At 41.6% G+C, this 144179-nt stretch overlaps 3 protein-coding genes across 3 annotated transcripts; 2 read left to right on the top strand and 1 right to left on the bottom strand.

Moving 5' to 3' along the window:
• Positions 1–5359: 5359 nt before the first annotated feature.
• Positions 5360–64005, top strand: SERPINE2 (serpin family E member 2). Its single transcript, XM_004457377.5, has 9 exons — positions 5360–5622; positions 39365–39645; positions 43163–43390; positions 48049–48246; positions 56282–56480; positions 57669–57769; positions 59579–59665; positions 62181–62264; positions 63262–64005. The coding sequence occupies exons 2-9, from the start codon at positions 39387–39389 to the stop codon at positions 63297–63299; spliced, it is 1194 nt and encodes a 397-aa protein (XP_004457434.1). The 5' UTR covers positions 5360–5622; positions 39365–39386; the 3' UTR covers positions 63300–64005.
• A 6205-nt stretch (positions 64006–70210) lies between these two features.
• On the bottom strand, positions 70211–80377 carry MRPL44 (mitochondrial ribosomal protein L44). Its single transcript, XM_004457375.5, has 4 exons — positions 80163–80377; positions 77978–78446; positions 74592–74770; positions 70211–72158 (listed from the first exon to the last, which is right to left on the bottom strand). Exons 1-4 carry the CDS (start codon positions 80339–80341, stop codon positions 71987–71989), a joined length of 999 nt encoding a protein of 332 aa, XP_004457432.1. The 5' UTR covers positions 80342–80377; the 3' UTR covers positions 70211–71986.
• A 7505-nt stretch (positions 80378–87882) lies between these two features.
• Positions 87883–135505, top strand: WDFY1 (WD repeat and FYVE domain containing 1). The gene is made up of 12 exons (XM_004457374.2): positions 87883–88212; positions 100899–100966; positions 106258–106331; positions 112466–112520; positions 116773–116923; positions 118380–118492; positions 120413–120539; positions 123884–123989; positions 128743–128844; positions 130299–130429; positions 131438–131546; positions 132203–135505. Exons 1-12 carry the CDS (start codon positions 88076–88078, stop codon positions 132260–132262), a joined length of 1233 nt encoding a protein of 410 aa, XP_004457431.1. The 5' UTR covers positions 87883–88075; the 3' UTR covers positions 132263–135505.
• The last annotated feature ends 8674 nt before the right edge of the window (positions 135506–144179 follow it).

The following is a 144179-nucleotide window of genomic DNA, read 5'->3' on the forward strand; positions in this document are numbered from 1 at the left end:
ATGTGCCAGACAATCCCTTTTCATGGATTAACTACTCAATCCTCCCAATAACCCTATGAATAAATTACACAGTTAGTATCCTTCCATTTTACACATAAGGAAGCTAAAGCTCAGTGGTTAAATCACTTGGAAAAAATGAAATAGTGATTCTAACTCCTGATGCCGTAACTTCTGTGGCAGATTGCCTAAACCAAGGACTTTGGACCTTAATGGTAATTGAGGGATTATTTTAAGCAGGGGAGTGGCATGACTGAAGCAATACTTTAGAGAGATTATACTTGCAATGATGGACAGGATCGGGAAGCTGGTTCAAGTATGAGAAAGATGATCTATAATATTTCTGAAAGAAACTAGTCTCTGTAAAACAGTTCCTGAAAAGAATTCCTGTAAAACACTGAAAGAGCACAAGGAACAATTGGTTTGGGGAGGAAGATAATAAATTTGATTTTATACTTGCTAAGTTGGAGGTGATGGTGGGATATTTTAATAATAATAAGTGAAAGTGTGGGTTAGGTATCTGGAGATTTGAGACTGTGACCTTGGGACAGTACCCAAGGCCATCTGTAGATACAGGCTTACAACTCATCTAGAACTAGACAAAGTTACACAAGCACATGGCGGGGCTCCATGTCTTCAACTTTGAGCTGCTCCTCCGGGCCAACCCCTCGGGGGCCTTTCTCTGTGCCACTGTGCTCTGCTGATTCCAGCCTCCGGCCTCTCTCTTAGCCTCTCAGGGGTTGCCTGTCTTTCTGTGGCTACAGGGGATTCTGGAGTCCATTGTCACATGGCAGGGTAAAAATGGAAGCTGTCTTTCTCTATGTGTTTCTGCTTTCAGTTCTTAGTTTACATAAACTCCAGCAAGAGGGTGGAGACCCAACCTGGGGCAGGCCTCTCTGATGTAGTCCATTCAAAGATCCTAAAGCCATCTAGTCAAAAGTGACCTAATAAAGGGTCCCTTAATGAGTCTAAAGTAATCAAAGGGTCCCACACCCAGAGAAATGAATTAATTCAAAGAACATGATCCTTTCTGAGATTCACAAAACTTCAAACTGTCACAGGGGTCCCTGACTGCAAGTAACAGAAACCAAATCTGGTTAACAGAAACAAATGGTTGGCTGTGCACTTCTATTCAGAAGGAACTGTGATGAGTCAGCTCCAACACTTTTTCCATCTTCAACAAGTTTAAAAGTCCTGGAGACAATTGCCCAGCCTTTGGCTACAGGAACTAGGAGTACCATGAGTTCCACTCCCAACAGGATGGTGCATAAAGCAAGCAGAAATGATTCTCCATGCTATCAGGACAATGAGAAGAGATGCTAAGTGGCCCCAAATCAATCAATGCTCACTCCATTGGGAGAGTGGGTGGAGAGAAAAGGAGAGAGCCAAGGGCAGATAACTGTGTAGCACCCCTATTTGGGGCATATGGGAAGAGGAAAAAAGATTTTATGAAGGAAAGAGAAAGGCAGGCTGAGAAACTGGAGGAGAGAATAGGCAAAGCAATGCCAAAGATGGGTGAAACACGCTGGCTAAATGCTGCCAAGAGATCAAGGGTGATAGAGAACGAAGTTATTGGTAGCCTTCTGGCGGTGGGGAGGGAGGGAGGGAAGAGAGTGCAGTGATGGGGATAGAAGATGGACTAAAGAGATTTTAGGAAGTATGGAGGCAGAACCTATTTGGTAGAAAATAGGTAGGAGAGAAGCCAGATTGTTGCTCAAAGGAGTCAGTGCCACAATGATTCTCAGAATCTGGGGTTTTCCATCCTATCTGGCCAAATACAAATAGAAAAGAATACCCACCTAGCACTCAGTAAAGCCTTTTGTCTGAAGCTCTTGGTGAAAAGCGGTGACAACAATGTGGAAGTGCAAACTGATGCTCTGGTTTAATCTGTTTCAGAAGCTGCAGAAAGAGGAAACTGGATTTATTTAAAAGCCAATTTTCAAAGGAAAGAAAAAGACAAATGCCTTTTTTAAGCTAAAAGAAAACAACAACAACAACAAAACTACAAATGCAACAATCCCAGAAACAAAGTGCAAGGATGACCTGTTTAACCAGTCTCCTTTCCTCTGGTTGAAACAATCTCACATCACAGCATTTACATCTATAACGTGTAACAAGTAGTTTGGTGGTGTAATACGTTTTAAATAAGGATTAGTTAGGAGACAAGCAACTATTACTATCTTGTTATAACATCAGTCATTCTTCCAGACAAAACAGCATCACCCATTAGGAGTTAAGGACAGTTTTTATTAAATACAAGGTCATATTGTTTGGGTGCACCAAGGTCCAGTGGGGGTGGGGTGGGGGTGGGTTCTTCTTCCAAGGCACTCAACGCTGGACCTCTTCCAAGAGAGGAAACAAGACTAAATAGATCATTTGTTTTATTCTGTTTGGGCATTTCTTGCGTTTCTCCCAACTGCAGCTTATGGACACAAAGCCAAACTCAGAGCCTGGCCGGAGCTGGCTAAACTCCAGGCTGCTTTATTTATTTATTTTTGAGGAATAAAGAATTTGAAGCTCTACCTAAGGATTAGGACAGGCAATGCAGTTGAAGGGCAAAATGAAATTCTGTCGTGAAGGGAAAGTTGCAAAGAGAGCCAGTTAGGAGCGTTAAATGATTTGGAGATCTCAAATAGGACTACGGTAGAGATAGGAAGGAAATGCCCATTGGAAGTTCAAAGCCATGAGAAATACATTTCAAAGAGGATCCAACACTAGAGGGCAAACCCTCTGTCCACGGACCCCCAATGGGGTAGGTGTGCAGCTTCTGTGAGACAGCCCCTTAATGCTTGGGGTCAAAGTGCCTGGTGAGTTGGCACCATCAGGGTCACGAGAGTGTAGCTTTGGTTATTGCTTCTTTCTCTTACGGCTGGCATCTGGAGAACCAGCCAACACCAGCCATGATCTCTCGGTAACAAGAATAATTGGTATGCCCAGCATATCCCACTGGCAGAATGAGTCTTTGTCTTGAGTCATTTCCCTCTGCGAGACACTCATCCACAGTTCCATCCAATGCCCAAGCAGAGAGAAAGGAGCTTTAGCAGTTGTGCTAGGTTTAGCATATTAGTTAACACTGACTGTGTCCTGCCTGATTTTAGAATTGACAAGTCACGTAGAGAATGACTCAGACTGTTCCTTCAATAGTATTGGGCAGAACAAGGAAGTAAATGGCAGTCATTAAAATGTAAACAAAAGAGGTTAGTCCCCAAGACTTTTGAATATATTTTATAGATGGAGAATCTAGATTTTAATTATACTTTAATCGTGAAAGTAAAGCTTTTTTGTTTCCTGAAAAATATTGGTTCAGTGAAAGCAAGAGACTGAGGACTTTTAGAACAAGAAATATACATTTTTTCTCAAATAGTGGTTTGACTTCACAATAACTTTACTAAAAATTTAAAATTGCAAACAATTACCAAAAGTAATTGGGACAGGAATCAATGCATAAAGGTTAATATCCTGATTGTGACATTTATGCAATAGTTTTGCAAAATGTTACCTTTAGGGAAAACTAGGCAAAGTGTACAAGGGCTCTCTCTGTGCTATTTCTTACAACTGCATGTGAACCTACAATTATCTCAACTAAAAAATGTCCAAAAAAGTGACTTAGAGCTGCATACAGGGCATCAGGCAGGCTTTCACAATCTGGTTTTGTCCACATTTCTCACTTCCAGCGTGTTTCTCCACTAATTCCCTGAACGACCCACCTCTGCATCCAGAAAAGGCTACTCACAGCTTCCCAAACACACAGCACTCACTCTCACCTCTGGCCTTTCCTCTCCTGCGCCCCCACCACACCTCATCTAAATTCTTCCCATCTCCAAGCAAATGTTCCCTAACTGTAGCTGGAGCAGCACTTACTGTAGCAGGTCATCACTTGGCATTTGTCCATCCACCAGTCAAAATATTGAGCGAGCAACTAATATATGTGCAGTACGGCTTTTGGCACTAAAGATGGGGTGAGTTGGGAACAGTGTCAAACAGGTTTTTTTCTTCCCCGCTCTATTCTAATGATGGTGAGTAGACACAAAACAAGAGAAAAGTTAAAAAATAATAATAATGAAGGAATTTCAAATTAGGGCGAGGGCTATGAAAAAAGTGGTAAGCGGGAGGGGGAGGAAATGACTAGTTCAATTGTTCAGGGAAGGCTTCCTTGAGGAGGTGACATTTGAGTTGTGACCTAAAGGATAAAGAGGGTCCTGAGAGGATAGTGGGAACAAGGAAAGGCAGCGGAAGCAAGAAAAACGGACGTATGTGCTGCTCCATAATTGAATATGCATATCAGGCGTGATTGTAAAATTAGGAAACCGGTGTTTCCTTACTTTAGGGCCAAACCCCCACAGCTTATTTCCCTATCCTTAGGGACTGTGAACTCCCTTAGGCTGGCCCACAGTTTACACTTTTAGACGCAAACACACACAGACACCCACACACACAGTCGAGCTTGGCGGCGGACACACCAATGGGTAAATGCACAGTGATCATCCAAGGTGCTCTGCTCAGTAGATTCCGCCTTAATTCAAGGTTGTGTCCAGGAGATTTACCACGTCTCTTTTTCACGGTTCAGGCCCCGGGGCCTCTGGGTGTGGGTTCTGCCCGGACTCAAGGAAGCAGATTATGTCTTTAAAGTTGGGTTTCCACAAACCTAACTCAGCGCAGAGGGCCTCGGCGGGAGCAGGGGGCTGACGAATGTACCGCGGGCCTCGGAGGTCTGCAGCTCTCTGTGGCGCACAGGGTCCCATCAGCTGTGTACCAGGTGGGTAGGAGGTGATAAGGGGTGGATTCCGAGGACTCTGCCCGTACCTCATGCTGCCACCCCCAGCCAGGAGCCGACTTGACTGGGATCTCTGGCCTGCCCTCTGCCTCAGGAGCCCCGCCGCTCCTCGGCCCCGGAGGTGGAGAAGTCGGCTCTGGCGCAGCCGGCGAAGCACCTCGAGGGGCCATCTGCCCCTCTCCGGCCGCGACCTGGCTCCATTATCCACACCAGTAGGATGGGTGGGCAGTGTCCCGGGGGCGCCCCGGTCTCTCCCAGGGGGCAGCCAAGACAGGATCCCCTGGATGGCAGGGACGCGCCACGAGCCCGAGTCCGCCTCGCCCCCTGCACCCCCGCCCCCCTCCCGGCGACCCACGTGCGGCTCGGCCCCGGCAGGCGCCCCACGTCGGGGTGGGCTGGTCTCCCCAGCGCTTTCCGGGTGCAGCCGCTCGACGGGGACCAGTTGGGGTGGTAAGCAGAAGGCCGCGGCGGGACGGGGACGTCCCCGGAGCCCCGGCGCGGGGGCGCTGCGAGCCGCTGGCACACAAAGAAGGCGGCGGGAAGGCGGGGCGGGCCGGGGGCGGAGCGGCGGCCGGGGGCGGGGGCGGCAGGAAGGGGCGGGGGCCGGCGCGGCGGCAGCGATAAAGCCCCCGAGCGGCGGCCGCCCAGCTCACGCGGCGCGGGGCTGCACGGGGCTGCGAGGGGCTGCACGCGGCTGCAGGCGCCACCGCCTCTCCCCTTCCCTGACCCTCCTCGCCGGCGCCGCCGCTCGCCCTCCGCCGCCGCCTCCCGCCTGCCGGGCTCCGGCTCCGGCTCCGGCCCCGGCCGCGCCGCTCTCCTGGTCGCCACCTGGGGATCCTGAGCGAGCGGCGGTGAGTACGGGCTGCGCGCCCCGCCACTCCCCGCGGACGATCCCGGGGGCCGCAGGGGCGCGGTCGGCGGTGCCCTCTGCGCCGCCGTCGGTCCCCGGGGCTCCGCGTGCAGTGGGTTCCCCACTGCGACCTTGTGTCCGGCCCGGAGGCTGCAGGGCGAGTGGGGCCGGGAGGCGCCGACGTCGAAGCGGAGGGAACTTTCTCCGCCGCGCTCGGCCAAGGCTGTCTGCCCGCCCTGCTGGAACCCCGGGTAGAAGACGGGCTGGGCGCGGAGAGGCTGCGCCAGCTGTGGCGTCCAGGTGTGTCCGCAGCTGGGAGTCCTGGGGCCGGCGGATGAGGTCCCCGAGTCCGGCGCGGCTTCTCTGCCTCCATCCTAGCTGGCGCCCGTGACCCTGAACCTGAGGTACCCAGGTACTCGCGGGCGTCCCCTACCCCGTACTTGGGGTGTGCGCGTCTGGGTAGGGAAAGACAGGCTCTTACGCGTTGTTACCTCCGCCTGATCAGGGTGGGGGTGACCCAGCGGTTTGGGGGAGATCCTTTAAACTGGCCTTTGGCTAGCGATTTAAGCCTATCGAGCAGGTCTTTGCTCGTTTCACCTGTAGAAATTGGGATTGCAGTGCTGATAAGTGATTACAGATAAGGTGAAAGTATTCAGAGATTCTAGGCGGAATTAGATATTTAATTTGCCTACAAACTGAGCAGCGAGGGAGGGCATCAGTTACATAAGACAGCATTCCACCTTCAGTGATGATGGAAGACGCTATTGAAGGTTTTAGCGTCTTAATGAAAGAAAAATAATCTCCAGGTGTGTCTCTCGAGATCTCTCAAATACTGCTGTGTCTTGCTTTGACTACTTTGTGGAAAACGTTCTTTATTTAGCGTCAACATAAAAAGGCGTTTGAAGGTTTGACTTCCTCTTTTAAGTCAGAAAACAGCTTCTCCGAACTGTTCTGCAACAATTAACGTGATGATTTTGTACTTTGGAGATTTTGTATCAAAACTTGAGCACAGATAACTGGAAGATGTGATAAGCATTGCTAATTTGTACATCTGAAGCTCACTTTTTAAAATTGAAGGTGATTTAAACGTTATCTGTACATCCAAATCAGTAACTGTGCTATTTGCAGTATTTCAGCAAAAAATTACTTTCAGCCATGCGAAGGAAAGGTGTTAGAGGAAATTATCTAAAGTTTATGTAAACCTCCAGGTTTTGTGATTCTTTAGTAATATGTTTAAAAATATTGTACACTACAGACACGAAGGTCATAAAGGTGTCATTTGTCTTTTATTCTTAAAAAAAAAGAATCATTGCAGACAATTTCTACTTCCCATCAACTTCACATCATAGTGTAATTTTAAAAGGATAAAAATTAGTCTCCAAAGGAAGTTAATTTCCAGTTCCATACATGGATGATTAAACACTAGTCAGAAATGGTTTTGAGATGGTAGAGTTGGAAGTGCTGGTGGCCTAGCCAGGTCCCCAGCTATACTCTGTATTGCCTTCCTCTGCCAGCCTACCAGCTGGTCATACTCTCATAGCAGGGGAACTTTGGCTCATGGGCCTTCTCTTCTCCTTCAGGCCCAAAGTCCAAGTGGGTGGTCACGCTCTAGATTCTTACCGCCTTGGTCATCTCCAACTTAACTTGACCATCTCAAATCCAGTGACATCACATACTCTATGTATTCAATCCACTGACCATATCCAGAGATGCTCAGCTTCTGAAATCTGAAACTGCAATATCTGTCTCTTTCAACCACAGCCTCCCGTCCTTCCAGATCACAAAATCATATTCCCATTGTAACTCTTCTCTGCTGCAAGAGATCTCCAATTCCGTCCCTCCTCATCCAGCAGGTGACTTTATGGCCCACTCTACTGAGAAAATAAAAGCCACAGACTGAAGTCTCCCCATGCCTGCCCCACTCCCCACCTACCAACTTTTCCATATTCACCCAGTCACTCAATATCCCTTCTTAAGCATCTCCTGTGCGTTAGGCCCTGTCTTAGGCCTTACAATAAGTATTGCAGGTCCCTGCTTTCTTGAAACACTTATTCTTGTGGGAAAAGAATAGACAATTAAAAAGCAAACAAATATAAAACACATGATTTTAAAATGACAGGAAAATCATGTTGGGGTGGGGAACTTCGAGAAGGTTGGAGGGAAGGTCTCCCTGTGGTGGTGACAAATGTCCCCAGCTGTGTCCTGGGTCCCCAGGCCTCCCTCTCCAAAGGAATCTTACTCTCCTCTCGTTTTCATCTCTGGCTTCTCCTGATGAAGTGTTTTCATTTTAGCAATATTTTTAAAATGCCTTAAACCCCCTTGTGCCTGCATCCCCCTACCTCATCTCTAGCTACCACCACATCTCCCCATGCTTTTTAAACTCGTTAACCCTCCCTTGCGTCCTCAGCTCCCTGCAAGCTGGCTTCTGTTTACACTCCTCCCCAAAGCAGGAGGAGACCCCCACGATTTCCTGCACCAGTAGACTTGTAACTCTGCCCCCAGACCTCTCCGTGGTGTTTTCCCTAGTTGCCCTTTTCTCCTGGTTTTCCTCCTGCCTCACTGGCATCTTTGCTACCTCTTGGGGTTCCCCAGAGGTCTGTCCTCATCCCTCTTCTCACTTCCCGTAGCGTCTCTGGGTGGCCTGCATTCCCACAACGTCAGCTCTCACCAGTGAGGTAAGCCCCATGTTGGTATCTCAGCATAGAGAGGTCTCCTGGGTTACCCACAGTCTAGTGGACTTACCCATGCCCTTTAGGCAAAAGAAAACGGGAAACACAGTAAGGACAAAACCGATTTTGGTTTTCCCTGTCCCCCCTGCTTACCCACTCATCCTGAGCCACACTTCCCCACCCCCCCTTTTTTTTTCTCTGTGGCTCCAGCCATTCACTGAGGCATTAAAGCAGGAAGCACATGGTCATGTTAGACTCCTCCTGTGCTCCACATCCAGTCGCCAAGTCCTGTTGTTTCTCCATACTATGAGGTCCCTTAAAGCTCACCGCTTTAGAGTCCAGAAGTGGTGAAAGGGTAGCCAATGTGCCACTTCTAACTGGCAGATAATGTTGTTGGCCTGCACAAAGTTTACAAAAATTGCGTTAATATTTAGAAATCTGGAGATGCCACTTGGATTTACAGTTTCTCTGAAAAAATCAGAAGGCCTGGAATAGGGGGACTACGCTCCCATGTGGTGACACTCAGCTGGCGCTGAGTTTCCGGTGCCCCCTACACCGGCACTTGCCTGCTTTCTGGCTCCCCACTGGACCTGAGGTTCTCATTTCCAGTACCTGCCCTACTCGCGTGGGCCCCTGAGACAGCTGCCACTGGCAGCCTGCCGAATCCCTGGTGGGTAACCACACGCAGTGTCCTGCCTGATTTTCCTGTGCCTAATTTTCCACCCCATCCTCTTCCCCTGTCCCCATCACCCAAATCCAAATCTGCTTTTACCCCTGCTGGTAAAATTTCTGGGCCTTACCCTCACTGTTGGGATAAACCCCGCCTCTGATGGAGTGGCCGCAGTGTACCACAGAGTCCAGTTTAGGCGAGCTCTCCCTCATCCTTATGCAGGCTGGATCTGAATTGCTCAAAATGTGGTTGAACTGCTGTAAGAAGGTTGGTTGACCACAATTCTGGTATTACCTCATCTGTATCGAGACTCAGTCCCCACAGCCCTTGCCACACTCCTACTTCCTCACAATCTCCCTGTGAGAAGGCAGGGCAGGGGTGGTTCCGTGTCCCAGACAGCAATGGTGAGACTGAAAATAGGCAGGCGGGGGCTGCCAGAGGAGCCCGAGCCCTCAGTCCTTGAAACGTGGTGGCCCCACATAACACATGGTACCCAGGCTTGTGCAGTGTGTTTCAGGGGCACTCAGCTCCCTCGATCTGGTTCAGCACTTGAGCTTCCCTGAGCCAGGAACTTGCCACGGTGTTCTGCTGTTCTCCCCAGGGACTCGCCACTCTTCCAGCCATTGGTAAAGAAACTGACAAAGTCTAAGCTTGCTTCAACCCCTTCTTACCTCTCCTATGTCCTCTTCCCTAACCTTTGTTTTCTCACAAAATGGAACTTCCTATAGTCTCCCCAGACCCCCATGCCTCCTCACCCCTGTTCCTGTCTGAATACCCCCTCTCCTTCTACTATATTCATCATTGGCCTAACGGTCCCTTTTTCAAGACTCAGGTCTTGGACCAAAACAACCGCCCTGGCTCTCTCCAACACACGCGTAAGCCAGCAGCAAACACAGACGCCGCCCTGTGTTGCACCTCCATGTCTTAGTTTCCTGGGGCTGTGGCACAAAGCACCACCAACCAGGTGACTTGAAACAACAAATTTATTGTCTCACAGTTTCGGAGGCTTTAGAAATCCACAATCAAGGTGTTGAGAGGGCTGCCCTCCCTCTGAGTCCTTCTGTGCCTCTTCCAGCATCTGGTGGTTTGCTGGTGATCCTTGGCATTCTCTGCCTCAGTTGTGATAGGGCATTCTTCCCATCTCATATTGGGTTTGGTCTCCTCTTAATAACATCTTCAAAGGCCCTGTATCCAAATCAGGCCACATTTACGGCACCAGGCATTAGGGCTTGGTCAGGTCTTCTGGAGGACACAGACCAACCCATGGCACTGTGGAGCAGCCTGCTTCACCCACTGCACCCATGAAAACAAGGGCTGTGTTTTAGTTTTAGTTGCACCAGCACTGGCATGTGGCCCACAGGCATTTATTGAATTTGTGAACTAAACCATATTCTTACGTCACCTTAGATGACTGCATATTTTATGAAAGAGTACTTATCTTTCAGGCTTAAAGGGGAGTCCTCCCCTGGCTCCCTGCCCCTGATTCTGGAGTACCAGAATTTAATGTGTCTTTTCACATTTTCAAAATCTTTGATCAACCGTGTGTCTCTTGAAATACAACATTACTAAGGAAAAGGCAGAAGTCTAATACAGAAGGGCTTCTGTGCCCGCGTTCAGTTCTGTTATCCTCATCTGAACCATCCCTAGCTTGATTAATGTCTTCCTGGAGGTCCGTTGGCTGGACTGCTCTCTGCATGTCATGGTTTGGATGAAATAGGAGTATGCCGGTTCATTTCTAGTATCCTTCTTGGTTGGTGATGGGTGACGGGTAATGGGATTTGTGGCCTGTGGCCTCTTGCTGCCTTTTTTTTTTTTTCTCATCATGTTCATTTTTTGGCTCATGTTTTTGGTTGGCAGAGTGTCCAGGCTGTGTCACAGATGATCTGGAGAGTGAGAGTTGACCACCTAGAGTTCTGTTTCCTTGTCTATACAATGGGTATGTTGAATTAAATGATCTCAAAGGCATTTTCTTTTTTAAAAAACTAGCTTTTTAGCTTGCTTTCCTTTCTAATCCAGCTTCCTGAGAAGTATCAGGTCTAGGTGATATAAATGCATCATTCTCTATTTGTCTACTATGAAGTTTTTGTCTCTCTCTCAAACCTACTCTCATTGCCCTATGAAATCATTCTGAACCCCCACCGGCTTGGATCATTAGTACTCAGAAGTAGCACTGCAGACCAACATGATGATTTAGTTTGCATTCTCACTTACTTGGAGGCATTTATATAAATGGTAAATAAATTTTGTCCCAATGTGCTTGAATCTTCTTTCTAAACCACTATTTTCCATCCATAAATGTCCGTCTGCTCTTTCCAGAACCGTCTTTCTTTATGAGTAGAATTCATGCTTGATTGGAAAAATCAATATTGGGTTAAAAAAAAAACAAAAAACCTGTAGATGTGAAAAATAGAATAGAATGCAAAAAAAAAAAAAAACCCGCATCTTTGGGTTATTTCTTATCTATATGTTCATAATTTATTTAGGAACACTGAAAGATTAGTACAATTTTACTTCTCTTTTGAGAAATGCTGCCTTTTACTCAAGGGGCCATGTCTATTTACACAGTCACTGGGTCTCTCCTTTATTCTGCTGTCAGGTTTCTAGGTCTGGAAGTAAGTTCAGCACAGAAGAGTCGGCATGGCTTCTAGGGTTCTCTTTGTGGATGGAGATGGCCCCAGAGCCTAAGCTACCCTCTGACTCTTTGCAATTCCATTTATGTATTTGGACAAACATGCCCCCTATTTCATCCTTGAATTCCTTCAGAGGTTGGGGTGGACACCTCAGGTCAGATCAGGAACACTCTTGTCTCAGTTTGACCTCAGATTTTGCCCTTTGCTTCAGAAGATAATTTGAGAATTGGAATCTACTGTGCCTTTCCATTGTTATCCATGAATTCTTGGGAAAGATAATGTGGAGGGGCTTTAAAAGTAAACGAAAAAATCCTCTGAAAAGGCAGAAAGGATTTGTTGTAGTGGCTGCAAATCTCGGTAAATGTATTTTGTTTTAGTTTTATGATCCATCTTCCCCCTGCCCCCAATAGGAGCTCTAGTAACCTGGGAAATTTCTCTTGAGAGCACACGAAAAATAGCATCAACACTTCTACCCACCACTTTCCCCCCTATGTAGCACCAGCTAATATATCTATAGAAAAAATAACAACTTGTTTTTATCCTAAGTTTTTAATGGGCCACATCTTGGAGGTGTGTGTGGGAGTGGGTATGTGAGAGTTTAACACCACTCTAAAATGAATAAGGTGACTGCAAACGAAGAAATATTTTCTTGCTTTTGAAAAGATGCCATATATGTGAAATGTGGCAGTGTTTGCTTCCTCTAGTAAAATTCCTTTCTTTTTTTAAATAAATCCACATAGGAAAAAATTGTAGGAATCCACATAGGAAGAAATTATTTTTATTGAGGATTTGGTCACTGTTCAGATTATATGAGCTATTCGTTACTGTATTATCTTTTGATTATAAGGTCAGAAACCCAATTCAAACCAGGTAAAAGCAGGAGGTTCAAGGGGGAAGTGAGTGGCTTACATCGTCAACCCCAGGCATGGCAGAGGTGGCTCTGGCTCTGGCGATGACTGGAACCAGAGCCTCAGGACCTCAGGGCTCTCTTCTGTCCCTCTCTGACCCTGGTCTCTGCTTCTCTTTGCAGATTGCCTTTCTTCTCCCAGTACAGCAGGGGCTAGGACTGTAACAGCTCCATGCTTAACTCCTTACAGCCTCATGATCAAACCCCACCACCTCCAGTTGGAAAAATCCTAAGAAGGGACTCTGATTGGTCCGGTTTGGGTCATGTGCCCTTCCTTGGACCAATGGCTGTGGTCAGGGGAATGGAGTACTTTGATTGGCCAAGTCTGGGCCACATGTTCTGGGCCAAGTTCTGTGGTCAACTGGGGAGAGGTGTGTTGGGCAGGCAAGTCCCCCAACTGCCATTAGTCTTTATTTTCAGCTGGCAGAAGCTCTGTGCACTCTCCTGGAACCTCCTGTCTGCCTGTGGGTCAGTTATTAATATCATTCACACTCGTACAGGTGGGGAAAGAAGGGTGTAGAGGAGACAATGTGCCTTCGGTCATATGACCTGCGTGTGCCGCTGCAGAGGCTGAACTCAGTTTGTAAGTGTGTATGCTGTGAGCTGGTAACCCTGAGTTTTCAAAGATCTACTTCTTACCAATATTTATACCTTCTTAAAAAGAAATGCCCATCAAACGTATGTCTCCTTTCAAAAGACCATCTTGTCACAAAAAAACACAAGAAAAGCACATGAGATGGTAGAAAGAGACCGATGTTTCTGCGTAGTGTGAAGTTAGGCTTTTTCGTCTATTGGCCTCCTCACATCCCCCACCCCACTTCACCCCAGGTCTTTGGCTAGACACTTGTGCTTTTCTGGGACTCAAATCTAAAATTAGCACTGACCTTTGGGTTGAAAAGGTAGAATGCATTTCCCAGAGTCCAAGGGAATTGCTTAGGCTTAGCTGGATAAAACTCAACTAAAGAACAAGTGTAACATTATTTTTAAAAGATGCCTAATTGAACTCCACAAATGTGGAGAGGCTGCTTAGAGTAAAGTTTGGGATTTAACTATTCCTGAAGTATACAGTTAGCCTTTATTTTGCCCTGGTAAATTGTAGTTTTTTGGGGGGTGGAGTAGGGTAGAGGGTAACTTTCAAGGATATGGGGGATTTGGAGCCCATTGGCTTTGGTTGGACTCTCAATTCTACTATTCACTTGCTAGGGGCCATGGGGCCTGAGGCAAGTTTTTAAACGTCGCCAAACGTCAGATTCTTCATCTTCCAGTTGAGCATCATGCAACCTGCCTCTCATGCAGTTGTGAGGATGCAGCGGAGATGTACCTCAAGGGCCTGGCCCAGTGGCAGGCAGGAAATGGTGGTGGGGGGATGTCTATGGCAGTAGCACCAGTGAGTGCTTAACTCCTCTCAGACTCTTGTTCTCATTGTATTATTTGACCTGGTGAATGAACAATTTGCTGCCAGATCCTTTTCTGCTAACACTGGGTGGGCTATGCTCCCACTGATTGGTGGGTCGTCTGTCATCCAGGCAGGCTTTGGCTTTTCACTTACTGGCCACAGAGCAAAGGAAGCTCTGTCCTTGCCTTGGTGAGGACCATGTAAGCGGCTCTGTTAGCAGGGGGTCATTCTAGGGGCCAGTGTAACTACAGGCCAGCCCTGTGGGCTGGGAGCTTTTTCATTCTTAGGTTAGTTATGAAGAATAAATAAATGTCTATGCAATAGGAATAATCATCTATTTGGCTTAATAGTTAGGTCTTTGCAAGTGTAGCTTCCAGAATCTTTTCTCTTTATCCTTGCTTTTCAGATGGTGAAAAAAAAAAAAATCATTCTTCTGTGCCCGATGATGTTAGGATGCCCAGAAATAATAACTTTAAATCTGTGCTAAATGTGTTTAAAATGAGTGGTCATTTAATTATGACTTGATTTCCTTAGTTTAAAAAAGAGTTCTAAGAATGTTGGGTTAATCTCAGCAAACATTCTCAGATAGAAATGTATTTTCTGCTGCCTTTAATATGAACTCTTAGGATTTGACTAGCAGCTTCTGTTCAGGATTTCACCCAGCACTCTCAGTATATGCTCACACCGGAACTGTTCTGACAATGAGATGGGAGATGCCATCTTATTATTCTGTTTGGCTTGAACTGTAAAGTGAGTTCTTTTTCCTAAAGGTGTGGATTTTTAAGATTAATTTGGAAACTAAGTTCTTTGAAATTAATTTACTAAAAATTAGCATCAGTTATGCCAAACCTGTTTCTTAATGACATATTAGTTAAAATGCCGATTCACAGGATTGGCCGAGGATGCTAAAGCATTCATAATAAACCTGCCACTGTGCAGCAAGATGGTAAAATCATAAATATCAAAATGCTAGTCATACTAATGTGAATTAATTTATCAGGTACCGAAAACATAGTTGTTCCCAGCATATATATCACTTATGAGCCTAAACTTTTTTTGTGAGCAGGTTACTTTTTTTTTTTTTTTTTTTTACAAGCTCAATGGCAAAGTTATGGCTTTGTCTTATTCTCTAGTTATATGTATACGCCTCCCGCATTAGGAGCCCTCAAGGCCTTTGTAGTCCATCTTACCCTCCTGTGCTCCTTCCACAGGACCTAACACAGAAGCCCAGAAGATGTTTGAAAGGGGGGAAGGAAATGAAAAATTATGGATCATCAGTGTGTTGAATACTCTTAGACTGGGGGCCCTTAAAAAGGGGTCCATGAGCTTGAATTGAAAGCCAAAAAAACATTATTCTTCTGGGGACATGTTGGTGCAGGTGTGATATATTTATTAAATAATACACAGTATAGTGCAGACTTAACAAGGGGTCTGTGGTTTTCACCAAACTGGCAAAGGGGTCCGTGGAACAACAAAGGTTAGGCATTATCTCCTTGAATTCTAGCAACGCTTGTAAGGCAGAAATCTTTCCTAGTTTACAGGTGGAGCAACCTGCTCAGAGTCCCACTGATGGGATGTTGACTCTCAGGTTTGTCAGCCCTTGTGCCGGAGAGTTTCTATTCTGAGACATTGTTTTCAACAAATGACTGAAGGCCAGTAGTTATGACTGAGCGACATTGTAGGACTCAACGAAGGTGGGAACATCGCTGAACTGAGGATGAATTTTGGAGTCTGATGAACTTGGGTTTAAATCCCATCTCCACCCTGAGTAGCTGTGTTGTCTTAGGCAAAATATTTATCTCTCTGTGCTCCATTCCCATAGCTAGAGAATAGAGATGCCCGCCATGTTCCCTTCCTCAGAGACAAATGTCCCCATTTTACAGCCAGGAAATATGTGGCTTAGGTCCCTTTGCACAGTGGCATTCTGGCAGGTTGAGATGTCACCTCTCCAAACACCAAATCTGGGCGCTCTTTGGTGACAGAGTTGCCATTATCTGTCACACATACGCCCTTGTTTAGCCCTCAAGTTACCTCCAGCTGGTGCACTATTACCAACCATTCCCTCGGGCCATTTGGCTAATACATGTCTTATTTTCCTCTGTGTTGTTCACTCCATGTTCTCTAAGAGAATTATCCCCAGAAATTAAAAGAGCTTCCACAAGACTTGATCTTGCTGAATCTACCCCACAGAGGACTTCAAGGGAGTAGAAGATGGCCGCTCTATTGTATCTGGACTGCATGCAGTTAAAAGCCAGCTTTTGAGCCCCAACTCTGTAATGGGGGCTCTGAGGGACACAGAATTATCCACAGAACAGGTTACCCTTTGAGGATCTTACCTATTTAGACAGAAATGACACTTCTCTGTGATACTTCAGCAGTTCAAGCCAGCCTAGAACAGTGGCTTAGAGTAATTGAGGGGTGGGAGGCAATATGGGAGTACATTGCGTGCAGAGGATTTAAAAGCAACATTGAAATAGCCTCAGAGTTGGTTTGCTTTTCATTTTCAGTGTGTACCATGGTGATAAAATAGTCTTCTACCAGAGCAGACCCATCCCACTGCCCCCACCCTGCCCCTCTAGACTCCACTGGGTCTCTAATTTGCTGCTAAAATGAATGCTACCAATGAGAGTTCAGGAGGTTACACTGGCAGGTGTCGGTGTGGACTCAAACCGTTGGGAAGGCTCAGAATGTCCTCTCCCTTCCCCCTTGCTTATGGGAAGACTCCAGAAGAGCAATCTATGCTGCTGACCAGAGCAGTCCCTGGCTCAGGGTGAGCCGTGGGTGGGGAAGGTGCTTCATGGGCATGGCTTCACTGTTCCATGCAGTGGCCCCAAAGACTTGTGGCCTAGAGCTTGTTCTATAGGTGGGGAGCCCAAGTGCTCATGAGGCTGAGGAATATGAGTGTCTGAGTTTGCCATCACTGCTGAGACAAATAGCACAGACTGGTGGGCTTACATAATAGGAATTTGAGAGTTTTGGAAGCTAGAAATCCAAAATCAAGGTGTGGGCTAGGACGTTGCTTTCTCTGACCTCTGTCACGTTATGGTGGTGGCTTGCCAGCAACCCACAGTTCAGTCTTTGCCCCTGCCACATGGCCGTGACTGTCTCTCTGTGCCTCCCCTTTCCAGATTGCCTCTGCTTGTAAGGACTGCGGTCATCCTGGGTTAAGGTCCACCCTGATTCAGTTTGGCCTCATCTTAACTAATAAATAGGACCTTCAACGATCCTACTTACAGATGAGTTCACATTCACAGGATGTGGGGTTAAGACTTTGTGGAAAACATGATTCGACCTGGAACAGTGGGCAAGTAACAGAGTATCTCCTGGTCTCGGTTTCCTCCTCTGTGAAATGGGGACATCCATGCCCTGGTGGCAGGGAGGCTTTGCAGAACTAACGTGAAAGCATTTTGTACCTATAAGTGACCTCATTGGCCATTACCAATAAAGAGAATACAAGCAAGAGGAAGTATCTGCAGCGCGCAGTGTTGGCACATAGCCGACGACCATGACCGTCTAGGTAACCCTCTTGGGTGGGCAGCCCTTATATTTTACTCTCCACAAAAACTCTTTTTGGCCTAAACTTTGTAGAATTTTGTTTATTGATTTGTATCAGCTAAGACTTGGCTATTTAGTCTCTCACGTGGTCTCTGTAGCTGAATAAAAACAGATACTTCTTCACAGAGAAGGGATTAGTTCCCTTAAAAAAAAAAAATGAAAGTTTCAGCGGACAACTTTGGAAAGCTGTGAAATGTTACTCGTAAGCAAGTAAATTTTATTCAGCACACTTTCATTAAATACTCATAAACTACATACAAAAGCATGTTAGTTTTCTAGTCTCTTCTGGGTGGGACAGACAAGCTGAAAGTGGTACCCCAGCAATGCCTTAATAAACCACTAAAAGGCACAGATCTCTGTGAAAAGGAGATCCTTCTGGTTTAAAAACTATGCCTGAATATCAAGAGAAAATTTCCCCTAATTTATTCCTTCGTCAAAAGGGAGTTGCTAAATATTCGAGCCCTTCCACAATCTCTCATGATACAAAGGACCTGATAAGTTCACTAGTCAGAGTCCACAGAAAGGACTGAATGAGTGAAACTCATGAGTGACTGGTTCCAAACAGATGGGGAAAGCATATTAGCCTGGAATTCCCTTAATCAGTACGCATTATGAATGCTTATAGAGGTTACATGATGAAAAAGGGCTGCAAAAGAAAAAGAAGCAAAGAAACTTAATACAGATTTAGCAGTTATTCCTGAGGTCATAGCTTCACAATTGCCAAATATCAAATGTTGATATACTTAAGGTAATGCTGATTGCTGTAACAAATAAACCCCAACCTATACAAAGGCTCAGTCATGACTGAAGGCTATTTTCCACTTGTGTAAAGCCCACAGTGTGTTTGTCTTTTTCAAACCTGGTAATTCAGTGACATACCCTCCTTCCATCTTGTCTCCTGGTGCTTGTCAGCATCCAGTTGGTAGAAATAGAAAGATCACAGAGAATTCCACCATGTGAGGTTTTGATGGGCCAAGCTTGGCAGGGGCATCTACATCACTTCCACTCCTATTTCATTGACTACAACTCAGTCTTATGGCCACTTCCTTTTATAGGTGAGGCTCAGAAATGTAGTCCAGCTTTGTATCTGCGGAGAAGAGGATATGGGTTTACTGAGGAGCAAACTTTCTCTGGTGAAATTTCATTAAAACCACTGTAGATCACTTAAAAGTACTATGGTGCACCAGGTCCTGTGGGGCTCACAAATATACTTTTCATATAAAGCTAACTGTCCTGAGGGTCTGTGAAGGGCTGCTTGTGCCTTTAGGGTACTTTTTCAATGACAGCATCACATAGGCACCTTGGAAGGAAAGGAGATGGTGTACTTTGGAAAATCATCAGCTCAAAACATGATGACAGGCATGTGGAGGGTGCCTGGAAAGAGTTTGAATTAAATTGCTTTGTGGAAGGTGAGAATGGAAAGAAAAGCATTACTTCTAAATCATAATATGTGATTTCAAATATTAGTCATCAAGTTTATATAATCAGGTTGACCAAACCTTGCAGGCAGACAGATTGAGGGTCTTCTCGTAGGGAACAGAGGATTCCCTTACCATGGGAATACCTTATATTCAAGCAATAGGAAGATTGAAAGTAAATCAAAGTATTTTTTCTTAAGAGAAGAGATGTAGAATTCTTACAGCCTGGAAAGGGGATGTCAGATTTGCCATGCAGTTCAGCACCTTGGTCCAAAAGCAGAGATGAAAGCTTGTGGTTAGATTGGTGCCAGCCCTGTGCTCTGATGGGGGAATGAAATAGGACCCTATAGCAGTTTGATATAGTTATGAATTCCAAAAATAGATGTTGGATTATGTTTGTAATCTGGTCTGTACCTGGGCGTGATTGAGTTATGATTAGGTCTTTGATTGGGCCATGTCATTAGGGCACTGAGTCCTCACCTCTTGGTGGGTGGGGACTCACAGATAGAAGGCATGGCAAAGGACAGAGTTGGAGCTTTTGATGCGCGGGTTCTTAATGCAGAAGTTTGATGCTGAAGTCTTAAGCAGGAGCCCCCCGGGAAAGAAACAGAGCTGTTTGCCTGATAGTCTACAGCTGAGCTTGTGTAGAGAGGCAAAGCCTAGAGACCCTCATAGTCTACAGCTATTCATGTGGAGAAAACAGGACGAAAGCCCAGAGGAACCCAGGAAGCCTGAACCCTCGCAGACGTCGGCAGCCATCTTGCTCCAACACGTGAAAGTAGACTTTGGTGAGGGAAGTAACCTATGCTTTATGGTCTGGCATCTGTAAGCCCCTACCCTAAGTAAATACCCTTTATGAAAACCAACCAATATCTGGTATTTTGCATCAGCACCCCTTTGGCAGACTAATACAGACCCCGAGGAAGGGGCAGGTAACAGGAGTGTTTCCACCCTCTCTCTGAAAGAAGACTGGCAACTACTACCTCAAGGTGAGTGCACCATGTGCTCCCTCATCTGCCTTCCTCCTCCTCCCTGTGGGCCAAGGGCAGGTCTCAGCCTCTCCGCATCTGTTACCTCCACGCCTGCTGAAAGGCTCCTGTGAAGAGTCAGTGAGATGCCACGTTCACAGGGCTCTGTACACAGTAGGGGCTTTATAAATGTGGCCTCCCCCTGTCCTGAGTGGCTTCCCCAAGCGCCATTGTTGGCGAACATCTCTCCATTGATGTCAGTGAAAAACTGAGAGATGGGGAGGAGTTCTCCCCCCTGTAAGATGTGACTTTGCAATAAACAGAAGATGGGTCCCCTCCCGTCCCTGCAGGTAGCTTGGGCAGTGTCTTATACCAAAGCTTAGATAAAGGTGAGGAGGAGAAATTTCTTTGTCACTGATTTTTCTTTCTAGAAGTCCTTGCTCTTCTGCCTTATCCTCGAATGTGAGGAAGCAAAAGGCATTAGATTACAAAAAAGAAGAAGATTTTAGAAATTGGAAACTGGTCCTGTGAGGAAAAGTTCTCAGGGCGTTTCCCAGCAGCATCTCGTGTGCTTCTCACAGCTGCCCTCTGAGGGCTGTGGAGAGGAGTGACTTGATTTTACAGAGGAGGAAACCCTAGAAACTCAGAGCAGTAATGTGACTTATCCACTGCTGCAGGCCTCAGACTGGCCAACAGGCCTCTTCCACAGTCATCTTAGAGTGGACACATGTTTCTTCTGGGAAATAGCTAAGCCTTTCCCTTTCCTCCAGACCCTTAAGAAGGCATCTGTGGCACCTGCACCAAGGGAAGTTGAGGCTAAAGGAAGAACCTTGGTACTAGGTATATTAAAGCCAGAGTTTTCTGTCATTTCAGATGATTTCTAACCTTTGTAGAACTTTGCTTGTTTGCTCCTTGGTTACTTGCCAGATTTTTTTTTTTTTAATGTAAGTATATGATGGTCATCTTTTAAAATAGTCCACTGGGATTGTATTTGCTTGCAAACTCTTTACTGTAAGAAAAGAGCAAAGGTTCTGAGATAAAAACACAAGAACCCTTCTAAAAGTGGGAGTTGTTAACTGCCTTTTCACATCTTCCCCACTCCCTGGTTCACTCTTCCTACTTGAGAAATATTTCTGAGCCTGTGCCTGCAGAGGCTTATGTTTTTGTTTATTTTGGAAGATATATATATTTATACCCTAGAAATTGAAATGTGGGAACCAGGGACCATCTACCTCTTATCCCCTGTCTAAACTTCTGGGTAACTATTTTTACTTACTATTCATACATGACAAAAACTTACACTGAAGGATTTGGATAGACCAAACACACTTGAGTTTCTTACATCAAGCCTGGAGTGGAGAGGGACTTAATTACAAGAACTTCAATGGAAAATTGAGAAAGAAGAGATGGAAGTGTATCCAGGTATCACAGATTCGCCTCTATAGATGCTAGAACTCACCACCAAGCAGCCCTGGGATCATCTAATGAAAAATGAAAAAGAATGACTCCATATTTACTGCTAGAATCCATTTTTTAAAATGCTGAATCTTTAATTGGAGCAAGGGTAGGAAAGAGGTTGCCTGTTTTCCCTGAATCTTTTATTTAATTTCTGAACTGCATAAGTGAGCCTACTTGGACATAGACGGGTTTGTTAGGAAGCTGACTTAGCCACACTGAGTTCTTTCTTTCCTTTCCTCTTTCTCAGCTCTGCAGCACAAGCTCAACACATTCCTGCTTTCCTTCCATTTCCCCTGTGGAAAAGGTAGTAAATAAATACTTTGTGGTGCCAAAGGGAGAAGAAAAAACATAGGCTGAGGCACCAAATGGCACGGTTTTATTTGCAGGATGTCAGAGACGCTGATGGCTTAGGCCGCCCCTCTTGATATGTCATCACTTAGGGACTGCACAGCATGACATGTAGAAAAGAACAGCAGGTTTTGTCAGGACACCCAGGGTCCTTGCAGCTCAACTGTTGTCAGGGACGGACTGACAGTTACCAGACTTGGAAGAGAAGGATGAACAATTAGAGGGTTCCTCTGCCAACGAGCACACCCCACCTTACAATCATCCTGAGAAGCCCACTTGTTACCAGAATGTTGCCTGATAAGGATGATATGAATGTAAGAGAGGGGTTGGTGGCCCAAACCAAACTTTGATTTATTCCGTATGGCCTGTAGGGAAGTTCTTAGTCATCAGGCAACAGGTGGTTAAGTATGTCAACAAAGTTCTGCATAGGTGTCTTTCATCCCCAATTGTCAGAGGTCTTATGTACATAAGACCCATTAATTTGCCCCTGATGACAGGTTTTCGAAATCAATAATTTCTGAGTCCTTGCATTATTTCTAATTCTATTTCTTAATTTGTGAAACAAAAGTTAAGTGTTAAAGGTTTACATATCTGAGAAATGACACTAGGTTGTGACTAGTACTTTGATTTCTTCAGTAAATGTTCATTGGGTGTCCTTTGTGCTCCTTGACTTAAAGTTCTTATACTTTCCATTCTTTGCTAGTTTGGTGCACATTTGTTGCCACCATTTCTGGTTACTCTCTCATCCTGGCTTTTAAGTGAAAGTGAGATTGCTCTTCTGATTTTCATCTCTTCTTGCTGATTTTTTGTGTCATGGGACCCTAATGATCAAAATTAATAGTATTTTATGTAAAGTCAAGCCAAATAGGCACCTCCCTAATTTGTCTGAAACCCTTCATATTACCTGTCACTTTCCACCTTGTTTCCTAGTCCTTTTTTTTTTTCAAAGATTTATTTATTTATTTCTCTCCTCTTTCCCCCCACCCCAGTTGTCTGTCCTCTGTGTCTGTTTGCTGCGTCTTCTTTGTCCGCTTCTGTTGTTGTCAGTGGCATGGGAGTCTGTGTTTCTTTTTGCTCATCATCTTGTGTCATTTCTCCGTGTGGGCGGCGCCATTCCTGGGCAGGCTGCGCTTTCTTTGGCGCTGGGCAGCTCTCCTTACGGGGTGCACTCCTTGCACGCGGGGCCCCCCTATGCAGGGGACACCCCTGCATGGCAGGGCACTCCTTGTGCACATCAGCACTGCACATGGGCCAGCTCCACACGGGTCAAGGAGGGCCAGGGTTTGAACTGCAGACCTCCCACGTGGTAGACAGATGCCCTAACTACTGGGCCAAGTCTGCCGCCTCCTAGTCCTTTAAGTACTTGTATCTGCTGTTGATCTGTAGGCTCTGCTTTCACTTCTGTCTTTGTTGCTTCTACCATTGTGCTTTATTCAAGGCATAGGCCCTCGATAACTGTTTTGTTAACTAGTAAAGCAGGTGGGCTATGTATGCAACCTCTCAAACTCAATTAGAATCTGCAGGTGAAACCTTGAATCTTTAAATTTCCCTTTTTCCCAGACACCCAAGGGTCTTAGCATGCTTTCTTTGGAACTTATTACTTCAGCAATGTCTTTCCTCATTTGTAACCATCACATTACACACTGCCGTGTTTCCATCAGGAGTGCCCTGGCCACCTTTCTAACTCCAGGGCAGTGGCTATGGGTTTAAGAAATTAAAGCTTTGATTCTGGAATGAAGGATGGTCTCATATAAGACTCTTCCTCCTGACATGCATCTTGTTGCTCTTTTGGACGTTTTTTTCTGTGCCACAGAGGTTTGAACCAATCAAGTCTAGGACTGTTTTTGTTTTTTTCTTTTTGTTTTAGTTTTTTGGTGGGGGGAGCAGCCCTATTAAAACCATTGTTTTAAGTCACTTGGAGCATTAAAAACCTCAGGTCATCAATTCCCAGTGTTAAAATTTAGGAGTGGTTGGGGCTTCAGGCAAGCAATATTGAATTAAATATGTAGAGCACTTTAATGCAGAATTCGAGTGTACATTTTAAAATAGGGAATGCAAATTGAAATTCCTCCTGGGTCCTTTAAATCATACATTATAAGTGCAGTAGTTCAATTAGTTGTAGAAAAAAAATACGTCAGTGTGGCTCTATTTTTACAGCTGGGAATTGCTCTGGGAACACAATTGACTATTTCATACATGTGAGCTTTATTTAAATGACTTGTGGGGCATTTGCAGTTTAGCCAATAATTGAGCATATTGTTGCAATGTGGCAGGTAAAGCTAGGAAATCATTATGCCTTCCTGATGAGGTGCTCCAAGCTCTTCATTAGCGTTGCATTAGTTCAAGGGGGGGAGGTATTAGGTCAATCTGGGGATTCAGTCCTTCATGTCCTCTCCCTTGGTTTTGCCACGCCATGGAGCGAAGGGGAGAAGGCCTGAGTGCCTGAGGATTTTCTGGGGATTGTCTCTTCAGGACGAACCCGGAGCTCTGAGTTGTTACCTTCTTCCTCGATTTTATTTGTGTGTACTAGAAACAGGCAAATGACCAAATCAGATACGAGGAGCTCTGTCCCCACCCCATCTCTTTTTGGACTCCCTGCTTCTTGTGCTACCCATTTCATGTCAGACATCACCTAGATGTACTGATGTAGAAAGCTGAGTCTCACGTTGGACGTACCGACACCCCTCCTCCAGACGTGTTCCTAAACCTTCCTAGGAATTCAGATGCAGGATCCCACTGAAATGAGTTTTAAATGGTGATTAGGTAACACTGTATTAAAAATGCATGGTTGCTGATGTGATTCAGGCAAAGTAGGGGCTAATTGGGGATCTTGTGGGCAAAATTAAAATCATAACCATGATTTTCCATTTTATTGTAATTTTGTTGCTGGAACAGTAGTTCTCGACCAGAATTGAATTCTCCCCCTCCACCTGGGCACATTTGTCAATGTCTGGAGACATTTGATTGTCACAGCTGGCTGGGGACTGCAGTTTGCACCCAGAGAGTAGAGGCCAGGGCTGCTGCTGCGTCTCCTCCATGTGCTTAGGCCACCTACCCCCAACAAGGAATTATCTGGTCCAACATGCCAGTAGTGCCAAGGTGATAAAACCTTACTCTAGAATATCTTTAAAAAAAATTTTTTCCCTAAATACTTTAATCCACAGCTTCCTCTAACCCCCATCCTGCTTGTAAGACATCATATACACTAGTATACAATGTAAATTAAATAAATGTATTGTTCAAGGCTTGGCTTTTTCATCAATCCCTCGATTATTTATTGAGCAACTCTGTGTCCCAGGTGCCGTGTTGGATGCAGGGGCAGGGTACAGCAGTGAACAGGACAGACAAGGACAACGAGAAGGGGGGCCATGAGCCTGGCGGCCTGAGGCTGGAAGAGCTTATTGGGCTCCAAGACTGCGTGGAGTACTGTGTATCTGGAGAAGGAAGCCAAACCCTGACCAGGCAGGCAGGCTTTCCAGCTGTGGGAGGCAGGGGCCATTGAGGGGCCATGTGGCTGGCGATGGGGAGGACCATGGTGCACTCAAGGTCTCTGGGTGGGTGCAGTGCAGCCAGGGAATTGGATATTGGAGACCTAACACACTCTTCCAGGGATTAGGAGGCTTGCGCTGGGGCGGGAGGAGGTGGAGAGAGACTATTCAGCAGCTATCTTGGAGGGAGAATGATAAAGCTTGTTGATGGTTTGAAATGGGGTGAGTGAAGGGATGAAAGAGGATTCCCAGACTCAGGGCTTGGATTCTCAGGTCAATGGGTGGGTGCTCACTGACTGAGGTGAGGAATCTGGGGGAGTTGCAAGTTGAGTACAGGTTTTCCTCCCAGGGAGAATTTAGCAAACATCTGAACCTAACAGGTACGGGCCAAAGACTGATAAGGCATCTTTACATATCTATCACCCCCCTTTTTCTCTCCTCCCCTCCCCTCCCCTCCCCTCTAAATTCTCACTGGGAGGAAAACCTGTACTCGCAGCTCCCCCAGATTCCTCACCTCAGTTAGTCCCCTCCCCTCCCCTCCCCTCCCCTCCCCTCCTTTCCCCTCCCCTCCCCTCCCCTCCCCACTGTGTTTTAGTCTGCTCTGCTTACTAAAGTTTAAGGCTTTTCTCCTTCTCTCCAGTTTCCATCATAACAGGCTTTCCAGCGTAGCTCAGCATTATTTATAAATGGCTTCTTCGGGCAGTGGTGAAGGATTTTCAGTATTCCTCCACCTAAGCAAATAAAATACCGGCGAGGAGAGGAGGCTTAAAGTCCATCCATCTCCCATGGAGTCTCAGCCACCTGCAGAGACCCCGGCTTGCCTGACTGCCTCACCAAAACCTTTCCTTAAATCCCGCCAGCCTAATCCCGCCCAATTTCCGTTTCAGGCTGGTAGGAAAACACTCTTCCTTATTCGTGAGCTTGGCAGCCTTGGAAGGAACAGTGATGCCTGCTTCCTGACTGGGCCAGGGACCGTCCGTCATTTCCTGTGTGTCACCAGGACCCCTCGTGGGGACTGCGTGGGGCCAGGCTGTGTCAGGACGAGGCCGCTGCCCCCCGAGGATGAGCCTGCCCAGCTCATCTTCCCCTGAGGGCTTGTGACCCTTCAGGTAGGGACTACTCTTAGACCCATTTTATTGATGAAGAAACTGAGGCCCGGCGAGGATAAGTACTTGTCAAAAACCATACAGGGAGCGAGGTGGCTTAAGGGGTTGAGTGCCGGTTTCCCACATGGGCATTTCTGGGTTTGGTTCCTGGTGCCTCCTGAAAAAAACAACAACAGGCAAAACAATCAGAAAACAAAACCAAAAAATCCACAACCAACTCAGGGAAGCCAATGTGGCTCGGTGGTTGAGTGCTGGCTTCCCACATAACGACTGAGGTCCCAGGTTCAATCCCCAGCCCCCAGTACCTCAAAAAAACTACCCCAAAACAAAAACCATGCAGTCACTTGGTAGCAGATCTGGGATTTCAGTGTGGGTGGTCTGTCTCGGGAGCCTGCAGAGGCCAAGAACAGTGCCCCAGACCCTCTTATGTATTTCTTAAAGACTTTTGGGGGGCTTGAGATCTGGAACACTGTACCCTGACACCCCTCTCCCCTTGTCCAGTTATATCCAGGCCATCCTGTGGTCTCTGTCCCCATGGCCCTTCTGCAGAGGCCTTCCCTCACCACTGCCCACCCTCCCCTCCCAGTTGTGCCTCGGTTTCCTTTCTTGTATGTTCTGTTTCTTTCAGGACATTTGTAAAGCAAATATACAAAGATGAATGCAAACAGCAATTTAGGAATGGGATTCTTTGATTAACGTTGGTTTCCTCTCTACACCAGGGTCTCTCGATCGACTGTCCTGTGCATTGTAAGAGGTTAGCAGTCTCTCTGGTCTCTACCCACTGAATGCCAGTAGCACCCCCTCCCCCTGAGTTGTGATAACCCAAGATGTCCAGACACTGCCCTGTGTCCCCTGAGGGACAGAACTGCCCACCCCCACCCCCACACAGGTGAGAAGCACAGCTCTCACTCTGAACTCCACGGGAGCAGGTGCTGGCTGTTGCTTGTCCTGTTCTCTCCGCAGCCAGTGCCTGGCACCCAGGTGCTCCGTTAACATTAGTGAAATAAGTGCTTGTTGGACCAACTGTACCTAATATCAAACACTTCTTGACGTGGCAGCTTGAAGAACCACCCCGATTTCAAAGGAACACAAGGTGCTTTTTATATTTTAGCAGTGCAGCGTTCCCCTCTGCCCCGCCCGCAGGGCTCCTTGCCCTTCCCCCTGGGCTGCCTGAAACAAGGATGCGCGGGTCTGTTTCCTGCCTGATTAAGGCCCACGTCCTCGCGTGCTGGGGGCCTCCCAGCTTAGTTAAAGCACCTCTGTCGTTCCCAGGGCTGGAAGCCTCCCGCTGCCTCTGACCTCTCTCTCCTCAGAAAAACCGTGCAGCCCAGCAGACAGACTGGGGCCTTCTCCAGGTGGCCTTTCTAGAAGGCGATCTGACGTGGGCGGTAGTGGAGACCCCATTCACCCTCATCGCTGGCCTCTGCTCCCTTTTCGCGAGGGAAGGCAGGAAAGTCGGGCGTTTGGGCTCCGCTTTCGCTTAGAGAAGCACCTAACTGGATAGGGTTCATTCAGAAAGTTCCCCAGGAAGTAAGTCCCAGGGGTCGTTAAGAATAAATGCAGGGTGTGTGCAAAAGTTTGGTCTTTTCTCTCTGTACCCGCACCTGAATGATAGAGCTTGCTGCGGTTTGGCAGAAAAAGAAGGCCAGCGGGAGAGACCAGGCAGTGGGGGGGCGGGAGGGGAGGACTGGGAGGCTGGGCCAGGCCCCCGGCTCCTTGGTTCCTGGGGAGGAATTTCAGGAGGTGCACAAAGGAGCCGCGGCGGCCCGGGCCCGCCTGCACTGGAGCGCACCTGCCCTGTGACTTGGCCTATGTTGGCACCTTCCCTGGCGCCCACCGCAGGAGGTGCAGTGTGACCCTGCGCCCTCACCTCTAGCAGCAAGGCTGCTTTTCAGCCGGCTTCGACCAACTAGGCAGCATGCGTTTGATCAGTTGGGCTGGTGGGCCAAAGAGTTAACTACTAGTAACAAAGGATTTCACAAAGGTAATTGGCTGGATGCCTTCCCTCTCACCTAGGGAAGCCTTGGATTGGAGATTCCAGGGAGAAGTTGGTATCAGCACAGTTGTAGCTTTGACCAGAAGCCACCCGTGACTCCAGGCTGAGGCCGTGAGTCTAAGTTAGGGAAAATCAGTTGTACCTGGGGGAGCGTGGGCTCTGGTTTGTGCTCTGGAGCAGGGTTTCTTGACTTTCGGCACTGCGGACGTTTTGGTGCTGTGCATTGTAGGGTGTTCGGCAGCATGCCTGGCCTCCCCTAGGTGCCAGGAAGCCTCCTCTCATACCCTCACCTCACCCCCAAGTCATGACAACCAAAATGGTCTCCAGACATTGCCAGATGTCTCCTGGGGTAGCAGGCGCTCCCACTGGTTTCTTGTTCTGCTCTAGAACAAGAAACATTATGTTCAATTCTGGTGCCTTGTAAAACTGCGGTCAGTTGTTTACTCCGAGTATTTGACTTACACACAGGACAGGGTGGCAGAAAGAAGGAGTGTTTCTCTGGTTGACCCGTTAAGCTCCATCACAAGAGGCAGCATGACAGATTGTCCAAGAGTGGTGGCTTTAAGGCCTCGTGTGCCATCTGTGATCTGGGTACGTTAGTTAATTTTTCTGGGCCTTGGATTTTCTCACCTGTAAAATGGAAATACTAATGCCTACTTAGATTGAACTAGATGTTGAATATAAAGGGACAGTGCCTGGCATATAGCAGGCATTTTAATAAAGGATTGCCCTTGTTCTTGAATAGTTACAAATATATTCCACAAGTTTTAAGCAATTTGGATTTAAAATTAATGTTAGCAATAGGAGTTGCCGCTGCTACCTAAAACAGTAATGGAAACAGTTCATTTCCATTGAATTACAGTTTATTTCACAAACATATTGCGTTCCCTTTATATATTAGAGACTGTGCTAAATGCAGGGGATAAAAAAGTTTGATAAACTGAAATTCCCTGCAATCTAAAGCGCTACCTTCTAATGTATAGATCTAGCTCTTTTTATTTAGATTTAATCACATAATTGTTTTCTTGTTCATCTAAAAGAGCCACCATTTACTGAAGAAAAAAACAAAAACAAACAAGAAATGGCCTGTGGATTGTAATAGGGTTATAACCTCCATCTTAGTATATAAAAAGATATTTCTCAACTCCTCCTTTGCCAATAAATACCATGTTTTTAAGTTGAAATTTAATGATCCTCAGATTTAACCACTGTTGTGCTTGGTAGTCTTCTCTTCTCTCCTTTAATATGCATTTCAGCTGATCCAGATTTTAAGTTCCTGCTGCTTACGTTTTTATAAATACAGAAAAGATGTTAATTTTAAATACATGTTCATTGCAGACATTTCAAAAATTACAGGATAATAAAAAGTAAACTCCACTCCTATTCTTACCATCAGAAATAGGTATTATGTAGATAATATCTTTTTCTTTCTAGACTTTCCTTTCTGTGCCTGTGTATAATTTTTACATAGTTAATATACCATAAATGCTTTTTTCCCCATTTAAACTATATCCAGAATATATTACCATATCTTTGAGTTTTCTTCCAAGATTTGTTCCTTAACTGCTGATGATATTCTAGTGAATGGATATCTCTAACCCTTCCACCTTGAGTGTTGAGCCAAGGATAAAGTGCACGTGATTCATTAAGGAAGTGCTCCCGAGTGAAACTGTAAGGGAGCAGGATAAGTGGGAATTAGAAAGGGAAAGGACCAAGCAGGGATGTGATCAGGTGAATTCCAGCGTCAGCCTAATCCCAAGGGAGCTCTGGATAGTCCATCACCCTTTGTAGTCTATTCCCCCTCACCAGGCACCCTTGTCTTTACCTCTCACAGAAAGGAGGATGGTGTAGTAAACTCCCAACCACTTAAGTCTCCTTAGCAAAGTGGGCTCCAGCACCACCTATTAGCAAACATCTTCACCTAACAGGTGCAGGCCACTAGCAAAGGGCACAGAAAGCTAGAGGAGAATGCACAAAGCTGGTAAAAGGACACTCGCAGTGTCCATTCCATTAGAAATTTAGGTTGTTATTAGAAATAATTCCATAGTGAATATTTTGGACCCAACTCTTTTTGGACCCAACCTGAGAACTTAGTGTTAGAAGTGGAATTACTGTGCCAATAGCAACATACATTTAAGTTGCTGACATATTTTTCAAAGCATTTTAAAGGTACTTTTTGAATGAATTAAGTAGTATAATAGAGCATATGCTTTGAAGTTAGATAAAAACTGCCTTTCAGAAAGATTTTTTATCAGTTTACGTTCCCATCATCTGCTATTCACTTTTAACTAGCATCAGTCAAGAGTGCATTGTTTTCCCACCTCTGAACTGTGGATCCATAGACAATATCAGGGTTATTGCAAGAAGGCAGAGAAGTCATGTTCTTGGTCCAGCTTTGGTAGAGACTAAATAGTTCAAAATATAACCTTTAGAAATGTATCTAGATGTTAATGGTGAAAAGAATTTGTGTTTTACTAAAGTGTTAATGAATTTATGGTAATTTTTACCATATATTTTCTCACCAAGTACTAAAAATGTAATTAGCCATGAAGTAGTCTGTAATACTTTTCTATGTCTCAGAAGAGTACTTGTTTTTTTAAAGACTAGGAACTATTGATAAATAATACTGCAACTTCTTGGAGTGTCTTAGCAGTTGGATAAGAAATCATACATTTTGAACCATCACATCTTAAAAATGTGTCAATAAAAAAAGTCCGTAGAAGTTGATGCCGTAAGTCACAACAGATTTGATGACCTAAGTCAGGAGACTGAAAAAAAAACGTTATCTCAGAACCATTAAGGTTTTTGGGAACACACTCTAACACACTCTCCCACCTCCACCCCAACCATAGCCCGACCCATCTAACTTTTTTATAGAGACCTCAAAACACCACCAGACTCTATTATTCTACTTTTACATCTTAAATAATCTAAGGAATCATTAAAGATACAGGGCTTTACCAAGGTGGACATGTTGTATTTGTCCTGTCTGCTTAGTTAACCTGTACTTCAAGGCTCTTTAAATAGCTGTTGAAATAAAAATCAGAATATTTCAGAACTCGAACATTATAGGAGAGAGCCAGCATTATTGAGCACCTACTGTGGGCCAGGTACTGGGCTAATTACTGTCTATTTGTGCTTATTTAATTCAATGACCACCCAAGAAAACATAATTTCTAATATGGTAAAGGAGAAAGCTGCAGTTGATAAGGATTGTGATTTGCCTTGGATCTCTTGGTTGGTGGATGGCAGAGTTTGAAAAGTAACTGAATTTTCCCTAAAACTTAGCAGAAAATAAAGGGCCCATAATCTCACATTTTTAAAAGATAGACAACTGACAAAGTCCCAGTTCTCTCTCTCCTCCTAACTTTGCCTCTCCCTTGTCTTAGTCAGCCAAAGAGATGCTGATACAAAATTCCAGAACTCTGTTGGCCTTTATAAATGGTGTGTATTTGGGGTAGAAGCTTACAGTTACCAGATCATAAAGCATAAGTTACTTCCCTCACCAAAGTGTGTTGCCATGTGTTGACACAAGATGGTGGACGATGTCTGCGAGGGTTCAGTTTTCCTCCTCCTCCCAAGGCTCCATGGTCTGAGCCTCTTCCAGTATAAGCCACAGGCTGGGACAAGTCTCGTCTCACCCAGGGCTCCTTTCTCTCTGGGCTCAGCTGCTCTGCTCTCTCCACAAGGCCAGCTGTAAATGGTCAGGCGAATGACTCTTCTCTCTTCCCAGGTCCTCTGCCTTGTCTAATGGAGCCTTCTCTCTTTCCTCATGTATTTTCTTCTCTGTATATTTACATCCTGTGGCTCCAGCATTAAAATTCTAACTTTCTCCTCTGCCATGTCGTTTTCTCTGAGTCCAAGCCCACCAAGGGGGCAGGGACTCAATATCCTACTAATGTGGCCCAATCAAAGCCTTAATCATTATTTAATCAGGTAAAAGTGAAAACCTCTGAATCTAATCCAATCTAATATGCCCAGAGGAACAGACCAGTTCACAAACATCATCCAATATCCATTTTTGGAATTCATAAACAATATCAAACTGCTATACGCCCCCCCCCCCCCAAATGAGTTTTCCAAATGAATAAAATGTAGATGAAAAGCACTTGGATGTCTGTTAGATGGTACTGCATAATTAAATGTAAGTCACTTCATTGAAGGAATCTTGTAGACATGGTTACCATACATTTAAGTTGCTGACATATTTTTCAAAGCATTTTAAAGGTACTTTTTGAATGAATTAAGTAGTATAATAGAGCATATGCTTTGAAGTTAGATAAAAATTTAAGAAATAATTCAAAGAGGTCTTCAAGTCTATATCTGATAATCTGAGAGTACATACTTTTAAGCCACCAAGCTGCTGTCAGTTTGATCAGTTGGCATTTCCTGTTTGTTCTCTAAATTTTAAAGACGCTAACTCATTTTGACAGCACTCTAGAATTCTCAGTGGTATCAAGGTGAACTTAGGTTTGTTGTGTTCGTGTGATTTGCTATCTTAAAACATAATTGATTCTTGGAAATTAGGTGCAAGTTTTGTTGAACATATTTCAATGATGTTTACAGAGGTGTGAGAGTCCCTGTCTTATCTTCATAGGGCCATATTTAGGGCTTAATCCAAATTAATTGTGCGTTAACAATTCCTGTCACTTTGCAGATCTCTCTCCCTGGGTCAGTTCCTGAAAGGTCTCTAGAATGCCTTGCAAAACACCCATAAGAGTTAGACCTTTGCCTATTGGCAAAGTATTGGTAAGAAACATTTCACCTTGTTACTGGGCAGAGCACCCTTCCTAGGCATGGATTTCTTGAGGAAGTCCCATCAAGAAAGGCTGTTGAAGGTATCGTGATTCTAATGCAACCTGGTATGCAGGTTTGCTCCACCTGTACCCCATCTAGAAGAAATAAACCTCTAGAAGCTGATTAATAAGGGGTGTTCGGTTCCAAGAACCAGGATCCTAGAAACACAGTACAGAAAGCAATCAAAACTTTCCCATCCTTGAGAAAACATCAGCTTACTTTGAGGGAAGGAGGCTGATTGACAAACCTTCCCACCCTGAGCAAAACTGGGGAAAACTCCTTGTCATGCTATGTGCCAGTAGTTCAATCCAGATTCTGCATTATTAGGATCCCCTTTTAGGATGGGCTTGATTTGGACAACTCACTGTATTAAGGTAAGGGTGATGCACTTTGATTATCCTAGCCCAACTTTTAATGCCTACCTGGCTCCCCATCACCTCATCATCCAGTGTGACTCTTCTGGCAATATAGCCATGGGAATCAAACCACTTCACAAACTGACATGATTAAAATGTAAACAGTTCAGGCTTCTGAACTTGAATTTCGGTATTTGGATATAGTTTAGAGAATGATCAAATGGATTTTGAATTTCCCACATTACCATAGTATTTCTGTGGTTAATTTAGAGTTTATTAGGTAAGAGTGCTCAGATAATTGTCTCTTAAATACTGTTTCCCACCAAAAGGAGGCAGGAATCCTTAGCGAAGTGGCTGATTTCACTTGGGACAGGAAATGTACAAAGTGAGCCTGGAACATCTTGTCAAACTAGAAAACAAGGAGTCCATCAAGACTGCATGGTCATATCAGGATCCTTTTGAACACCAGTAAAAATGTTTGCAATGGATTGAGACCCTTAAAATATGTTGAGAAACAAATTCATAATGGCACTTGGGGGAAGGGCCCTTTGGTCAACTTGAGAATGCTGGTAACCAACTCATTATTTTGAGAACTATTAGATATAGGGCATGATCAAACACGCATCCTGCCCTTGCTATGCCAGCTCTACCTCAGTAACCAAATAGTTGCAAATGGGAAATTTAAAGATGTATTCCAGTTAATGAAGGAAGGAAAGTTGGAATTACAATAGCACCATTTGCAGACTCTACTGTTGCTCTAACTACCAGTATGCAGGAAGTGCAGAAGACAGAGGCACTTGTTAAACAGCATCACCTGGGTGCAGTTGACTGTAGGAAACTCTGCAGGATAAATGACCTGGTTTCTTTAGTAAGTTTCAAGGACAAAAATTAAAAATAGAGCACTTAGGGAAAGATTAAAAAAAAAAACGTAACCAATGGCAATGTATGGCCCTTAATTAGATCCTGATTCAAATAAACTATAAAAAATTATAAGTATCAAAATTCTAACACTGACTAGATGTTTAACATATTAAGGAGTTATCAATTTTGATTAATGATATCGTGGCTATGTATTTTTTTACGTGCTTATTCTAGAGCATGTGGTGAAATGATACTTTATGATGTCTAGGATTTGCTTCAAATTATATATTGAGCTAAAAAATTAAATAAACCTGTGATGATAATTGTTTTATCTGGGTGGATACTAGGAGCTTCTTATATTTTTGCATGTATTTGAAATATTCCTTCATGTAAATATTTTTTTAATGTGTACATTTTTATTGGTGTGCACATTTTAAAATTATAAAAATTTAAACTTTTTTTTTTTTTTAAAGAAGATGTGAGGGGATGGAGCACTTTTCATCTATTTAGACACTCCTGAGTCATCCTGAAACAGGTGTCAGTCATTTAAGAATTAGAGTCAGAAGAATCTTAGCAGTGTTTTGGTTTCCCCACCAAACTGTTGATATACAATTTATTTGTTATGCCAGATAGAGCTGACAGATATCATATTACTTAATCTTTTGCTCATGAGTTATAATTTAAATATATTTTATTTTATTTTGTAAATAATTTATTGGATAGGAAACCAGCTCTATCTTCTGTGACTAGCTCCACCAGTCTCCCATTGTTTAATGGTTAGAGTTGGGCCAGTACAGGGCTCTAGTCCCATGCAAGTGCTTACACAGACGGGAGAAGGGATGTAAATGATGGGCGCCGGCTGGGTGCGATGCAGCAGAGAGCAGGGCGAGGTGGCAGTGGGGTGGGGGAAGGAGGGGGCCATGGCATGTTGGAAAGCACATCCTCCATGCCAGCCCTGAAGGCACTAGCTATGCAGGATGCTTGCTGTGGGAATATGGGCACAGTGTTCCCAGAACTTCCATTCTGTCTTCCTTTTTTTCTGAGAATAACTCTCAATCTGGATTTGTATGTGACAGCTCCTGATTTTCAGTCACTTCACTTATGTTTAGAACTCTGCATAGTCTAAACCAAGCACTTGAGCTGCTGGTTTAGTCCCATGGGTCAGCATTTGATTGAGTGTCTACCAGTGGTAAGGCCTGAAATTAGACTCCATGGCCCTGAAATTCTAAAGTCTGTGGCTCTGCTTTCTCTATGCTCCAGTCTAGTTAGGAGGGGAAAACACACAGCCAAAGTGAGAGATGCAGCTAAGGAATGCTGTAGGAATTTAGAGAAGAGGTGAACAAGCCCATACACAGGAAAAGCTTCACATAGGCAATGGAAGGAGTTTAGGGGAAGCGCCAGCGGTGGGCTGGTGGGGAGGAAGGGGAAGAGGGCATTCCAGGCAGGGGCCGTGAAGATCCACAGGCTTGGGAAAGGCCAAGGTCTATCCACAGAAAATAGGACCTAATAGGAGAGCTGGCATATGTCACAGACGAGTGGCCCTCCATAGCTCACTGAGGGAGGATTTTTCAGGCCAAGACTGTGTTCTGAGCCATCAGGTGAAAATAGGCAACATGCATTTGGAAGTATGGCACTGAAATTCAGGAAACAATTTTGGATTTGAGCATCACCTGTGTAGGCATCACATTTGAAGCCATTGGGGTCCATAAAGAGTGAGTTTGTCTAGTTTCCACCATTGGCAAACGGTGAGCCTGTAAAGGTAGGGATGTGTTTTGAGCCTTGCATTTACAAAACTACTGATGTATTTGCTACATTAAATCTTGCTAAAACAGTACCCAGTTACTTTAGAGACATTCGCCACACTTGAAGAATGGAAGCATTCGGCAAAGGGAAACCCGAAGTGCATGAGGAAGGAGAAACCCAGCATTTACAAGGACGTGCCTATAGCTTTGTGGACGTGTTTGTCATTTCCCTCCAAGGATGGTATAAACTAGAGATCACTTTTACTGTCATGCAAACATTATTCAAGAAATGGAGACATTTCAACAAACATATTATTCTCTATATTGGTGCTGCCCAATACATTTGGGCAATACTTTTATCCTTTCTCCCTTATTTGAGAGTGTAAGGTGTTAGTTCTCTTAAAAAAATAAAAAAATAAATCAATGGTCATGGTCTTTCCATAATGGGAATCTGTGTATTCTAAGAGATTAAAGCATTTCAAGGGTGATAACTCTTACAGTTAATTCCCATAAGAGAGTCTCTATTTCAGCGTAAGTACATTTCAGTATTGGGAATTATCAAACCTAAAATAATTTATGAATCAGCAACACTCTCTTGGCTACTGAACTTTGGAGAGAAGTCTCAGACATGTCCACAAGCCAGGTGAGTTTAGACAAGTGATCATTTTGGTTGAGGAAACTGAGGCCAAGAATAAGTTATGCCCAGAACATCAGTCAAAAATATCTTTGATTCCAAGTTCCACGCAGCTCTGACAAGATCCCAGTATACTCTTATGAAACTGCAGACAGGCATCTCTCAAATCTCCAAAGTCCATGAAACTGAGGAAAACATCCATGGCAGCCTTCCCCCGCTTCATAATGAGACTGTTCTTTTGTAAAAATGCATAACCAAGCAAAATTCTGCTAAATAAGGTGGCTGTTCATTTGGGAGACTATCCTTGCTGACTCCAACCCATTAGAGCTGATAGATTTCTTACTGCCACTGATACCTGCTATGTGTTTTACAGTGTTCCACATGCATTTATAGTGTTTGTGTGAATCACCTTTAAGACATCAGAAGCAAAACCAGTTTGTTTCTTCAGTTAAGTTCTGAGTGTGCAAATTCAAATGTTTATTCAGTCATTTGTTAATCGAGGAGGATTTTTTGGGAGGCTTGGGAGTATAGATCATGGCAAACTGAGGGAGATAGGTACCAGAACAAACTATAGTGCGAGAGTCAAGAATTCAGATTGATGAAGTTGGTGCTAAGTCCTGGATGTGACCATTTCTAACAATGATTATACTGATTGTTTTATGCTTATGATGGCTTTGTGGTAAATTAGATTTTAAAAAGGAAATTTAGTTAGGAAGGAAGGAATAAAGGAGAGAAGGATAAAAGGAAGGCACAACTCCTGGTTTTTAGATGAAATCAGTAAAGCTTCCATAGTTGGGATTTGGAAGCTCTTCCAAGGTGTCCAGTAGGCTCAAGGAAACTCGGGATAAGCATGATTTTAGAGCCAGATCTGATACCAGAAACAAAATAGGCTTCTCTGGCTATGATAAAGCCCTAAGGAGGAGGGAAGGTATGTCGTTGGGCTGAGTTTACTAACTACACTCTACAGAAAGTAAATGTTTTAAATGTTTTAAAAATGTGTTTTGCAAGGTATGACAAAATTTGCTAGTTCACATATCTGTGTGTATGGGCCAAGCGGTGAATCGGGTTTCTGCTGCTCATCCTCAACCCAACGTACTTACTTTCCTTTGAGAGTGTTCTGAGCTAACAGTGAGGCTCAGGACTAAACATAGTTATTTTCTTAGCCGTGCTCAGGAACACTATTTTGAGGTGCTCAAAGTGTTGGTGGAGGGGTGATGTATGAGACCCCTGTATGGTGTTATGTTTGTTTATTTTGTAAGTTCACAATCTTTACTATACACTTATTGTTTATGTATGAATGATACACTTTAATAAAAAAATACATTAAAAATTTTTTTTAAATACCAAACAAAGTGCTCATAAGCTGCCAGGTTTCAGTCCACGGGTATTTATTGAACATCTGTTGCCTTGCGTGAAAAGCAAGGCAAAGAAGCACCAAATGCAGGTTTTACCGGACGTCCTTGTGCCCCCTCTTTAGTCTGGAGCACACGTGGAGACTCTTGTCCCCTCCGTTCAGGTCAGTGGTCTCTTAAAAGGCTCCCCTTTCTCTTATTCTCTGCCAGTACCCCCAAACCCCTGATAGAAACACATGTGACAAGAGGCCACACTGGCTCCGTGGGACTCTCGTGCTTAGCAGGAGCTCAGGTCTGTGATGGAGGAAGGAAATCAGCAACATCGGGAATTCTGCGTTTGTTTTACCAGCTGCCAGTTTTACCTTCTTATTTATTGAAAGTGTTTGCTTTTCCATAAATACATGGGAAGTTCCTCCCTCTTTCTCACCATACCAGAGGAAGCTCAGTGAGTGGTGATCAAGGAAGAAGGCGTCTTTAAAGCAAACCCCCAGAATTGAGAATTTCAGGGTAGCCGGTTGTCTTTCCCTGTTGTAGAATTAAGCTGTCACTTTTTAAAATTAAAGAACTGTTAATTGAAATTTAATAGGCTTTCGGCAAAGGCACTCATGGGTCTGATACAGTCTTCACTCCCGAGGTTTTCACTCCCTTGTTTAAAACCCTCCCATGGTTTTTCCTGCCGTCGGAATGAATTCCAAGTGCCTTGCTGTGCTCTGCAGCCCTCGTGCTCTGGCTGTCCTTCCGCTTCACCCTCCTCTCCACCCCTCTCCTGCCCACTGGCCACTGACACACCAGGTCCCTTCCCACCACAGGGCCTTTGCCCTGCCCCTCCCCGGAGGGCGGCACGGCTGGCTCGTCCTTCACGTCCCATCACTCACGACCCTCCACAGAGGGTCCCTGACTCCCCTCTCTGGTGTTGCCCCTGCCCCTGGCCATTTCATTCTCTCATGTCACTTTGTTTTATTGTCATGGCCCTTAAGCCTGCACTGAAATTATTTGCTGAGGAATCGTGTTTTCGGTCTCCCCTCTGGGACACAAGCTCCACGACAGTGGGGATCTGGTCTGTCTGATTTACACTGGCCTACCCAGCACTTAGAAAAAGGCTTGACACATAGTAGGCCCTTGGTAAATACTGTTTGAATTGACTGAAGGGTGGTTAGGGGAATTAAATAACAATTAGAATAGCATCTGGCACTTAAGGGTCCAAGAAATGGGAATCTCACTTCCTCTTCTCCCCATCCCATAGCATGGATATTGGAGACCAATTTAATCTACACTATTGTAAATATGTTAATTTGGCATCCAGCTACACTGAGTACAGTCCATCGTACCCAGCTAAATACGAAGTCATCCTCCCAAAAGTGCAGTTTAAAGGTGTTTGATCTGGTCTTTCAGGTGGTCCTTGCTGGAAGGAACCATGAATTGGCATCTTCCGTTCCTCCTCCTGGCCACAGTGACTTTGCCCTCGGTCTCCTCCCGGTTCAGCCCTCTGTCTCTCGAGGAACTCAGCTCCGACACGGGAATCCAGGTTTTCAATAAGATTGTCAAATCCCGGCCTCACGAAAACATCGTCATCTCCCCGCATGGGATCGCGTCCATCCTGGGGATGCTGCAGCTGGGAGCCGACGGCAGGACCAAGAAGCAGCTCACCACCATGATGAGATACGGCGTGAACAGTAGGTGTGCCCTCCTCGCCGGAGGCCCTTCCCACGAGGCCGGCGCCGGGAAGCCCCCTCGCCTGTCTTCTCTCTCAGTCCAGAGAGGCAGAGCCGTCCAGGGCGCGCTCAGGGAGGCGAGCCAGGGTTTACGGCCATCTGTTCAAAAGGGCGGGCGTTGAGATGTGGGAAGGTAGAACCGCATCCCGGTCTCTGTTATGTAGCCGTGGGCCTTAGGCCAGTCACCTGATCTCTTAATGCTCCCGTTTTCTCATTTCTACAAAGAAAACATCCTTTCTAATCCACCTGTGGGGTGGACAGGCTAAAAATGGGTTATGGTTGTGAGCATGCTTGTAAGCCAGGAGAGCCGGGGGTGCGGCTCTGAAGGGCAGCACCGGGGAGCCCGGAGGGACGGGACAGTGCTCTGTCTTGACTGATGGTGGCCGCTGGCATCTACACATATCACACACACGCACAGACATGCATCTTGAGTGCGTGTGAAACTGGTGAGTGTGGGTAAACTCTACGGATTATCGCAATGTCAAACTCTTGGCTGGGATTCTGAGCTAGAGTTCTGTGAGGCGTTACCATTGGGAGACACTGGGTGCGCGGAGCCTCTTTGTACATTTTATTGCAACTTCCTGTGAATCTATGATTATTCAAAAGAAAAAGTTACACAAAATCTAAGGCCCAATGGAAAAGGTTCTGTTTTATTGAAAGAAAAACCTGTTTGTTTTTTAATAACTTTATTTCAAATTCACAAAAATAAAAGAACAGAAAAAGGCAGTTCAACAAGTTATGGAAACAATACTCCTAAAAAGTTCTTTTTTGGACACTTTTATCTAATTCCAACTGCTAACTCAATTGTTCCTCAAGTATTTGGAAGAATACACAGATGAACGTAGATTAAATAGTCATGGTCTCCTTATTAATGAAAAGAAAATGAAGAGGGAAAAAATGCTTAATCATAGTCCTATCTCCCAAAACCAAACCCCATATTCTTTTTTTACGTTTAAAATTAATACAATACCAACTCTGCTTTTGCTACAAAAACATTACAATGTTTTTAACTATACTCCATAAATTACATTAGTTATATTTTTCCTGTGTTATCACTGCATATTTAACACCCTATAGTAGAACATTCCTGTATTTACATTATTAACCACAATCCTTATCTACTTCCAAAATCATTGTTACACATTCTCACTATTATCCTCCAGCTGTCCTCCAACACTGATCTTCCTAGACTGCTTGTTTCAGGCACAGTCACATCCATAAATCAACAGTTATGTTCATTATAATGTGTTACCATCAAGGCCAACAATTACCACATATTTACGTTTGACCTTATTAAACATTCTACATTCCAGCATCTTCTCCCCCATCTTATTTCACATTCCTTCTCCCACCAGCCTATACTTCCTAGTCCAACTCCATAAATCTGCTCATTGTATTTAGTTCATATTGGTGAGACTATACAATATGTATTGTGAGATCTGTTTTTAATTTCCTATTTAAATGTAAGAGCTTAGATCTTCTAGCACTGTTGTTTTGCTTTAGCTTAGCTTTTCTTACCCAGAGTCATACAAGTGCACTGTATAAGGGACTGGAAGAACTAACTGACTTCTAGACCTTTCTTTGCCACCACCAGCAAAACCTTGAACAACTCACTCTGCCTATTTAGGCCTTGGTAACTTTGTTGGAAAATGGGTGGGTTGCCTACCTATATTCTACCACTCCTGCTAGCCCTAAAGATCTATGAATCTTGACTGTATGGATACCCTTAGCCGGGAGAGTTAGACGAGAGATGTGGGGATTTGGGTATTTAAATGCCTCACTCTCTGCCACCCCTTTGGCCCTGTTTTCAGCATAGTCTCCAATGCCACCAGCGCTGAATGCCTAACTGTACTGTCCTGTTTACGTGGCATTAGACTTTTGCATGAGCTTGCAGTTTGTTCACCTGCTGGAAGCATGAAAAGACTGAATACTTGGAACAGACTCTTCTGCCCCTTGCCTGGAAGTTCAGAAAACACTTGGTGATTTATAACTTCGTAGAGGATCACTGCTAGAATGTACAGCCTTGCCCAGTGCAAACCAGGCCCTGGTGGCTGATGCAATTCCAGAACAGCACCTAGGCAGGCGTTGTTTGCTTTGATGCTGAGTCGCTTAATTTTAAGTCAGTAATTCTAAAGTTTCAACAACATTGGCAGGTTGGAAACTGTTCTTCCCCCAACCTTTTTTCCTCCAGAATAGCTAGCAGTCACTTTGTTAAGCACTACTGCAGTTTGTGTGACGGTCACACCCAAGAGGAGCCCGAGTGGTTTTTCAGGCTGCAGTTGGGGCTCAGCCCTGAGAGCTCTCAGCATTGATGCTCTCGTTGAGGAGGAAGCAGGGCAGCTTGGGGCAGTGGAGGAAGATTGGCCCTGAGCTTTTCCCTGTAGGAGACTATGCCTTGTGCAGGTTGTATGGCTGCCAGGTACTGGAACTTGGCCTTGGAAGTATCTTTTAGTCTCTGAAAGCTACAGTCCCCTTACTGGTAAAATGGGACTGACAGCTCCTGCCAAGCCTGCCCCACAGAACAGTTGAGAAGAGTGGAGTCAGGAAGAGTCTAAGAAAGGACCCTGTAAGAGATGCAAAGCCCTCTACAGCCCCCCCCCCCCCAACGTGGACCCCACCCTTAATTAGGGAATCTGAAGAAGGAGGCAAGTAGACTCCTCAGGTCAAGGTGACTCTGGCAGGACTGTTTGGGGACAGGTCCTCTTGAAAAGACCCCAAGTAATTATAGAGGAGCTGTAATTCTTACTCTCTATAGAAATACTTTTCATTCTTACAACCTATTTTCCTCTTTTTTCATGCTCTAAAACTAAATGGAGCATATACAAATGGCTTGTGTAAAATAAAGCTTCCATTGCCATAAAATTAATCTCCTTTCATTTTGAGCTCCATATCAAGTAAAAATCACATTGTTCTGGATGGGGGCATATGGCAATTTTTTGTAGTCTTCCTAATGCTTTTTTAATTCATTTTTTCCAAAATAGGTAATAGAAAAAGCATTGTGAAACCTTTGGCAGTAAAGAAATTAGTGCTTGAGAGTATAAAAATAAAAAGAGAATGAGAGAGAGAATTAGGAAGATTCCTTTAAGATATATTTATATATTCCTCATTGGCGCTTCAATGCAGCTTCAAAATTGAGGTGCATGCCAGCATTCGTATTGACTCACTACCCACAAGGACTGCCTGGAGGATGAGGTCTAGGTGGGGGAGGTGTGGAAAATGCCTTGAATATGTGTTGTGATGCTAGCTACAAATGCCTTCTAATTCTCTTTCATTAGTAGATATTTCATTTCCTGCCCCCACCCCTCAGTTTTTTGTTTTTTTTTTTAAAGAAAAAGACAGTGAGAAGGCAGAAGACTTCATCTCTTGCTGTTTAATCTTGTTTGTACTGTCCTTACATGCCATAATATAAGGGATTTTAAAAAAACACTTTTCTGAATTCTCTTGGAAATATGGCTGCATTTTCTAATTTCTCCTTCAGGAGTCGGTAAGGTGTTAAAGAAGATTAACAAGGCCATCGTCTCCAAGAAGAATAAGGATATTGTGACAGTGGCTAATGCAGCTTTTGTTAAGAATGGCTTTAAAATGGAAGTGCCTTTTGTTATGAGGAACAAAAATGTGTTTCAGTGTGAAGTCCGGAACGTGAACTTCGAGGAGCCAGCGTCCGCCTGTGATTCCATCAATTTGTGGGTTAAAAATGAAACCAGAGGTGAGTAGCTGCAGCTTCCCAGGACCCATTTAGTCTGGTTTTACCCTTGTGAATGAAAATGTGAGGCTCTAAAATTGCAGCTGGCGTTGAGAGGTCCAGTGGGCCCTGCAGGTGTGAAGTGCCTGGACCTGGACTGACCCTGGCCCGGACTGAGCCCACCTGCCTCACCCTTTGAATGTTGCCACTGCTCACCCCCTCCCTTGGGCCCTTTTTCTCCCTGTAGCATGGGCAGAATACAGCCTCTCCTTCCCTTGCCGTGTCTTTCTCCAGGAAATCCTTGCCCCCAGGCTGTCAGGGTTTCCAAGGCTTTATTGCCTTTCCTTTACTGCTTTGGCACCTGCCATCCCCTTTGCCTGGAATGTCCTCCCCATCCTTTAAGGGTCAGGATGACTCTCTCCCCTAGCCTTCCCTGCCCCTTGCTTCTGCCGTCCCCCAGAAGTAGGCACCCCTGCTTTGGTGCTAGAAGTATGCCTTTTTGTGCTCGAAGAGTGCACATTTACATGTGTAACGATTGCATATTTGCATGTGTCTCTTCTCCCATTAAACTAAGGAAATGTCTTAGTTGGTGTTTTCAACCTGTTCAGGTCATAAACCAGAGGTGTAGGGAGAAACATTCAAGAAAGGTGCAAGTCTAGAACCACAGAGGAACGCTTGGGCTAGAAATATAGATTGGGGCAGCTTTATTCATAAAATGCCATAAATCGGGCAGTGAAGCCACAAAAGTGGAAGCAAGAGAAACTAAAGAGGAGGGAAGCAGCCCAAAGGCAAACTTTGGGGAAACACTGGCTTTTCAGGATGCTGTTCTTGAAGCACGGTTCCTGGTGTGTCTGTGTCAGAATCACCTGGGAATCACGTTCAGAAGGCAGGTCCCTGGGCCCCCATGCCCTGAGTCAGTCACTGAGGAAGGCTTGAAAAGAAGTCCTCCCCCAAGCTACCCTCTGGGCCAGCATCACCATTCTCATCTACGTGAATGTCTGCGCACACCTGAGTACTAGCGAAGAGGTGGACAGACACCTTGGGGAGGGCCCCAGGGTAGTTTCGGTAGATCCACGGTGGTCCTCGACCACGTGATCTGGGCTCCCTTCTTGAAACCCATGCAGAGCCCAGCAGGTGGGGGCGGTCAGCAGTCTTCCTGACCTGCTGGGTTCCGTGGCCCTGAGAACAGTGGTAGGAAGCGGAGGGCGCTCCCAGCTGGAGCCTGGTCCTGACTCTGGCTCTCGATGGCCGTGTGACTGCGGATGCCACTGCTCCCGTTAGCCACTGCACCTTTCTTTACCTTCAGGATTAGGTCGTATTAAATCACACTAGTTTACGGCTTTGACAAGTGTCATCTCAATCAATGCTTACCACATCTCCAAGGCCAAAAAGGAATGACTAGCACAAGCAGTGCTTTTCCATGCTTTCAGACCCCACTCCCTCTTTTTTTTTTTTAATTTAATTTTTAAAGACACTTTAGATTACATAAATGGCACATCGAAAATATAGGGGCTTCCCATGTACCTCACCCCTCCTCCTCCTACGCTTTTCCCCGTTAACAACATCTTTCATTAGTAGGGTACGTTGGTTACAACTGATGAACACATTTTGAGGCATTGCTACTAACCATGGTCTATAGTTCACGTTATGGTTTACATTTTGCACCACACAATTTTATAGGTTTTGACAAAATGTGGAATGGCCTGTACCCATCATTGCAGTATCATGCAGAACAATTCCAATGTCCCAAAGATGCCCCATATTATACCTGTTCTTCCTTAGAACCTCTGGTGACCACTGCCTTTATATCAGTGTCTTTTCACAACCCTGGTCCAATGACAACCTAGTTCAACTACTACCAATCTAGTTTCAGTAGTATGCAACTCTCTTAGCTTTTGTATCTGTAAATGTCTTAATTTCTCCATTTTTGAAAGGTAATTTTGCCAGATACAGAATTCTTAAACTGTTTTTTTCTTTAAGGACTTTAAATATACCATCCCCCTGTCTTCTGACCTCTTGGTGAGAAATCCACTGTTAAACTTATTGAGCATCCCTGGTATGTGACAAGTGGCTTCTCGTTTGCTGCTTTCAAAATTCTGACTTGGGTACAGCCATCCCTGAGCACATAACGTAGTTGGGATCTTGAAATAATTGTGAATTGACAGCTACAAAAGCAGACCCTGTGGGTATGTTGTGCTGTGTTGTCATTGCTCACAGTTTTTCTGAAATGGCACAAAACTCTCAGTTCATTTCTAAACAAAACAAAGTACTGCCTCCACTTGATTTTGCATGTTGGTTGCATTCCTGGCAAATTCAGTGAACACTAAAAGCATGTAAAAAATACCTTGTTTACGTGCATGGTTCATTTTTTGTTTTTGCTTTGTTTTACCTAAAAGAGTGAAGTTCTGGGCTCACAGAATGATAAGCAGGTTCCTCACGAACATGAATATCCAGTGGGGCATTTGAAGGCCATGCAGAAAGCAGGACAGTCCTTCCTTGTGTGGGATTCTTTTGAACCCAGCAGGGCAGGCAGCCATCTCTGGCCACTGCCCACTCTTCCCAAAGAGCACTCCCACACGTTTCCAAATGGCCTCCTCAAGGTGAACCGCCCCCCTGAGCAGCATGACAACATGGGGCCTTGGAGCTCCAGCAGTCTGGGTCCTAGAGATGGCAGAGTCGTCCCCTGGAGGGAATGGTTCCTTTCCTGCAGACACTGGGAGAGCTGACCACAAGCCCTTCCCAATGTGTGAGTGCTGTGTCCTGTCCCCGCCAGCCTGTCCTTGGCCTGGTGGGCCTGGCCTTCTGTGTTCCAGGCATGGGGGCTTCCACCCAGCCCTCCTGCTTACCATCTGCTGTGCCCCCCCCAACCTGGGGTGCTGTCCCCTTCCCACTTCCCCTCGTGAATGCCTACTCAATTTTATTCTATCATGTGAGTGGCATCGGAGTTAAAAACTCAGACTCTGATGCCAGACTGCTTGAGTTTGCATCTTAGTCCTGCCCTTTACCAGCTGTGTAACCTTGGGCAAGTTACTTAACCTCCCTAGGCCTTGTTTTGCTCTTCTGTAAAATGAAGACACAATAGTGATACCTTTTAGAATAGTTACAACAATCGAAGGTTTAATGAGGTATAAATAACACATGTGAAGCATTTGGCCATGTACCTGGCACTTAGTAAATGTTTAACAAAAGTTTTTATAATAATTAGCTCAAAGAATGCTTCCTCAAGGAACCCACCTGTCCCTGGCCCCATTGACCAGGTCACATGCCCTGCTATTTGCTCTCCTTGTTCTGAGTACTTCCCCTTCAAGGTATTGGCTACAATTGGAGCTGTCCATCTTTCTAAGTCATTTATGTCAGCCTCCCTTCTAATCGAGAGCTGTTTGAGGGCATGGTTCATTTTTGTTTTCTTACCAGAAAGAGTACCTGGTACAGGGTAGGCAACCAAGGATGGATGGATGGATGGATGGGTGGACAGACGGACACATGGACACTTGTGGCAGTTATTGGTAGCAGTTCTCCATGCTCCCTGTGGACCTTCTTGCCTCTAAACTTTATACTGCCGATGTTTCTTTGTCCTCTTTTTTTTTTTCTCTCTTTGTTTCTTCATGTCCCCTTATTATATCTTGGTCCTGCTAGTGGCAATTAGAGGCATTATTTATCTCTGCAAAAGTTGAAAAAGTTGCTTCAAACATTTTTTGGGTGTTACCTGTATGTAGAACATAGTGCTGAGGGTGATAAGACTAAGGACACTGTCTTGCTCACACAGTTCACAGTTTAGTTGCAGGGTAGAGAGAGACATTAAATTGACTAGAATAAACACCGCAGCTGTCCTGAGCTCTGGGCTTTATGGAAACGGCCAGGCGAGGCATCTCCTGGGAGGTGGCAAGGGCGGAGGAGAGTCAGAGAAGGTTTATAGCAAGAGGAGACCCTTGAGCCGTCCTAACGGGCCAGTGGAGGTGGACTGGCTTGTGTTCTAAGCACAGGCAAGAACCAGCCTTCACTCTTAGGGAACCAGCTCCAAGGGGTTTGCTATCGCTGGACACAAAAGCTCTAACTTCCGCCCCACTGACGGTGTGGCAGAGGCCCGCCTGCTATTAAACGATGGCTATTTGCGGCTTACACATTTTCCTTCCAGATCCTGACTTAAGGTGGCATTGGTGCCCCCTTGTGTAGGTAACGAGCAGTGACGACACTGTCTAACTGAGCGAGTTTATGTGCATCGAAATATTCTTGAGCTTCCATTGAAAGAACTTAAAAGTTCTTACTGCTGAATTGTCTAATTCATTTCAGGAACAGTTTTACTCTCCCCATTTAAAATGTAATAGCTTGCATTTATATCAGGTGTTTGGTGTGTGTGTGGGTTTAACATATGTGGGCTAAAAGCTACAGTGAACTAACTTTTATATTAACCACCCCCGCAAAAAAAAAAGCTGAATCTTCAATGACAAAGCAAAAAGGAACCTAAGTAAAAAAGTACCACTAAGACATCTAACACTTTTAGAATGAAATTCGTAGTCGGACAAAAGCATCCTGAAACTGGGAGAGTTGTGTTTTTTCCTTCACTGCTGACACAAAGCACGTGGCGCGCTCCTGCTTTCGATCTTTTCAGTTCACCAGGGCCTCATGCCCTTGCTCGTCTGCTGATCCTGAGGCTTCTCCTCCTCTGTTCTTTGCCCTGACAGGTATGATCGACAATCTCCTCTCCCCAGACCTCATCGACGGCATGCTCACCAGACTGGTCCTTGTCAATGCCGTGTATTTTAAGGGTTTATGGAAATCGCGGTTTCAACCTGAGAACACCAAGAAGCGAACGTTTGCGGCAGGTGATGGGAGATCTTACCAAGTGCCCATGCTGGCCCAGCTCTCCGTGTTCCGGTGTGGTAAGTTTACGCTGGAGGCCGGGTTCTAGAACGTGCCTGTGGTGGGAAGGCCATCGAGGGCTTCCACTTTGTGCCAGGGACAAATCTGACTCGTTACTTTTAGATCAGGGTGTGGAGGGGGGTGCGTTTTTAAAGCTTATGGGAAGTCTTTTTGTTATGTATTCGTACATAACTAATATAAGCTTTTAGGTTGACAGTTTAAAGAAGGACAATTCATGAACTAAATATAAATGGGCATTAAATACATGAAAGCATTATCAACTCCTCATTAGTAATATTACATTAGCTAATTAAAACTAAAATTAAAACTAATTAAAACTAAAACTAAAAGTGAAAATTAGATTTCCTTTTTTCTTATCAGATTGGAAAAAACACACAAAAACTGATAAAACCCAGTCATGGCTCTGGTGTCGGGGAGGGGGTGGCCTCACCGCTTTTGGGGGCAGGGACTGTTAGTCCCACGAACTTTTTCTCAGTCCCACTCAAAGGGATTTATACTCTGAAGATAATCACATACTAGCAAAAAAATAGAAAGCAAAGCACATAGAACTAACATACATAGAAAGAGATATGCAATGTCTGGTTCATTTCAGAAAGCAAGCTAGAGTGGCAGCTGCTGATTCATGTCATTTACATAAAATACTTTCTATATATTTATGTCTTCAGAGATGTTTTAGAGCAGGGGTTCTTCGCCTTTTATGTTCCACAGACCCTTTCACCAGTCAGGTGAAAACCGTGGACCCCTTACTAAGTCTACACTATACTGTGCAGCATGTAATAAATACATCACACCGGCACCAACACATCCCCACAAGATGTTTTTTTGCATTTAAATTCAAGCTCATTGACTCCTTATTAAGAACCCCTGTCTTAGAGGATGTTCAGTAAACATTAACAATAGTAGGATTTCAAAAGACTTACTATTTTTATTTATTTGACTTTTTTTAAATGAGCATGTACCACTTTTACAATCAGGAAAAAAAAGAAGACCAATCTCTGCCATTATTACCAGACCATACATAGATAAATAAGTCTAGTGAGTGTCTTTTATACCCTGTTTGACTAAAGCATTCTTGATCCAGTTTAAGTGAATCCTTTTTTTTTCTTCTGCAAGTTAGTTTTTGTGTCTGCAATCAACACCTGGACCTGTGGGTCCTAAATATTACCCTTGGATAATCTATGTTAGTTTCAGATGCACCTGTACATTCAGCCAGCTAGTTCTTTACATTAAGTTCTTTACATTAGTTCTTTACATTAAGAAATAGCTTACATGAGGAACACAGTAAACAAAGTCTCCTTTCCTTTTTGCTTATCAGTTACCAAGCTTCTGGGTAAAATTTTGTCATTCCCTCCACAAGTGCATTCTGAACATTGTTATGTCCTTAAAAGTCCTGCCCAAAGGTCTCCTCTGAGCACCTAGCACACTGAAAGTCATCCCTACTTGCCAGCCCTCCTGCTCCCAGGCGCAAGGCCATTTTATGTTAGGTCAAGCTTTTGTACATACTCTAATCAAAAAAATTAAAACTGGGGAGGGGATGCGCTCATTTACTGTATGTTTCTGTAGCTGGAAAAATAAGTCAACAGATGAAAATACAAGGATTCTATAGACATTCCTGTGGAAGAGTAAATATTTTTTAAATGCTCTCCTTGAGTATATAGGATGTTCTCAGAGAGAGAGTTATGTCTTTTTTTTTTTTTAAGATTTATTTATTTCTCTCCCCTCCCCCCCACCCCGGTTGTCTGCTCTCTGTCTATTTGCTGCGTCTTCTTTGTCCGCTTCTGTTGTCAGCGGCACAGGAATCTGTGTTTCTTTTTGTTGCGTCATCTTGCTGTGTCAGCTCTTCATGTGTGCGGCACCATTCCTGGACAGGCTACACTTTCTTGCTCGCTGGGCAGCTCTCCTTACGGGGTGCACTCCTTGCGTGTGGGGCTCCCCTACGCGGGGACACCCCTGCATGGCACGGCACTCCTTGCGCGCATCAGCACTGCGCATGGGCCAGCTCCACACGAGTCAAGGAGGCCCAGAGTTTGGACCTTGGACCTCCCATGTGGTAGACGGATGCCCTAACCACTGGGCCAAGTCCGCCACTGAGAGAGTTATGTCTTAAGGTAGCTTTTTAATAAGGAACTGATTTGTCTAGGAATGTACGTGTGTGTTTCATATAAAGTAGTGAAAGCATAAGCACATTCTTTTTGGCAAAGATCCAAACTCTCTAGAGCTGCTGGACACCCTCCGTCCTCTCTCCCTGATTCATACCCGCCTTTCTTCAGCCCTCCTCCACCCTCTCCTGAGCCCCTGAGAGGCTGTGACAAACTGTGGGTGAACCAGCAGGCAGTGGGAGTGGAGAAGTCAGGGCCTCGACTCCCCAGTCCTTGCCCTGCGGAGGGACCGTGGCCTCTGCATCCCCCCCCCAAAGGTCTCAGCTCCTGCCTTGGGGCTGATCCAACAGCCAATCCCCGGTTCCTTCCTGTTCAGCAAGGACACCCCTGGTCGCCGCCCATCCTCTTGCCCCTTTCAGCCTCAGGCTGGTGATACCCCACTGTGTGCGGCCCCAGGTACTATGCCTAGCTGTCTGCACTTGACCCATGCTTTGCAAGTAACTCTGCCTAAACAACACAGCCTGATGCCCTGTTTGCTTTCTACAGTGGATTCCCAACAGAAGGTGCCAGTCCTCCTCCCACCGTCCACCGTCACTCCCAAGTAGACGCTGTCAACAGCTCTGTGTCATCCCTTCTAGTCTCCTTTCTGTGCCTGTCATCGGGCTTTCGCTGAGTAGACTGGAGCTGGAAGCCAGTCACTGTCACGGGCCGAGCCTGCGTGTGCCTGACGGTCCCCCATGTCCCACTCTGGCCACCAAAGCTGCTTTTCACAATAAGTAATGGCAGGTGTGTCTTAATATGGCTGTCAGGAAAACACAGCAGTCTGCGGTGGCCCCAAGCCAGCTTTATTTTGGTGACTGCTGTCCACTCAGCTGACCAGCCATTTTCCACGTGTCTTATCCCATCTGTTTGGGTCCATTCACTGCTCAGGGATGGGCAGTCCCGGCGGGCAGGCTGCCAGCTCAGGGCCGAGGCTTCCCCGTCCAGAAGCGCTGCCCGGGTGCTGCCTCCACTGAGCCTCGCTACTCCTGATCACTTTGCTGGAACTTTGTCATTCAATTGCTCTTGTCTTTACTTTTTTCCAAGATGTCATCAAGATCATGGATGAGATCCATTTCATACCATTCAGGAAAGGGGGCAAAATTGAAGAGGAGGGGCACTCCCTTTTGATTTATGCCCCTTAAGTATAAATACCTCAAGGATAGAAACTTTCTGTATTGAAAAAAAAATGCCATAAAATCTTGAGAAGAAGCACATTTCAAAATACTCTAATAAAATAATATATAAGACAGAAAGTAAAAGTTCACCTATAATCCATTTCCCAGAATTAAAACCCTAATAGCTTCTAGATATATCATTTGAGACACTTTCTATGGATATATAAAATGTCTATAAAACTTTTTTCATCCATAGTATTACTCAGTAATCTCTATTCTGTAATCTGCTTTATTCATGAGATAATATACCTGGGAAGCTTTTTATGTAAATTCATGTGGCTCTCCTTGATCCTTTTATCAGCTGTAAAATATCCCATGGTATAAATGTACCATAATAGCCTATGGATAGCTATTTACTTTTTTCCTATAATAAAGAACACAGCAATAAACAACCTTGTACGGAAATCTTTTAGATGCTTGTGTCAGTACTTCTAATGGTAATTTCCTTGAATAGGAACTACTGGGTCAAAGTTGTTAGAAATTTTTTGCTTTTATGGTTATGGAATTAGACATTACAGACTTATTTAGAAAAAGACCACAAAGAATTCCCAGATTCATATTTCCATCTCACATCTCTCCTCTGAGCTGTCTGCCCATATTCTGTCACTACTTGGTTGCCTGTTAAGTTCTAAATGTATGTATTACTGCCCTCCCCCATCTAAGTCTTCCCCAGTCTTCCGTAGCTCAGCAAATAGCTCCATTACCCACTGAGTTGCTTAAGCCGTACGTTCTTCTCCATCAACTCCTGGCAAGAGCCTTTGCACTCCCGCCTAGAATATAGACACCTTGGTACAGTGACACCTGCTTGTTGTTTTCTTTTTTTATGTATCTTAGTTTCTACTGAGGCATAGTTTGAATAGCTCCTTAGAGTTCAGAAAAATCCATAAAGCCACCTGAAGTTGAAGGTATTTAGAGGGGCTTTGATCTATAAAGCTTTCTTGATGGTAAGTGTTTAAAACGTTCTTTCTGCTTTTACAAGCCAAGACAGGTTCTTAATGTTTCAGTGAACCTGGTTCCCTGCTGCCCTGCAGGACTTAGAAGTGGGAATCAGCGTACTTCAGAGGGCTTTCCAGAAAAGGGGCTCATCGTGTACAGAAAGCTCTCAATTCTTCTCCCTGTGTGTAATACTTGATTCATAACCTATTGTTTCTCATTAAAGGTTTTGTTGATTGTTTGAGAGGAAAGACTTTTTTCTCTTTTTCATTTCTTCCTTTTCAGAATGAATAACCTATTTTTATATACTTTTATTTTATTTTATATACTTATATTTTATATTTTTATATCCCATTTTTATATACTCCAGAAATTATCCTCCTCAAAGAGCATTCCATCTATTTTGCAGATGTTAAAGAACAGAGAGCCTGGGGCAGGGCATTTTCCAGGGTAGAGGTCTGGGACAATGAGAGGCTTCATGCCCCAACACTCCTCCCTCCCTCTCTCCCTCCCTCCCTCCCTCTCTCCCTCCCTCCCTCCCTCTCTCCCTCCCTCCCTCCCTCTCTCTAACTCTCTCCCTCCCTCCCACCCTCTCCAGCCCCCCCTCTGGTGGGAGGACCTTGTTCATTTTTACTTTATATGTGAGACTTTACATAGAACACCTTTCCTTAGTAAGTTAAAAACAAGTGTATATACATGGGATCACTTGATAAACATGATTATCTACAGATAGACGTTTTCTCTCAGACTTTTCTTTGTTCCCTTCATATGCAGTGTGTCTTTTCTCTTTCTTCAGCAATTGGATTGTGATGTGCCTGGGTCTCTTCCCCCACCCCACCCCCCACCCCACCTTGAGTCTTCTCGGAAGTCCTCTCGCTCTGCTGCAGCAGGCATGGTTTCTCTTGGCACATCGATTCCGTGTTTAGACTGAGCCGTGACATAACATTCAAGAAGTGAGGTTTTTCTCAAAGCTGCTTACATCCATACATGAAAGCATTTGCTCTGTGCCAGACACGGTGCTGAATGCTTTGCACGTAATTTATTTAACTCGCCCACCTTCTTCATAAGGTAAGAACTGTTATCCCATTTTACAGACTTTGGAGTTAAGTAACTTACTCGCCCAAGTTCCAGGGCTAGTGGGTGACAGAGCCAGGCCTCGAATCCAGGCCTTGGGCCCTTCAACTTAGCACTTGTCCTCTATAAAAGATACTGGGAAAACACTGGAAGGAGAGGAGGAGGTGTTCTTTTATCCCCCACTTCCTCAAGCCACCAAGTGAAGAGAACATGTACAGGTGTCTGGGTGGATGAGTCATGGCGACGTTTGTCACCAGCTCACGTGATCAGAGTAGAAGTGGGCCCAGGGAGAAATCAGAAAGCAAATGTGAAAGACTGGATGCCAAATGGCTAATGTATATTAATAACCCAAGAGGACAGCACTGACCAGTTGAGGACAGATTCACTAGGGAAAGTAAAGTGGAAGCTATTTCCTCCCCTTGTTCATAACACACCCCAATTTGTAATTTCTCATCATTAATAACCCCAATTCTTCTTATAAGAACAGTAAACATTTTTAGAAGTGGCAAAATGCCTATAGGCTTTCATTTCATGCCCCGGAGCCATCATTTATTAACTACATCCCAAATTCCAGAGTTTCTGAAAATTAGCTCTGCCAGAACTGGAACTTAATGAGCCCTTTAATTCTCAAAGAAAACATTAGGGGGTTTTTTTCTCTCTCCTCCCTATTGATTTTTCAGTTTCTGTGGAGAACATTTCATTACACAAGTTAGAAGTAAAGATGAAGAATCCTGCCTTTGATGCTTAAGTAGCCCCAAGACAGAACCTAGGACGGAGCTCATGTGTCCTGAGCTAAGTAAGGCAGGCCGGCCAGGGTCACCAAACAGCCCTGCAGGCAAAGGCAGCTCGATGGGTGGTGGGCTACGCCAGGCAGTTCCACAGGTTGCCCTCATGCTTCTTCCTTAGGGAGGAACCGTCCTGTCATACTGTAATGTCATATAATCTAACAGCTTCACTTCTTAAAAAATGATATTTTAAGAGTAAAAGTGTTTGTTATGTAACAAAGGTAAAGTTTGTCCTCTCTCTTACTCTCTTCTGCCTGACCCTCCCTCCCTCTTCTCTTAAATGGAGAACATTAGCTTATTGACGTTCAAAGGAAGTGACTGGCAAAGTCATCTCCCATAAAAGATCAGTGAAAATCATGAAAGAAGCTCTTTCTTTTCTCTCTCAACTATGTAGCCTTTCTGGATCATTTGGGGTGGGGTGGAGGGTTGGGCGACATTCACTGAGTGCCCACCATGGGCCAGGCACTATTCTGAGCACCTCATGTATATATTTTTTTCTTATTTAATCATCACAACGATTCTGAGATACACACCTTTAATATCCCTGATAACTTCATTCTACATAAAAGAGGCCCACAGAGGTTAAGGAACTTCACCAAAGTCACTTTTTAAAAAAAGTTCGAAGTGTTTAACAAAACATTTCAGAACTCCACCATAAAACTACGACTGGTTTTCCATTCATTTAATTTGTTTTTAGAGCTCTTTACGTTAGGTGCCTAATTTAAAATTTCCACAGGATCCTAAGGCATGCCCTGTGGAAAATGCTTTCCCCTGCAAGTTCATAGCCTCTCTGGGCCCTGGACATCTGAGCTGGGCATCTAGCTGGCCTGTGGATGAAAACCCCTGATGAGATTTTCCAGTGCTCATGCTGTTGAGTTGTTAAATATTTTAAATATCAGTCTCAAAGAGTTTTTATGTGGCATTAAAGGGTTCTAAGGTCAAATTGGTTTTGGAAACATGGGGATAACTAGAGCTGAGCAGTTTTCTTTCCTTCACAATGTCTCAAAGCCTTTATGGTACTGAGATATATTATGATTCTGCAAGAATTGAGTATACAGCATTTCCTAAACCTACTGGAATATGGAATCCATTTATCCACAGAGCAACTGGCAAGTTTAGTGTTCTCTAGACATCATTTTGAGAAATTCTGGTTTAACTCTGTCTTGACTTTTCATTAGCAAGCGGAAGTAGCATATAGTATCTAAAACCCTAATTACAGTTTGGAATGGGTAAAGAGTAGTAGGTAGTCTGGAGAATGAAGTAGGAAGATTAATTGTTAATATTAGGCATACCCCAGTTCAAGTCCTGGTGCTGCCATCTCAGTGGTGTATCCCTTGGCAAGCTACTTAATTTCTATATATTGTAGCCTCCTTATCCTTACTATAGAGCTGTTTACCCTTGCCTCGAGGGGTGCAGTGGATTCTAAATGTGTTGACGTGGTTGGTATGAGCCTGGCACAGAGTGGGCCTGAACATTGGAAGCTGATATAAGCTGCTTACCCCCTCCCTTCTCTTCACACACACACACACTCACACACCTAGCCTTGGCCAAAGGAATGTGTCTAAGGCAGCACAGTTCATGCTTTTATTTCTATAACAAGGGTCAAGTTCTTACAAAGCAACATATTCTACTGATTGGTATGAGCCTTGTGAACAAGTTAATTCTCAACACAAATGGTGTGATTTTCATGACACCAAAGGTGTACTGTTAAGGCACCTCTATACTGAAGAAATCGGATTCTTCACCAGGGAAGGAAGAAATAATCGTGATTATCTTTGTGTTTCCAAGGAAGCTATTTTTAGAAAAAGGCAAGCTCGCAAACTGAAATGCTCTCTTCCTCCTGAAGCTACCCTGGTGACCAGTAGCCACCTCTGCCACTTTTAGAAGTTGTCAAGGCTACACTGAACCTGCCTCTGATTTCTTTAGGGTCAGTCAGCACCCCCAATGATTTGTGGTACAACGTCATCGAGCTGCCCTACCACGGGGAAAGCATCAGCATGCTGATCGCGCTGCCGACTGAGAGCTCCACCCCACTGTCAGCCATCATCCCTCACATCAGCACCAGGACGATAGAGAGCTGGATGCGCACCATGGTGCCCAAGAGGGTGCAGCTCATCCTGCCCAAGTGAGTATGCCCTGGCCCTAAAAGAGAGAGAGAAAAGAGACTGCTCGATCAGGCTGGACACCAGGCAACGTGCGACTCAAACCTGGTACTTCATGAAGCCCTGTTTTGTCTGCAGAAATTGCATGGTGGGAATACCATGGTGTGCTTTTGCAAAAGCTCTCTTTCTATGGCAGGATAATTATAATGGGAAAGGAGAAAAGGGCAGCCGTGGTCTCTGAAACTCTACAAGACCACAAGCTCCTTATGACACAGAAAAAGCTTTTAACATAATTCCTTCTCTTCAAAAGATTCTGAGAAACACACCATAGATCATTATATGGAATGGATAAAAGTATAATAAAGTTGAGTAGTGGTCCCTGTGTTTCAATAAGGAACTTCGTTTTAGTTATTTCTTAAGCTTTAGCCAGGAGGTTGCTGAGAACCCAGGCCCAAAAGCTAGGTAACAGGGAAGTATTTTGAAACCACCTAAGCAGAGATTCTTACATTAATAGATATGGCAGTTTTCCTATTATACCCTACAAAAGCAAACAAACACCTTTATAGCCCATCTGTGATGAGAGTTCTACTCACCTCCCCAATCTGGTAAAACATCCTCTGAAACTGACATATTTACATAAACAACATAATCGATTGTAGTTACATAATCCCCAGGCCAAAGAACCCACAGATACCCAAGAAACCACATTATCCCCAAGTATAATAACTATATCACATATTTCTGATGTTTGTCCTCATTTTAACGGTAAATGCTTTCAAAATTCCTTTCAGCAGGAACATATCTCCTCTCTTGACCATCCCTAGTCCAGGAAGGATGGTGGCTTTAATTGCAGCCAAGAATTATAGACATGCAGAGTCCCAGCAGCTTGTTAGCACTCTGCCCCTCTCCATCACCCTAAGGAGTGCTTTTGTAGGTCCCTCTAAATATTGGGATGGGATGCCTATTGCACATGGGGGCGAAAACACCCAGACTTGCTGTTGGGATGTACTGCTCGTTTTGCCCATTAAGTGTTTGAGCACTCTGAGGATCTTCTCTACTTACTTGTTATTTAAATCTTGGGACTAAAATTTAAAATACAATTTAGATTGGTGTTCAGATCATACTTAAGTAGACGTTTTCCACTGGCACTGAATATTTCATTGTATATCATTTATAGTATAATGATTTTTTCCCCTTATTTTCTGCTTTAGGTTCACAGCTGTAGCACAAACAGATTTGAAGGAGCCTTTGAAGATTCTTGGCATGACTGAGATGTTTGATCCATCAAATGCAAATTTCACAAAAATAACAAGTATGTCTAAGTTAAAACGTTAAGGTTGAGAAAAATGTTAAAAATTTGAGTCTGATTTCTTCGAGGAGGAGGATTAGAATTAGGAATGTGTTGTCCTAAAATGGTCAAGGTTTAATTTGCTATGTTGCCAAATGTTGTTACTGATCATTTGAATCAGCGTAACTCATTTGTCCATATATTTCAATGTTTATTTCATGTGAAACCTAGGTGACTATACATGATTAAAGATGCATTTCATGTATTGTCCCTATTATGTAAAAATTTGGCTTTCATTTGGATATTAGCCTTTTTTCCCCCAAAATGATTTGTTCCTGTATTGAAAAATCAAGATTATTGAGTGCTCAAATACTTGTTTTCACCTAGCAACAGCAGCATGCTCTATAGCCAGATATGTCCTTTCGCATGTCATGCCCATTAATCTGAAATAATGTAAATTCAGATGAGTCTGATGAGAGCTCTTATTTGCCAAAGCAACTAGGTCATTTGCCAATATACATAACTTTTTCTAGAGTTATGATTGAAAGGTCAGTTCTTCAGCTTTTAAATTTATAACATAGCAATCCTTTCTTAGACAAATATTGTCTATGTAATGACTCGTACTTCATTTCATATTTTTCTCCTTGAGTGATAAACTCGTTCATCACCACCTCAGCTGCCTTCTAGCAAACACCTGAGTAGATCTGTTCTGGGGACAAACACAACTCCCCCAGTGACATTGCAGCTCCACAGATATTTTGACACCCTTTACTCCTTTCCTACTCAAACTCTGAAATCTGGTCCAACAGCATTAGCATCTCTGGGGATGCACAGGACCGTTGGAGATGCACAATCTTGGGTCCGACCCAGACCTATTGAATCAGAATCTTCCTTTTAACAAATGCCTCAACCCAATAAAGTTGGAGAAGTTCTAATTTAATCTGTACTTTCTCCTTCAGGGTTCTCTTCTGTAGCCTAAAGAGGTGGTGTTCACAGTGAGGACCAGGTACACTCAAATCTGAGACACGACCCCGTTCAATGTGCATCGTGGTCATAATCAGTCATTAGAGCCAGGGAGCAGTGTAGATTATAACATCAGCTGGCATGGGAAGCACCTTTTGCCTTTGCATCCAAACTCAAATCTCATCAGATAGTAACTTCAGTTTACATTCTCCTTGGTATTGCTGGAATGGTGAGGATTTGCTGAGAAGGAAATGGGTTTACCAGGAAATCCCTGAGACATAACTATATTTCTGAGTCCAGCCCTCCACAAGAGTCTAAACTCTTCTACTCGACACTCGTCTCTTACTAGTGTGCCCTTGAGATGAGCGGCTTCTGTTGTGAAAAGCCAGTACATGCTCTGCCACTAGCTGACTGTGAGGCTTTTGGAAACATTTCTCAGCACTCTGAGCCTCAGTTTCCCCATTGATAAACACTGTCTGAATTCCTTCCTGGGTCTGGTATTCCGTAATTGAAAAATAACACTGCTGGCCTGCTTCTTCTGGATAATTGGGCTTCCTTTTCAAAGTGCTGCCCATTTTACTCTTTTTCTGAAATCCTTGGTAACCAGAGTTGAATTGATAGAGACACTGAAAATATTTGGGGCCTGGGACTCCCTTCCCCGAAGTGAGGATCACAGTTCACTTAGTAGAGACTGAAATTCACTGCAGGTGACAGTCACTCACAGCCTTTAATCACCAACACTGTCAGAGGTCGCTTCTCCTGATACCGTTTAAGAAATGGAATTTGTCATGGCTTTGAGGTTACTTCATAAAGAGGATGATGACTTGTATCTCAAAGAAATGCTGTTTTTATTTTTATTTCCTGGAATAGGATCAGAAAATCTTCATGTTTCTCACATCTTGCAAAAAGCAAAAATTGAAGTCAGTGAAGATGGAACCAAAGCTTCAGCAGCAACAAGTAAGCACTGAGTAATGTGCCAGGGCTGGCTCCTGTATAGGGGAGGAAACACACTCAGAGCATTCGTTGACTTAGCAAATGTGCATTGAGCCAGGTACTGTGGGTTGGCCTTTGGGAGACAGGGGTAAGTATAGATGGGTCCAGGCATTGCCTTCTCGGAATTCCACAATCTGTTTCACTAAATAAGGAAAGCACTTCAGTGAGATAAATGCCTCTTGGTTCAAGGTGGGCAAACTTTTTCTCCAGAGAGCCTGACAGGACATATTTTCAGTTCTGTGGGTCCATATGGTCTCTGTCACAACTTCTCAACTTCCCTATTGTAGCTACAAATGAACAGGGGTGGCTGTTTTCAGTAAAACTATTTACAGAAACAGGTTTTGGCTCCACAGACAGTAGTTTGCTGACTCCTGCTCTGGGAGCACAAAGCACATTCTGACTTCTTGCTGGAAGACCAATCTTCAGATTGAAACAGAAGATGATAGCATGTAGGGTAGTAACCAGTCAGATCTATACAGGATGAAGTGAAAAATTAGCATCTACTGAATTGCAGCAGGAATGCTAGGTAGCCTCTTCCCTGATAATTAGAATGTCCACATCTGCTTTTTCTTCTAATGGCTTATATAATGAAGGGAAAAATAGAACAACTCTAAGTTGTTTCTTCCCCCTAATGATCCATATGCAATTGAATAAATAGACTTAGCCAAATTCTATGAGCTCATAAGGTGAATTTCTTAACTACACTTGCAGCTGGGTTGATGGTTTCTCATCATTAGAAGATAACATTTCTACTCTCAATAAACACTGTGTTGCCTTCCTTGAATAAACATGTATTTTTACTCCTTTCAAAGAGCATTAAAAACCAAGACTTAAAACAAGAGGGCTTGAAATTTTTAAGAATCTTTTTTTTAAATTTTCTGGATAAATACGAGTGACTTCTAAATTTGGCCTGAAGTTATTGACCAATTTTGCCAGCCAGTGTGACGCTTAGGACCAGCTCTATAATTTGTGGGGCCCAGTGTAAAATGAAAAGGTGGAGTCCCTTGTTCAAAACTTCTTAAAGATTTCAAGAGTAAATGCAGGGCCATTGTGGGTGGGGGCTTTGAGTCACTTCCCAGGTGACACTCCCACAAAGCAAGCCTGCTAACAACTGATTTTTTTTTTTTATCTAGGAGGTACCGGGGATTGAACCTGGGACCTTGTACATGTGAAGCAGGTGCTCAACCACTGAGCTACACCTGCTCCCCCTAATTTGTTTTTAATGACCCCTGGTCAGATGGTTTACCCTGGCAGAGCTGCATGCATTTCCTTGGTAACATCAGGACCGAGGCGTTGCCACTTTCTGGGTGGTTGGAGAAGAGGAGTAAGTGTTACTGCAGGCTTGTTGTAGCGGGCACTGGGTTCCAACAGGCATCCACCCTCCTGCAGCGCCCTGTCATGGGCTCAGAAAATGAAACCCCCGTTGGTAAGCTTGGCAGATCAGGCGTATCCAAGACCCACAACCCTGAAGAAGTTTGCTTTCTAGGTCAGATATCTACACCTGATGAGTGGAACAGCAAGATAAGGAAGTAGGTCTCCGATGAGAGTCTGTGTTGCCAGGGCAAAGGAGATTAGAGTGTGTCCTGGGTCACAAAGGAGAAGGCATGGACAAGTTGAGCATTGAGCTGAGTTTTGATCAACAGAAAGGATTGGGTTAGGCCAAAAGGACCCAGGACTCCATCAGCGAGGCAGGTGGAATGAATAAAAAATAATAAAGACAGTGAATCTGTCCTGGGTGTTTACAATGCGGCAACCACTGTTCTAAGGGCTATAACTTGTTTAATGTCATTTCATCCTCATTAAAACCCTAGGAGGAGTTGGTACTTTTAGCAACAAAGATGGCATTTTTGTAGAATAAACGAGACGTTAAAATACCATGGGGGAAGCGGACTTGGCCCAGTGGTTAAGGCGTCCATCTACCACATTGGAGGTCCACGGTTCAAACCCCAGGCCTCCTTGACCCGTGTGGAGCTGGCCTATGCGCAGTGCTGATGCATGCAAGGAGTGCCGTGCCACGCAGGGGTGTACCTGCATATAGGAGCCCCACGCGCAAGGAGTGCACCCCGTAAGGAGAGCTGCCCAGCGCGGAAGAAAGTGCAGCCTGCCCAGGAATGGCACCGCACACATGGAGAGCTGACACAACAAGATGACGCAATGAAAAGAAACACAGATTCCGTGCCAGTGACAACAACAGAAGCAGACAAAGAAGAACACACAGCAAATAGACACAGAGAACAGACAACTAGGGCAGGAGGGGGGAAGGGGAGAGAAATAAATAAAATAAATAAATCTTTAAAAAAAAAAAGTACCATGGGCCTTGTAGGTGCTTGGTGAATGGTGAATGGTGACTCTTGGTACATGGCCAGCCTGTGGGATGCTAATTAATTGTGTCCTCAAACATCAGCACTGGAGGCTCCATCGAGCAAGCTGCCTTGCCTGGTACTGGGTATACAATGTTTTTTTCCTTTTCTTTCCACAGCTGCAATTCTAATTGCCAGGTCATCACCTCCTTGGTTTATAGTAGACAAACCTTTTCTATTTTTCATCCGGCATAATCCTACAGGTAAGCAATTCTCCTTATCCATTTCACTTGTTAGAATGCGGAATGGAATATGGTAGTTGTAGCTGCATCCAAGTGTTGCTTTTAATCTGTTCCCCTTGTGTCAATAATTGCAAACACTTTTAATACTCTACCCACCTTGAAAAAATTGAGAGACAAAGCTGTGTTTACACAAAGTCATGGAATCTTTTAAATGCTGACAGGATTTTAGGTTTTTGCTTATTTTGGCCAGCAGCCCTTTGGGGCACACTTTTGAAATCTATTGATTCTTCCAGATTTTTAAAATAAATGCAATGGTTAAACCTTTGTCTTCACTGTTTTTAAGCCCACTCTATCGTTTTGACCTGGGAACAGTAATTCAATATAACTTGGCTCTATGAGTCATGGGTTCAGACTTGGCTCTGTCATTCAGGCACAACTTGTTCTAAAACAAGGACAGTAATTCCTCCCTTCTAGAAAAATTGTTATGGATAAATTAGATTGTCCTTGTAAAGGAGTGGCTTCATGTTGGTACAGATTGGGCTTCTAGTACATTTTTGGTTTTCCTATTTTTTTTTAATAATATAAAGTAAATCCTTATGCTTTTATCTTATTGTGGCTTTAGTGTCATAATTAAACAGTATGGTCCAGAGTTGAACAGTCCAATACAGGCGCCTATAGCCATATGTGACTATATAACTTTAAAATTTAAATTAACATGGACTATAATTTAAAATTCAAAAAATAAAATGAAATAAAATTTAGTTTCCAGTCACATTGGCCATGTTTTCAAGGGAAAACATGAGTCTCCATGAGACTAGAGGCTACAACTAGATTGGACAGTAAAAATATAGACCATTTCCATTTTTGCATTATTGCAGAATAATGTGTTCTATTATTACAGAGAGCTCTGCTTGAGAATAATAGGCTAAACATGGCTTGAGGCTTTCATTTTATTTTAAGGATTATTCTTTTATAAAGTTATGCATTTCTTTTATTTTTTTTTTCTTTAATTCTATAGGTGCTGTCTTATTCATGGGGCAGATAAACAAACCCTGAAGAATATACAAAAGAACCATGCCATGCAAAGACTACTTTGCTACGAAGAAAAGTCTCCTTTCCTACTTCTTTCATTGTTCTGTTAAATATTTTTGGACATTACTTTCTTTTTCAAAACTAGTTCTTAGGAACAGAGACTCAGTGATACAAACATTTCTGTTCTGGGATGTTTCAGAGAGAAAGAAGGGCAGGATGGCTGGAACACTGTACTGAGAAACAAATAGAAAGGCTTCAAAATGTCTAAAAGACTCTTTAAACTACTGAATGGTTACCTAGGTTAAAACCCTTTTGAGTATTTACTGTCCAGGTTAGGAGTTTTGTTTTGTTTTTGTGTGGCTTATCAGAAGAAATTTAATCAGTGTGACATGGGGCAGGGGTGGGGGGAGGACATTTTATGGTAGCTTTGACTCTTTTATGGAACAAATATTATTTGCCTTTTTAATTCTTTTTTCCCTCTATCCAGAGTTTTGGCAGTAAGCATTATTTTGGGGGTAGAAATAGCTAAATCTCTAGCCTCTGTGTTTTTGTTGTTGTTGTTGTTTTATATGATGCATGTATTCACTAAAAAGTTTTAAAAAACTGTCTTGCTAGACAAGGTTTGCTGTTGTGCAGTGTGCCTGTCATCACTGGTCTATACTCTTTTGATTTACGTTTTTGTATTTTGTACGAAGTAAAAATAAAGTGTTACAAGTAGTAAAAGGCAAAATGCTGTTTCTCTACAATTTGAAAGTACGACAAAAGAAACGAGGCCTTTTAAAAAATACTTGAGGGAAGTGGATGTGGCTCGAGTGAGTGGTTGAGCTCCTGCCTCCCACACGGGAGATCCTGGGTTTGGTTCCTAGTACCTCCTGAAAAAAGAAAACAAATGAAAAAACCAACTCAGGAAAGCCAGTGTGGCTTATGCCGGCTTCCCACATATGAGGTGGCCCCGGGTACCTCAAAAACAAAACTTGGACCACTTCTAAAAGGAACCTTTGCACTTGAGCAAATAGCAGAAAATTCAAAGCCCTTGGACTTTTCCTCCCTTTTTCCTACAAGCCTGGCAATCATTATCTAATGCTGTCTCTGGTTCAGAACTTCTCAGTTTACAATCACTTCAAAGAAGTAATTATTGCGGTAATCCCAGTTCTAATCTCACAGACATTTCACACCTGTAGTGATGGCTGAATAGTTTCAGAAAAGGGTAGGGATTTTGCAAGCAAGTGTAGAAAGAAGTTGCTGGATACTAATATATTTTGGAAATCTTGAGTGGACAGTGAATGTTTTATTTTGGTGATAGGCTGGAATACTTGTTTTTTTTGAAGTGATGAAGCTTTTTTTGTTTTGTTTTTTTGGGATAACTTTCTAAATTGAACTCATAAGCAGCCATCACAATCCTAAACTCGTCACTTTTGATTTGCCTGTTTATTTTTGTTTTTTGTTTTGTTTTGTTTGGAGTAGCCTTATCTAAATCAGAATCATGTAAAAGATGTCTTATCAAAACTTAAAAATATTTTTTTTTCTACTCGTCATTCCTTAACTACACATTAAAATCTCACATTCTACACTCCACCAATTTGCTGTAATTCTCTTCGGTCAGGTTGGTTGGGCTTTGGTGTTGGCAACTATTTAAGTATGTGTACCTTGGCCAATTGAGAAGACAGTTTTACTTGTGCAGGAGTAAATGCCAAAAATTACTTTGAAGGGGCTGCCTCAGGCCACCTATATGCTAGTAGACATGTTAACGATTACTAATGCCTCTTAGAACCTGTTTTACAGGGTTCTCCGGGTTTCTGATCCCATTTAATTATTTTAAATATTTTAAGATAGGAATCGTTTTGGCAGAAATGTAACTCCATTCATTCATTCAAATACCTAAGTACCAAGTACTGACGGTTAAGAGATAAATACATTCTTTTCTTAAGGAATTTAGCCTTGGAAGGGAGAGTCAGTTCTAGCACAGCAAAGCATCTTACAGTTGCAAATGTATTTATAAGATGGGTAAGTAGGACAAAGGGGTATGAATTCAAGACAAGATGTGAAAGTGGCAGCAAGGCCAAGACTAGATCTCGGGTCTTGACTTGAGCAGCACTCCTTCCAGAAAGGACCAGAGGTGTTTGCCCTTCTAATATTGTCTAACAAATGGCCTAGTATATGATACAGATGGCCTGCTCCCCAATAGTATAAACTGGGTCACGTTTTACTGGGCACATTTCTCAGTGCCTCTTGATGTACTGTAAAGTTTTAAGTTTGATATACAGAACTTGGAATATTCTCATAAAAATCATAATATCAAGTTTCATAGACTATTTACCTTCCCTATATTTTTCCCTTGATTTTCCAACTTGTTCATCTTTACCCCTGCCCCACCATTCAACATCCAGACTCTGACACTTGTTGACTTTTGGAAACTGTATATAATCTCAGAACTGGAGAAAAAAGTTTCTCAGATTACTTTTAGGCGGCGGACGTGGCCCAGTGGTTGGGGCGTCCGTCTACCACATGGGAGGTCCGCAGTTCAAACCCCGGGCCGCCTCAACCCGTGTGGAGCTGGCCCATACGCAGTGCTGACGCGCGCAAGGAGTGCCCTGCCACGCAGGGGTGTCCCCCGCGTAGGGGAGCCCCATGCGCAAGGAGTGCACCCCGTAAGGAGAGCTGCCCAGCGCCAAAGAAAGTGCAGCCTGCCCAGGAATGGCACCATCCACACAGAGAACTGACATAACAATATGACGCAACAGAAAGAGACAGATTTCCGTGCCGCTGAAAACAATAGAAGCTGACAAAGACAACGCAGCAAATAGACACAGAGAACAGACAGCTGGGGTAGGGGGGAAGGGGAGAGAAATAAATATTTAAAAAAAAAAGATTACTTTTAATGTCATTTAACCTTTTATCTTTTGACACACTTAAGTCAACGAGTTCTCTAGATCCTGTCTTACATCAAAAAGATATAACGTATGAAAACTCCTTTCCTTGAGTGAAACCAAATAAGATACTGAGTTTGAACAGAAGACAGACTGCAATTTCCCCAAAATAACAAAATGGTGGTCTTACGGAACACTGAGGACACCAGTGAATTCACTCATTTGACACTTTTGAGATTTGGTACTTTTAATTTGGCCTGAGACACAATGGAAAACACAAACTAATAGGCATTGACCCAAATGAGTTGAAAACTATATGTATTTTTGGCCTTTGATTTTGTCCTAAAAAGGAGATAGGCAACCTGAAAAGTGAACTTAACCAAGACATAGGGAATGGCTTTTGTACGGGTAACTTTTTGTTTTCCTGAAAATGGAAAGACTGAATGAAATGAGCGCTATAGAAGGGGGTCTAAGAAACTGAAGTAGGGATGGCTGGGATTTGCTTGGAGCCAGCAAAGTGGCAAATGCCCTCTTCCTAGGACTAGTCAGTGATAACTGGTGGGAGGGAGACAAGGCTTAGGTGAGCTGGTGGGTGATTTCTCTATCCTCAACCTCCCATGAATGCTGAATGACACTGTCATTTGCCCACCAAGAGTCCACTTTCAGAGGCCAAAAAGTGGCTGGCACCACCAGCTCCAAAGCCCCATTTGGAGATTCTCCAGACTGCCGCATTGAGACTCCCCTTCCAAATTTTGAAAAGGGGAGGTGTATGTTGTGATTTTAATGAGCAACATGCTCCCTCGCTGTTCTACATGATGCTAAGTACATTGTTAGTATTTGCAGATTAAATTACTGAATATTAGGTAGCAAGATAGAATTTTTAATTTCTTAGTGTTTCATGTCCTTCATCTTTAGTTTATAATCCTACCTACTGAAGATAGTGAAGGGTAGCAGGCCTTGTACCTACCTTTTCTAGACAAAAAACCAATCCTAGGACCAAGAACTGAGTCCTAGTGGCAAGTAGTGAGGAGCCTCATGGATATCACTTTCAAGTTAATTGATGGTAACCTGATTTTTGACTGTTTATTAACTATATATTCTATTGATAAATGTCTCTTGGACTTTACTGACACGTTATCTTGGTATGTAGATGTTGATGTCAATAATTTAGGGAAACGGACTTTGGCCCAGTGGTTAGGGCGTCCGTCTACCATATGGGAGGTCCGCGGTTCAAACCCCGGGCCTCCTTGACCCGTGTGGAGCTGGCCATGCGCAGCGCTGATGCGCGCAAGGAGTGCCGTGCCACGCAAGGGTGTCCCCCGCGTGGGGGAGCCCCACGCGCAAAGGAGTGCGCCCGTGAGGAAAGCCGCCCAGCGTGAAAAGAAAGTGCAGCCTGCCCAGGAATGGCGCCGCCCACACTTCCCGTGCCGCTGACGACAACAGAAGCGGACAAAGAAACAAGACGCAGCAAATAGACACCAAGAACAGACAACCAGGGGAGTGGGGGGAAATAAATAAATAAATAAATCTTTAAAAATAATAATAATAATAATTTATGTAAAGGAGGTATCAAAGTCAGGAAAGCCCTGCCTCCCCTATTTAACAAGAGAGATCCATTTTTTATGTTAATTACCTTGTTACTCAAATCTGCAAAAAATCCCAGATGAGAATAGAATATTTTGCAATTCTAATGCCTCTAGTAAAATGGTATATTCTGCAAATAATCAAATGACAGAGTTCTTCCTCAATTGCAGGGGGACGTTAATCTTTTCAATTTTCTTGTTTTTATTCCAGAAATTTTTCTTAAAAAAATCATTGGTTTTCTGGGAGCAGATGTAGCTGAAGATGTTAAGCACCTGCTTCCCATGCACGAGGTCCCAGGTTCAATCTCTGGCATCTTCTAAAAACAAAACAGACAAAACTCTCGTTGGGGAGCAGATGTAGCTCAGTGGTCGAGCACCTGCTTCCCATGTACGAGGCCGAGTTCAATCCCCAGTACTGCCTTAAAATAAAAACATTTGGGGAGCAGACTTGGCCGAATGGATAGGGCGTCTGCCTACCACATGGGAGGTCCGCGGTTCAAACCCCGGGCCTCCTTGACCCGTGTGGAGCTGGCCCATGTGCAGTGCTGATGCGTGCAAGTAGTGCCGTGCCATGTAGGGGTGTCCCCCACGTAGGGGTGTCCCCCGCGTAGGGGAGCCCCACGCGCAAGGAGTGCGCCCGGTAAGGACAGCCGCCCGGCGCGAAAGCGCAGCCTGCCCAGGAATGGCACCGAACACATGGAGAGCTGACACAAGATGACACAATAAAAAGAAACACAGATTCCCAGTGCCGCTGATAAGAATAGAAGCGGTCACAGAAGAACACACAGCAAATGGACACAGAGAGCTGACAACTGGGGGGGGGAGGCGGAAAGAAATAAATTTTTTAAAAATCTTTAAAAAATAACAAAAAAATAAATCATTCTTCTGATATTAGTGAAGCACTGACAGGCGGCCAGGTAAATGAAAAAGCGTGAACAAATATTAATGGAAAGCAAACACTGTCAGTACCAAGAAAGCCTTCTTTTTGAGGAGCATGTGTACTTACAGTTGTGACTTTTTGATTGCATGAATTCTGTCCCAGAAAAAATGTGTAGTTTGAAGGATGGGATTAAACCTAACAATCATTCTTGGTATTCAGAGAGAACTGTGGCATTCAAGGGCTCTGTTACGCAAATTTAAGAGCCACGGCTCTTGGTCCTAGGGGGTAGCAATAGAGGGTCTTCACAAACTGAGGTTTAGAGAGATGATACATGTCAGTTGAAAAAAAGAAAAACAAAGTGAACCTAGAGATCCAGACCTTGAGCAGAATGCTGCCAGCTGAGTATCCTCCTTTGGGGCGCACTCCTCAGCAGGGCAATGTTGTGAGCTGCTTCTCCTCATGGCAAGAATGTCCACATATGGTTTTAGGAAGTGTCAAGGCTGACATCAGGATTCCCTTGCCTTTGCAGTGTTTTCTCCCATCATAAAGAGATGTAGAGAAAAAGGAATAGTAAGGGGCAAAAAAACTGTACTTTAAAAATTTTATCTATGGCAGCCCTGCCCTTTTCCCTCTTTCCAGTAAACATACAAGAGTTCTACCTTCCATCCCATGGCATCAGAAGTGAATTGTTTGTAAATCAGATTCTTAACTTACAACATCCTGAGGTGAGGGGAGAAAAGTTTGCTTGCTTATGAAGACATATACACAGAATATTAGCGCTGTAAGGTGACTTGAAAAATCATGTTTCGCTGTAAGCGTTTGCCATGTACATATATAAGCTTTCCTGTATAGGCAAAAAATGCCATGTTCCCCATGATGGCACTTCATACTACTTAACTGTGAAATTATTAGAACACCATCTGGTGGCCAATATCAATATACTGCTAAACATAAAAGCCCCTATTCCATTCTTAGAGTTCAGTTTTCACAATAGTTCACTCTCTCATGACTATATAAAAACACTTTGAGAATAATCACTATTTTATATATGCATATAGTAGAAATATAGTATGAACTAAATTGAATGGAGTTTATATAATTGAGTCTGCAGACATTAATCTAACATTTTTGGCTAAGGAATTTTTCACAAAACTACTTTGGGCTTAGGGAATTGGACAGTAGGTAAAGGTGGAAACAGGCTATCAGAATTTCAAAGGAAACATTTGATACTTTTCTCTGGTGCCAATTCAGTTCAAGTGCTTTTATATCCCAACAACTTCCTTATGGTCATAACTTTCTTATCAACCTTTCTTATCAATTATTCAAAAAGCCAGTCTTCCAAAATGGCCACTGAATGATTTTGGTCACACGCTCCATTTGATGACATCCTCATACTCACAAGTTCCTCTTGCCCACACATCAATCTTAGGAAGAATTTACTCTCATTAAGTACTAACAAATTAAATAGTTGGCCCAGAGATCCAAGCTATTTCATATGGAACTATAAAAATACATTTAATCATTGTTTCTACATTCCAATCTATCATCGTCATTCTCTTGTGTGCTTTAAAAAAGTGTAATTTAACAAAGAAGACTACTTAGAAGTGTGTTAAAATCACATTTTTTAATGATGGATCTCTTCAATTGCAAAGTAGATTTTATAAACGAGGCCTACAGTTATTCCATTGTAAATCTAGAAGTATTCAAAGCTTGAAAGCTTGAAAACTAAAGGATAAGAAAACCTAAGGGTAAGGACAGTTCCTCTCCAACTTTATAGATAAAGGTCCTGCAAAGGGCCTTGAGCAGAAGAAATGAGGGATCACATTATCAGCACAACTTACAGGGGAAAAATGAAAAACAGGATTACTGAGTTTACACCTGAATTCTCTAAAAGACCTTTAAGAAAAAACATCCACCTAAAAAAAGAATTAAGGTAATTCTCAAGTAGAATTTGACATTTTGCATACGTTGGATGAGTAAATGATTAGAGAACATTTACCATCTTTTACTTCCCCCAAACTTTCTATGATCCCCCTTCTCCTCTGGTATCAACAGGATGTTTATAAAACCAGGTTAACTTGTGGACGACACATAAAAGTGGCACTCTACTAGTGGGGTTTAGTCCTCTATGACTGTGTTCGATCATTAGGACTTGGAGTTAACTGCCACTTCTCAAGACAAAGAGAATAATATGAATGTTTGAGATGGAGGAAAGGTGAAATAACTATTAATTCAGCCAACTGACAGTTTCTCAAACTTTCCCCTCTAAAAAGTCTTTGTTCAGCTAGTGATAGCTTTAAGCTCTCTTAAATAAGACTTAACTCTCTCTCAACCAGTCACAAGAAAGGAGGTTCAAAGGAGCTGAAATACTTTCCTTCATTTTTCCTTATAAAAAGACTTTATGGCTAATATGCTGTTCCATTTTAACATTTTTACCTTTTTTTTCTCTTCTCGACTCCCAAATTCCACTTTTCTCTTAATTCCTGAGTGATTAATGGCAGACTGAAACTAAAAAGTATTACTGTCGCCAATATATTTAAAAGAAATAAAAGGAATTTGTAGTTGAACACAATTAAAGAACTATAAAGACACATTGAGTAAGATTTGTCCTCTACTGCATTAAATCCATTAATATAGTAAAATAGAACAGGGCTTGGTATATAGTAGCTATCATGATGACTATGGGATGTTAAAGTGAATTTATAAATACATTCATTATTTTTCCAACAGTAAACTTGCATTAGCACCAACATTTTAAGCTGCTTTTGAATTTCATGTTTTTGCAGAAAAGGCAATTTCTCAAAAGCATGAAATTTACCTCTTCTGTCATTTATAGTTTTAGAGAAATGGAATAACTAAGAAATATATTAAAAGTCCATAGAATTTTAAAACTAGCAAGAATCTAGAGATAATGGAAATATGTATCAAACTATTATTATCTACACCTTGTATTTCTAGAAGTTAGACTGGATAACATTACTAAATTACTAATATTAGAGAGGCAACTTCCTAAAATTCCTAGGCATATAAAATCAAACTACAATTTAACATTTAGAGAAAGAATAACATTTTATTGCTATTACAGCAAAGCTCATATAAAACATATATTCAAATTATGGTACCTCAAAGCTAAAGGGAATAAAATATATCTAACTGTACGAATTATACACAATAATAAAATAAAGGACTTTAGGGAAAATGCCCTGAAAAAAAAAAAGACTTCTGACAAAACAAAACTGTGACCTCATTAACATTTTAATTTTAGGAATACAATATGGAGAATAAGACAGATTTCCCTTTTAATTTGAAAAATGTCTAGCTTTGAACATCTTTATCTCATTATTTTGCTCACAAATTTCAGGTTGCCACATCTTTGATTGGCTAGCTGGCAGTGATGGTCTTTTCTGTTCTCAAATTCTCTTTGGGCTGTGAATAATCCCAGGGACGTCTATTCTCAGTGAATCCATAAATTTTCCTAAGTGCCACTCTAGCAGCTTCTTCTTCTGCAACCAATACTGTCTCTCCAGGTCCTTCTGCAATCAACTTTCTATCACTAAAAAGAAAGCAGACAGTCAGTAGTCTTAAATTACCCAGTGCATCATAAAACTTGATACATAAATCAGTGCTGCTTTCAAGATCTTATCTGGTAATAATATCTACCAGAAGTAACACAATGCATGTAGATATATTTTTTAACAGATCTGTTGCAAATTCATTATATATATAGCAATTAAAACAATAAAACATTTACATTTTAATATAAATTCACTGGGCCCCATATTTTTCAAGTAAAAAAAATCAAGGGGCATCTATATTGGTATGGAATTTTGTTTGTTTTTTAAATGATGAAGGGAGGACTGGAAGAACATATAAATGAAATATCTTGTTACAAAATCCTTAAACTCTTAAACTGTTCTTGGGAACTATGATTATTTTTTAACTCATTCTGAATCTGAGATATAATGTGAGGAAAGATTTTGATGAAAAAAAGGTTCCTTTTGAGTTTGTCATCAAAACATCAAAAATAACCAGTTATATATTTTAAAACCTAAAGCTCTTTGGAATCTTACTCAGATTTTTTAAAAATTATTTTATATATTTATAGTTCACAACTCAAATAACTCACGTACTGAGGCAGCACAGTAAATGATTACAAAATGTTGACCATTAATCTTCTACTTAAATTAGATAAAACAAAAGTGGATAATCTTCTGCTTTACTGATATTTGTTGTAATTAGCAAACTCTTCTTTAAAAATGTAAAATGTTCCTGCAAGGGAACAAAGGATGTATACATCAAGCAACTAAAATCCTGGTTTTTTTAACTAAAGTATAGTAAAACAGATACGCTACTTATCAATCATTTTTTTTAACTCCCCCTCAACGTGGCTTTGTATGTGTGTGTGCGTGTGCGCACACGCTGTCTGCTCTCTGTGTCCATTTGTTGTATGTTCTTCCCCTCCCCCCTTGCGACTCGTTTGCTGTCTGCTGTTTCTGTGTCCATTCCCTGCAGTGTGTTTTCGCTTGTCTCCCGTCTTTTTGTTGCATCCCCTTGCTGAGTTGGCTCTCTGCAGGCCAGGCAGCACTCCCTAGAGTGCAGGCAAGCCTGCCTTCACAAGGCCCCGGGACAAGAACCAAGGGCCTCCATATGGTAGACAAGAGCTCATCTGATTGAGCCACAGCAACTTCCCCGTATGTAACTTTTCCATGGAAATATCCTGACCCTAAATTTCCCCTGTGCAGCAGTTACACTGTATGTCCTCCCATGGCCCCCTGGGTGGACTGGGGGAGAGTGTAAACTATAATGTGGACCATTGACCATGTGGTACAGCAGTGCTCAAAGATGTATTCACCAAGTACAATGAATGTCCCATGATGATGGAAGAGGTTGTGGTTATGGGAAGAGTGGGGTGAGGAGGGTGGGGGGTATATGGGGAATCCATATTTTTTTAATGTAACATTAAATTTATTAATTAATTTAAAAAAGAGTAAATTAGAAACAGAATAACAGCTATGTACGGCAGGGGAAGCTTAGAGAGATTGAGAGGTGATGAGTTTTTGTTTGTTGCTTATTATTATGTTATTGGAATAATGAAAATGTTCCAGCAATGACTGAATTGATGAAGGCACAACTATGTGATTATACTAAATGCCACTGATTGTACACTTCAGGTGCACTGTAAATTTTATTAATATGTATCAATAAAATTGATTTGTTTAAAAAATTAATTAATTAATTTTAAAAATTTCCCTTGTGCAAATAAAAGAAGCATCTTTCTGAAAACTTCATGCCCAATGACTTCACTTACTTGGATTCAATGTAAATTGACTTAAAAGCTGAGAAACACTAGAACCAAAAAGAAAAATGAGCAATGCAATTCAGGAAGGAGTTTATCAAGGAACATTTGCTGACAGGAATGTGAAATGAAAGAAGGGTTGATCATATATAGGTTAAACTTTATAATAATTATACACATATCTACTTGTATAAAGCAAGGAATAGACAAAAATATCTAAGAGTTAACTTCAAGTATAAAAGATTTATCATCATGTTTTGGTGAAAATGTATCACTGATCATCTTTTTAAAAGTCATTATGGGGAAGCGGATTTGGCTCAGGAGATAGAGCATCCGCCTACCATGAGGGAGGTCCAGCGTTCAAACCCAGGGCCTTCTGACCCATGTGGTGGAGCTGGCCCATACGCAGTGCTGATGTGCGCAAGGAGTGCCCTGCCACACAGGGGTGTCCCTCACATAGGGGAGCCCCACACACAAGGAGTGCGCTCCCTAAGTAGAGCCGTTTCACACGAAAAAAAGTGCAGCCTGCCCAGGAGTGGCAATGCACACATGGAGAGTAAAAAGATAATCATGGGATGAGATTGAAAAAATCATCTTACTGCAATTAGAGGTTATGTTAAGGAATTGAAAAAAGCATGTTTTTAAGGTTTCGAATCAACATTAAAAGGTTAAGATTAAAATTCTACTAACCAGTATAAGCCAACAAAATATAAAGGCAAAGCTGTGGTGCTTCCAGACTGCCTAGTAAGTCTAGATTCAGGAGGCGAAATATTCCTTTTCTTCAACTCTTCTACCAGTAGACCCATGGGATTTATTATCGTCCAAATCTCAAAGAGCTCTTTTCCAGTCAACTGAGTAATTAAGAAGTCCTGTATATAAAAATACAGTTTATACATTAAAATGAGCATAAAGCAAATAAGAACTATAATTCAAAGTACCTTTAACAGAAATGAAAAACTTAATGGGAAATAGAAAAGTAAAATAATGTACTACTTTTTCATTCCTATAATTTTTTTCATATAAATTTTATTACAAAAATCAGTTAGCATTAAAAACTGCCTATTTCAAACAATATGATCTACACCAAAATAAGACAAATGTGGAATCCTGTCTTATAATTTAGAATTATATTCTTCAGTAAGAAAAAATGTGGTATTTTTTTAAAAGTTGAAGAAATAAACAGTAATAAATCTGTGGCAAAACTCATGCAAAAAACCACTCAGGGCCTGTAAATTATTTACTTCAACTAAATTAAAGATTTTTGCAAATCATTGTAATACTTTCTCTATGAGACAAAACTGTGAAGCAAGTCATAAATGTGTGAAACAGAAGGGAATCCATTTTGCTAATTTTAAAAAATTTATGTTGTATAGAAAATATGGAAACAAAAACTAATTTTCGTAACAATTTATATATTGTGGAAGAATGGGTGAAAGGGGGCAGGTGGTGAAAATTAGTAAGATTCCCTTAGTTCTATAAAATAAAGTCACAATATCCCAAGAAGCCCAAGAATTCTATTTCAGCTTTATTAATTAAAGTTGTTAATAATTCCATTCTCATTAGAAGACTGAATCTTTTTATATACAGAGAGAAAGATGCCTTAGGAAATATACATGTGTGTATGTATTATTGGATTATTATTTGTCTTATGGAATAACTGGTTGTAGGGTAAGGAAAAACAATTCTTTTGTAAGGACTAAGCTGCTATTAGAGTAGGAAGACAGAAAATCTCTATTTTTCTGGGGTAATTAATTACCTATGCTCCTATTTTTTCGGGTTACTCCTAATCTTATTAATTTATTATTAGAAAGTTCAGTAGGGTGCAGGTTGAATAGTTTCACTCATGCTCCTAGAGTCAAGAAGCAGTATGACAGAAGAACTGATGCGAAACCACACATTTGATCATGAAACTCTCCCACTTATAACTCTTTTCCAGCTTCCAGATGTCTCCAGATGTCATTAGCCTTTACAAGATCATCAAATACATACTCCTTAGCAGGCTAAAAAAAATGCTACTCAAATTTTCAAGTACAAAAGAATCTTCTGGAGAATTAGTCAACATACAGATTCCTAGGCCCTACTTCCAGAGATTCTGACTCAGTAGGTGGTACCTGTAAATCAGCATTTCTGATAAATTCTCAAATAATGCTGATAATTCGGATGTCCGGACTGAGCAGTAATGGCTGAAAAGACCTTCCATAAACTGGCTCCTCAATGTCCAGACTCATCTCTTGTTACTCTCCCAGTCATATAAAATTATTTGTAGTTCCCTAAGCACAAGCTCTTTCGTGACATTTCTTCTTGGAATGTCCTTTTTAGGGGCAAGGTCACTTGAGTAAAATGTTCCCTAATCCTACTCAACAGAGTTGGTCATTGCTTCTTTGAGTTCCATAGTGTACTTCCCACAGCCTAACCAGCTGTAAATCCCTAAAGGCAAGGAACTCATCCCATTTAGCCTTCTGGCTCCAGTGCTGAGCACAGGGACTGGCATGTAGTAGACAATAAAAATTAGTAGTTGGATGACTGAATAAAATAAGGCAATGCAAACCATTTAATTCTGCTATAGTAGACAGCAATGGAAAACATCAATGCTCTTGATTTAGAAAGCAGGTATTTGAACTGTCTAACAGGATCTTAAACTGAAAATGTGAACAGAGACACTAAAATGTGATAAACCAATATTTGTAAAATGGTTTGGTAACTACCCTGGGGAAATTTCAAAGAGGTGCCCTCAAACTGTTTAAAATTCTAAAACCTATCCTCCTCCCTTTCCTCCAGAGGCTATAAGAACAGACTGGAAATGGAGAGAGGACTTTGTGAAAGACAATTTCTTTCAAAAAAGTTGTACTGTAATTCACTCCGGGGTGGGTGAAGGGCAGAAGAGCTTTTCTTTCCACCGCAAGCCTAGAGAGCCTCAAAGGGTCCACCTGCCCCTTGAGCCTGGGGTGAGGGGTATTTAGACCCTTCCTGAGTCTAAAGGCAAGAGGCTGGCCGAAGGTGCCTGTACTAGTGAAATACAAGCCTGCAACCTGCAACTGCTGTCAAAGATGTAAAAATCCTTGGGACCCTATGCGGAACCCAAACAAGAGATGTCATTTTTAAAGGGAACCATTTCAGTCAGGATGAAGTATTCTACCAGGAAATGAGGAGCTAAGAAGCTGTTGCCCACGTCAAGAAACACAACTGGAAGGTTTCAGCAGGGTGTTTTAAACATCAGCCAGGCTCACAGAACTAAGCCAGCAAAGAGCCATCAAATGAGAACCTTCTGCTCTTTTCTCCTCCTCTCCCTGAGCTCCTACTCCAGATGGGTCAGCTAACATATCCAAGTTCGCAAAAACAGGCAGGTAACCCACCTATTATAGAACCTAGGTGGGGCAGGAGGAATACAGATCTTACTTATGAACAGTTTGAAGTGTTAACATAGGAATTCTTCACTATCAAAACTACCAAATTTGGTAACAAACCTAAATGACCAGAAGTTGCTTAAAATGGGAAATGTTATATTGTATATATGTCACCACAATAAAAAAATTAATAATAGATTCTAACAGCAAGGAAAGCTGGTTTAAAGGACCTGGCATTCAAATACCTGAATCAAGACTGATTTTGTGACTTAAAGCGATTGGGTGGTCTTTCTAGCATCTAAGTGACCAAACTCATGTTTTCATAAAGTGATGAAGGGTAATATGGCCCTCAGTTAATAAATTCAAAAAGGGCAGTAGGTGTCAAGACATACCAGCTACCTATACACATTTTTTTTTTCAATTAGCTAAGCTATTGGCTAACAAAGAGTTGGCTGTATATCACAGGGACTCAGAAATCCTATATGTGATCATGTGTAAGAGCAGAACAGAACAGCAGTTTGTACTGAAGTATGAAGGTTCCTAGCCCCACAAGGCCCTGACACAGTATTCTTTGGCCTCATTCATTCACCAAACATCTACTGAGCATCTATCATGTAGGAGGTTCTAGGAATGCAAAATGAAAAACAAAACTTACAGTCCTTAAGACTTACAAACCTTTACTTTTGTCTACCCTCAAGAATGTCTGAGCATGTGCAATTAATAATTACCTACCCTGATGAAAACTGCAGTCCTCTGAGGTCCACTGCTCTGTAGTAGGGCTCCAATTACTGCAAAGAAAGTCTGTTGTAATACAGTTTGGGGGACTGGAAATTCCGCACTCAGTGTTAACTGCTCCACAGCCAAGTTTCTAGCCACATGACACACTATGTCCTCACCAGTGAGAAAATCAACAAGACTTTTGATGCCTTCAGGGGGCAAGTTTGGATACGCGTCTTCAAAAAATTGTGTGAGGCAAGTTTGTGAAAAAGATATTCCTTGTTCAGATAGTTCTCGATTATCTTTAAGATTCAGAAGAACTGCTTCCTTCTCTATCCCAAGTTTTTGGCGTTTGGCCTCCTCACTTGTAATATAACAGCTATTAACAAATGCAGTTTTGAGAAGATCTATGGAGAAGGTTTCATGTAACCGATGTCCAAATGCTTGTATTTCAGCATGATAATCCCAGTTGGGCTTCTCAGAACTAAAAATGTCAAATAGAAGACAATTAGAGATGGTAAAGAGAATAACTTGTCACTATGACTTAAACTTTTTTCCCAGTGTTGCAACGTTCCTTTATTGCCAGGCTCTGATTTTTAAAATGTTAACACTCAAGTACAATGATTACTTACTATGCTTTGCTACATGCTATGTACGTGGTTAGATTAATTTTCCCTTTGAATCAACTGCCACATTAAAGAGGCTCTTCAATATCAAAGACTAAGCTATTATCCTTTTTTTTTTTTGAAAAAAAAAAGGAGGTACCAGGGATTGAACCCAGGACCTTGTATATGGGAAGCAGGTGCTCAACCACTGAGCTACACCCACACCCTATTCTAACTTTTAAGTACCTTAATTATGCACTAACCATGGCACTATGTTTCACTCTTAAGTATCAATATAAATATAATTTCACCAATTCAGGTCATAAACAAAAATTATAATTTTTATTTTCTATTTTTATATTTACTTTGCATTTTGCTGACTTAAACTTTGGAATTATCCATTTAAAATAGAATTTGAATAATCTAGTATCTATATTATGTAAGTGAAAAGCTCATAATCATTTCAAGAATGGACTAAAAAGTCTTTTTTTTCCCTAAAAGATTACAAACCCAAACAAAAGCCCTTTTAAGTAAAAATGGCAGCAAAATATACAGAGCTAGGCTTAAAGTAACAAATTTTAAAGTTTCCTCCAATTAAAAAAATTTAAATTGCCTACCCTCATAATAATCAGAGAAATGAGAACCAAGAAGAGGCGCTATTTTGTTTCTTTTTCTTTCTTTCTTTTTTGGTCTATTGGGAAAAGAAGGCAATATTTTGAGTCGGAAAAGTGTAGGTATGTTACTGGTAGAAGAATAAACTGGATCAATCTTTTTGGCGAGAGCTTTATGAAAGTAGCTATCAAAATTTCGAGCCATGTATAAGTACCTCAAGGTATAATAAGCTTAAGAATATTCGTTGCCACATTGGTTTTAACAGTAATAACATGGAACTCAAATATCAATAAATTGGAGTACATGTATACAATTGGCAGGCAACCATAAAAAAGAATGAGGTGTATCTATTTGTGCTGCCATGACAATATGTCAAAGATACATTATTAAATAGATAATGCAAGTTGCAGAACCACGTGTACAGTGTGGTCTAATTTGGGGCTATAAAAAACAGGAGCATCTTTCTGCTAGAACTACTACTACTGAAACAAGATTAATTAGGGTAACAATCTAAAGCTAAACTTTTTAAATTCAGGACCGGAGACTTGTTTTACATACTTAATAGAATTTTCTTCTAAATCCCAGTGGTCCAGAGAGCTTTCTTCCCTCCTATATGTACACGAAGAATTCTCAGGCGTTAACTAAACTGGGTTTACAATACCCTCCAACCTCACATAAAGATTACCCTTCCAGTCGATCTCCTGTCTCACAACACTCAGTTGGCAGAATTCTAAATAGTTCTTGCGAAACGTCGGGAGCAGCCCGGCACGCCGCCGTCCTCGGCAGAAATCCACTTCCTTTGCCTTAGGTCACGCGTCCCCGTCCCCGTCCCCCGTGTGTCTCTATCTAACGCAATCCTCCTAGGCTCAAGCCGGGGCCGCATTAGCGATGAGCAATCCTCCCCGCCGCTGCGCCGAAACCGCGGGCGATGAAGCCCAGGGTCCCTGACCACTAGCCAGACCCTTTCCCAAGGCGGCTCCTACCGGCGCACAGGCGGCGGCGGGCACCGGAGCAGGCGCCACCGCTCCAACTCCTTCTGGAATCGTAAGGCGGCGCGTAATCCCTTCTTCACTCCTCGAATCGGCGGGGCGAGAGTGACGGCTGCCGGAGCCAGGAGGCACTGAGGCCCGCGCAGGGTCAGCCGCACCAACCCAGACGCCATTGCAGGGGAGAACGCGCGGAAGGAAAAAAGCCGACCCGGTGTCGCGGTTACACAGTTCCCCAGAATTAGGGGCGGGGTGAGGGCGGGTCGACTGAGGCACCATTTTAGCACATGCGCAAGCGCTGTTTCTTCCCACCTAGAGGTTACTCTCAGATGAGCATTCCTCGGGACAAGTTTCGTACTGTATTTTGTTCCCTTGGTCCTTCCTTTCTCGTTAGTTAAAACAAAAAATCCGTTTCATTTTAAGTTTAAAGAAAGCACTTAAATTCTCAGAAAAGAAAATGTTTCATGTCAACCTGTAGCCTTAGAGTTCCAGCCACTGTTTATTGAGCATATATTTACCCAGGAGCTTCTTTTAACCTGGAATTTCACCAAAAGCCTTCCTTTCAGGCCCCTTTAAAGTCCAATTTAAATTTGTATCAGGCAGTACATTTTTTAAACCATAGGAAAAAAGGATGTAAAGAAAAGCACCAAAATGGCATTTAAAAAAAAAACTAGTTTTTTTTCCCATTTTTCACTCTTTAGCAATGTTATATTGTTTTCCTACCAAACTTCTAATGTAATCTTTAAAAGCCTAACCTAACAAGTAACAAAGGCATACTTTGTAAATTCCCAATTTTGAATTGCCTGCTGATCATCCAAATCCTCAAAGGGGCCCCTCTTTCTGTGGCCTCTGCCTGCTAAGTGGCTTTGGCACCTTACACAGTCACCCAGTTATACTCCTATGGCTTTGATTGTTCCTATTACCATCTTAAATTGTCCCGTTATCAAGTTCGTTTTCAATTTATTACCACAGCAGCTACTTGACTGCTCTCCATACTTCTCTCCCAGGCTATTATAAGGGATCCCCAAGCAGACCTTTTACCTTCCTCCCTTTCCCCAACACAGCTCACCTGCATTCATCTCCTTCGAATATAGAACCAAGCATGTTCCTACTCAGCTCAAAAATCTTCAGCGTCAACTGGCAAGGTAACAGGTGCTATTAATTTCTTCCTTCAAATTTGTTTCTTTCTTTTCTACTCCCCACACCTTCCTGCCCCAGCTTCTCTGCAGACCAGCTTTTGTGGAGCTGGCTCTGAAGTCCTGATTCCCTCAAATTAGCATCATACAACGGACTGATTTTGGGTCTTTTGACTCAACTTTTTTAGAAGGAGAATCTGATTGATTCATCCCAGCCTATGAAAAGGATTCCTTTGGTGAGGGAAAAAAGAAAAGGGGTATGATGTTAATTTTATGTGTCAACTTGGCTTAGTTATGGTTGCCAGTTGTTTGGTCAAATACTGGTCTAGTTTTTACTGTGGAGGTACATGGTAGATGGGTTTAGTATCTATAATCAGTTGATTTAAAGTAAAGGGGCTTACTCTCAGTAATGTAGTTGGGACTCATCCAATCATTTGGAGGCCTTAAAAAGTAATGAACAGAGGGTTCCAGAATCAGAAGGATTTCTGCCCCAAGATTATATCCTCCACTCCTTCCTGGACTTTCCTACAGATTTACTCTGCAGACTTCATCACTCCTCCCGGAATTACCTACCTAAAACCTATTCTGTAGAATTCAGACTTGCCAGCCCCCACAATCACACAAGCCAAACTCCTTATAATAGATCTCTTAATACACATACATACTTCTACAACATTCCTGAAATGGCCCCTTAACTGGGAGAAGAAATCTAAGGCAGGTTAGAGCACAATAATGTTAAGCTATAATTAGGTGTCTCTGTATTGAGAGTTTCTCAAGAATACAATAATGGGAGCATCATTTGTAGACCAAAAACGTAAGGGCTCACAGACTTCTCTTGCTCATGTACCTCACAGAGCTTAGGAAGTAACCAGGTTTTTAAAATTTATTCATTCATGTATTTGTTCATTTATTCAATAAACACATAATATGGGTGACTACTTGGTTCCAAGACCCAGGGCCAGAAAAAGTTACCGTTAGAAAAGGCAACTTGTTTGCCCTTAAGATCCAGGGCTTCCAATTTGTCCTAAACCTGCTCTTAGGCCTAATTTGATCAAAGTTTACCAAAGGGACAACTTTCTGGTTTTCAGTGGGTCAGGGTCAGGTGGAAGGGTAGATCACATCACACTTAGGAAGAGGAGAAGGTGAGATGACAAGGTTCATTTTAACTCCTATGAAACACCTTAACCCTTTGGATTTGACTTCAGCATATTCAGGAATATTATGTATTCCTTCAGGGATGATGGAGGCAGATAGAACATAGTGTGCAGAATGATGATGAAGAACTATCTTAGATAACAGAGAAATTCTGAACCATCTGAGACTTAGAGATTCCTGCTAAGAAATAACTACAAAATATTGGCCTTTAATCCAACTCATGAGGAAAATCACAACAGAAATAATTACCAGGAGATGAAACTGGCTATAGTTAAAACGAATCAAGATAAAATTTGTGTTTTTGATAAATACTGATAGAAAATCAAGTATTGTTTGTGAAACTTAGGTCTACAAAATTTATAGACTTACACCTACAAAGTTTAGCTTTGGAAAATTTGACTTGATAAATACAGTTGTCCTCAAATGAAACTCATGAGAGTAAAACTGATTAGCAAAAAGCCTTGGTAAGGTGGATCAATAAATCAAATCTTAATTAGGAAATGTATGTGGAAAAGATGACTCAAATTTTATTATGCAATAAAGAAGGACAATGTAAACAATAAGAAATAGGTAACTGTGCTATGTAGATAATTGATCGATAAATTAAATTGTCTTCATGGAGATAAGGTTTAGGGTCTGGGTTAAGAAAATACTTTCTCAAAAAATTTATCGATGTTAGTGTAATTCTGATATAAACACTTCTTTTCATAATTATGAATGCAAAACTTCTCCAGTGTAGTACAGCCACCAAGATGATCCCAGTGATCCCCACCTCCCAATATTCACACTCTTTTATAGTCCCCTCCCACATGGTACTAGGGTTGGTCTGTGTGACCAATAAAACATAGAAGAAGTGATTTTATGTCACTTCTGAGGTTAGGTTATAAACAACAGTGTAGCTTCTGTTTTGGTCACACATATTCTATTTCTTGGATCACTTTCTCATGAGGAAGCCAGCTGCCATGGTGTGAAGACACTTAAGAAACCCTGTGGAAAGTCCTCTGTGGTGAGAAACTGTGGCCGTCACGTTAGGGTGCCATCTTGGAAGTGGATTTTCTAGCCCCAGTCAAACCTTCAGGTGACTGCAGCCTGGCCAGCAACTTGCTGCAAACTCATAAGAGAGCCTGCCCTGGCATCAACCAAATTCCTAACCCTCAGGAAGGCCGAAGGTGATGTGATGATGGAAGCAGAGAGAGAGATTTGAAGATACTATACTGCAGGCTTTGAAGATGGAGAAAGGGCTGGAAACCAGGGAAGCTCCATATTCTCCCCTTGAACCTTCAGAGGGAGCATGGCAATGCTACAAACTTCATTTCACCCTAGTGAAACTGATGTTGGATGTCTGGCCTCTGAAACTGTGTGGAAATACATTTCCGCTGTGAGCCACCAACTTTGTGGTGGTTTGTTACAACACCCACAAGAAATAATAGACTCTTGTGGTTGTGTGCTTCTGACTCCTACATTTATATTACACCACAGACCTCTGCAATAAATTCTAAACTCTAACTGCCTACTCAGCACATCTATCTGGAGATCTAGTAGGCACCACAAGCTTAGTATGTCCAAAACTTAACTGCTAATCTTCTCCCCCTAACCTGAATCTTCCCCATATCAGTAAATGGCAGTTCCACTATTCTGGCTGCAGCCCACAAATTTCAGTGTCACTCATAACTATTCTCTTTCTTTCGCATTGCATATCTAACAAATCCATTTGTTCCATCTTCCAGGTATGTCTTTGAATCTGACTGATGTCTTCTCACCCCTTCCATCCTGGCCTAAGCCAGCATCAGCTCTGTTTTAATTTCTTAGGCTGCTTAAAGCAAATAACCATGAAATAGTTCAGCTAAACAATGGGAATTTATTTGCTCATAGTTAGAGTCTGGGGAAATGTTCAAATCAAGGCATCATCAAGGCGATGCTTTCTTCCTGAAGACCAGCTGCTGGCAATCCTTGGCTTCGCTGCCACATGGCCAGGTGCATGGCAGCATCTGCTGGTCTCTCCCTTCTCTTTTGGGTTCCGCTGATTTCAGCTTCTTGCTTCTGTGGCCTTTTCTCTCTCTGCCTGTATTCATTTCCTTTATAAAGGATGCGAATAACAGGATTAAGACCCGTTCTGAATTAGGTGGGTCACACCTTAACTGAAGAAGCCTCATCCAATGGTCCTACTTACAATAGGTTTACATCCATAGAAATGGATTAGATTTAAGAGCATGCTCTTCTGGGGTGCATACAGCTTCAAGTCACCATAATCTCTCAACTGCCTGATTTCATGAGCTTCCTGACGACATCCTTGCTCCTACCATTGACTTACATTTTAAGACAGATTAAGCCAGTCTTCTGCTCAAAACTCTGCCCACAAACAAAAGCAAACAAAAATCTCTCCCAAGGCTTCCCATCTCATTAAAAAATAAAACCAAGGTCTTCACAACAGCCTCAAGACCCATTACAATGACTTCCCTGTCCTGGTCTCTCTCTCTCTGCTCACTCACTCTGCTACAGCCACATCTGTCATCTTCCTAGAACCCCCAAGCATGCTTTCACCTCAGAGCCTTTGCACTTGTTGTCTCTTCCAGGACAGCTCTCCTTCCACATAACCAATCAGCTTCCTTCCTCATCTCCTTCCCGAATTGAATGTCACCTTGTCAGTGAGGCCTTCAGTAACTCTCTGTCTCAGGCTGCATTCTCTGAAAACAAATGCTAAGGTAGAGGTTGGAGTACAGGGTATTTATTATCTGTGAAGGGCAGAGGTGGTAACAAGATTAGGCAGGAGAAATTAGCTGTGATAGAGACCCAGCAAAGCCTTGGCCAACTGGGGAGGGAGCTCTGGAGCAGGTATTTCCCATCAGCATATCCTGCATGGAGTTGAAATGACCAGGCCTTCAAATTCCTCTTACCTTATATTCCAGTTACTGAATGCAGGCTGCCTGGGGAAGGGCCTGGTGGTGAGCAGGATGGCTCTCTGAAGCTGAGGCAGACCCTGAAGGAGCTGAAGGCTAGAAGCTGTCTGCTGACTGCTCTCTTTCCGTGAAGGGGGTCTGGGCAGTATATCGCCTTATCTACCACACCATCCTACTTGCAATTGCAACACCTCCTGCAGTCCCTATCATCTTTCCCCACTTTACTTTCTCCACTGCACTTATCATCTTCCAATACACTATAAAATTTAGCTATTTATTGTGTTTATTATCTGGCTTTTTCACTGGAATGTAAATTCCAGTGGTGGCAGGGATTTTTTTTTTCTTTTTGCCTCTTTTGAGCATTGCAACATTTAGAATGGTGCCCAGCATATAGTAGGCACTCAATAAATATTTGTTGATTGAACAAAGCTGTTCGGTAGCCTCTCTAGTCCATTATATCATACAAGCCTTGTAGGAACGTCTTATTCATCTTGCCAATATATGGCACAAAAAATGCTTGTTTGTTGAATGGATGTTACTAATTTCATTATAACAAAGTACAGTGAACAATTTCCAATAGAAATATCATGTGAGCCATGTATGTAATAAAAAATTTCCTATTAGCCTCAGTAAGAAAAAAAAAAAACCATGTAAGATTAATTTTAGTATTTTATCTTAATATATCTTAAATATCATTAGACGTGTAAATGATATAAAATCATTGTAATTTTGAATTCTTTTTACTTTGTACTACATTTTCAAAACCTGTTGTATATTTTACACTTACAACACATCTCAGTTCAGACTAGCCACATTGAAGTGCTCAATAGCTGCATGGACAGTGCAGTTCAAATGTGATTCTGCAATTTGGGTGTCAAAAAATAGTGGAATGTGTTTGAGAGGGTTAAATTGGAGAGGGGAGCTCTCCCGAGTCAATGACTTTCTGGGTCCTGATGGTGACTCTTTTAACTTTGTCAATGCTCTTCAGGCAAGACCAGTATCGCACCTGGAGTTGAACAAATTGGGTCGACTCCTCTTTGGAGTGAGAAGGTACGCTGTGGAGAAACATAGGGCTTCTCAGTAAGATGTCAGGGAGGACTTAAGATAGAATTTGGGCTCCTTTAGGTGGTTGGAGGGGGAGACTTAGGGAAGTGGGATTCCGTCTGGATTTGATGCTGTCAGGAAGTGGGGGTAATTCTATGATTATCTTAATTAAGGTCTACCTAGACAGAGGTAAGATTAGACAGAAGCCAGAGTTGTAATTAGCAGAGAAACAATTATCGCTCATATTAGCCAGGATAGAAGGGATGTTTGGTCATTTCTGTGGTTTGGACAACGTTCATGTTTTATCTGTTTCAATATAATGATGGTCTCAGAATAGTCTGATGTTTATGTTCCACAGAGAAGTCCAAGGTTGAACTGTGAGGTCCACGTCAGCAACTAGGTCAGAGGCTGCCTTCCTCTTCCTCCTTGTTATGCAAACTTACACAAGTGTTCTAACTCTTCTGTGGAGGTTTCCTTATCTCTAAAATGGGAATATAAGTGTGCCTATCTCTCAATCTCTTAAGGTTGTCAGTATCAAATAAGATCCAGGTAAAGAATCTAGGATAAATCAGCTAACATGGAGTTGAAGAATGTCAACCACCACACCATGGAGCCTAGAGTGCCTACAACTGAAAGCAGGAGGATTGCATCCAGCATCCATGTGGAATCTAAACCCCCTCTTGACATAGATGTGGAATGGACACAACCAAGCCAAGATCCATAGGAAGGAGGAATACAGTAAGGATCAGAGTGGACTTAATGATATTCTATTCATGAACTATTGTGGTTAATAATCGAGAAAATGTGGCATTGATGTGGAAAAAGTGGTCATGGTGGCTGCTGGGTGCGGGGAAGGGGAGGAAGAGAAGAGATGTGGAGGCATTCTCGGGACTTGGAGTTGTCCTGGGTGGTGCCCCAGGGACAACTGCCGGATGTTGCATGTCCTCCCATGGCCCACTGGATGGAACGTGGGAGAGTGTGGGCTATGGTGTGGAACACGGGACATGGGGTGCAGCGATGCCCGGAAATGTACTCACCAGATGCAGTGGATGTGACATGATGATGGGGGAGAGTGTTATTGGGGGGGGGAGTGGTGGGGAGGGGCGTTGGGGGCGAATGGGGACCTCATATTTTTTTAATGTAATATCTTTTTAAAAAATGAGTAAATTGAGTAGAATTTGAAAAAAAAAAAAGAATCTGGGATAGTGCTTGGTATATAGTAACTGCTCAGTGAGCATTATCTGCTGTATCCCAAAGATTCTAAGGTGCACTATATTTCCCCACATTTTAACATCCTGGAAATAGAGGTACGCCTTCCACACAATGGCTTCTTAGAACGGATACAACATTGCATTATTATTTTCTGGAGGCTCTGGTTTGAGGAACAATTCCTCGTCCGTTCCAATCGTCCAATCCATTCCTGGGTGATGGCCTGACTTTTCACCTGGACGACTTTCCTCGCCTCCGTAGGCGCTCTCGGTGGTCCTGTCCCGGCTACGTAATTCTGGAGGCACGTCTTCCCCACGCAATACGGGCGCCGAGGCGGCAGCACTCGAGAACTTACGGCGGCGCGGCGCCCACGCGGCCCGGGTAGCCGGAGGGAACCCGGCGCGTCCCCGCCCGCCCCGCCGTCAGCTGATGGGCCGCTCGCCGCGGAGGTCGCCGCCGCCGCGCGAACATGGCGGCCGAGATCCACTCCAGGCCGCAGAGCAGCCGCCCGGTGCTGCTGAGCAAGATCGAGGGGCACCAGGACGCGGTGGCGGCCGCGCTGCTCATCCCCAAGGAGGACGGCGTCATCACCGCCAGCGAGGACAGGTAGCGCCGGCGGGTCGCGCGCGGGGTCGAGCTGCGACGCCGGCGGCCCTGGCTCCGGCCGGCGACGAGGTGTGGGGGCGCTGGGGCTCGCTGCCGCGTTCCTCCCCGCGGCACGGCGCCCCTTCGGTCCGCGGGGTTCCCCGACTCCTCCCGCCACCCGCGGGCCCTCCAGTCCCGGCTCCGGCCGCGCCCCTCTGGCCCAGGACCCCCGCTCCCTCCGGTCTCGGACCCCCGCCGCGCCCCTTTAAGCTAGACGCCATCCCCATCACGCCCCTCTACCCCGGGACCCCCACTGCATCTCTGTAGTGCGGGACCCCTCGTCTGCACCGGCCCGACTGGGACCCTCGACCTCGCGGGGAACCGTTAAGTCTGAACCCCCGCTCTACCGCGCCCCCCTCGCCTGAGGCCCCGCCCCCTCCAACGGCGGACCCCACCCCACCCCCTGTGGCCGGGATCCCTGTTCCCCCCGCGCCGCTCCTGCCTTCCAGGACCCCCGTCCCGGTCCTACGGACTGGTCTGCCCGGCTACTCCGGGCGCTCGGAAGTGTCCCGACCTCGAGGGCGCTCCTGGGCCTCCGCGGGTCAAGCGCAGCCTCTGGGAGACTGGAGGCGCAGGCCGGGCTACCCGGGCCCCCAGATTGGGACTCCCTCCCTCTCAGCTCTCTTTGCCTCACACCTCCAGGGGCTTTCACTCGCACCCTTCCTGCTCTTCTCTCCTTGCTCTGGGGCTCTCTTTCCCGGAATACCAGGCCCCTAGACCAGTTATTTTGCCACAGATAATAGAACCACCTGAACTTTTACTTACTGAAAAGCTTTTCCAAAAAACCACTCACTTCTTAAAAATACTTACATGTATTTCTTTCAAAGGACATTTTAAAAAATCTCCACCATTACCGGAAAACCAGTCTCACTTGCAAGAAGAATAAACCCATAACTGTTAAAATAAAACACGTTAGCACCGGGAGTGATCTCTTTCTGGTGCCGAGACCATCATGCATTGGATGGCGCTCACTTGGGGAAACGCTCATCTGGTCAATTTTCTCATTTTACCAAGAGGAAACTGAGGCCCGTGGTGGTAAAGCTAGTTATTCTGAATCAGAGAGATACTAGTGAAGCCAGAAGCGCAAATCTGGACGCTCCATCCCAGCCCTCTGTCTTGGAAGAGCAGTTTGATTGGACTGAAGTCATTTTATCATTTGTTTGAAAACTTTCTGGATTTTCAGTGGCTTTGTTGTGTGAATTTGCAGGAAGTGACTGATGTTTATTGAGCGAAACCGTTTCTTTGGTACAATTAACAATCTTAAAGGGTGATGTAACAAAGTTAAAAGGCTTTCTGGGAAGATGAAAAGTACTGATCTTTTCTTAAAGCGGAAGGCATAATTTAGCCTTTTGCAATCCTGTCTTTTGAAGTGATATTGAGGGCCTTTTCTGAATGAGAAGAGAAAACCTGAAGCCCCCAGTTCCTCTGTGACCTTCACATTTTGTTTTTGAGTGAGCTTCTGCCTTTTTCCTCAGCTAGAGCCTGAGCTTACATGTAGCATCTGTACCACTGTACTTTTAGCAGACCTGGGACAACGTGGGGTGATAGGTAGGACTGGGCAGGAAGAAAATGGGGGAGACACAGCAGGGTGGTTGAATCACAGGGAGGAAATGGGAATGAAAAAGAGGCAAAGGGCAGAATAACGATCTTTGCATGATATGAATATAATTTAGGTGCAAACAACACTACAAAAGTTAGCAGTCTTTACTCAGTAAAATATTTTATTCATGACTCATGTTTTGGGTAAATTGCTGAGTTTTAGAGATTCCTGGGCGGGAGCAGTGCTGATAACTGTTTTATGGAAAGTGATTACATAGCTGCTCTGGGACTGAAACCCTCTGGGGGGTGGGGGGCCTTGGATCAGCTCATTTTTCACTTGGGCAGCACTGTACTGCAGTGCCCTGGTATATTGTTGGACTGTGTGAGGGTTAACGCCTCGGGTTTCTATTTTGTGTTTCAGGCCCATGGAACTTCCTTGAAAGAAGGAAAATCTTTTTAGTAGGCACCACACTTTATGGAGATTCTATCGAAGCACATGACTTTTTCTGTTGTTTTTGGTGGTGGTTTGTTTTTAAATTGTCGTAAATATGTGTGCCCCCCTTCCACCATTTATTCAGTGGTTTATTCAGAAGTACTGTATTTATCGAGTGCCAGGCCCTGGGGATCCAACAGGGATCAAAAGCCATAGTATGCGTCCCAGTATAGTTTCTTTTTTTTTTTTTAAGATTTATTTTTTATTTATTTCTCCCCCCTCCCCCCAGTTGTCTGCTCTCTGTGTCCGCCTCTATTCTTGTCAGCAACCCGGGAACCTGTGTCTCTTTTTGTTGCGTCATCTTGCTGTGTCAGCTCTCTGCATGTGTCGGGCGCCATTCCTGGGCAGGCTGCACTTTCTTTCGCACTGGGCGGCTCTCCTTACGGGGTGCACTTCTTGCGCGTGGGGTTCCCCTACGCGGGGGGGGGGCACCCCTGCGTGGCAGGACACTCCTTGTGCGCATCAGCACTGCGCATGGGCCAGCTCACCACATGGGTCAGTGCACCCTGCATCCAGAGTGCTGGGAAGACACAGTTCCTGGGTGGGGGTGGGGCTAACAGGAAGGCCTCCCTGGAGCTGGTCTTGGTGAATGAGGGAGTGTCCGTATGAAGGCAGGAGGAATTGACGTCCCTGTCCAGGTAGATGGTGAGGACAGGAAGGAGTATTGAAAGGTAAAGAACCACAGTTATTTGTAGGTGACAGGAGCAAAAGATGTGTGGATGGCCATGGCAGGAAAGTTCCAAGTTGAAAACATTCTAAAAGGCAAAAGCGTTTGGTTTGTTTTGGGTAACTTGAGTGTGAAATCTCATTTGGTGCTTAAACTTAACCTGAATAGATGAGACTTTATATAATCTTTATCCCACGCAGCATTAATATCCATCTGGTTTTTTGTAGAAATAGCAATGTATTTAATTGCAGATGCTATCCCAGGCCCCACTGAAAAGTGATGGAATATATGGCTATATGCATTGTATTGCAATCACTATTTGACAGGTCAGGAAATTGAGGCACAAAAAGATGTTGAAGTAACTGCCCAGGGTCACATAGCAAGTAAGTAATAAGACTGAGATTTGAATCCAGGTCTGACTCTGAGACCCTGGTTCTTTCCTTAATGCACCCTATCTCTTTACAAATTTGGAAAAACTGAGACTAGGTAGTATCATCAGCAAGTATCTACTCTGGCAACAAGTGTAAAATGCTGAGATTCTATCTTTTACTACAATTCAGTTATCCTTCCTTTCTATTAGTTTTTAGGGTTTTTAAAAAATGGGCTTGGAACTTTCTTCTGCTTTAATGCTCAGAAAGGTAACTTTTAACATTTAAAACAGGGTCCAACTTATGTTATTTCATTTTATAAAAGCTAAAAGCAGTCAAGAACTAGCTGAGAGCATTTTGAGAGGAAAAGTGAAGGAATGAGAGTTGCCCTCAATTTAGTGTCCATTATTCTAAACTCTAGGCCAGTGGTTCTCAGCCAGGGGTGCTTTAGTCCTCCAGGGGATATTAGGCAATGACGGGGAGTATGTTTGGTTGTCACAACTGTGGGAGCAGTGCTCTGGGCATGTAACAGGCAGACGCCGGGGATTCTGTTGAACACCCTCCAGTACCCTCCAATGCTCAGGGCAGCTTCCTACAACCAAAGGTTATCCGGCCCCAAATGTTGATATTTCTGTGGTTGAGAAACCCTGCTCTAAGCTTAATGTATTTATTTGTTGGTTCTCTCTAAAACTGTGGTTCTCAAACTTGAACATTGATCTGAGTCACCTGGCGGTGATGTGTTAACCAGGGCAGTTTGTTAACACATGGATTGCTGGGCCCCACCCACAGAGTTTCTGATTCTATAAATCTGGGGTGAGGCCTGAGAGTTTGCATTTCCAGCAGGGCCCTAGGTGCTGCTGCTGCTGGTCCTCAGACCACACTTTGAGAACCACTGCTGGACTTCTGGATGAGGAAGTTGTCTCTGTGCTCACCTAGGTTGACTCACTGTGTTTTCATTGTTAAACTCTTTTTTTTCTTTTTGCCAGCTTCTGGGATGTGTTTGTCTACGGTCATTCACACATACCAACTTATTTCCCAATAAAACAAAGTACATAACACAGAACTAATTACAAATAATACCCCCTAAAAACTATTAAACCCACATGGAATATCAAAGGATCATTCTGTCATACCTGGTGTCTTGGAAATTAAAGGTTGTGTCATGAGCATAGGGTCTGGTTAGAAATCTTCAGGGGTTATTGGGCTGTGAAGAGCTGCTGTGAAGTACTCCTTCGTACTCATTCATTTCTATTTTGTTGGGAGTAATTCCCTTAAGTTCATTTATTTAAACTTTATCCTTCCAGAAAACCCAAGATTATATATATATATATAAGATTTATTTAAAACCTCCCTCCCCCGTGGTGTTTTGTGCTCGCTATCTGCTGTGTCCATTTGCCGTGTGTTCTTCTGTTTCGGCTTGTCTTCTCTTTAGGCAGCACCAGGAACTGATCCTGGGACCTTCTGGAGTGGGAGAGAGGCGCTTGATCTCTTTTACCTCCTCAGCTACCTGGTCTGCTGCCTCTCTTAATTGTCTCTCCTCTGTGTCTTTTTTTGTTGTATCATCTTGCTGCACCAGCTCTCCATGTGGGCCAGCACTCCTGCATGGGCCAGCCCTCCACGCAAACAGCTCACCTTCACCAGGAGGCCCCGGGAATTGAACCCTGGGCCTCCCATATGGTATATGGGAGCCCAATCACTTGAGCCGCATCTGCTCCCCATAACTTAATATTTTAAATTTTAGTGTAGAGTTGCCTGAATTTTGGAGCTAGAATTTTTGAGTAGGCAAAGTATAAGAATGATAAATTCCTGAAATTTCCTTAACCCATTTCTTGAATCAATACAGTAGGACTGTCTTTCTATTCAGGAAACTCAGTCATAAATTTAGAAATTTTGAATCACAGCTGTCACTTTACTGCTGGGGAAAGAGAAAATGAGACTCTACGTTCAGACTAGAACTGAACATGGTGAAAAAGCAAGAACTAATTCCCCTAACAGGCTTGCTTTTTGGACCTCTTTGCTGTGGACTGCACCAAGAATTTAGACAGTCAGTTGATTGAAGGGTAGAAGTTTTAAAAGGTAAAAACTTCATTTTAAAGCCTTTTAATTAAGGCTCTAGGCCTGATGTCATCATTTTTGCATTTTTGAGAAATAGAGTTTGGAGATAAGCATGCTTATCTACTCTTGTTTTGGGTGCCTATAGGCCAAAATTTAGTTCCCCAGGAAACTTAATTTTTTTCTGTTGTAAGTTGGGCAAAGGCATATCTGACCTGTTTTAAAAAGTTTTAGGGTGTTGCATTTAGGCTGGTAAACAATAAAGATTATAGAAAAACAACTTTAAAAATATTTTTGGTAGCTGCTGCTTTTTGAATATATATATATACCAGATATTTGCTTTAATATATTTGTTTCCTCTTCAGACATTTCTAAGCAATTCAGATTTTAAGGAAAATGTATATTTAAAAATTGTTCATGTGGAAACAATCCTAAATAAAGTACTGTACTTAGGGGATACTTGCCATAGCTGGAAGTTGTTAGTTTTTACAGAAAATCAGGGTGTTAGCCTCTGTATTTCAGGTGTAACATAATGACTAAAAGTAGACTCTTTAATTTGCTTTATAAAGTAAATTGAAGAAGTGGGAAGGAAGAAATCTAGATGGAACTGCCTTTTGATTCCTCTATTGTTATACTGGTCCTTCAATGCTACTTTTTTTCCCCTTCAGTACAGTTGTTAAGATCAGAGACAGAATGACAAATTTGAATCCCAGGCATGTGACATTGGGCAAGTTACTTAACCTCTCTGTATCATCTTTTCTAATCTGCAAAATGGGGATAACAATAGTACCTACTGCAGAGTGTTTTGTGAAGTTACATGAAGTAATAGATGTAAGACACATAGAACAGGGCTTGTCACAGAGTAAGCACCATATAGGTTATTATTTTCATTCCTATTTATTTTCCCTTTAATAATTTTAATCTCATCCAAAGCTAACGATGTCTCAGCTGTGTGTGTGTGGATGTGCACATGTGTATAAATTAATATTTTCTGCCCCAAACAATACCATTTGGGCGGTCATTTACAAACCTTCATCTTTATAACATCTGAGCCCCACCCTTTCTTCATGTCATGTCAGTCCCATTAGTTTTCCTTTGGGAATCTTCCCCCTGCTGTGTTGGGGGTCCCTGAGAACATGCCCAGGTTGAGTAATTGCCTTGGAGAACTCATAGGCCTCAGTATATAGAGGGACTTACAGTTATGATTCATTACTGCCAAAGAATACAAATCAAAATCAGCAAAGGGCTAGTGGGTGAAGCCCAGGGGAAACCAGGTACAAACTGTCCCTGTGGAGTCACGCAGGATATGCTTCATTCCTCCTGCATTGAATTATGACATATTGTCTACCAGAGAAGTTCATTAGAGACGCAGTACCCAAGGTTTTTTCCTGGAGCTGGTCATGTAGGCGCCTTCTGCCTAGCACGTATCAAAATTCCAGTCTCCCAAAAGGAATGCAGGTGTTTGGCATAAATGACATTTTTTTCTTTGTCCAACCAGTTAAGGCACAGGGAGCCACTCTTGTGAGTTGGGGAATGTTGGAAAGGCTCCTGAAATCCTAGTTTCCAGATGGCAGCCAAGGGCCACCTTTGCAAGCGGGCCTTTCTAAGAATCTCTGTGGCACGCCTTTTGTGTTAATGCTGCTGCACAGCTGCCCATTACCAGTGTCTGGCCTCATGATCTTTTCCCTCTTGATTATAACAGCAGCCTGTTTACTGGCTTCCCCAGAGTCCAGGAGTGCATGCCCTACTTGAGTCTGTCCTGCCAAGCTCATATCTCTGACTCTGCTTTAATCATGACTTTCCCCTGCCCCGCCCTTTCATTAACTGGTTATTTCATTTTGTCTGTAAAAGGACTTTGGGGACCCCATGACTTGCCCCTGCCCAGTTTTATTTCCAGCTTTAAAGCTGGCTTCTAAGTGTTCTTTGATGTACAATAAAGCCAATACACCCTCTGTCCTATTTCCCACCTACATGCCCTGCTCTTGTTAACAACCCTCACCAGGGCCTGCCTCCTTTCCCCCTCTACCATATTCAAATCCTTCTTCATCTTCTTGGTCCAGTTCAAGTTCCACTAAATAATTCTGCCCAGTCCATCAATCTCTCTTTCTAATCTTTCTTCTCTACTTGTATGTTTTAATTATTATGCTTAATCCTTTACAGTCAGATATTATTTACTGTTGCTTCATGCTTGTTTATCTTTCCAAATAGTCTGTACCTATAGGGAGCAGGTCACATTGCAGAAAGATGTTTTAAGTGAAAGGTTGCCTGTCTAGATTTTTTTTTCTCTTCTCACATCACCTTTATATTTGATTTACCTGCCTTCCATCAGAGTGTCCAGTTACAAAGACTAGTGAGGTGTAGGTTGTTCATGGAGTGGAATCAGTGTTGACAGGGTGGGAGATATATTTTGTTTTCCAGGTTATAGTTTATAAGAGACACTGCTTAGTATGGAATTCCTGGGCTACCTGCTCTGCTACCTGTGGTGCCCCTAACAGGCTTCTTACTGTGTGCTTGACTAATCCCTTCTTGTCTTTTGGGACACATTTTAAATACCATCACTTCTGGTGAAATCTGCCAAATCCCCCAGCCCACCACACCCAGTCACTACTTCTTAACATTAACCTACTCTTTTACTATTCCCATAGCTCTTTCTGCATTATATAATTATTACTTGTTTACATGTTTGTCTTCTTTAATGGAATGATGAACTACGTAATGTCCAGGCCTGTATTTATTAATTTTTAATTTCCTAACAGCTATAACTGTATAGCTTGTAGTCTCTCAAATGTTAGTTTAAGTGAATCAGTAAACAAATTAATGGCATGTTAGGAATAGAAGCATGTAACAAAATTTTAAAATAGGTTACTTGTTCTTTACTACCTCAAACTGCCTCTTTGAAACTTTAAAAAATAACGTCAGTGTTTCATAGACCCTTTATTGGAGCTAATCTATCTAGATTACTCCTGCTCTTTAGGGATGAGTCGAAACCTCCTTGGTGGCACAGGGCCACAAAAATCATTTTGATGCGAACAGTGAGAAGATAACAGCAAGAATGGTTTCCTGAGTAAAAAGAAATTATCTGCAAGTAGGAGATCAACCATCTGGCTTTTGGAAAGGCATCATTTGTTTGGGGGCTGGTGCAGATGCTGGAACCATTCAAGTGGACTTCTGATATCTTTAAACTAGCCACCTGGATAAAAGGCTGCCTCTGATGAAATCCGCAATCTGATATTCCTCATCTGCATGGCCCTTGGAAGCTGTCCAGTATTCCTTCCCTAGATTGTAAAAGGGGATGGAATTTTTCATTTTTCTTAGGCAATCTAATATTCATCTATAAAAAGAGAGTGGTTTCTCTACCTTTTAGTTTAGATAATCAATTCAGTAAAAACCTAGTGTTTTTCCCGTTTTGTTGCCAGTGGAGGACTTCTTTCTGTAGCAGGAATGAAGAGGTCAGAGTGCAAGAGGCTTAGCTGAAAGGAAATTGCTATTTATTTAATAAAAGCAGATTACACAGATGGCCATTTATTTTCCTCACCCTTTTAGGCTAATATCTTAATGTTCTAGAAACCACTCACAGTATCAGTTATACATTTCTGTCTGTATCCCCTGGAGGTACTATCAGACTAGAAAAAAATATCGTTTGTTGTAGGTGGCAGAAACTTTTGAGATTTACCAAGATGTGAAATAGTATCAGCAACCCTAAAAGAGTGACCAGAACGTCAGATTTCCTCAAAATTACCATTTGCCTATTATTTAAAAAAATATCGTTTGCTGTAGGTGGCAGAAAGTTTTGAGATTTACCAAGATGTGAAATAGTATCAGCAACCCTAAAAGAGTGACCAGAACGTCAGATTTCTGCAAAATTACCATTTGCCTATTATTTAAAAAAAATCAGGCCTTGGGCTTCATTTGTAACATGTTGTATTCTCTGTACTCTTTTTAATTGATTAATTGAATAATCCCTTATATCAGTTTGCAATTAATAATGGTTAAATTGCTTTTATTCAGCCCTTTGTGGATGAAATAGGGTGTTTTGAGAAATTTTAAAAGATATATTGGGAAGCGGACTTGGCCCAGTGGTTAGGGCATCCGCCTACCACATGGGAGGTCCACAGTTCAAACCCTGGGCCTCCTTGACCTGTGTGCAGCTGGCCCATGCGCAGTGCTGATGCGCGCAAGGAGTGCCATGTCACGCAGGGGAGCCCCATGCACAAGGAGTGCTCCCCGTAAGGAGAGCCGCCCGGCGTGAAAGAAAGTTCAGCCTGCCCAAGAATGGCACCGCACACATGGAGAGCTGACACAACAAGATGATACAACAAAAAAGAGACACAGATTCCCAGTGCCACTAATAAGGACAGAAGTGGTCACAGAAGAACACACAGCGAATGGACACAGAGAGCAGACAACTGGGCGGGGGGGGGGGGGGGGGGGGGGGGGGGGAGAGGAGGAGAGAGAAATAAAACAAAAATAAATCTTAAAAAAAAAAAAAGATATATTAAGTCAGTATTTTGGGTGAGATAGAACTTGGCCTTATGACTTAGGAGAAATACTTGTGTGCTTGATTTTCAAGGTAATCATGTTTGAAAATAATATGTATTGTCCTGAATGTATGTTCTCATGGAACTCCAGGTTTAAAAACGGTATTGATGACCACTCCTGGAAAATGCCTCCTGGTGTGAAGGCCAGTGCTTCTCAGAAGAGAAATCATACTTTGCATCTTTTATCCTCTTTAGAGAGTGGAATTTTTTTACACTGAAAATATTAGACAAAGTAATTCTTTCAGTGCCTCTGTGCTGATTACAAGGACAGTGTTTAATTATTGACTTGTTGCTGCTTAGTGATGGGGAAGTCAGCTGTTTGCCTAATTCTCAGAACACCACAGCTTTTCTCGGGGGGCCCTGACAAGCAGCCAAAGTTGCTGTTTTCCTCACAGGTGTATTCCCTTCTCAGTGTTTGTCCTCCCCTTGTCTACTTCCTCACCTGCCCAGTCTTATGCAAGGGTAGTATCTAATTTATTATTTCTTTAGCCTAACATTTCATAAACATTTTCTCACAGTTTCATGGTCTTCATTCCTATTTTTAAATACTGTATAAGCTGTTGAATTAACCCATTTCATTATTAAAATTTTTTTCCAATTGTTTATTTCTTTGAATAATGCTCATGAGAGCTCTTTTTTATGTGTAGTTTTTGTTTTTTTTCTATTAATTAATTTCTTTAAGTCAAGCCTGCAGTTCCTGAGTCAAAATTTATCACGGTTGTTTTTATTGTTGTTGTTAAAACTGGGATTGAGAGAGAGGGAAGGAGTAACGATATGGAGCGAAATTCTTGCCAAAGAGTGACTGCTAATTTACACTGCTGACAAAAAGATATGAGGGCCTCAAGAATGGCATTTATCATTGTTTTGTTTCTTTGATTATCCCTGCATAGCAATACATTTTTAAAAAACATTTAGTCTGAAATAGTAAAATAAATCGGATTCAACTTGGGTATTTCATATGGAAAATAGATGGATTATCTACCATGCTGAACAACAATAGATAAATAAGGTAAGGTAGCGACATGTGTGCAGTATACTTACATCTATATAACATAGGCTTATGTGGAGATGCCTTTTTTAATCTGTCCATGGAAAAAGTTGCAGCTATATTAAGCCAGGACATCTCTAGGAAGGCAAAGGGGATTGACGGTAGAAGTCCTCCACAGGGATTGTAGCATGGGGAAGCTGGAAAAACATTTATGTAGGTTCTCAAACGACACATTTCCTTTCTAAGTAACTTTTGGAAAAATATCAGACTGTTGTTTTCAAATAATTTAAAATTAGAACTTGGCAAAGAATGAACAAATTGTTTCTCAATTTTGGTTTTAAGGCAAGATTGTTTTTTTAGATTGATGTGGTTTTGGAATATCAAAGAAAATCCATACACTAGAAAAATGGTAGAATAAGCAGCAAGAAGAACATAAAATGAGTTTAGTTGAGTAGGTATAAAGTTGTTGAAATATTAAAGGAAGAAGTAAGCTCTTTTATTCTATCTCAGTGGGAAGAACAGCTTAGACATTCATCTAGACAGAAAATATTGAGGTTTATATAAAAATAAAACTGTAAGGGATGCTGCATTAATATCATCTTGGGAATCTCAGTAATTTACAGGTAAACTATTAACCTGTATTACTGTGTTTGCTTTCAGTTTATGAGTAGTAGATTTTGTTTCCAATAGATTATTTTTAGTCTGTGGAATTTGTTCTTTTTAAATAAGTAGCCCAACTTAAGCCTGTTTTTTTTTTAACCACCATTTACTGGAACATGGAGAAATGTTCTGAACATAACACAAATTCCTGTATTGCTAGTAAAAAGTTGCCACCCTATTTAATACATAGGTTCTTGGGAGTGCCAGAATGTTAGGGGTCAAACTTAATACTGATTTAGTTTAATCTTGGAAGTCGGAGATTTTAACTGTGCGTATGGAAGGGGAAGGGTATGGTTTGAAAAAGAGAAGGAGGGAGTTTCAAGATAGAAGGTGTGAATACAGAGGTGGAGCTGGTCATCAGGGTCAAGCGTTTACTTTGGAACCTGCTTTCTAAGCAAGGATGGTCTTCTCCCTGCCTGGATGTAGCAGACAATTTTAAAATGAAACATCTTAAGGAATAATTTGTCTTGACAAATTGTTTTATTTTTTGAGATAAAACAAAATATTGAATGTTGGGTATTTTGGTCATTTGCCATTTTCCTGCTTATGTACAGGATTTCCTCATGTCCTGTCATGTGCTGATAAAAGCAGAGGCCCAGAGACATGGAGTGGCCTCCTGGGGTTGTGAGGACAGAGCATTATCGGTGAATGAGCAGTGGCGCAGACTCTGCTTTTATCCCACTCTCTCTTCCTTTTTAACTCCCGGTCCTCCAAAAGCCTTTTCTTTTCATTTATGACTACCATGTCATCATCCTCATTTCACTCAGACAGTTAAGCAACAGTTCGCATGATTTGTTTTTACAAATATAAGTGGCTAATTGTTCTCAGTTTTCTTTATGTATCATTGTATAATGAGCATTTTTCATATTATTAAAAAGTATTGGAAATCGGAACTTATAGTTACTGCATAATTTACCATAAATGGTCATACTATAACTTGAAATGTTTATGTCGCCTTTACCTTTTTGCTATTAAACTAATTTACATATAAATTACAAATAAATATTCATATTTTATTATTGGTGTGTATTTGTAAAAGGAGGATTATTGGACCAACGGCCTTTTTCTCCTTTGACATATATTATTAATTAGCTGTTATTAATTTTTAATCTAAGAACAAAGTAGGAGAGGGACAGGTAATTTCAAGTGGGCTTCCTCTCAGAATCTCCTTACTAAGCAGAGGGCCTAGCTCATTTGGTATCTTTGGAAGTACTATCTAGTTGATTAACTTTATAAGGTCAGTTGGGACATAATACGAATTTTTTTAATATTATTTTTTTGTGGTGGAGCACAAAAAAAGATAAAAATACTAAAGACCACTCTTCTTTTCTTTTCTCTACAGAACCATCCGAGTATGGCTGAAAAGAGACAGCGGTCAGTACTGGCCCAGCATTTATCACACAATGGCCTGTGAGTAGCTGAGCTGTTCCACTTGAGGAGAATGTTCTCCTGTCTTTGGTAGACTTAAATTCCAAAGTGTCTGATTAAAAAAATGTTATTAGATTTCACAATGAGTTTCTTAGTTGCCTAATACCTGTGACAGGCTGTGGTAAATTGCAGGAAAACTCCCTTTTCCTTTGCACAGGAAGTTGGGTCTTACTGGCTTAACTGAAGTGAACTTGAGCTAAACTGAAGAAACAAATGAGAAGAAAAAAGACATTGTTTTTCCTCACCCTGGTTTTCTTTGGTTTCTATTTGATATTTTGAAATTGGTTTTTGGCCAGCTTCCATTAGTATTTAGTAATAACTGATACAGTTGAAACTAAAAAGGGCTCTTATTTCCTATGGCTTCATAAGCAGCCTCTTGCTCAACTTTTTACCAGACCTCTGGATGCTTTTGAGATATTTGGTCTGAGGTGGAACACATTCTAACTTAAGAATTTTTGTAGTTTGCAAATAAAACAAATCCACAAGATAAAGCTACAGCATCAAGATTTTAAAACATTACATTTAAATTTTAGCCCCTTGTGCAAGGCTAAGTAGCATACTTTCCTACTTCTTTTCTTCAGGCTTTCTTGAAAAGCCATCATCCTACACCCTTTGTATCTCCCAGGCCCAAACCAGGGGTTGAACCCTGCTATCCCAAATAGCCATACAGAAGTAGGAAGCTAGCCATAGTTGTTAATTGCTAATTTCCTTTCAGTTTTGGTGCTTGATGAGGAATTTGTCTCTGCTGAAGATTTCAATATTCGGAGGACCCCTAGTTAAAGAATAAAGGCTTTTGTGTGTGCTGGATGGTTTGTTACTGAAGACCATTATAAAATTTTCCAAAGAGCTCTGGACACTGTTGACACAGTTCCAGACACTGTTGACACTGCTCATGGCTTGCTTAAGAGTTCTACCAGGGGCTGCAGATTGTGTAGACACAGAGCAGCCAATTACTTAGCCAATTCCAACTAATCACTTGGAGTCATTCTTCCAAGCATCTCCCTTCTCCGTTAGTACTTTCTCACTTGCACATATATTCCAGTGTGCATGCAATGTTTGGATTCTGTCGTTGTTGTCACCAAAATTAACAATTTATCAGAACTTTTATTTGTTCCACCTCCTGCTGACAGCTTGGGCAGGCGGGTCAGCTCTGCCATCTGTCTTGACAGTCGTTCAATGAGAAGTAGACTTTTGGAATAGTGCTATAAATGGTGACTATTAGGAAACATCAAACTTTACAGTAAGTAGCACATTAGAAGGTCTGCCTGAAGACCTGACCATGTTTTATGATCCTCAGCAGTGGTCCCTCCTCAATTTCCATGGCTGCATGGACTGTGAACATCTGCCCTTGGTTTCTCACTCTGAAACATGAAGTGGCCAGTGACTTGGCGATGGTGCTATAGAGCCATTCGACAAATTTACTTTGGGAATTTGGGAGCAGGGCAGTGGTGGGTAGGTTGATCTGGGCCTTCACCCCACTGGAAAAAAAGGGGATGGTTCTGTTAGGCTGGTGAATTTATTGCCCAATGTTCCAGTATTGGTAAATCTTATCACTGGAAATAGCAGCAGCCTGAGGAACTCTTAAGGTGCTAGGGACTGCTTTGTTGTCTTTGTGAAAAGTCAGTTATTGTTGTTATTGCTGCTAATCCTCCCACCGCTTCCTTCCTCCACAGTTCATATTTTGCCTGTGACTTAATCTCCTGAGGTCACATCCTTGAAGTTCATGCTCATTAGGATATGTAGAAAGAGATTGAGGAGGAATTTGTCCTTTGTGTAATTTTACTTACTCTTTGGTCTTGTATTTTCCCCATATATTTAGTACTGCTTTGTAATTAACCTTACTTCCAGGGCACGAAAACCCTAGCAACTGAAAACTAGTATTAGAAGTGTCTGTTCTCTCTCTCTCTCTCTCTCTCTCTCTCTCTCTCTCTCTCTCTCCTTGGCTTTGTCTTTCTCCCTGTTTCCATCCCTTCCCATCTTGGCTTAACTTTCCTCTCCTGAGTGACTGGGAAGAATAGCCACAGCATCTCTGCTCTGGGGGACTGGCACCCACATGTTTATACCAACCCATGTTCAGCATGCTGCTTCATCACCTCCAGTGACTTGACAGTGCTCAATAAAGCAAACTTTAGTATATTTGCTCTATGTAGTCCAATTATGTTTCATAACATTGACTCACATAAAAATAACTTTCAGAATCTGCTTTAACTTAAGAAAAATGGTAAATTTTAGTTTCTGTAAGTATCAGCAATATGCCATATGCTTTTTAAGAATATCATTTTATGAAATCATCACAGCAGCTGGAAGGTAGATATTTTCACCATTTTGCAGATGAGGAAACTGAGGCCAGAATTCCAGTCCAGTCCATTTGTATCCCAAACTATGTTTCCTGCCAGTTATGGGGTAGAGCCACAGACTTCTGCAAAGAGCCAGAAAGTGAATATTTAGGCTTTATGGACCATACAATCTCTAGCAAGGTCTCAGCTCTGCCACTGGGGCATGAAAGCAACTATAAATGTAAATGAGGGAAGCGGACTTGGCCCAATGGATAGGGCATCTGCCTACCACATGGGAGGTCCGCGGTTCAAACCCCAGGCCTCCTTGACCCGTGTTGAGCTGGCCCATGCACAGTCCTGATGTGCACAAGGAGTGCCATGCCACGGCAGGGGTTTTCCCTGTGTAGGGGAGCCCCCTGAGCAAGGAGTGCACCCTGTAAGGACAGCCACCCAGCGCAAAAGAAAGTGCAGCCTGCCCAAGAAGGGCACCGCACACACGGAGAGCTGACACAAGATGATGCAACAAAAAGAAAAAACAGATTCCCAGTGCCGCTGATAAGGATGGAAGCAGTCACAGAAGAACACATAGCAGATGGACACAGAGCATACAGTTGGGGGTGGGGAGGGGAGAGAAATAAATAAAAAAATAAAATAAATCTAAACATAAATGAAAGAGCATGGCTGCTTTAAAAAAACAAACAAACTTATGCCCAAAACAGACAGTGGACTGGATTTGACACCTGCCCTTATCTAGAGTCTTAAGCATGATTTTGAACTACAGAGATACCTTCTTAAAAGGCCACTGATTGAAAGATGCATCATTTTTTTTTGGTTTGCTCATAAAACTAAGTGAATATCCAAAGCATTTAAAAAAAATTAGTTTACACTGCTTATCTCATGAAATGCTTCCCTTCTGGGAAAAAAGCCAGGGTATTTTTATATATAAAACAAAGTAGGGAAGCTTTTTTTTTTTTTTAATGTAAGAATTCTTTAGCCTCATAAAATGATTCAACACATTGAAATTTTTTAACTAAAGGGAGAGGTTTGCATACTTATGTACAATTTGTTATAGGATTGAGCATAAAAGATATTGCAAAGAAGTTTAAAACTAACCCACTAAGATTTAGTACCTTCTTTCAAAGGTACTAAAAGAAAAGTGATGACAGTGAATCTTTGAAATCATCAAACCATGATTTGATAGCGCAAAGGTAATTTTATATATGGTTATTAACTCTTGTATGAAATTGTATATATCTTAGCTTTTACAATTCTTAAACACAATTGTTCTTCATAATCTCAAACATTAATATGATGGGTAGGATGACCAAGCTTGTTGTCCCTTATTGTTTCATGTCCAGATGATTACCTGTGGTATCTACCTTTCAATGAAGTAGTCCTCGATTGTGACTAAAACAGTCACGTACCTAGCTGTGGTTTTGCCTTTGGGTATAATACAGTGTTAAAATCTACTTTCTTATTTTGGTGGACAATATCAGCCCGCTGTAGAGAGAGAAGTTTAAACTGAAATATTTTCAAATGGTGCCTTCGCTTATGAAGTTTTTCAGTTTTTGTTACTTTTTATGCATTTTATTTCAAAATAAATTCAAAATGTATTTTTTACCCTCTACCGTACATTTCCTTGTGGTTCCTCCATGGCCAGCTTCTTTTCTCATGCATTCCATTTTCCAAATCACTTTAAATTCTCATTTTTATCAGATGGTGATAACTTAGATTTTTCCTTTCTGGAACTCATTCTTGGCCTATGATTTCTAGAAGAAGCCTTCTAGAACATGGAAGGGAAGAAAATTATATACATGAGAAGAGGCAGGTGCTATCCCAGTCATATGCATTGCTATGGGATAAAGAAAGATGTCTTCACCTGACAACTACGCTTACTACAAATGGGTTGTAAATGTCATCACAAAGGAAAAAATAGTTGACATTGAAAAAAGAAGTAATCTCACAGTGGCTTTCCCAGCTATCTCCCTCTCTCACATATGTCATGGAATAGGAGCACTGATATGGAAACCCTTTTCACCCATTGCAGCTGTGCTTTTACAAAACTTTAATAGGGAAGAGTGGAAGGGAGGGATTGACTTGCTGAGCATTTCCGTAGCATGTCACCCACTGGTCCCCATACTTTTCTGGACTATAGGCAAGATTTTCAGTCATGCCGCCTCCAAACAAAATTATAGAAATAATATAGAAACTTTTTCAAATTAGGATTTTAAAATAGAAGAAATTGTATCATTGAGGTGGAGAAAGTGACCACAGTAATTGCTGAGGGCAGGGAGAGGGAAGAAGAGAGGTGATGTGGTGGCATTTTTGGGACTTGGAGTTGTCCTAAATGATATTGCAGGGTCAGATGCTGGACTTTATATATCCTGCCATAACCCATTGAACATACTGGGGGAGAATGTGAACTACAGTGTAAACTATTATCTATGTGGTGCTGCAGTGCTCCAAAATGTGTTCACCAAGTACAATGAGTGTGCCACAATGATGAGGGAGATTGTTGCTGTGGGAGGAGTGGGGTGGGGGCATGGGGGGGTATATGGGAACCTCATATTTTTTAATGTAACATTTTTTTTTTGTGATGTATGTATCTTCAAAAAAATACAATTTACAAAAATGAGTTGGGGGGTGGGGAGCGGGCTATATGGGAACCTCTTATGTTTTTTTTAATGTTTCTTAATGTAATGTTCTTTGTGATCTATTAACTTTAATTTAAAAAATTTAAAAATAAACTGTACTTTTTCTACTTTTATAAAATACTGAATTTCCACTTTAAAGCCAAAAAGTAAAATAAAAAAATAAAATAGAACAACAGACTTTTAATAATGCTTTTAATTTGTCCCATTATTAAAAAACAAAACATCTTTGCCTTCTTTTTATTTTTTTAACCTAAATCAAATATAGCTCTTTTTTATAATGTGCTTTGAACAAGGATTTAAAATGTTTAGCTGTGCTCTTAATGTGTCTTTGTCTTTCTGGCAGCTCCTTGCTCTGCTATGGCTTACCATCATGATAGCAGACGGATATTTGTGGGCCAGGATAATGGAGCCGTAATGGTAAGTAACTTGCAGATGAATTCATTATATTTATTTTGACCTCCATATATTCACCCATGCTAGACAATTTGAATAAAATTAACTGATGTTTCTATGAGCTGATTATTTGGCATAAAAATGTTTGTCAGTATAGATATTAGAACTAAAAGTGGATTAATTTTAATTGGTTTTTAATTTTAAACTAGTTCCATGAAGCTCAGAGTGCTCTCCCGCTCATGGTTTGGTGCTAAGGCTAGTCCACAAAACACAGGGTGTATACCCTGAATTTGAGACTTGTCAGCCCCCTTCCCTGAGCATGAAGTAGACTGGAGCAGGGAAAGCATGGTGGAGAACCTCTGCTACTGTGTGTGTGCGTGCGTGTGTGCGTGCGAAGAGAGGGAGTGGAGAGAGAAGGGAGGCAAGAAGGAAGGGGGCAGAGCATGAGATTAAAGATCAGCCATTCATTTCATTCATCCAATGACTTATATAACTCGTTAAGGAATTATTTCTCAAATTGTCTGTGTTGAAGGACCAGATTTAAAATTTTTCAATCCAATATAGACTGATTTTTTTTGTGGGTCAAATTATGTAATGTTCAATTCACTATCGACTTGTTTTTATGGGTTTAATTAAATATATGTGTGTTTATGTGTGTGTGTGTATATATAATTGACATATAATTCACAGTGGTTTTTGTTTATTGACAAGATTGTACAGCCACTATCTAATTCCAGAACATTTCATCACCCCCAAAAGAAATCCCAGGTCCATTAGCAGTCACTTCCTATTCCCCCTTCTCTCCACGCCTGGCAACCACCAATCTATGTTCTATTGTTATTATAGACTTGCCTATTCTAGACATTTTATATAAATTGAATCAGACAGTTTATGGCCTTTTGTGTCAGGCTTCTTTCATTTAGCATACTGTTTCCAAAGTTCATCCATATTGTAGCATGAATCAATACTTCATTTCTCTTTATGGCTGAATAATATTCCATTGTATGGCTATACCACATATTGTTTGTCCAGTCACCAGCTGATGGACATGTACGTTGATTCTGCTTTTTGACTATTATGAATAATGCTGCTATGAACATTTATATATAAGTTTTTGATGAATATATGTTTTCAGTTCTATTGGCTGAAATTGCTATGTGATATGGTAACTCTATATATTAATTTTTTCAGGGCTCCAATTTCTCCACATCTTTGCCAGAACTTATTTTCCTTTTTAAATTTTAAAAAAATTTTTATTCTAGCCATCCTAGTGAGTGTATGTGAATGCTATCTCCTTTGTTTTTTCTTTAATTATACTTTATTATTATTATTTTTTAAAGATATTTCTCCCCCTACCCTTGTTGTCTGCTCTGTGTCCATTCACTGTGTGTTCTTCTGTGTCTGCTTGACTTCTCTTTAGGTGGCACCAAGAACTGATCCTGGGACCTTCTGGAGTGGGAGAGACATGCTTAATCTCTTATGCTACCTCAGCTCCCTAGTCTGCTGTGTTTCTTATTGTCTCTCCTCTGTGTCTCTTTTTGTTGTGTCATCTTGCTGACCACTTCTCCACTCAGGCCAGCTTGCCATGTGGGCCAGCATTCCTGTGCAGGCCAGCGCTCCACATGGGCCAGATCTCTGCTTGGGCCAGCTCGCCTTCACAGGAGGCCCTGGGGATCAAACCCTGAACCTCCCCTGAGGTAGGCAGGAGCCAAATCCCTTGAGTCATAGCCACTTCCCTCTCCTTTGGTTTTGATTTGCATTTCCCTTTTGCCTAATGATGTTGAGCATGTTTTCATGTGCTCTTTAGCCATTTTTATTTCTTTGAAGAAATCCCTATTCAAGTTCTCTGCACACTTTTAACGGGGATATTTGTTTTTTCATCGTGGAGTTGTAAGAGTTCTTTCTAAATGCTGGATCTCAGATCTATGGTTTGTAAATATTTTTTCCCATACTTTGGGTTGTTGTTTCACTTTCTTGTTAGGATCCTCTGATGCTCTCAGGTTTTTAATTTTGATAAAGCCCATTTTATCTATTTTTTCCTTGGTTGCTTGTACTTGATTGCCTTATCTAAGATCACAATGATCTATACCTTTTCTTCCAAGAGTTTTATAATTTTAACCATTACATTTAGGTCTTTGATCCATTTTAAGTTAATTTTTGTTTATGGTGTGAGGTCATGATCTAAAGTCATTCATTTTATTTGATAATATCCAGTTATTTCAGCACTGTTTATTGAGAAGACTATTTTTTCCCACATTGAATTGCCTTCGCATCCCTGTCTAAAATCAATTGACCATAGAATATCATAGTTTTACTTTTGGGCTCTCAGTTCTATTCCATTGATCTGTATGTCTGTGTTATGCCGGTACCACAGTCTTGATTACTATAGCTTTGTAGTAAGCGAGTTTTGAAATTGGAAAGTATGAGCCCTCCAACTTTGTTCTTCCTTTTCAGATTGGTTTGGCTATTCTGGGTACCTTACATTTCCTTATGTACTTTTTAGGATTAGTTTGTCAGTTTCTATCAAATAAAAAGGGGCTGTTGGAATTTAATAGACTGCATTTAATCTGTATCTCAATTTGGGGAGTATTGCCATCTTTACAATATTAAATCTTCTAATCCATGATCAGGGGATATCGTTCTAGTTATTTATTTTCCTTCAACAGTGTTTTGTAGTTTTCAGTGTACAAGTCTTGCACTTCTTTTGTTAAATTTATTCCTAAGTGTTTTAATATTCTTTTTTATGTCATTGTAAATGGAATTTCTTAATTTCATTTTTGGATTGTTCTTTGCTAATATATGGAAATATAGTTGATTTCTATATATCAGTCTTCTATCCTGCAACTGTTGACCTCATTTTTCAGCTCTAATAGTTTTTTGTGTGTGAATTCCTTAGGATTTTTCTGCTTAGAAGATCATGACATCTGCAAATAGAGATAATTTTATTTCTTCCTTTCCAATCTGGAGCCTTTTATTTCTTTTTTTTTTTTTTGTCTAAATGCCCTGGTTGAAACTCCAATACTGTTTTGATAAGAATTGGTGAGAGTGGACATGCTTATCTGTTCCTGATCTTGGGATGGAGCTGGGGTGGGGGTGGGGGTGGGGGGGTGGTTAATTCAGTCTTTCTCCCTTAAGTATGATGATGTTAGCTGTGGATTGGTCATAGATGCCCTCTATCAGGTTGAAGAAGTTTCCTTCTAGTTCTAGTTAGTTATTTTTAACCAGTTATTTTGTTAAATGCTTTTTTCTAATTCTATTGAGTTGATTCTTTTTTAAAGATTCTGTTAATTTAGTGTGTTATATTGACTGATTTGCATATATTGAGTGAACGTTTCATTCCTGGGATACATCCTACTTGGTCATGTTAATAATCCTTTTCAATGCTGCTACATTGTGTTTGCTAGTTGTAGTATAATTCTGACTCTACCTGGAATTAGGTCAGGCACCATAGGGTAAGGGCACAGTCCTCCACAAGACTGCCCTCACTTGGGCCTGAGCCACCAGTTCAGGGGTTTCCAGGGTCACCCTTACTTCTGGTCAGTGGCTGCAAATTTAAAGATTCCCACCACTTCTCTGGTTGGAAATTCTCTAGAATGACTCAGAGAACTCAGAAAAGCACTATACTTAGGATTATAATTTTATTTTAGCAAAAAGGTGCAAATAAGAAGGAACCAAAAAAGAGATGTGTAGGGTGAGGTCTGGGAGGGTCCCACGTGAAGCTTCCCTGTCCTCTTCCGTGGAGTCAGGCCATGTCATCCTTTTGGCACACTGACATGTATTACCAGGCAGGAAAGCTCAGGTGAGCTTCAGTATCCAGAGTTTCCATTTGGATTTCATTACATGGGCTTGATGGAGTCAGTGCCCATTAGGGTCAACCCGGTCTCCTGGCCCAGCTCTTCAGGAGGTCGGGCTGATGTTATGGCTCAAAGCCAGACTGGTCTTCCTGGCATAACAAGTCCCCCTTTAAGACCACTGATGGCCTGGCCCCACCTTGATTCCTTTCCATTGTAGTCCAGGGGCCCACCACGAATAACAGAGACCCTCTTATCCCTCCAAAAAGCCAAAGACGTAGAGATTGTCCCTGCCCCTGCCCTCACCCAGGAGCAGCATAAAGGCAAGACCTGTTTTTGGAGGTCAAATTCCTTGCTGTACACTAGTATTTTGGTGAGGATTTTTGTGTCTCCATACACAAAGGAGATTTCTCTGCAGTTTTCTTGTGTTGTCTTTCTTTGGTTTTGGCTCTAGGGTAGTAGTGATTTCATAAAATGAGTTGGGAAGTATTCTTTATTGCTTTTTTGAAAGAGCTTTTGAATGCTTAGGTTAATTCTTCTTTAAAATCGGTAGAAATGTAAAACTATCTGGTCCTGGGCTTCCCTTTGTGGGAAGTTTTTAAATAATTTGTTTAATCTCTTCTACTTATTATAACTCTATTCAGATATTCTCTTTCTTCTTGAGTCAGTTTTTGTAGTTTGGGTCTTTCTAGGAGTTTGTCTATTTCATATAGGTTTTCTAATTTGTTGGCATACAGGTGTTAATATGTTCCCTTATAATCCTTTTTATTTCTGTAAAGTTTGGTAATAATTTCCCTCTTTCATTCCTGATCATAGTATTAATAATTTGTATCGACTTTTTTTCTTTGTCAGGCTAAAGGTTTGTCAATTTGTGGATCTTTTCAAAGAATCAATTTTGGTTTCATTGACTTTCTTTTATTTTTCTACTCTTTATTTCAACTCTAATCTTTATTGTCTGTTTCCTTCTGTTTGCTTTGGGTTTCGTATGCTGGTTTGATATTTTTGATGTTAGATTCTACAATGTAAAAACCCACTGACTTCATACTTGGATATCATAGCAATATTAAATTGCTATAGAAGTTTCTGAACACTAAGCACATTAAAGCTACAAAGTGTAAACCAATGCAGTGAGTACAGTGATAGAGATATACACAGGCAGGGTACCTGAAGCTAGCTTGAGATAGCCAAGGCTTCTTAATTGGCTAAAGTCATAGAGAATGGGTAGGTGTTAACCAGGCAAAGAGTAGAGAAGGACTTCCAGGCACGAAGGGTAGTACAAGTAAAATGGCACAGTGTTGCAGCATTAAACACCTAAGGCTGAAATGGCAACTGGAGTAGGTCAGACAGAGCCTTGATCTCAGAGACTTCCAGAGCATTAGGTGTCACACAGAAGGCTAATTGTGGACAAAGCAGACATAGTCCCTGCTCTCAGGGAGCTTATGCCCTAGTGCCAGTGACAGATAATAGACAGGTAAACCAGTAAAAGTCAAATTACCATAAACCCATTTTATCATGTGTTAGCAATTGATCTGCTGATCTTCCACCCAATGCAGATGGGGATGTACAATACTGATACCTTTTGGTGCTTTGTAAAAACAAGATGGAGAATAAGAAATTCTTATTCCTTTGTGTTTTTTTCCCCCTGAATTTGGTCAGTTAATGGGTCATAATATCCCGGTTACTGATAGCCCTCAGATTTATAAAATTAGCATTCATCTGTAGAATACTTAATTAGTGCTTTTACTTCAGAATTTTGTTTTATCTTGTCAGTTTTATGCAGATGCTTATTTTTCTATTAAAAAAGAATTTACTTTTAGTTTTTTCCAAGTTAGAAATTATAGAATATTTAGAAAAAAATACAGAAAATTTAGAGTACAAAAGAAGAAAATCACCCGATCTCTAAATTTCCTTTTTTCCCCATGTTTGTATAATAAATATATATAATTTCTTCCTTTATATTGCTAAACGACAATAAGCGACAACTGAGAATTCTGTTAATAAGTTTTTGCAGTTTTGCTTTCTCTGTATCATCTTGAGGAGTTTTTAGTGTAGCCAAGAAAGCCAGATTAACAGAATACTTCCTTTGTAGTTAGGAGAAGGAATACAAAGTGCTCACTTGTGGGGGAAAAACTGGTCAGAAATGCTGCACTGGTCAGCAGCATTTCCTTTATTCAGTCTGGCCCCCGAAAAGAAATGGTGGCCTGAGGACAGGGTTGATGAAAGAAGCAATTCATGTCATTCATACAATAGCTCATCTTAAGTCCGGAGTCTTATGATAAACCAGTTTTGGAGCTCACTTCATTTTGAAATTTAAGTTCCTTTTACTTTTTAAACCATAACTGTTCTTGTTATATGTTTTTACTTTAGGAATTTCATGTTTCTGAAGATTTTAATAAGATGAACTTTATCAAGACCTACCCAGGTAATTATAATGGAATATACATCTCACACACATATACACACAAAACTATAACACTGTCTCATGATCAAAATTAGGTTTTCATTTTAACTTTCTAGTTTTGTTACCGTAATCATTTGAGACCTTGTTAGCTCTTCAGGGTTCTTTATCATTCCTCCCCTGCTTATTGGCATTGAAAATTATATATAATATTCCATTTGGATGCATTTATCAGATTTAATTTAAGCATTCTTCTATTATGGACATGTGTGCTACTTTCATTTTTTTTATAACATATGCTGTAATAATAATATACTATGCATATGTATGTGTGTATGTGGTATATCTGTAAATGTGTGTGTCTTAGGTATATATCCTTGGCTGTTACTCTGACTCTAGCTGCAACTCTGATTACTGCCTTAGGGCAGATTCCTAATTGTGGAGTAATTGGGTCAAACATTATAATAAAGTTTTTTAATGCTCTTGATTTCTTTTGCACATTGCTCCCAGCCAGAAAAATCCCTTGAGTAGTGGTTGAGAGTGCCTGCTCATTTAGTCTTTACAACATTGTTACCTTTTAATTATTTTGCCAGCTTGAGAGACAAAATTGTTCTCAACTTGTAAATTATTTAGACTTTATTTAATGTTGACCATTTGTCATGACCATGTCTCTCTTCCCATATTCCCAGGAAGTTGTAGTGTTTTTCTGATTGATTTTAAGAGCGTTTCACTATAAGCCTATTATTACTTGAAATCTGTGGCATATATATTTTTTCCAGTTTTTACTTTGCCCTGTAATTTAGATATTTTTGAACTTAACAAAAGCAAGTTCCTAACGTTAACTTTAGATTGAAGTTGTAAAACCAAAACAATCTGATTAAGTTATGGACTCCATCTGACCAGTTCAGACTTTGCCTCAAGGAATAATAATCAGTCTTATTTTATTCACCCTATTTTTAAAGTAAATTTATAATTTTTTATAATTTATATTTCATGGTATGGATAAAGTTGAAAATTAAAGTCTAGATGGTTTAAGTATATTTTTGTTCATCTTTGTGAGATTTGGCTTAGTAATAGGATACAGGAAGAATATTTTGAAATTTTAATTAGAAGACGAAATTGCTTTTCCCTAGGTATATTTAAATTAGAAAAGTGATACAGTGACAATATATATTTTTAGAAAGAGACAGTATTCCTATTTTATTGAAACAAATCACTTATAAAATTGCTGTCATTTAAAAATATCTGCAAGCAACTTGACATTCCCATAAAGAAATTTCTACATATTCAAATCTGAAAGAGAGTAAGGTAAGTGGTCAGTGGTGGCCCCTAAGAGTCATGGACCCCCAGGAAACTACAGTCCTGTACTGAAAATATTCCAGGAGGCTCCCATCTTTGCTGAATGGCAGTTGGGGACTTCATTGTCTGAGCTTGTGACAGGACACGACAAGAACTCTTGGTGATGCTCATAAATGCTGCCTGGGACACCACTGTGTGGTGGTTAAGGCGAGTTCATAATCTCTGGCTCATTTGAGCCTTACAACATTGGTAGTTAGGGCCGTTTTACAGATGATGCTCTGAGAAGGAACAGGTGGCTATCCCAAGGTCACACAATTGCTTGTGCACCCAAACTGCAGTTTTCTGACTGGGACAGGCCTTGGCACAGAGTAAGCATTTGATAAAAACTAGTTTTCGCTCTTTACAGAGCAGCTCTGTCTCTAGTACATGAATCCCACACTCTCAAAACCAGTCTGGCTCTGGGAATAAGGCCGCATCTCTGAGCCCAGCTAAGGCAAGTTGAAGATAGACCCGAGTCCCGCAGAGTGCCCAGGCCAGCCAGAGTCTCACAGGCAGTAGGGGCTCAAGGACGGGCCAGAGCCAGCAGGCGCCAGCCGGGGGCCCGCTGTGTCCACCCTGAATGTTACGGCCAGGAGGACATGGGCTTGGACCCCACCTGCCCTGCCAGCGGGTGGCTACTTGTTGACAGTACGTTTTAACTGGAGTGTGTTGGTCAGTGAAACTGTTTTGTGATCATGAATAGCACTTTCCAATCTTGCATTGATTCATAATGTACAGTTATTACAGTGTTTTACTACTAGTATTTGAGCTACCTTTTAAAAAGTCAAACGACAAAAACATCAACTTTGAATTCTCAGTTATCACTTGCACGTTTATCTTTAGAATATGTATAAGTTCTTTTGTGAGGTATACACCTGGGAATTTGGAGACATTTTATATGCCTAAACAATATTTTTATCAAAAAGCAGATTCCTTAATAAAGTAGTTCATGTCATTAAATTCTTTATCAAATTATCTCAGAGTCCCATGTCTACGGGTTTTGTTTTGTTTTTTTTAAAGATTTATTTATTTATTTCTCTCCCCTCCCTCCTGCCCAGTTGTCTGTTCTCTGTGTCTATTTGCTGTGTGTTCTTCTTTGTCCGCTTCTGTTGTTGTCAGCGGCATGGGAATCTGTTTCTTTTTGTTGTGTCATCTTGTTGTGTCAGCTCTCTGTGTGTGTGGCGCCTGGGCAGGCTGCACTTTCTTTCACACTGGGCGGCTCTCCTTACGGGGCGCACTCCTTGCACCTGGGGCTCCCCTACGCGGGGACACCCCTGCATGGTAGGGCACTCCTTGCGCACATCAGCACTGCATGGGCCAGCTCTGCACGGGTCAAGGAGGCCCGGGGTTTGAACCGCGGACCTCCTATGTGGTAGACAATGCCCTAACCACTGGGCCAAGTCCGCTTCCCCAGAGGTATTTTTATCTGTACTTTGGTTGTCAAAGTTCTTTATGGGCTATAAGACAACATAGTTTTTGCGCTGGTTTCCAGATCTTTGACAAGTAACATTTTAAAGAACATATTGGGTAAACTAATGGGATTTCTGCATTTCCTTTTGCCAAGTCAGGGAGGTTAAAAAATAAAAATGAAGCGAAAAAAACACATATTTTACCATCATTTTGTAAAAGGACAATTTAAAACAATAGCAGAAAGGGTGTAATCTTAGCAATAGGACAGTTTTCCCCAAGAAAAGATAGCTGACTACTTACTTACACTAGTAACCTTGTCACTGTTTGGCCTGAGTTTAACAACTACAGGTTCAGTGGAAAGACTGTGTGTTTCGAATCAGGCATGTATTTAATCTGTATGCTCCTCAGGTTTTGCATCTGAAAGCGGGCACATACATACCCCCCTGTGAAAATGAGTACTAGCACTAAAGCAGAAAAAGCACTAAGTTCCACATCAGTCACTGGGTCAGGTCTCAGCCATGGCTGTTGTCATTATGTGAGACTTGTTTACACACGTTTGGGATAATAGTGATTAGAGCACCCTTTAAATTTTATGAAGCTTCACAAGTGTTTACTTGGTCATCTTAGCAGTGGGCAGTGGATGAATCTGAGCTTCACAGAGACTTTTTAGGAAAATCGACTCCATCTTTCCAAAGCGGCCTATACCGCTGAGAGTGAGGTCAGCGATTTGTCTCTCTAGTCTCTGATTTCATTAGTTAGTCTGGGCACTTATTAAGCTTCTGTTGCATACAAGGTCCTATACTAGATTCTATGGGAGCTACAGATGAAGTAGAAAACAGATGACTACCCTGGCAAGCTTATAGTAGACCTGGAAGTAGAAATGTTTCAGAAGTTAGTGAAGATATGATAATAGTATCCTGTCCTTATTCTCAGCTCTTATTTTGGAATAGAGAAGCTATGAATAAAAAAAAGTTACACCCAAACATAAATTATTTCAGAAACAAAACTCTTACACTATTTTTTTAATGTCCAAAATTACAGTGGCTCTAATTGGCAATGCCAGTATTTTTTAAAGGGTCAAAACAGTAGACTTACAGAAAATAAATGAGCACTGTTTTCCAAAGAAACAAATACTGCTTTCCATATGGAACTTGACAGGTGTTTCTCAGAGCAAAATAAAAATGTCCTTTTGAGTACAGGAAAAAAAATCTATTTTCTAATTCATTATTTGTATCCCTCTTGAACATTACTCTTAATGATCTGTAGCTTCTGGAATTCACTTCTGTGTAGGGAGGCAGAAGACAGGGCCTTGGAAACAGCCCAAGACAGTGCGTTGGGCTAGGGCCGAGTATTTGAAATCTGTTCACGGAGCGCAGGGATTTCCGGGATGGGCCTCTTGAGACCGCCAAGCAGGTCTGTAGGCTGGCCAGCTTGAGAAGGTCAGCCTGAGTTCTCAGCCCACAGGAGTTGTTTCCATAGACGGCTTTTCTTCCTGGAGGGTGCAGACGTCCCCCTTCTGTTCTTTCAGCTCACCAGAACCGGGTGTCTGCGATCATCTTCAGCCTGGCCGCAGAATGGGTGATCAGCACCGGCCACGACAAGTGCGTCAGCTGGATGTGTACCCGGAGCGGGAACATGCTCGGGCGGCACTTCTTCACCTCCTGGGCTTCGTGTTTACAGTATCCTGCCAAACGCTGGCCCCTCCTTCCCACGCCCTCTTGTCCTCAATACATAGTGTTGAAGCTGATTGTCAGTTGTTGACTGCGGTCTGAATACTGAATGATTCCTACGTATTCCTACATATTTTACATAAAATCCAAGAATTACTCTTATCTACTTTGCTTTAGTGTAAAATTGGGTTATTAAAACTAAGAATTAAATGAAAGGGGTTTGTCACCTGGAGTACTTACGTGGGCTAGGGAGAGTTTGTAAACTCCTTGAAATTTTATACAAAGCTTTTGTTTAAAACCTTTTTATGTGAAGAGGGTCCATAAACCCTTATAATATTCTCAGTGATGCCTCAGGAGTTCCCCTTGTGCTACTGTATGACTTTATTGTCCACATAGAGTGCACCCTTGCTCAGGTACACTTGTGATTTCTGTGTATCTTAGTGATGGCAAGATCAAGACCCACTCAACAATGTGCAAATACCCTGCAATAGATTTTCTCTCAGAGTTCAATATCCGGCAGAATAAAATTCTTTCCGTTGAAAAACTTTAGTCAAAGTGGTTGTTACAAATGAATGAACAGCATGAAGTATTTAACGTAAACATTTAAATTAGTACCATACGCTTTAGGATGAAACCAGGGGAAAAAACTCAGATATATCTTGCACTTAGTGTTTCTGTTATGTGTTAGACTTATCACAGGCCTAGCCTGGGGCGCTCCTTTTGACCTGTGTTTTGCAATTAAAATAGTAATTACTTTATAATATATAAACTTCCGATTTCCCACAAAGCCCCTGGCCACAAACTGAGTGAAAAAAATGAGTTGTCATCAATAGTTAATATTAAAATTTTAAATTTACTATGACTCCTAATAACTGCCTTTGGGATTCTTAAAGGCAAACTAATTCTCTGCAATTTAAATGATCCTCTTCTCTTCATTTTAAGCTTTATCATCTAGACTAAAGAAAGATGCATTCTTGTCCTTTATTTGTTGTCAGTTTTACACTATTTCCAGAGATATTTCATAAATAGTCATTTGCTTCCAATTTTTTCTTGCTATTTTCATTAGTGAGTAATTTTATTATTTTACCCTTTATTCTAACTTGATTTTAACTACTTGTTGCCATTTCTGTTTACTCTATCAGCTCTTATGTTTTTATTCGCTAACCAGCAATAAAAAAGATACGTCAGGATGGTGCTTATTACAATAATTGGTATGCAATGGATTCTTGTTGAATGAATGAATATTAACTTTCACAGTAATTTAAACTGTTTTAATTTTTTCTTCATTATTTACAGAGTGCATGATTTTTATTTGAGTATTTCCTTTCTCATTATCGTTTCATGTTTGAGCTTACACCCTTCAAAATGCATGTTTCTCTTTTGTAACTTTAAATTAAGCTGATAATTCTTTCATGGAAGGTTTCAAGACAAGTTGTGTTAAATATCCATGACTGCTTCTCTTCAGATACGATTTTGATACTCAGTATGCTTTTGTTGGAGATTATTCTGGACAGATCACCCTGCTAAAACTTGAACAGAACAGCTCTTCAGTGATTACAACCCTCAAAGGACATGAAGGTAGGTTGTAATCATCACCTAACGGTTTTGTTTTATTTTGTTTTCCACCTAATTTGGATGTCCAAATTCAGTTCCCAGCTCTGTTGCTTCATACATGGTCAATGCCTTATGACCCATCATATTTAAATTTGATTGGCCAGATATGGGAATTACATCTCTGAGAGTAAAAACTAAGTGAAGGTAGGGTGTTGGGTGTGGTTTTTAATAAAATTCCTTCTAAACTGCTCATGAGGATAATACTTCCTATCTTCACCTTTTTAAATTAAATTTTTGTTTTCAGAAGACCTTTCTAAAATTCCTTATAAATGTTAAGACCTGTGAAAGAATTGTTAGTATTATTTTTGTCAGTTTCTGGGATCTGTGAGCAAGACCTGATAGATCAATAAAATTAGAGGAAATGTATGGCTGGTGTATGTAGCCTCTACTTGGGAAGCATACCTTGGGTAGGGACTGAGGATAAAAATTACTAGGTGGAGTTTCATTCTTTTTACTGTGCAGTATGTTGGCTAGGCTCTGTGATGGGCTTTAAGATTCTGTTAGCTGCATTGGGTAGCTCATCAGGTACAAATATGTAATAAAGAGATTTCAGTGGATGCTAAGCTATAACATAATACAGTTTTTATACAGAGCACTGGATCAAATTCTGATGTGAGTTGCAAATTAATAGTTTTGAGGTCATCTGATTTAGACTGAAGAATTGGTGATTTGTTGATATAATTGATGATGGACTTATTTATGACAATAGTGTTTTAGGTTTAACAGGTTAAATGTATTCTCTACTTTCTGGCTAATCGGCTTAGGGAAAATAGTGTATCCGATCTGGGAGCTAGCTCAAAGGGGAAGGGGGTGGGGGAGAGAACAGGAAGTTCGAAGAGTAGATTTGGGCAGGAAAGCACAGGAAACCATGTTCCATTTATGACAAGTGCTCTCATGACCCCTGGTATTTTCCGGCTTGCTCAGGACCAAATGAGTTCTGGTGACTATGTAGTGTTCACTTTGAAAGACCTCTGGCAGAAGCCTGGATAGTGTGGACCACAGGATTAAACAGGGACAGGATTCATGCAGAACTGATCCCTGTAGCTGGTTTTGAAGAATACATCTTTTTTTGCTTCTGTTTTTAAAGTTTATGAGAGAAACCAGTTTCTGTTTCTTGCTTCTAATTATAGCCCTGTCAGTTTTCTGTATAACCACCAAAAATGCTATTAGCTTGTATGACTCATCCAATTTTCTTAAGTTGATTAAGTTTTTGTAGGCAAGCAGTAATCAGTGGAACAATGAAGACATCTTTTGAAAGAGAAATACGTAGAAAGAAAGATTTCCCCAAGGATATAAAATTTGATAAGTTAGCCAATCTAGATGTGAAATATAAGGGTTTGGATTTTTAAAAATCTAAGTGCTCTGGCATACTTATGTGGTACTCCTACAGGCCTTTTTTTCTGTGCCACTTAGTTTTTATTTTATTAAACACAAGTATCTTGGGTTGAATTGCCTGTAAGATCCCAGAGACCTAGAATAATCTAGATTTTTATTTTGTATAAGATGGCCATAGTAAACTTTTATCGGTGTTCCTCCTTAAATAATAGTAGCTGTTTGTTTCTCTAAAAGCTTCTGAACTAGCCTTTCATATATAGCAAGTAGCTCTGTAAAGTATATAATTTTTTGCTGCAGAACAAGAAAAATTTCTTAAAAAATCTTTGTATTTAAAGTAGTTTGACATTCAACAGAAAATCCTAATCTTAGACCTTTGGGCAAGGAATGTACTGTGGCTTCTTTATGACTCATGATAATGTGGTTCAATGACTCCTTGTATAAGGAAGATCCATTTTTACTTAAAGACTCGGCTCATCCTTGTTTGGTTTTCAACTGTCAACTCTTAATGTAGAGTAATATTTAATCTCTCTCTCTCTCTGAAACCCCTAGGTAGTGTTGCCTGCCTCTGGTGGGACCCTATTCAGCGGTTGCTCTTCTCAGGCGCATCTGACAACAGCATCATCATGTGGGACATTGGAGGGAGGAAAGGCCGGACGCTCTTACTTCAGGGCCATCAGTGCGTGATGTGGGGGGAGAGGGCGGGGCGAGGGGGTCCCTGGGGGTGGGGAGAGAATCTGGGTTTGAGGGGGGGCAGGGGAAAGATTAGCATTCTAATACTATAGGTAAACGAATGAACCTCTCAAAGAGTAGAAGTAGGGATTTGTATTATAATGAAACTAGATGTCAGTGGTACACATTTAAATTATGAAAATCACAACAGATTCTCGTTATTTTTCAGTCACTTATTGTATTTAACAGTTAGCCCTTTGAAGGACTTTGGGAATTATGAACCTTAACTTTTTTTTTTAAGTATTTATTTGGCACTGCTAAATATTCATGCCCAGACACATTTATTTTCAAATTCCTTATTATTTCTGCAAAGATAATATCTTAAATATAAAGGTGGTCTTTGACTTTGATATAGCCCCCTTTTGTTTTGACAACACAAACCATCTTCCATATGCCAATTTTGAACTTTTGAATACTTTGATCCATTTTTATGGTGGTGCTGTGGGACAGCTGGGAGTTCAATTTTGGCACAATCACCATTTTCACTGTGTATGGTTATTTTATACTTTATTGCATTTTGCTTTTTTATATAAAAACGAGTGGAGAATTTTAAAAAATAGAACTGTTGGTACCACTGGTGAGACGTCAATAGCTCCTAACGTCAAGGCAACTGAGACAAGCGTGTCCAGTGCCCCTGGGAGTGGGGATATGCCAGCCTTGTTTCCAGCTCCAGCCTCATGCCTAGTATGTCACCTGTGTTAACAAGCACATTAACAGGTGCTCAATATCAGGTATGTTGACATATTGAAAGTCGTCAGGGATGCTCCAAATACTAAACCGCAGTCTCTATTGATTACTCATTGGATTTGAGCCAGTTGGCTCTGTGTTTGCATGAGATGGAAAAGAACGGAATAAAAACTAACATATGAAATGCAGGAAATACAGCACTGGAAATTGTGTCTGAAAGGCAAAAGGAAATATGAGAAAAAAGAAAAATTTTTCTACTCCCTACAACATATGTTATTCAGATGCCTTGCATGTTTTCTGTTAGATGTGCAAATAGGAATCAACCTATAGACGTTCCCTTTAGTCAGGGAACTTGTGCTTTTTCTTTCTGCCCATGATCTGTCTAGAGGGTTTTCCCCCCTAGTTGATTGTGATACTTTGCTTTAGTTTATTACGAATTTGAGTAATAGTGATCTTTAATAATTATAATACGAGACTATTATAGAATAGTGTAACTACTAAATTAACTCTAATTCCTGAGGGCAGTAGTTTACAACAAGAAAAATGGGTAGCAGTCATTTTCCTTCTTTCTGCACTTAATAGGCAGTTTTTTGTTTGTTTGCTAGCTTGGCCACTCTCAAACAAGATCCTTCTTTTTAAAGAGAAACTTCATTTTCATTGCAGTAGAATATATGAATAAAATGACCTGGTAAGAATAAAAGATCTGTATTAACCACAGCTACGTTTTCTTTATTACCAGTTTGAACCAGGCAGTGCAGCACAGTGGTCAGGAGCATGGGCTTGCGATCTGCCTGCCTTGATTTAAATCTTGGCTTTACTCAGCTGCATGGCCTGTGGCATGTTACTCCGCCTCTCTTAACTTTCATTTTCTCATCTGTAAAATGGGCATAGTAATAGAACCCACCTCTTAGAGCTGCTGTGAGGATTAGAGGAGTTCATTTACCTAAGAGGCTTTGAGAAGTACTGGCACCTAGTGAGCCTCGGTGTGTGCTGGCTGTTACTGTTGTTTGTATTCATACTCTTATACTGTATATTCTTAATTAAAATTCCTTGTTTTCAGAAGGTATTCAAGAGCTTTTCAAATAATAATATATAAGAAAATCATTTCCTAAATGTCTTACTTGAAGCAGGAGTTGAATCTTAGTCTTTTTAACGTTCCATAATCCCATCTTTTAAGATAGTAATTTGGTAGGGCTCAGTACTTTTAACTGTTCTCAGTCCTGAGTGTCTCATGTGCAGAAGCAGAAGAGTGCTGGGTTTTCTTCCTTGTTAGTTCAAAGAGCACTTCCGGTCTTAAGGCAGGTGTGGTTAGAGACTGCAGGTAAGGATTTTAACCATGGAATGTGATACCAAGCCATTCTTTAACTAGGTGCCTAACTTGTTTTCTAAATCCTAAAATGTACTTCATTAAGGAGGATTAACGTATGGTTTGGAGCAGTCATGTTCACCTAAGCCGTGGGTCCTCTAATACTCAGGCCTCTGCTTTCTGGTCTTGATTACTGCTCCAGGAACACCCCTTTTCCTCTCCTCCTTATTGGTTGGGCCATATCTATGCACTGTAAGCAGGATTAAGTTGAAAAGTAGCCAAGGAAAAATTCTGCACAAAAGTCTACAGGCCAGCAGATTATTTCCTTGGGCTTCCAGAGGAGTCGTCTGACAAGCAGGCAGAGAGTGGTCAGGTTTCTTCACTCCATCTGTGTGTGTGTGCACACACAAGGCTATCAGTCATCTCCATGGTCTTTGATTACTTGTTCATATTAATTGTGTTCCAGTAAGGGAATTTCTCATCTCCTGTTCTTGTTTCTAGACAAATAGATGAATCTTGTGCGCCTGAAAAAGAAATCATGGTGATTGGTCCACAAAGCCATAGTCCTCATTTTGTCTCTGCCCTGCAATTCTTTTTTTTTTTTTTTTAAGATTTATTTATTTATTTATATCTCCCCCTCTCTCCACTGTCTGCTCTCTGTGTCCATTTGCTGTGTGTTCTTCTGTGTCTTCTTATATTGTCATTAGACAGCTCTGGGAACCAATCCTGGGACCTTCTGGAGTGGAAGAGAGGCGGTCATTTTCTTGCACCACCTCCACTCCCTGATCTGCTGTCTCTTGTTATCTCTCCTCTATGTCTCTTTTTGTTGTGTCATCTTGCTGTGCCAGCTCTCCGCACGGGGCAGCACTCCTGCGCGGGGCAGCACTCCTGCGTGGGGCAGTAGTCTGTGCAGGCCAACACTCCATGCAGGCTAGCACTCCATGTGGGCCAGCTTGCCACACAGGCCAGCTTGCCTTCACCAGAGGCCCTGGGCATTGAACCCTGGACCTTCTATATGGTAGATGAGAACCCAATTGCTTGAGCCACATTCACGTCCATGCCCTGCAATTCTTAATGACTGATTGGAAAGTAGTTTTATAGACACTATTATTCTGTCTAATGGGTTTTAGAATGCAAGTAAAGTTTATACTAGAATCTATTTTACCATAGAAAATAGAGTCAATGATAAAATGCCCATTGCTGATTCTCACAAGGGGAGAGATTTGAGCTTAAATGGAAACAATTTTTCTTTTTCTCACATTTAGAAAAGTGACTTAATGTGTATGTTTTGTTTGTAGTGACAGGGTGCAGTCGCTTTGCTACCTTCAGCTCACGAGGCAGCTTGTTTCTTGTTCCTCGGATGGTGGAATTGCGGTGTGGAACATGGATGTCAGCAGAGAAGAGGTAAGAAGAAAGAGCAAGTCAGGGCTGCCCAGGAGAGATCCTGAAGAATCTGGCTTCATGGTTTCCCCTGCTGCTGGCTGTAAATGCCGACCCAGGTGTAGACATTTCCAGCTTCCCACCATTTTGCTTACTGATGAAGGTATGCCATTTTGCATTTGCATCCTCTACTTATTGAAAGTTTGCACCAGTGAAAGCAATGCACACAATCAGATTGAGCAGCTAGCCTGATTTTCAGCTTTGAGAATTCCACTGAGACAACACCTGAGAAAGCCTTCCAGCACCCCCAGGGCAGTGGAGTGCTTGGCAGCGGACCCGCCCTCAGGCTTCGTAGGTGCCTGGTATGCAAACAACAGCAGGCATATCGGTGATTACCTTCAGGGATGAATGTAGGTGCTGCATGTTTTTCTGGGAACATATATCTCTATTTGTCTTTTAGTTTCCGTAGAACACAGTTCTACTGAGTCCCTATCAGGAGTCATATATTAAAAAGCCAGTTGATACTCACATGGTGTTCATTTCAAGAAACCTGAGTTATTCAGAAAATATGCCTTAATTTCTCTGAGTTTCCATTTCTTCTTGCATAAAGTGAAATAGTTTGACTCTTTCATTGAACACTTGTTCAGTTATTTATTTCAGACAAATTTCTGAAAGTAGACCTTCTGGGTCCAAGGATATGTATGTGCTTAAGGCTTTTTATAGGCATTGTTGGGTGTTTTCCAGTTAGGACATACATTCTCATCTCTGCCAGCACTGATATAATCTGTCTTTTCCAAATGTTATCTGCGATCTATGATACAGGTAGCAAAAGACTTGATGCCCGAGAAGATTTTAGAATACCAACAAGGTGTTAAGGACTTTTAGTTTAACTTCAGAAACTTTTCTTGAGCATAAATGGTCATAATAAAGCCAATATACATTATAAATGGTTTATTGATATTGCATCACAATACATAATATGTTTAATGGTGTCACATGATTTGTTCAGTATACTGTGCAACCTTATGATGGATCATGTGTTAATGCAGCATTCCCATCCATCCCTCTATATGTCTGCTTTGCATTGCCTTAAGTGAGTAGGACACTTACTGAATAAACCTGCATCTATAGCACACCCCTGAGAAAGTAGTCAAATCTATAACATAAACTAGTGAAATTACCTTTATTTTCAGACTTTATGGCCAGCATGCTCTATACACAAAGATCCTTGTCCACAAAAATTAATTTAGTAATCTAATGAAGAAAATAGGCTAGCAAAGAAATACTAAAATGCAGTCCTCTATAATATGGAGAAGTATAGACTTTTAGGTTATGTAAAAATGTTTGGTAACTTTGTAAGATGAGTCAGGTAGAGGAAATTCTGATTACATGACTACTGGTTTATTTTCCTTTCAGAATTTTCTAGAAATCTTTTGGTAAGACTTAGAAAATAACTCCTTATTAAGCATTTATAATATTGGCTCAAAATTATAGTGCATATGATATTTCCTTTGCAAAGATTTATTTGAAATGTGCTTTATATTTAGCAAGTATTAGTTACATATATCAAGAACTGCAAGTACCCTGTTCCATTCGCTGGGCTCTTGCCTCAGTATTTTTCAGTCTCACGCTGAGAAAGCAGAAAATCCTGAGAAAGCTTGTGTTCATTGGTGAATGAGGGAAGAAGCCAATAGCATCCAGTGTTAGTGGTGGCTCTTCAAAGGGTTTGACAGCTGACCTTCCAAACCAGTATTCTTTTTTTTAAAGACTTATTTTTATTTATTCTTCTACCCTTCCCCCCTGTTATCTGCTGTGTCCATTTGCTGTATGTTCTTCTGCATGTGCTTGCATTATCCCGCGGCACTGCGAAACCGCATCTCTTTTTTGTTGTGTCATCTTGTGCGTCAGCTCTCAGTGTGTGCGGCGCCGCTCCTGGGCAGGCTGCGCTTTTTTTCATGCGGGGCAGCTCTCCTTGCGGGGCACACTCCTTGCGCATGGGGGATTCCTATGCGGGGACGCCCCTGCATGGCACAGCACTCCTTGCTCTCAGCAGCAGCATTGAGCATGGGCCAGCTCACCACATGGGTCAGGAGGCCCTGCGAATCGAACCCTGAACCCTCCATGTGGTAGAAGGATGTTCTATCAGTTGAGCCATGTCCACTTCCCCCCAAACCAGTATTGTTGTCTTTGATAAGTTTTTTTAGAAAAGGTAGTTAGAAGCTAGAAGCAGGATTTGAGGCCCTAAATCATATGCAGAGTGGTTGGGAACGTTTCACTCTGTAGCTTTTCATTCTAAATGGTGGCAGTTTTGGTGGGAAAGCAAATTGTGTCAAAAAGATGCATTGTTTTTAGTCTTGTTTCTTTTTCACCAGCTAAGTAAATGTAGTGCAAAATAAGCAGCCTATGACCTGTGCGGTTTTGACACCGAGTTCAGACTTTGTATGACTGTTGACCCTGTTAGGTAAGAGGCTAGAGGATTCATCTCAGCTTCTCTGGCCCCACTACACAGAGAAGTAAAAGAACCTGCTTGAAGACAGAGCTGGGAAGTGGAGGAGCCAGGGTTTGAATACAAGAAATCTGATCCTGAACCTAGGCCAGTAAAAGCACTCATGATCACTCTTGGAAAGGAATTAAGAATTTAAAGATGGCTTATCTTTATGTTAAAATTGAGACTCTGGAAACACTCTAAAGTGTTAGGTAATTCACTGATGCATTGCTTAACTGACTTTGCTAGGGAATGAGGCCTTTCCTGTAAGGGAGTTTTCTAAGTAATTGAAACATAATTTTTAAAATGCCCACCCTGTATAAAAATAACCATTTCAATGAAAATGTCTAAATTTGATATAATGTACTCATTTCTTGTTGATATGGTTTCACCATTCTGACCCTGACCCATTTTATTGCATGGTAATAGAATTTTCTGTCTGCTTTTTCGTTTCTTTCCACTTTTTTTAGCACTGATAACCGCAGTTTTTCATGAAACTAGTAATCCAGCCCCCAGTTCTTCTTATCTCAGTCCCTTGTAGGACTGTTGTTAATCTGTTGTGAATCAGAAAACAAAACAAAACAAATCTTGCGTGGATCACATGCTAAGCAAACGGATAGCGGTCTGAATAAGAGGCAAAGGGGGAAAAGCGCAGTTTTTTTTTTTTAAGGGATATTTTATTACCATATTTGGAAACATTTAATCTCTGTTGCTCTGGGGGAAGACTTCTGAACTCCAGATCACAGAACTTTTAAAATTTTTATTATAACTGTAAAACCTAATTTACATTGTATGGGCAAGGAAAATAGAAAATTAAGCATATTAAATATATATGAAAGTAAATTTCTGTAGCACTGATGAATAATTGGCAAGTTTGCAAATCAGATTTATTTATTTATTTAAATTTATTTCTCTCCCCTTCGCCTTGGTGCAGTACTTGAATACCAAGTTCCCGAAAGTAAAGAAAATATAGAAAGTGTAAAAATAAAATAAGCTTCCATTGTTCTGTTTTCATTAAAGCCTACATTGTGTCCTCTTTCAGACACATTAACCTTTACTACAGTTAGTTGCATATAGCTGCAGTGAATACATTTTTGTATTGTTTTTTGCTTCATGTAACTGTGATATTGCTAGAGTTATACTTGCGAGTGTTCCAGAGAAAAGAGTAGGAGGCTGCACCTGCTTTCCTTCCCCTGCAACAAAATATTCCTGAGATATTGCAATACAGCCTATCCCCATCTTCACAGCATATTTCTGAGGGTCAGTGTAATTTGGAAATTCTTTGATTTGACCATCATTGCTTCTTCTTATCAGATATACAGGAAAGAATTTTTTTTTTTACACTCCCTGATCTTCGTTCTTTTTAATTTTTAAAAAATAGTATATTCTACTTCTTTTAGTGCACCTATAGAAGGCTTAAGTGATGCTTGGAGTCACTTTTAATAGGGTCATCTTGTAATTAAGCACAATTTGTAATTTTTGTTTAGAGAAGTATTTTCTCATTTCTAAGAGACTTTAATACATCTGTTTCTATGAAAATTTATGGACCTACTCTCTGGCAGGCTGTGGGCAGATAAAGATGCATAAGATCCAGCCTCTATTTTTAAGAATTTATTGATTAAGGGGAGGAGAACTGTGTCCAGAGAATGACAATACTGGTGAATTTATTGCTGAAATGAATGTCTGCCAGATGACTGTGTGAACAGCCAGCAGGGGAGGGACTCACTCTTGAGAGCTAGGAAACAAGGGGGTGGCAAATCTGTCATACATGATGTACCTCCCCCAGGAGATCAATTGTGTCTTTTGGACCCTTCCTCCTTTCCAGAGTGAACCCTGCAGCCTTTCCAAGTGATAGTTCATCAGATTCTGCAAGTAGTGGGTTTTTACTGTAGTGGATTTAGATTTCAAACAACTTTGAAATGGAAAAGAAATATTTAGGAAGCAGATGAGGCTCAAGCAATTGGGCTCCCGTCTACCACTCAGGGTTTGATTCCTGGGGACTCCTGGTGAAGGCAAGCTGGCACGCACTGCTGCGGAGAGCTGAGAGCAGACAGGGAGCGCAAACAACAAGGGGAGGGGAGGAATAAATAAAGTAAAAAATATGTATATGTAAAGAAAACCCTTAAGTGTTCACAATGAATATTTAATTATCCCCTCTTATTTGTAGATTATTGAGGCACTATAAAGAAATGCTAGCCCCAACAAGATCTAGAACTATTTGATTCATATCTGAAAACTCAGTGTAAAAATATAGATGCATTGATGTTGGCTTTGACTTGTTCCCCCCTTCAGGCTCCTCAGTGGTTAGAGAGTGATTCTTGTCAGAAATGTGAACAGCCCTTCTTTTGGAATATAAAACAGATGTGGGACACTAAGACATTGGGGTTAAGACAGGTGAGTTACCAACGTTGAATCATCATGGGGTTAATCATATATTTTGTTACTTGTGTAATTAATCTTTCTTTTTTTTGGAATTACACTTTGTCCCTGCAAATTCTATTAATTCCTACATTTTTTATATCAGTACCATTGTGAGCAAGGTCTTTCCTGGTGCTAAGAAGATGGTTATCTAACTGTACTCTTGCTTATCTTGCATTGGAAAAGTAGGGATGCATAGAAAATCCTGAGAGCTTCTTTGAACAGAGATGGAAGACTTTTCAGTTTAGGATTACCTGTTAAAGTTAGTGTGTCCTGCTAACCTAGCAGGGAATTAGAATAAATTAGGGCAAAAAAATTTATCCCTTTTTCTGTCAAAAAGATAAAAAGTTAAGTAATGATTTAGCCCTCACTAGAACACTCTGACCTTAAGCTTTTGAGATTATTCTAAATTGTTCTGTGTATACCTGGAACATTTTTATTAAGCATGTTTCAAGTACTGGGGTTTTGGTTTTTTTTTTTAAGTTAAAGAAACATGCCCCAAATAGCTCATAAATTTCAATTTTACCAAATATATTCCTACAGCAGCCTTGAAAGTAGCCACTAACTCAGGGTGAATATGAGTTTGTGCTGCTGAGTAAAAAAGAATGCCCATTTCGTTCCTTTTATTACTGGTTGCACCTGTATGAGGGATTGGCCTGAAGTTTATGTGAGTTAATAAACTTTGATTTACTTACAAGGCTACTCTACAGAATGGCCTAATTTAGACCAGCAGGCAATCCAGTAATCATGTTCACATTCATAGCATGCTCTGAAATAGCATGTGGATTCTGTCCTTAGCCAAGTTCCCATAGTACATCTCTAGTGGTAGCTAGTGCATTGTAACCAATGAGTGAAATTTACCCTATTTCTAATGGAAACATGAAGAAATGACTTATACTCTTATGTGCTAACAACTAATAGAAGAGAGTAAACCTTGGTAAGGGAATATGTCAAAATCAGGAATAGTAATAATTGGGCTATTTTGGAACGTTCTTGAAGCATATTCCAGCATCACATTTGAAAGATTAAAAGAAATAGCAAAACATGTGAATACATATATTAGTTTCTTAATGAGGGCATATTATATTTATTCCACAACTTTTCTCTGACATAGATTTTTCCTTCTTTAAATCTCCAGTGGGTTGGTCTCCTAAGTAAACTTGGTTGTAATAATGTTGTTTGTTGACATCTAGACAAATAATAAAAATGAATAAAGTGTGGCACATGATCAGTAACTAAGTCCTGTTTGTTTAGAAATCCTTGACTAGTATTGTCAATTTTCTTGTTTGTTTTAATTGATATATTGAATTGGGGCAGTTATAATTCAGGGCAAATCTTCTCCACTCCCATTCCCCAACTCTAAAGGGAAACTGTGTGCAAAAAAGCAAAGGTTAAATTTGTTTTCCTCCTACTGGTCGGTTGTCCTCAAGCATCACTGCAGGAAATGCGGGCAGGCTGTCTGTGGGAAGTGCAGCAGCAAGCGTTCCAGTTATCCTGTCATGGGCTTTGAGTTCCAGGTCCGCGTTTGTGATTCCTGTTATGACTCCATCAAAGATGAAGAGTGAGTGTTTGCATCTTTGTTTTATTGTGCATCTGAAATGGGAAAAGCCTATGAAATAATCTGAATATTTTCTCCCCAGATGCTTCTCTCTTCTGGATTTTGTAAGCAATTTCTAAAGAGAAGATTCTGTCCTAGCATCATGACTTAAGACCATTACTGTCTGACCATTGCTCAGAGCAGTTCAGCAGTTCACTGGCCGTTGCTGAGCCCCTGCACTAGGCAGGGCCCCGTACAGGGTTGAGTTCATTGGCAACGCCTACATGTAAATGGATCACATGGGCTTAGCTGACTGGGTACAAAAAATACCCAGTTTTTTGATCTTTGCTCACACATATATGTAAATTTAATTACAGGGAAAACTCCAGAGACCAATGTTCTTTCTTTCACGAAAATCTGATCTAGCAGTTTTTAAATAACTATTTGTGTATAAGAAAAAAATCTATCTTATCTGTTTCCATTCTGTCTCAGCTCAGGCAGATCCTTTACAACAGAACCAACATTTTGTTTCCCTTGCCTTTGAATCATCTTTTAAAGTAGTAGGCTGGCAAACCTTGACAGAGGCCCAAATTGGAAAGAGAGCACATCACCCTTGGTGTTGGTAAAGGAGCTAGTGATTGAGGTTAAGGCTGTCGAGCTTCCAGAGCAGAGTTACTGCCAGCCCTGTCGGCGCATGGTGGGGAGGATTTGGGTCCTCTAGGCTCCTGGTGAATGTTGGGCCATGCCATACCGTCTCATGCAGCACGGTTCTTCTATAGTAAATGCTCTTGACTTTATGTCTAGGAATGTATCAGCCTTTCTGCTAAGTTATCTGAGGAGTTTCATAAAACCTTTATTTAAAAACAGTCTTATAGGGAATCATGCCTTTTATTATAAATTCACTTTTCAAAATTGTAGCCACATTTTTAACACTTTTGTTGTATATATTCTGTGTGCTGGAAAAACAAAACAATTTATCCCTTACCTCAAGGTACAGCTACGTGAGTTTCAAATATTCTGTTTTTTTCTTAGTCGAACTTCTCTGGCAACCTTTCATGAAGGAAAACATAACATTTCCCACATGTCCATGGACGTTGCTAGGGGACTAATGGTGACCTGTGGGACTGATCGCGTTGTAAAGGTAACCTGGCTTCTTTGTCTTGTGTTTAGATGGCTCCGCTTCCCTCTGTAGATGGGCTTAGGACGTTTCTAGTACAATTACCCTTTCTGACTGGCTCGCTCTCCTTCCCTTTTTGTAAATAACCCACTGCCAGCTTAACACCCTGAGTAACAAATGGTGTGCCTATGAGTTTCCACCCCCTGGGTGGTGGTTAAGCCCAGTGGAGTTTCCCTTTCTCGCATCAGTCTTGCCGAGTGAGCTGGTGAGCTGCCAGGCACCCCTCTGTCACTGTCGGCACTGTCAGGCCTGGGCCTCAGCAGGCTCCTCTCTGTCATCATTCTTTCCCTTCCTAATGGTCCATTACAACCTGGCAGGCTTCCTAATTATAAGGAATAGGTTTCTCTTTAAATTCCTGGGTTACCAACACAAAGATTTATAGCAAAGCATCATTAGAATGAATTTTCAGGTATCAGGATAATACTGATCATAGGCTTTTATCATGTTTTAGTGAACTACATTGTCTTATCACTAGATAAATCTTAGGGAGATTTTGTAGTGAACAAAGAAGAGAATGCAAGAATTAGTCTTAAAACAGCTGTTTGTTTTCCAGTGTTGACTTTCACTATTGGGCAATGTGATCAGTGGTGCCTTCTCCATGAATCTTACTTTTCTTGCAGATATGGGACATGACACCTGTGGTTGGCTGCAGTCTGGCAACTGGATTTTCTCCACATTGATCCTGGATCTGGGTGATTTATACACCTTACGAACAGCAACCTTCACCAATGAAATCCTTCCCATATAGCTCCACAGTCACTTTCATGTGAATGGATAGTAGCCGCTTAAAAACAAATCAACATTTTTAAAAAGAAAAAACTTGTAAAGGTGTGCTCTGGGTACCCATGGAATTACCTGAGGGAACTAATGTGGAAAAGGCTTATCTATAATGGCTCCATGAAGAATGAAATTACTTCGACATAATTTCCTTGTGAACAGTGAGCTCATGTGTATTGAAAGAATAAACTAGCAATTGAGAGTTTTAGAGGGAAAAAAAACGGAACAAACAAGTTAATGGCTTCGAACTTTTTCAAAGCAGTTCCAAGTACAAGCACACTTCTACTCAGACTGGTCCGCTCTTGAGAGGGCCCCTTGTGGTGATCTGTGGTTGGAGCAGGAATTAGGGGAAGAAGGATTTATTCTCTCTTTCTTGAGGGGTAGCAATAGGAATTAAAGAAACCAGAGATCTCTCCTTATCTGCTGGCAGTATGTGAATATTCACTTAGTTGTTGACAACCTTCTTAACGATATCTGTTCTTTTCAGGTAGTGCCATAATCTGCACTTAGTCTTTGGCTCGCTTCAGTTATTTCCCTTCCTGGCCAACATGTCATTAGTGTACCCTTGTAGGTGTTATTGAGTTAGTTGTGAAATTTCTATAATAACCAAGGTAGTCCGCCATCTTCCCTTTCCCCCAAATGAGCTCTGAGGACAAAATTTTTTTATGGTGCTGTTAATATTGGAATCACACAAACCACCTGACTTTTTCTCATTGCAATCAGTAACGACTAATGGAAAACCTGGCTACCAGCAGGATTGTGATGGGAAGTGATCAGTCTGTTCCATAGAAGAGCCCAGGCCTCCTCCTTCTAAAAAACCCGTCTATTTATAGTTCCAAAATGAGCCCATGTGGTAGGGTAGCAATTTAATATACATCCCAGAAAAGTATTTCAAAGTTTTAAAACTTGTGCTAACTTTTCATTGAAGCTAACATTTATAAATATTTCCTAGAAGGATACTGGTAATCCCTAACTGGGTCTTGCTCAGTAATTCCTAACTGGCAAATTACTTTCATGACACCTTGCAAAATCTATTGTATAAAAAGGTTTTTAAAGCTCTTGGCCACTTATTTCCAGAATGGGGAAGAGGTGGAGAATGGGGAGCCTGTCTTTTAATATTCAGATATTTATTTGTTACCAGTATATGTATCTGTTAGTTTAAGGCTCTGAAAGTAAGTGGCAAGGGACCTAATTTTTTTAAGCACAAATTTAAAAATAGATAGGAACAGTATTTTTGTTCGTTTTATTAATGTATGTTGATAAGAACTCCTTCACTGTGTTGGGATCATATCAAGATAACATGGTCATTCTTATATGATAAAACTGAGGTATGGACTCTTTTATAATTACATCTTAGAGGGACTATAACATTTAATATATAGTTAAACTAAGATGTTTTAATAGTCATGTGGCACAAATGGTAAGTCAGGCAAAAGAGGTCAGGCACATCATGTTCTAGAATGATCTGCATTAAAAGTTGACTTGACTTCAGAAATAAGACTGAAGGGTTTTGTTGCTCCTTATAATTTCTGTTTTATAGCACTGGAAAAGATTTTTCTTTAACACCTTTCCTAGGCTCATTGCAAAAAGTATATTATTAACTTAGCCTGGATGAAAAATTGAGTGATGTTAACAAACCACAATATTGAATGTTAAACTTCATTTATTAACTTTAGTTCAGTTAATTGTTCAGCCCATACAAAGGTGCTATCCTAGGGATTTTATTAAGTCCTGAAAGGAAAATAGAATATGATGTGTAAAATGTGATTTTTTTTTTTTAACATTTCTGTGGTAGACTGGGCAGAACATCACAGCTGCTGAGAATATGCCATAGCTTTTTAACTTTTTTACTTTAAAAAATTCTTAATGAAAACCACATTGTTCCATAGAGAACATGAGGTTGTTATAGCACCTCCTAAGGTGTAAAGTTAAAATCAGAAGGAAATTAATATTTAAGGAAGAATTGGAGTAGGGTATCTTGGAAAAGGAAAGGAGAATGTTTGGACTGCCTGAGACTATTAAAATTTTTCTTTTAAAATCACATATGGCAAACTTCTCCCTGTCACATACTAGAAAGCACATGAAGTAATATTTTTTATAAAGGTTTGCGGGCAAAAATTATTTTCTCAATTTTACTGACTAGGAAGATAAGGAAGGGGCAAGTCATCGCCTTATTTTGACTACTGTCCTCCTAAATGGGTTATTTAAAGCAGTTCATTCTGTAGTACTTTATTGGTCTTTCATGCCTACAAACACAAGCTTGTTGGTACAAATAGGGATTAAGAAATACAGAATGTTGGAGAGGGTCCTAATATTTAGATCTAGTATGTATGTGATAAAGAAATGCCAATCATTTACTTATAAACATCTTTTAAAATAGCCTTTTATTGGTTCAAATGATAGAAATGGCATTAGGTAGAAACAAATTATTCATTCCATTGTAAATCTCTGTTTACTATGGACTAATACTGTCTAGCTATCTAGAGCATATAAACAAAAATATTGCTCTAGAATATGTCACTTTGTTCTTATGCTCCCTCTAAAGAATTCAGTTTGTTAGTATCTATGTTTTTTTAAGCTGACCAAGTGTTAATAAATAGTAGTGGCTCAGACCCAAGGATATATTTTTTAAAATCAGTTTTTGTTAAAGTATACTTTCTACTTCCATTACTGGACCTGGTATCTCATCAGAGGTAAGAAACCAGTTACTATTAATCATAAGCCGTCTGCTCATTGTAAATGTGAGGTTTAACAAATAAGTAATACATACTGCATTTATTCAGGTGTCTATTGCTTAATTGTTAAATGTGACCAGATTATTGAATGCCTATTCTATTTTCTGCAGTTTACTATACAATGATTCTAAGTGAAGTTTGTGCAACAAATTTATATTAGAATACACTTTAAAGTGTTTTTCTCTATAGCCTTTTTTGACTGGGGAAGCTAAAGGTAATGTTAATTAGTACATTTTGTTCTTGTACTAGCCGTGTTTCTCTAAGATATGGTGCCCTGCATATCCCAGAGAGGCTAGAAAACTTTGGTTTTTTTGCTCCTGTTTGTGGGTTCTGCTTTGTGGGGTCTTTTGTTGTTGTTGTTGTTGTTTTAGAATACACATACAATAAAATGTTCCTTGCTTGTTATTAGTACTATGTTGCTTAATTTAGCTTTTGTTTTGTTGGATCTGGACAAGGGACAACAATAGTAGCTAACATTTATTTAGCATCCTCTGTGTCCTGATTACCTATATCATCTTATTCAATCCTTGCAACAATTCTGCAAGGCATTATTTTTACTAATTTTGCAGATGAGAAGGTATCACGCCCAGAGGAACAGACCAGTTTACAAATATAATTGAATATCTTTTTTTGGAATTCATAAATATCAAACTGCTACAGATGCTTCATGAAGACTGGCAAGGTGGGGCTGGCTGCCATTGATCCTTGGCTCTTAGTCATCTGTCACATGGCAGTGCCATGGCAGCCTCTCTGGGCCTTTCCCTTTTCTTCCCTTTTCTTTTCCCTTTTCTTCCAGGTTCTGTTGGCTTTTAGCTTCTGGCTGCTCCCTCTGTGGCTTTCTCTCTCTCTCTGAATTTCATTCTGCTTATAAAGGACTCCAGTAATAGGGTTATGGCCCATCCTGATTGGGTTGAGCCACACCTTAAGTGAAGCAACCTCATCCAAAGGTCCTACTTATAATGGGTTCACATGCGCAGGAATGGATTGTATTTGAAAACATGTTTTTTTCCTGGGGTACTTAGCTCCAAACTACCATACCCCTTCATCTCACCCCTATTGCCAACACTTGAATTTGCTCCTTTGAATAAGCAATAAAAAGGGTATATCTTAAAGTCTTTAATTTATGGAATTCCAATTTATGGTTTTACAGTGAGAATGTCTGTCAAACAGACCCAGATTTCTGTAGGCAATCCATATAGAAACCAAATCTTGGAAGGCTGCTTTGAGGACAACAGTGCAGAGTAAGCAAGGTTGGCTGGGTGATCTCAGTGCCATCCTAACAACCTGATATTCTCTTCTCCAAGGGTACTGGTGAGTCAGCTAGTCTGTTCTCACTTGGAAAGTGGAAATACACCAGCAGGTTCTTATTTCCTGGCCTTCTGTTTTTAGATTGCACCTAGCTCTCTATCCATTTGTGACAACATTCCCAGGTAGATAATGCAGATGCCTTAGCTATAGCTTTCTTTCTCATCCACCATTTTTCAGTCCTTGAATCTCTTTGACTATACTTGTATCTCACTCCAAATCCTTCCACTACACATACAAACCATCCCTTGGGAAGCTTATTTATATACTGATACATATGGCTTCTCATGAAAGTTGATTAACAAATTCTGGGACCACCTTTTTCATTTCAGGCTAGTCATTTTTTAATATGGAAATGGAGCCCAAGACATAACTTCCCAGGTCAAATCCCAGTGGAAAAATTAAGATTGAAACCTTAAGTCACCTGTCCATTTTTCTAGTAACACACACTGGCTCTTCCATATTTGAAGGAGTTTTCAAGCAACAGGAATCTCCTTATACTAATAGCAAAGACACTATGGCCTTGTATATCTGTATATTTTCTCCTAGCCTGGAAATATAAGGCCAAAAGGGGCATTAGAATGCTATTCACCATTCATTTTTTTTCCCCTTCAGGATCATGTGTCAATGGTGATACTGGTAGAGATGGCTTCTGTGATGACATTTATCATGCCAAATTTATTACAGACCAATAGTTCATATATACTCTAAAGAGCAGTGGTTTATAATCCATGTTTTATGATAGTCTATAACTTTTCAGTTATTTCAAAACTGTTAAAAAAATTCCTTCTAGAAAGTAAATTTTCTATTTATCTAAAATAGCTTAATGTTAATGCACAGCAAGAAGTGTAGAGGTGTCCCCAAATCAAGCTAATGGATTAGAAACAACTTGGCAAACACTATTATAGTTTGGCTGTTAAATCCATGACATTTATAAGGGGCACTCTTACTTAAATCTGCCCTCATAATGGTAATTATAATCTGTTCTTAAAATATTTGGGAATAGCTAATAGCCATAGACTACCATTAAAATCATCCCTAACTGATCACATCATAAAATAGTCACATGATTTCAATAATTCAGAAGCACAGGTATTATTCCCTTATTAAATAAATGTGGTATTAAGTTTTAACAACATCACGGTAAACAACCAGATATTTTAATAGTTGTACATTTTTTCCAATTCTGAGATATCAAAATTTTTCATGTTTGCACAATTTATTGAATTCAGGATACCTTATAACAATATAATTGTTCAAATTGTTTTGAACAATTGCAAGTTTAAACCGTTGTTCTAGACCTCTATGTCATGTTTTAACTCATGTCGTGGAACTTGCCACATGCGTTGTCGTGGTCTGTTACCCTCCCCTCCTGCTCTAAACTGAATGCCCCTCCCTCTGTGCCTGTCATGCAGTACTTGCTCAATCCTTGGAATCTTTAGTCCTTTTGATTTTCTAGATCTGTTCTTTGCTTCATTTGTTTACTTAGCAGATTGAAGGGTGACGCCTAGGTGTTTCCCCTCACAGATTGAAATGCCACGTTAGGTTGACTCTGTAGAAAGTTCTGTTGAATTCTCTTTGAGCTGCTACCTGGAGTTAGAGGAACTAAGTCGGGGAATAATTTCTACAACTAGGAACATCTGATTGAATTAATTTTGGATGGTATTGAAAAGAGAAAGAGAAAGAGAAAAAGAAAAAGAAAGTATTTGGTCAGATAACTAGAAATGTGTTCATTTTTGGACTTACTTGTGTAAAGAAATAATTCTTTACTCAAGTGATTTGGGAACTTTATTTCTGAGTTATGAATGTGCTTTCATAGTACTTGTATTTCTTTTTGCTTCTAGAGTCATATCTGCTATTAACCTAGCAAATGAACCCCAAGTTGTGAAATATAGGTAAGCTAGCAGACAGAAAACTGGGTGCAAGCCTCTTGGCTATCCTTTCAACATATATCCAGATGTGGTCACATCTCACCATTCTGCTACTACCATTGCCTGGATTATTCTGGAAGTCTTCTAACTGGTTATTCAATTTCTATGTCTGCCCATATCAGCCTGTCCTTAACACAGCTGTTATAATATGAATCAGATCACGCCACTCTTGTTCACAGACCTTCCAACAGCTCTTGTCTCATTTACCGTAGAAGCCCAAGTTCTTAAAGTAGCTTCCCGTTTCCCCCTGACATCTCCTTTGCTTGCTACAATCTAGTCACATAGTTCTTGTGACCATCCCTTTAACCTCTGAAGACAGGGAATTCATGTATACAACAGCTTGAGCACAGTCCTAGGCACATAGTAGGCAGTCATTAAATAATGATTGCTTATGTGTACAATTTGGGTGCACCATGCTTAGATGCAAAAGAAATTGTGTGAATTTTCTTGGGACAGGAGTTTGTAATGGAACAGTTATTTTATTTTCTATTAACTTTATTTCAAATTCACATAAATAAAAGAACAGAAAAGGACAGTTCAAGAAGTTATGGAAACATTTCACCTAAACAATTTTTTTTCCAGTTATTTTTATCTAATTCCACCTGCTAACTCAGCTGTTCCTCTAGTGTTCAGAAAGATACACAGATGAACACAGATGAGTTAAATGACATAGTCAAGATCGCCTTATTAATAGAAAAAATTTAAGAAAAAAAATGCTTAGTCATATTCATATCTCATGAAAGGAAAGCCCATATTCTTTTTTTTACCTTTAGAATTGATATATAGTACCAACTTTGCTTTTGCTACAAAAATATTACAGTGTTGTTAGTTATAGTCCATAAATTACTTCAGTTATATTTTCCCTATGTATCACTACATTCTTAATTCTGTAGTCTAGGAAGATTAATGTTAATTGGAGGACAGCTGGAGGATAATATAGGAAATGTATAATATAAATAGAGGGATGTTCTTCTAATACAGGGTATTAAGAATGTGGTTAAGAATGGAACAGTTTTGAGTGGTTGTGTCCCTTTCCCCGCAACATCCCATCACTCCTGCCCATCCATTCCACCCTCCAAGCCATTGTTAAAATTTCCAAAGGCTGAAAAGAGCAGCTGGAGGAAATTGTAGGAGAGGTTATGGTGGAAAAGTACTAAAGGGACATGATGAGGTATGTCTTGTCTTTCTTAAATATCAATTTATAGTTCTGGTTGTCTCCTCATCATGAAACTTACTTTAAGACAACTCTACATTGCAAGTTCATGTTTGATGGGTGTGGTGATTTTAAAATAGTTCTGCAAATTCTTGGATTCTCCTCCTATTGAAGGGTGGGAACTCTCTTCCCTCCCCTTGAATCCAGACCAACGTTAATGACTAGTAGAATGTGGCAGAAGTGACACTGCCATGTCAAAGGCTAGGTCAGACATTTGCTATCCAGCTTCCAACTAGTTCTCCAGGAAGCCAGTTGCCTGAGACTACCACATGTAGGTGTTCAGGTTGACAGCTGAACAGAACTCTCAGCTGGTAGCTGGCATCATCTGCTGGCCGTGTGAATGTGTGTCTTGGACGTCCAGCCCAGTGTCACTGTCAGAGGCTGCAGCCCCAGCCAACAACTTACTCCAACAGCGTGGGAGGCTCCAGGAGAGGACTGCCCAGGTAAGCCTGTCCCAAATTCCTGATGCACAAAGCTGAGCAAAATAAAATGGTTGTTTTAAGTCACTGAGTTTTGGAGTGATTTTTTACACAATAATAACATGAGCAATGGGCCCCTGGACTCATAATTTCTCATCTGAGTTCCAGAAGGTAGAGTGGCCTCCAAGCAAAGAAAGTAACATGGATACGGGCAGCACAGATGAGGAGCTTCTTCAGAAAAGACCAGTTGTTTGCCTATAAGGGCACTCTTTTTTTTTTTTTTTTTAAGATTTATTTTTATTTATTTATTTCTCTCCCCTTCCTCCCCATCTCCCAGCCCCAGTTGTCTGTTCTCTGTGTCTATTTGCTGCGTCTTCTTTGTCCGCTTCTGTTGTTGTCAGTGGCACGGGAATCTGTGTTTCTTTTTGTTGCGTCATCTTGTGTCAGCTCTCCATGTGTGTGGTGCCATTCCTGGGCAGGCTGCACTTTCTTTTGCACTGGGCAGCTCTCTTTACAGGGCGCACTCCTTGCGTGTGGGGCTCCCCTACATGGGGGCACCCCTATGTGTCAGGGCACTCCTTGCGTGCATCGGCACTGCCCATGGGCCCGCTCCATACGGGTCAAGGAGGCCTGGGGTTTGAACCGCGAACCTCCCATGTGGTCGACCGACGCCCTATCCATTGGGCCAAGTCCGCTTCCCTATAAGGGCACTCTTAAGAGCCTGTGCTGATGGGTTGTGGTTCTCATTAACTTTTTATTTTATTTTAAAAATGTATTTATTTTTAAAATTTTCATTTTATTTTTCTCATTAATTTTTTCTACAGACATCCCCCTGTTCCTGCTTACCAAACCCATACCCCTTCCCTACCCCAACATTTTCTTTGAGTTTTTCTTTTTGGCCACATTGAATTTGGTTTTGAATTACCCCAGTCTGGACCAAGCAAATTCATTTTTTTATATTGACCAAATTTTGTATTTGGCCATCTTTTAATTTTTATATTGATCTTATTTTTTTTTTAAAGATTTATTTTTATTTATTTAATTCCCCTCCCCTCCCCCGGTTTTCTGTTTTCTGTGTCTTTTTGCTGCGTCTTGTTTCTTTGTCTGCTTCTGTTGTCGTCAGCGGCACGGGAAGTGTGGGTGGCGCCATTCCTCGGCAGGCTGCTCCCTCCTTCGCGCTGGGCGGCTCTCCTTATGGGCGCACTCCTTGCGCGTGGGGCTCCCCTACGCGGGGGACACCCCTGTGTGGCACGGCACTCCTTGCGCGCATCAGCACTGCGCATGGGCCAGCTCCACACGGGTCAAGGAGGCCCGGGGCTTGAACCGCGGACCTCCCATGTGGTAGACGGACGCCCTAACCACTGGGCCAAAGTCCGTTTCCCTGATCGTATTTAAGAATACTGAATATTTCAACGTTTTTGCCAGTTATGTAATGCCAATGATATACCAGGAATAGGGGATGGAGTGTTCTGAATTAATGAATTTTCTCTTGGTATTGAAAACTAACTGTGTGATGTGCATTGCATAATATGTATTTTACTTTTGTTAATTAACAAAAAATATTGAGTGCCTACCATATAAAGGCACTATTCAAGATGCTTTAAAAACATCAGTGAACAGAAGTGAAACATCAGTGAAGCAAAAGATTCCTGCACTTGTGGATTTACATTTTTGCAGAGGGAGACAGACAATAGTAATAACACTAATAAGTAAATTTTAGAAGATACTAGCAAGTAATAAGTGCTATGGATCAAAGTAAAAGAGCAGGTTAAGGGAGATGGGGAATGTAGGTGAAGGGCAACTTGCAGTGTTAACAGTGATCAGGGTGATGTATGTAACAGAATTTGAAGAAGGTAAAGAGGATAGCTAAGTGAAAAGGTAGGAGAGAGGTCCCAGGCAGAGGGAATATGTAGAGCAAAAGCCCAAGACAGGAAGGAGTGAACTTGATATGCCCAGGGAGCAGCAAGGAGGCAGAATAGCTGCCAGGAAATTAGGGGAAGAGTGTTACTGTTACTAAGAGTGAGCTCGGAGCCGTCAGAAGGCTTTCATCATCTCACTTGCATTTTAAAAGGCTCACTGGCCACTCTACTGTAGGACAGGTAGAAGTGGGAGACCTCTGAGAAGGCTGCTGAATCACCCAGGCAAGAAATGATAGAGACATAAATAACCAAGGGTAGAGATGGTAGAGGTGGTGAGAGGTGGTCGTATTCTGGGATCTCTTTTGATGGAGGAGCTTGCGTGATATCGTGTAGCCCTGGATGTGAGTTCAGGACAAATGGATGAGCTAAAGAAGACTCCAAGGTTTGGCCTGAGTAACTGAAAGGGTGGAGCTCCCACATAGCTCAGGATGATGATGATAACTACTGGACTGAAAAGCAGATGTCATGGAACCCTGGTTTAAATTTGTACTAGAAAAATAAATACAGAACTGATCATATGCAAGGCCCAATCCTATATGCCATGTGTATTTTTTTCTTTATGTCACACAGCATCCATGAGTAAGCTAGATATTATTTTCCATTCATAGATAAACTAAGGTCCAGTGTGGTTAAGAACCTTGCCCAAAATGTAAAGGGAGGGGCCAGGATTCCTTTCTAGACCATGTTGACTCCAAAAAGTGTTTATTCTTTCTGCTACACTCCTCCAGAAAATTCCTCAAATGGTACCTCATCAGCTGGCATTATTTACTTCCTTCTCTTTATATGTTATGTAACTGATCTCTGTATAAGACAAAATTAATTACTTATTAAAGGGTGATATTAACTTCTAAATCCTCTCCTAAGTCAACAGATACTTCAGTATCTTCATGCCTATAATCTCCTTGATTTCTTTTGCTCTGTTTATTCCATTTTTATGGCTTCTGCTCTTACTGTTACCTTGTATAGCTTGACCACATGCCTACAAAAACCTGGCAAAGCCAACTTGCTTTGGGTCTGAAGTATGGTTTTCCAATTATAGATATGTAATTTATAACAACAGGTATTTAAATATTTATGGTTTCCAAATATAAGTAGGTGGGTTTCTGATTTTTACTGTGCTGACTTGAAGCATTTCATTTTATTTTTTAGTTTTTTAAAAACTTTTTATTTTAGATACTTTCAAACTTATAAGACAATTACAAAAATATTACAAACTCCATAGACAACTCCAATGTATCCCTATCCCTGCAGATACCCATATCCACCAATTTTAACATTTTGCCACATTTGCTGTATCCTTTTTTTTTTATAAAGATTTATTTTATTTCTCTCCCCTTCCCCCCAGTTGTCTGTTCTCTGTGTCCATTCGCTGTGTGTTCTGCGTCCACTCGCATTGTCAGGTAGCACTGGGAAACCGTCTCTCTTGTTGCATCATCTTGCTGCATCAGCTCTCCATGTGTGCAGTGCCACTCCTGGGCGGGCTGCGCTTACTTCGCGTGGCGTCTCTCCTTGAAGGGTGCACACCTTGCACGTGGAGCACCCCTACACAGTGGCGCCCACGTGCGGCACAGCACTCCTTGTGCATGGCAGCACTGCGCGTTGGCCAGCTTACCACATAGGTCAGCAGGTCCTGGGGATTGAACTCTGGACCCTCCATATGGTAGGCAAATGCTCTATCAGTTGAGCCATGTCCGCTTCCCTGCTCTATCATTCTAGCTATCCATTTTGTAAACACTCGAGTGTAGTTTGTATAAATCATAATCCTTAAACACTTAATATTACCATGTACATTTCCTAAAAACAAGGATATTAACTTATGAAACCACCTTAAGTGCAGTTACCAAATTCAAGAAATTTAGCATTAATATAAAACAGTCTATGTTGCATTTTTTTATATGTCCCAATAATGTCTTTTTCTTCCCTTATTAGATCCTGTTCAAGGAGTACATATTGCATTTAATTGTCATTGTCTCTTTCGTTGCTTGCTTGCTTTTTTTTTAAATTGTGGAAACATACAACATAAACTTTTCCATCTCAACAACTCCCAAACTTCCCATTTTGTGGGATTAGTCACATTCACAATGTTGCATTACTCTCACCACCTTCTACTCTCAAACTTACCCATCTCCTCAAACAGAAACCCTGCACGTGTTTTGCATGAACCCCTCGTCCCCCCTGCTCCCTGCTCCAGCAACCTGTACTGTACTTTCTGTCTATGAGCTTGCAGAGTCTCCAGTATTTTTTTTTGTAGTTACTGGGAGGCTTAAATTTAACACCCTCAATCTATAGCAGTCTTGT

This window comes from Dasypus novemcinctus, chromosome 7 (genome assembly GCF_030445035.2).
Source record: "Dasypus novemcinctus isolate mDasNov1 chromosome 7, mDasNov1.1.hap2, whole genome shotgun sequence".
Lineage (NCBI taxonomy): Eukaryota > Metazoa > Chordata > Mammalia > Cingulata > Dasypodidae > Dasypus > Dasypus novemcinctus.

Coding starts and splice junctions, on each gene's coding strand:
- SERPINE2 (XM_004457377.5), top strand. CDS start 39,387: ATGAATTGGCATCTTCCGTTCCTCCTCCTGGCCACAGTGACTTTGCCC. Junction 56,481..57,668: donor GTGCAGCTCATCCTGCCCAA/GTGAGTATGCCC, acceptor TTTCTGCTTTAG/GTTCACAGCTGTAGCACAAA. Junction 59,666..62,180: donor CAAAGCTTCAGCAGCAACAA/GTAAGCACTGAG, acceptor TTCTTTCCACAG/CTGCAATTCTAATTGCCAGG.
- MRPL44 (XM_004457375.5), bottom strand. CDS start 80,341: ATGGCGTCTGGGTTGGTGCGGCTGACCCTGCGCGGGCCTCAGTGCCTC. Junction 74,771..77,977: donor GGACTGCAGTTTTCATCAGG/GTAGGTAATTAT, acceptor TTTTATATACAG/GACTTCTTAATTACTCAGTT. Junction 72,159..74,591: donor TATTTTGTTGGCTTATACTG/GTTAGTAGAATT, acceptor CTTTCTTTTTAG/TGATAGAAAGTTGATTGCAG.
- WDFY1 (XM_004457374.2), top strand. CDS start 88,076: ATGGCGGCCGAGATCCACTCCAGGCCGCAGAGCAGCCGCCCGGTGCTG. Junction 112,521..116,772: donor CTTTATCAAGACCTACCCAG/GTAATTATAATG, acceptor CTGTTCTTTCAG/CTCACCAGAACCGGGTGTCT. Junction 131,547..132,202: donor GGACTGATCGCGTTGTAAAG/GTAACCTGGCTT, acceptor CTTTTCTTGCAG/ATATGGGACATGACACCTGT.